General features: G+C 32.6%; 9 protein-coding genes and 1 long non-coding RNA gene across 10 annotated transcripts; 7 read left to right on the top strand and 3 right to left on the bottom strand.

Moving 5' to 3' along the window:
* The first annotated feature begins 5,344 nt into the window (after positions 1-5,344).
* Positions 5,345-7,173, top strand: LOC144556221 (glucuronoxylan 4-O-methyltransferase 2-like). The gene is made up of 2 exons (XM_078304708.1): positions 5,345-5,817; positions 6,391-7,173. The coding sequence occupies exons 1-2, from the start codon at positions 5,384-5,386 to the stop codon at positions 6,758-6,760; spliced, it is 804 nt and encodes a 267-aa protein (XP_078160834.1). The 5' UTR covers positions 5,345-5,383; the 3' UTR covers positions 6,761-7,173.
* A 20,631-nt stretch (positions 7,174-27,804) lies between these two features.
* Positions 27,805-28,931, top strand: LOC144556205 (uncharacterized). The gene has a single exon (XM_078304707.1). It carries the CDS (start codon positions 28,025-28,027, stop codon positions 28,670-28,672), a length of 648 nt encoding a protein of 215 aa, XP_078160833.1. The 5' UTR covers positions 27,805-28,024; the 3' UTR covers positions 28,673-28,931.
* A 13,951-nt stretch (positions 28,932-42,882) lies between these two features.
* On the top strand, positions 42,883-48,572 carry LOC144556194 (regulator of nonsense transcript protein). The gene is made up of 5 exons (XM_078304703.1): positions 42,883-42,985; positions 43,476-43,542; positions 44,354-45,141; positions 47,844-48,153; positions 48,321-48,572. Exons 1-5 carry the CDS (start codon positions 42,980-42,982, stop codon positions 48,338-48,340), a joined length of 1,191 nt encoding a protein of 396 aa, XP_078160829.1. The 5' UTR covers positions 42,883-42,979; the 3' UTR covers positions 48,341-48,572.
* Positions 48,573-56,382: 7,810 nt separating this feature from the next.
* Positions 56,383-59,925, top strand: ABCI11 (non-intrinsic ABC protein 14). Its single transcript, XM_078304681.1, has 11 exons — positions 56,383-56,529; positions 56,826-56,900; positions 56,994-57,051; positions 57,152-57,231; positions 57,694-57,745; positions 57,851-57,984; positions 58,647-58,761; positions 58,845-58,931; positions 59,033-59,081; positions 59,192-59,276; positions 59,576-59,925. Exons 2-11 carry the CDS (start codon positions 56,848-56,850, stop codon positions 59,652-59,654), a joined length of 792 nt encoding a protein of 263 aa, XP_078160807.1. The 5' UTR covers positions 56,383-56,529; positions 56,826-56,847; the 3' UTR covers positions 59,655-59,925.
* Positions 59,926-63,912: 3,987 nt separating this feature from the next.
* SIP1A (small and basic intrinsic protein 1A) lies at positions 63,913-65,946 on the top strand. Its single transcript, XM_078304670.1, has 4 exons — positions 63,913-64,031; positions 64,128-64,452; positions 64,559-64,831; positions 65,585-65,946. Exons 2-4 carry the CDS (start codon positions 64,153-64,155, stop codon positions 65,738-65,740), a joined length of 729 nt encoding a protein of 242 aa, XP_078160796.1. The 5' UTR covers positions 63,913-64,031; positions 64,128-64,152; the 3' UTR covers positions 65,741-65,946.
* A 23,658-nt stretch (positions 65,947-89,604) lies between these two features.
* On the top strand, positions 89,605-92,263 carry WRKY75 (WRKY DNA-binding protein 75). The gene is made up of 2 exons (XM_078304692.1): positions 89,605-90,086; positions 91,852-92,263. The coding sequence occupies exons 1-2, from the start codon at positions 89,716-89,718 to the stop codon at positions 92,054-92,056; spliced, it is 576 nt and encodes a 191-aa protein (XP_078160818.1). The 5' UTR covers positions 89,605-89,715; the 3' UTR covers positions 92,057-92,263.
* Positions 92,264-97,499: 5,236 nt separating this feature from the next.
* Positions 97,500-99,290, bottom strand: LOC144565812 (early nodulin-like protein 18). The gene is made up of 2 exons (XM_078315657.1): positions 98,914-99,290; positions 97,500-98,081 (listed from the first exon to the last, which is right to left on the bottom strand). The coding sequence occupies exons 1-2, from the start codon at positions 99,137-99,139 to the stop codon at positions 97,648-97,650; spliced, it is 660 nt and encodes a 219-aa protein (XP_078171783.1). The 5' UTR covers positions 99,140-99,290; the 3' UTR covers positions 97,500-97,647.
* A 2,010-nt stretch (positions 99,291-101,300) lies between these two features.
* Positions 101,301-102,080, bottom strand: LOC144547563 (uncharacterized). Its single transcript, XR_013509113.1, has 3 exons — positions 101,974-102,080; positions 101,813-101,887; positions 101,301-101,504 (listed from the first exon to the last, which is right to left on the bottom strand). It is a non-coding gene; the product is annotated as an uncharacterized LOC144547563 (long non-coding RNA).
* An 8,946-nt stretch (positions 102,081-111,026) lies between these two features.
* LOC144556158 (uncharacterized) lies at positions 111,027-112,258 on the top strand. The gene has a single exon (XM_078304657.1). The coding sequence runs from the start codon at positions 111,167-111,169 to the stop codon at positions 112,079-112,081; it is 915 nt and encodes a 304-aa protein (XP_078160783.1). The 5' UTR covers positions 111,027-111,166; the 3' UTR covers positions 112,082-112,258.
* Positions 112,259-120,323: 8,065 nt separating this feature from the next.
* On the bottom strand, positions 120,324-124,353 carry LOC144556151 (SUMO-activating enzyme subunit 1B-1-like). Its single transcript, XM_078304643.1, has 10 exons — positions 124,149-124,353; positions 124,015-124,066; positions 123,733-123,928; positions 123,052-123,131; positions 122,175-122,291; positions 121,793-121,843; positions 121,650-121,716; positions 121,027-121,130; positions 120,690-120,797; positions 120,324-120,587 (listed from the first exon to the last, which is right to left on the bottom strand). Exons 1-10 carry the CDS (start codon positions 124,235-124,237, stop codon positions 120,468-120,470), a joined length of 984 nt encoding a protein of 327 aa, XP_078160769.1. The 5' UTR covers positions 124,238-124,353; the 3' UTR covers positions 120,324-120,467.
* Between the last annotated feature and the right edge of the window lie 18,593 nt (positions 124,354-142,946).

Here is a 142,946-nt window from a genome sequence, read left to right as displayed (position 1 = left end):
TTCATTATATTATGAGGAGGGATCCAATTACACCCTTTTTTGGTGACACCGAATTACACTCTCCATTTCCAAAGTTTTCAAATTACAAACAGTCGATCCAAACCGTTCAACATAATATGTATGTTAAAATGGGCTTGTAGATCAAATTTTACATTTTTTGAAATTTATTTACTATTTATTAAGTATTTAACAAAATCGTTATATTCAGACCGTTGAATTTTTGTACCCATCTTAGTAAATAGTAAAAAAAAATCAGAAAAATGTAAAATTTGATCTGCAAGCACATTTTAACATATCCATCAAGTTGAACGGTTTGGATCGACTATTTGAACTTTGTAAATTTGCATGATATTTTAATTACAAAGTTCAAAAAAGAGTGTTTCAAACCAATAGAAATTTGTTTCAAAAAAGAGTGTTTCAAACCAATGGATATGTTTGAACTTTGAACTTTGTAAATTTGCATGATATCATCGCCAGAAAATTTAGGTGCAAATTTATATAAAAAATCACCAAAAAATAGTGTAATTGGATCCCGCCTCTTATATTTATACCTATTCCGCTCCTGACTTTAATTTATCGTATGATTCTTATTTTTTTTATGATTTTTTATATAAATTTGCACCTAAATTTTTAAATGTTAATTATATTGTTGCATTTTTTTTTTAGGATTATGGCCGCACGCAATCCAATCACTTAAGAGCAGTGTTGTAAAAAACGTATGTTTAGACCGATTAATCGGCCGATTAGTCGTTGACGGTGATCAAATTGTCACGGATTTTTCCAACTAATTAACTGATTATTTCTTATTAATCGCTTGATGGTACTTATCTGCTCGATGAATTATTTACAACATAGTTAGCTTAATTTATTTGGACTTCCAACTTAATAACTCTGAATTTTTTTAATTTTTTAATTACAGACTCGAATGTTCACGAACCAGTAATTATTAATTAAACAGGTCTCAGGTGATGTAATCGATCCCTTTTTCGTTATCATTTTAGTTATTTTCTTTTGTTAATTTGGATGTGATTTACGTACACATCATACTATCAATTGAAAGCCTAGAAATGGTCTTGCAGTTTTCGTAATAAAAAGAACTGTAAAAAATGGGGCCCCACATAAGCTTAATCAAACAAAAATACAAAATCATTGTGCTGGCTTGTGGGGCCCAATCTTATCCGCCAATAATTTTGTTTGGTAGATACTTTTTAAACTTGTACGATATTTTGACAATAATTGTTCTGAAAACTTGTACGATATTTTGTTAAACCAATTCAAATAAGACTGATTTTGTATCTATCTAAAAAAACTAGTAATTTTGTATCTATCTTAAAAATTAGTAATTTTTTTTTCAAAAATTATAAAATTTGGTCTTCAAGCATGTTTTAATATGGATATCCTGTTAAGTGATTCAAATTGACAGATTGGACTTTGAAAACTAAGATATAAAATGCGAGGTATGATGAGGTATGAAAAATATGAGCTATTGGAACCTGCATCTTTTATATTTTATATAGACATTATCATTGTTGTAAATAACGGTATGCGGTCGTCGGACGGACAGAGTATCACCAAATGATTAATCAATATGCGGACAATTTAACGTTTTTATTAAATTTATGTATATATATTATAATTTATTAAAAATAATTTATTTAACTCATTAAACTTACCGAATAAACTTAATTTAACTTAGTTCCATTATTATCATTACGTTTATATTTTTTTAAAGCATAAGAATTTTCATGTGTCTGTAACACATTTATTTAATGAAAAAATAAATTCAAGAATTAAGCGTTTTCAAATACTAATAGCATATTATTTGAAAGAAATGAAACATTCAAACATAAAATCACTAAATTTAGTTTATGATAATAAAGTTTCATAAATGAACGTCTTATACTAATTGAAAAAAATACATTAGTAAGTAAGAAAAATATATGGTATATAAATAACAAAAGAATTAATCAATTTCAAAATAAGCAAGAAAAAAAAACATATATAAAAAATATTGGATGTATGTCCAAGTACAAATAAAACTACAAAACATGATTTATAAAACTTATTACCACACACTATCACAAAAAAAAATCAATGTGAAAAATAAGTATTTATTAGAATAAGTAGAAATAAACGGGAATAAACAGATGATTAAGTGGTAAAACAACCGATTAATTATTTTCATCCGCAAACTTGCATCTGTTAAGTGTATTCGTAATGGTTTCACCGCCGTTAACGATTAAACGGCCGTTAAGACCGTTTTTTACAACACTGGACATGATATGTACATCATATAAATCATGTATACAACAGTGTTATAAATAGCAGTATGCGGTTGTCAGACGGACATAGTACCGCCAAGCAATTAATCGGGAATAATTGAGAATAACCTAAAAGGAACGAACCTAAAACGTTTATATTATCTATCCTCCTAAAAAAAATCGACACGACATAACGAGCAAGATTTGTTTCTAAAAGCATGACAACTATGAACAATTATTTTAAATCGAAAAGTTCTTGTATCGATTTCAATTAGTGTGGTTAATTTTCTTTTTGAGCTAATATTTATAATGGTTAAAATAAATATGTATTAATCATAAGATGAGCAGGAAACTGTGTAGATCATGTGAATTTAGATAATTATATAGACTAATTAAAAGAAAACAAAGGAGCCTATAATTGCCCACAAATTATGGGCTTAGAATTACTTTAGTTGGGCTGTGATATGTAATTAAATTACAAGTTTCAGAAGAGATTTCGAGATGAATTTTAGGAAAAACCACACGCAAGTACATAGCAATGAGTATAGAAATGCAAGGGAATAAATCATGCTCATGCGATATTCGTAGGATAACATCACATTTTAGATTTTTTGTCCCAATTCCACCCGTATTCACATCCTCTCCAGTTATCAGAGAATCTTTTACAATTACTAGATCTGGACCATTCTTTTTAACCTGGCACGAATCTCAAAATCCAAAAATACTAACCCTATGGTGATGAGAATTCCAAACCTGTTGAGATTTAATCTCAAACTGTAGAGTTCCTCTGCAATACCTGAGAAGATATGGATTCATTTAACCCACCGTGCTTTTATGAAAAGAGGAGAGAAAAATGGGCCCAAAACTTGTGCCATGGGAGCTTTCGATTTCTTTCTCGGTTATAATGCTGCGGTACGATTCAACCTCAACCTCTTATTTTGATCAGCGCAATAATGCGAAATTAATCGAGCAATGCGTCAGAGATTGTTGCCGCCGGGCGCTGGCAGCCTGGCACTCTTCCGTCTCTTTCAGTTTAGAGCTTGTTTCATAAAAAAATAAAAATAAAGAAAGTTTAGAGCTTGCCACTCTTTTACAGATCTGTATCCTTCAAGATATCTGACTCAACTCTCCGCCGGTGTTTGGGAATAGTATCCTCTGTGGAGTCATTCCTTGCGGAACTTTTAATCTGGTCTGTTTGTTTCGGATCGGACGGAACAGATCAGATCTTGCTCGAATCGAAAAAAAAAATTCTCAAAATTTGCAGAGCTTTTAATTTGGTCCGTCCGATCCGAAACGAACAGACCAGATTAAAAGCTCCGCACGGAACGACTCCGTAGAGGATACGCTTCCCGGTGTTTGCTCGGGATGGGGCAGGGGTCAGTATTATTTGTGCATTGAGATTCGTGTCAAGTTAAAAAGAATAATTTTGGACCGTCCAATTCAATTGTACTCAAGTCCGGTAACCCTCAAATGTGATTCCTCTTTTACGGGAGATGGGTTATAAAATCGAGTAGAACTGAGTGTACTTCGCTCATCAATTATTTTTAGTGAATTCAATTTCAAAATTTATTGAATTGGTTTTATATAACGGATTTAAGTCGTTGAAATTGATCCACATCATGCAAAATTTATAAATTTTGAATTAATTTTATATAAAATTAAGCATTAAAAACATGATAAAAAATTATACATTGTAATTAACGTACAATTTTTTTAACTGTTTGACTTTATATTAAATTAATTTAAAATTTTAATAAATTTGTATGTAAATTAATTTAAGTCGTGAAGTAGATCGGTTTCAACGTTTTGAATTCGTCATTTGAATAAGAAAATTGAAATATTAAGATTCAATTGTGTGGATGGTAAAATTAAAAATTTCCAAAAATCAAAGTTAAGGTCAGAATTTTCAAATTTTAAGATGGTAACTAAAAAAATTTCGGGTCAATTTTTTTTTTTTTAATTTACATTTACGGTGGTCGATGATAGAAAATATTTTAACTGCCTTCAGAACCACCTCTACGAAAAGTCGAAAACTCTAGTTAAGTTTTATCACACTTCTATAAAAGAGGTTTATTTCAATTTTATTTTGTAGAATAAGATAGCAGATTCATACGTAAATATAAAATATATTTGTATGTTGCTAACAATTGACATTTTGTACAACTACGGCCTTAAGGTACTGTAATTTTGAGATGGGCTACGGTGAGTTGCGAAGTACAGCGACTATTTTACTTCACCCTCATATTTTGCTATTTAAAAATTCAAACAACCGATCCGAACTGTTCAACATGATCTCCATATTGAAATGTGCTTGGATACCACATTTAACATTTTTTGGAATTTTTTTACTATTTATTAAGCAATTTTGAAAATCGCTGATCCGATGGTCCATAAATTTTTACTGTTTTTACTGTTTATAGCAAAATAACAATTTTCAAAATTGCTTAATAAATAGTAAAAAAATTCCAAAAAAATATAAAATTTGGTCTCCAAGCACGTTTCAATATGGAGACCACATCTAACGGTTCGGATCGACGTTTTAAACTTTAAAAATTAAGATACTGTGTGAAGTAGAAACACGTTTTACTTCGCAACTTACTGTAGCCCATCTACTGTAATTTCCCTCTCTTTTTAAAATATAAGAATAATCTTGTTAGGTGAATTAGGTCAGCAGCAGGATTCTTTCTCAGAAACCCTCTTTTAAATCTCGTATTTGGAAACACGTTCCAACACAAGTAAAAAAAAACAAACAGAATCATGCCTATCTTCCCCAGACACAGATTCAATCAAGGACAACCTGATTTAAATAAGATTAATTAAACTTAAATGTTGGGTCCCATTCCTTGATCCCTAATGGATCCGTCCCTCGCAAGTACCTGACTCAACACAATTAAAATGGACGGTCTAGATTTAGTTTCAGCCAGTGGATAATCGGAATAACAGTAGGGAGCAGTATTATTTGTGCTTTGATATGCGTGCCAAGTTAAAATTTCCATTTTCGGACCGTCCGATTCAATTCTACTCAGTCAAGTAACCTGAGGGGATACGAATTCTTGATCCTTCTCTTCCAGATCGAATTAATGAAACCCCTCGGGAAAACAATCTGTCAAAACAAAAGAAAAATGAGAATCAGTAGAAAAAGACTTTTTTTTCTGCTGCTTCTCTCTTTCTCAACCATCACCTTCATCAGGCTGCTAATTATCACCACCACCTTCTCCGGCCCATCCAGCCGCCACCTCCACAACCGCTTTCTGATCGACTCTTTTTCACAAGACCCCTTCACCTCTAAAGAATTCAACTTGATCCAATTCCTAATTTCCAAAAGGGCTCCTTGTAACATCCTCTTCTTTGGCCTCAGCACCCCACAACATCTCCAATTAGCAAGGTTGAACCATGGTGGCAATTCTGTGTTTCTAGAGGATGATCTTAATAATATTAGGGATCACCGATCTGAGGGAAAAAGAGATGGTGTGGAGATGCACTTGGTGGAGTACAAATTCAAGACCAGTGAAGCTTATGACCTACTGCGTTATGCTAGAAATGAAGAAGATTGCTGGTACGATTTCTCAGTTGGTTGGTTAATTCCGGTTTGGTTGAGGATCCATCCGAGCCCAATAACAGCGCACTAGTTCTAGCTTTGTTTAATTGAGATCAGTTATTGTATTTCAATGTTTTCCAATTTCCATTCTTGCCAATTTCAGTAATTAATTGACACAGACCTGACCTGTAGTGTGTCAAAATGGCAAGGTACCGATTAAGTTTATGAACGGAGTAGTATATATATATATATATATACTATGTTTGGTGAATTAAGGCTCAAAATATGCACATAATGGATCTGACCCGTGTAATGTCATGTTATATAAGTATACTCAACTGAGGCTTGATTTGCAATTCTAAACTAAAAAAATTGAAACAAAAATAGGAAAATAAAATTTTGGCTGGAACCCAACCTTTATAGCTAAAGTCTAACCTGTTATGTCCACTACTGCAGCTACAGTTTCTGGTGTTCCTTTTTTTTTGTTGCAAATGTTACTGGTCTTGTCAAATACATTTAATTGCAACATTGCATCTCTCCATTTTAAAAATCCAAAATAACCAATACCTCGACATCTACTCCAATTTGCAGGATAGTGCCTGATGAACTGCACTCATCTCGCTGTAAATTGGCTTTGACAGGATTACCAAGAGTAGTGTACAAAAAAAGGTGGGACATTATAGTAGTGGACGGGCCCAGTGGCAGTGAGCCAGACCAACCAGGGCGAATGAGTGCAATCTATACTGCAGGGTTGATTGGGAGGATTAAAAAGAGTTCAGATATGAATCCAACGGATGTGATTGTGCATAATGTGAATCGGACGGTGGAGAGGTGGTTTGCATGGGAGTATTTATGTGATGAGAATTTGGTGGCTTCAAAAGGGAGGTTATGGCATTTTAGGATAAAAAAAAAGCATCAGTCTAAGCTATTCTGCTCACAGAAAGCAATTCAGATTTTGTAGCTGGAGTTTTGCAACTCAGCCTGACCATGGGAATTTACTGGCTCAGCATGCAGTTGTCATCCTTCAATAAAGGAGGGCAATTTGGTAATTTCCTTAAAAATAGAGAGAAGTTTCGACCGTATTGTGTGAGCGCATGGTGGGGCTTCTGAGTTACTGAGGTACGTGGGAAATTTCTCACCGTTACTAATTGTCAAAAGTGCTTTCTTCTGTACCAGACTTTAGACTACATATCTTCTTGGTGTTTGATTCTTTTTGTGAACTATAGAAATTTGATGTAGGTCAAATAATACTAGACCTAAAAAGGTAAAGCACGTCATCATATTTTTTTGTAGTTCATTGATAGAAATTCGTTGTTCTTTTGTGAGATATTGTCATCATATTTTGTTTTATAGTTCATTTCTCAGGCTTGACAATTTGTTTTTGCTGTGCAATTGAGATGATAATGTTAATTTTGTTGTAGAAAAGTTATGTTCTTTGTTATGTTCTTCTAGATTTAATGTGTCATATTTTCTGGTTGAGAGTATGGTATGTTTCTAAAACAATTGAAAACAAAAATTCAATAGGATTGATATTTTTCACGAAAGTGCGCTAGGGATTAAAGAATTCCAATCAGATCATAACCCGGTCTATGTTTCTTTTAAATGTTGTTCGGCACACATTTGGGAGTTACAAATGAGAATCAGAATCAGATTGCACTTGAGGCACTTGGTAAAGATCATATTTGCGGATATTAATATAGCAAGACAGAGCAATTTTTGAGATTTTTTTAATGTTTTTAATAATCATTCTATTGTTAATCTACCAATTGATAGCGGTGTGTTCTTGTACCGGTCCAAAGAAAATTGAGAGATGGAACCATCAGGATGCTAGCTAGTTTATCACTGAATTGATAGATCTGGTACTGTTAGGAATTGCTTATTTGCATTACAAGCACTCTTTTGAAATTATATTTGTATTATATTCGAACAATAAATTTTTAGATCTTGTCAAATTATTTTCAAATTCCGAACTTGTTACTGTGGTCAGTGTAGTATAATTGCTTCTAAATGGTTTGATCCGAAATTTTTATTTATATCCTTTAAAAAAAAAAAACCCCACATTATGGGGAATTTCACATTTACCCAGGCCGCTAAGTCAATCTGCGGCCCATTTATGGGGAGCAGGCACAAATTGGCTTAAAGGTCCCCCAAAAGCCCAAAAAATGAACTGTAATATTGAATATCTTCAAGTTTTGAGGGATCAAGTCAATATGCGGCCCCCTCATAAATGGATCACATATTGGCTTAGCAGCCCGGGTAAATGTGGAATTCCCTATATTGTGGAGTGTTTTGGTTTTTTTTATTTTTTATTTTTATTTATTTTTATTATGGTATAAATCAGTGTTCTAAATAGGGCGCTATAGCGTTTTTGGAGACCAAACGCTATGTTATGCCATCAAAACACGCTATTTGCGCTACAGACGCTATAGTGGTAATAGCGGTCCGCTATAGCGTGTAGCGCAAATAGCGCGCGCTATGCAACATGAATTTTTTTTTTTCCTTTTTCTTTTCAATTTATTTGACTTTATGAAGTGGGCTGCGTTAGCTATGCAAATGAGAAGGTACATAAAAGTCCAAAGTCCCAACTATATATCAATTGAAGTAAATAAAAGCCCAAAGTCTCAAACCGTATATCAATTGAAATTTCCAAGCTTCTTGCTACAGAACTAGGCAACAACGAGAAGGAACACTTCTTGCTCAAAAGCGATTTGAGAAAATTCAAAATTAGTAACCTTCCTAAATCATTTGATGTCTTGATCGTTCAAACTTCAAACGAAATTGAATAAAGAAGCTACAGAGATTACTATATTATAGTTGGAATATTTATTTGAATATGGAGTAACAAAATGACACTTACTATAGAATGACTTCAAACGAAATCTATAAAATGACTTATTTTATTTGAATATGGAGTAACAAAATGACACTTACTATATTATAGTTGGAATATTTTGAATATATTAATATAGTTAATTATGCCATGATGTCTAGTTTATTTTGTAATTTAAATAGAAAAGATGTAGATTATGTTATGATGTTTAAGATATTTTGAATATAAAAAGATCGATAGTTTATGATATTGGTATTACTCTGGATATTTTGAGACACAATTTGGACTTTGTATTAGTTAAATATGAATATTATAATTTCTTCATCAATTCGGTGTTATTTATTGTTCTATAAAACTTTGATAATGTTGATATTTACTTATTTAGTACAAATATATAATGTAATTTTTATAAAAAAAAAAACGCTATGTTGCATAGCTTTCGCTATAGCGTTTTTTGTAGCCTTCCCGCTATAGCGCGATAAACACTATTTAGAACCTTGGTATAAATAAAAATTCCGGCTGTTTGATTAACAATTGGACCTTTCATGGATAAAAAAAATCATTTTTTTTAAAATATGAATCATAGCATACATCAACGATGTATTACATTGCATAGTAGATAATGACTATGAATATGGTTTATATTGAGTAGGTTCGTTGTTGCATAGCGTGTAAGCAGTATGCAAACACATATACCGTAGGATATGTGGATGCATATTCTAATAAAACTTTGAAATTTACAAAATAAATATAATTCCTACAAGTTTTAGTCAGAATATAAAAAGTTATGTTAGGCCATATATTTAATTTTGTATGTCAATCAGATAATTTTTTTAAGAAACTTGAGCCTTTTTGTTTTGAATAATTATAATGTGTGTTATGTAATGTCTTTCTTACTTTTTGTAAAATGGTTTTACTTATGTAGGCAAAAAGATGCTAAATGTAGGCTTTAATTGGTGGAGATAATTCAGAGATTTAACCAACATGGCATTGGAACAAATAAACAAATTTGTTTATTTCTTGTGGATGTGATTAATTGAAAGGAAGGTAGGTGTAATTCAACAAAGACTACATATAACAGAGCCAAATGAGCAAGACAGTAAAAATGAATTACACACCCTTTTGAGTTTTGAGATGAACAGAACTCCATTGAAGGAAATCGGTATGCACGGATTAAATTGTTGTTTGAAAGCAAATTAATAGATTTTGAACTGAAAATATAAAATATCTCTGTATTCAATCGCTCCTTAGCGTCTCCCGTGGACCGTATACGGCCCCTTACAAGTATAAAGTTTCAAAACAAGGCCGTGGAGAACTTATTTCAAAAACATATATACTTCACAGAAACCTTTTTTCATCGACACACATTCCAAGCGCAAACATAATTCACAAAAGTTGCAAAACAACAGCAACAAGACAAGCGGTGCAGCATTTCGTGTTTTTTTTTTTTTTTATATAGAATTACTTTAAAATAATTCAACGGGACAAGCACAGATTCTGGAAATTTTCGAAAACTAGCCTCCACCGATCCTGTGGATCGGTGGAGCAAAAAAAAGGTCTTCTACACCGATCCTACGGATCAGTGTAGCTTATTTTGCCTCTGCGCACACTCTACATTGACACTAGCCACAGAAGATCCTGGATTTAGGCCTCCACCGATCCACAGAAGATCCGAGATTTAAGCCTCACCGATCCACAGAAGATCCGATGAATATTTTGGGGCTACACCGATCCACGAGATCGGTGGAGGGGTATTTTGAGGCTACACTGATCCTGTGGATTGGTGGAGGGGCATTTGTGTGGCCTTTCGTATAAGGGGCTGTGACATATGCAAAATGGGCTACACCGATCCTACGGATCGGTGTAAATTGCATTTTTTTTTCTTCACCGATCCGTAGGATCGGTGGAGGCTAGTTTTCGAAAATTTCAAAGAACTGTGCTTGTTCCGTTAAATTATTTCAAAATAATTCTATTTAAAAAAAAAACCCGCATTTCGTACGCACAAAATTTGCCATTGTCGACTGATTTACTGAATTGACAATTTATTTATTTATTTATTTCTCAAAAAAAGTTACTAAAATACTATCGGCACCGTTTGATCCATGTTAAAATTCACACGTACTTGCTCCGCACAAATTTTAAAATTGTGCACGTAAGCTTTTATTTGAATCGAATGGCTCTGGTGTAAAACTGGACACAATTTGATCCATCGAATTGTCTCCCATTCGAATTCACATCTCTGAGATATCTCAATCTCTGAGTTGATCTATGGAAAATTCAAACCATTCAAATTCTTTCTGCACGAATCACAAAGTACAATAATAATGGACCGTGCAATCTGAATAGGCACCGTAAAAATGTTTTGTCACAATAAAACACGGGACTATATATATCCAAAATGTTTTGTCACAAGACTCACAACTGTTTCATATTTGACGTGTTCTTTGGTATGACATGAACAACCTATCAAATTAATTAATTGTACTGATTCATCTCTAATTTCGACTATTATTTATGCTCCTAAATGTGCTGTGTTAGAATGTCTAGTAGTAAAAGTAAAAAAATGTTAAGAGTTTAAGAAATTAATTTAGCGTTTTAATTTTACTTTACCTCCTGAGTTATTTTAAATTTACTTCACCTCAAAATGCCTTAATGCGTTTGGGTTGATGCCCCAAATCAATTAAGCTTGTGTTTGCAAGTGAAGTAAATTTAAAGCGAAAAAGATGGTATATCATTTTAGATAAAAAGGTCAAATTATTCTAATTTTCTATGTAAGAAGGTGAAATAGTAAGGTAAAAAGGTCAAAAGTTCGGTACTTTTAACTTTTTTTTTGAGGAAAAATATGGGTCAAAGCCCATATTTAGATCCATTGATAATGGTAAAAATTACAATAGTTTTGTAATAGTAAAGCGTACTAAAAAGGAAGGAAGGAAGCTCAAACAGCTGAGCCAAAAAGTGCATGATATAAAATTGAGATAACAGTAAAGGCGAAAGTAGCTATAATTAAAAAAAAAAAAAAACTAAATATCAATGTAACTTTTGCGAAAGAGGCCTCTGGTTCGTACCAGTGGATAATCAGTCACTCTGTGAGTTTCATGCTCCGTACCAGTGAGTTTACCACAGCGTTACTGCCCTGAACAGTGGTCGTCTGTTGTGCTATTCATCCCTTCTCTCGTTATGTGTAACCTCCGTTTCACCATTCTGCATCACACCGGTGTCTTCATGCCCTCCGCCCGCCTGTGTCATGTCAGTGTGCCCTGCACGGCTCCGTACCGTTTGAGTACCACTTCCAGTTTGATTTCCCTGATAATTCTTCATGTGTATGTGCTGCAGTATGTCCTGCATTAGGTCAGTAGGTGTTCTTGCTACCTCCGTGAATGATCTTGCGCATCTCTCTCGCCAAATTACGAACCGCATGATTAATACCATTGATCTTTGATGTGCTGTTAATCTTCTTCTCGATGACATTCCAACTATGTCCAGTATCGGATTTGCAGGCCAATTGGTCGAAGGCTCGTTTGCCTTTAATTGTTGGTACACCTGCTTTGTATAGTGACATTCTTTGAATAAATGTCGTACCGTTTCTGCACTGTTCCTGCACAGTGTACATCTAGTAATGATTTGAAGTCCCCTTTTCTTCAAGTTATCATGGGTTAGGATTTTGTTGCGCCATGTTAACCACCCAAAGATGACCATTCGTGGGGGTGCTCGGAGCTTCCATATTCTTTTTATGTCAGTGTCTATGCACGGCCCAGTCTTGAGAGCTTTGTACGCCGATTGAACCGTGAACTGCCCATTCTCAATCCATCCCCATTTTGGTTCATCTCTCCGGATTGGTTGTAGTATTGTTGTTGAGATCCACTGCCCTATTGTTTCCAACTCCGATTGCGCCTCTACAGTCAGGCTCTGCCTGAAGTTCATGTACCTATCTCGAGAGTTTTTAAATTGCTCCAGTGTTATGTCTGGCTGAATGGTATGCGAGTAGATTGCTGGTAGTCTATGTTTGAGAATACCAAATCCCCAATTATGCTCCCAGAAGATTATTGTTGTGCCATCCCCCGGTATGAACGTTGTTGAATTGTTGAAGAAAGTGATGATTTCTTTTCTAACGGCTCTGAAGATGGGGACCATTGGCAGTGTATTTTCCATTCTTCCCCCCAATTCCATTACCGGCTTCCAAATTTTTTCTTCTCCCTTTAGCCACCACCATATCCATTTGAGGAGCAATGCTTGATTGAAGATGCTCATATCCAAAATTCCCAGTCCGCCTATTGATTTCGACTTGCAGACCATTTTCCAATCAACCAAGTGGTATCCTGTTGCTCGGTCAGATGCCCCTTTCCATAGAAACCTCTTTCGAATCCTATCTATCTTTATCAATACCCATGCCGGCAGTGCAAGTACTGACATGTAATGCATTGGTAGGGATGAAAGGATTGAATTGAGCAGCACCAAGCGTCCCGTTATTGATAAAAAGTTTGCTGCCCATCCTGCCAACTTCTTGTTGAGTTTTTCAATTAATGGGATGTATGCTGTCCTCGGCAGTTGCTTGTCTGACAGCGGAATTCCCAAATAAGTGAATGGGAATGATTTTAACTGGCAACCAAGGATGGATTCTAGGTTTATTCCTTGCTGGCTATGAACATTGGTTAGCATCAATTCTGATTTCTCAAGGTTAATTGCCAGTCCCGATATGTGCTGGAATACCAATAGCGCTAGTTTGACTGCCGTAACCTGGTTAGAATCCGGTTTTAGGAACAGTAGTGCATCGTCTGCATATAGCAAGCACGGCCTCATGCTTGCATATGGTAATCGGATTGTGCTTGCTTCTTTGAGTTTTTGTAAGTAGCGGGCTAAGAAGTCGATTGCTAATATGAAAAGTTGAGGTGATAGGGGATCGCCTTGACGAACACCTCTTTTCAGAGTTAGTTTCTTGCCAAGATGACCATTTATTAGTACCTGAGAGGATCCCTGAAGAACTGAATTTTGTATCCATTGTAACCATGCAGTAGGAAATCCCAATTCTTTCATTACCTTTAGAACAAATTCCCAACTAATTGTATCAAAGGTACTTTTAACTTTAATTACCATCTTAAAATCATCTCGATGCACTTTTATTCGGTGCATTAAAACACCTTCAAGGTAAGTGTGGCAAAAAATCTCGTAACTTATGGCTTGATCGTGGTGACTCGTTCGCTAAAATTTCAAGATAAAAGTTTGTTTGTTATTGGACTGAGCTGTTAACAAGTCAGTTCACTACTGGTTCAATTTAGGATTAACGTGTTTAAACTGGAGCTTAACTTGCTCGCCAACTCACGAGCTAGCTCGACTAGACATCAATTTGTGAATTTGTATGAATTGGTGTGTATTTTATATTGTCCAGCTCAATTTAGCTCAGTTCAAAAAGTTTATAGAATTTATTTTCTTGGTAAGGCAAGATCCAGTTAAACCTAACAAGCCAACTCCTCATATCGCAAACTAGCTCGGTCCAACTCGTGAAGATTTCAAGCTGAAATTTCAGCTTGAATCTCTAAAATCAGCTCTCTCGTGACTCAAACGAGCTAACTTGTAACGAGTTCAAACTAGACTTAACTCGTAACGAACCAGCTTGTTGCCACCCCTACTTCAAGCGCTTATATTACTACTACACTTGCAAATAATTTTTGAGATTTCGTTACAACAGTTATTTAAAATATTCTAAATCAAATATACTTATATGTCTTTGTCGTATTACTTGAATTGAAAGGTGTTATCCAAACTTATGATATTTCTATGCATCTATTAATATCCGGAGTTATCTTTTAATTTAGAACTTCATATCATTTCGTAATGTTTTGTTCTCAAATTATATAGGGAGAGTGAGGCTATGGCACGTTGGATAGTGTATGTCGGTCTGTACTTCGATATCTCTGTTTCTGAAATATAATCTGAATTATTCAATATGAGCACCTTATGAAAATGCACTTATAAATGAAAATTTATATTGTATAGTTTCCTCAGAAAAAAAAAATTATAGATAGGTAAAAAGTCACTTGATCTAAAGATTTTTGACAATTCAAAACTAACGATCTTATACATACTTAAAAAAACTAAAAATATTAAATTTACTCTACAAATATATTTTTATACAGTTTACTCTACAAATATATTTTTATACAGAGATCAAGTTGAACGGTTCTGGTCAACTATTTGGATAAGATATTAATTCAATTACAATTACAAACCAATGTGCGTTTTTTTATCGTACCACAATTTCACTCATTTCTATCTTCATTCTCAATGAGTGGGACTATGGTACTATGCATGCACAACGTCAATTGATCTGTATTATGAATTAATATTTTTATTTTTAAAGTCTAAACTGACGATATAAATTATTTAATATGATCTCTATATAAAAATGTACCCAGATCAAATTTACATTTGTTTGAATTTATTTTTATTATGTTTTTTAAGATAGGTAGAAAGGTATCTAATTTAAAAATTCCATACTATTTTAAAAAATAATGATTTTCTATTTATTTAAAATGTAGTAAAAGAAACTTATGAATACAAATTTTAATCTGCAATTATATTTTCATATAAAAATTACGTAAAATAATTCTGATTTATTATTTGAATTTTTGAAACAAATAATAATATATACCAAGAGAGGAAGATCCTTGCAGGATATGGACTGGTCTACGTTGGAAATAAATCTGCTATGATTCTAAAGTTTAGAGATCGCAGGACCCTGTTATTTCATATCCATTAATTTATCTGTTTAGAGACTCGTGCATACAAAATAAGTATTATTGAGATTTGTGCATTTCAAAAAGTAAAAGATTAAATTTGGAAACGCAGGTCCTGCGATCTCTTTAGAATCACAGCAGATTTATTTCCGGTCTACGTTATGCATTGTACGATAGCCATTAATAAATAAAATTAACTATGGATGACACTTAATATTTTTCAAATACTCTAGTTTTTTTTTTCCTTCAAGTTCTAGTGTGGTGCTCCCATTTAGAGTGAAAAAGAATAGCACGACGGAACTGGCTTTGTTACGGAATAGAACGATTACAGTACAACATGCGTGTCGGTTATGTGTCATGATCATTCGCGTGCTCTAACTATCTTAAAAAAATTTAACACGGTACAACACGTGATCACGCAAGCCACGTGTAATTAGGATCGTTGGATCTTAATCAGATAGTGAATATTGAATAAAATAATTAAAATTATGATTAAATGGTCATGCGAGTCACGTTTGAAAATAACGTGACAATTCGCGTATCGTAATCACCCCTTGATATTTCTGTCACGATATGATACATCACGAGATCAAAATCACGATATATTATTCACGACGCGGAACTTTTTTTTTTTGTTCACTCTATTCTCATCTCACACAGGGATAGCCACAAAGGATAAGGTGTGCAAAGATAGGAAGATACAAAAAGCTGCATGCAACTGGACCTGGTGCATCTGATGGACCACCGTTTACCTTTTTAAGTTTTTAACCTGAAAATGGCGACAACCATCGTTCCGATCCGGACAGTGATAACAATTTCCGCAGGTTTATCCCCGCATTTATCCCCGCAGATACTGCCAAAAAAAACATGGGGGGACCGCCCAATCATTAATGAGCGTTTAAAAAACTGCGGGTATTTAACTTGAAGCATTAAAGTATTTACCTTGAATTTGTCAGGTATTAAACCCTATGCAATGATCTCTATTTATGAAAGAATAAATCAATCCATTAATTGTCCCCGCACAAAATTTCCTTTTTTTTTGAATCGTCCTCGCACAACTGGGGACCATTAAACATGGGGGGACCGCTCAATCATTAATGAACGTTTAAAAAACTGTTAGTATTTAACTTGAAGCATCAAAGTATTTAACTTGAATTTATCAGGTATTAAACCCTACGCAATGATCTCTATTTATGAAAGAATAAATCAATCCATTAATTGTTCCCGCACAAAATTTCTTTTTTTTTTTGAATCGTCCCCGCACAACTGGAGACCATTAAATAAAAAATCCTCTCACCCAATGATAAATACTCTGAGACATAATGATAAATACTTTATGTTACATGGGTAAATACTTGACATTATATGGATAAATAATTTATGTTACATGGATAAATATTTCTCAGGCATACTTACAACTTTCAGTAAAACATCAATGATAAATACTCTCATGCATAATGATAAATACTTTTTGTTACATGGATAAATACTTTGTATTGCATAGATAAATACTTCTCAGACATAATTGCAACTTACAGTAAAACATCAATGATAAATACTTTCAGACATAATGATAAATACTCTATGTTACATGGATAAATACTCTATGTTACAAGGGTAAATACTTCTCAGAAATAATGATAAATACTCTTTTTTAAACATCAATTAACAGATAAGCATTTATTAACAGTGATTGTTATTAGATAACAGTATAATTAATGCGCAGATTGTTTTTAAAGCAATAATTAACGCGGGAATTGTTATTAGAGGAATGCATAATTAATGCGGGGATGGGAGTGGGGGTTTTTATAATTAGTGGGGGATAAAAGGAAACTTTTAGGGAAATTAGTGGGGGGATAAAATGAAACTTTTAGGGAAATTAGTGGGGGATAAAAGAAAACTTTTAGGAAAATTAGTGAGGGGATATATGATAGTTAAGGAAGAGAGAGAGTGCGTGGAAAATGGGGGATGAGAGTGGGGGGTTTGTTATAATTATTCTTCCGATCCAAACCTTTTCATCTGACGGCTGTGACAAGTCCACATCGCTGATAAAGTTCAACGAATTTATCGGTACTAGAGACTTTCACCGACCGATGAAAAAGGAGCGAAGGTATTTATATATTTTCTATATTTCTGAAATTGAAAATCTCAGTCCCCTCGACGAAGGAGAAGCAAAGGTGGTCCACTGGTCCCTCGTAATTTTTCCGTTATTATTTGCACAATAAATTAATAGATATGTGCTTAATAGTTAATAAGATAGTAGCTAGGAATAAGAATAAAATTTAGTGTGAAAAAGACATTATTGTATATAAAGATCAAGTTAATTTATCAGAAAAGAATAAACTTAATTTTGTTTTAGTTTCAAAAATAATTGTCTGAATATTTTAGAGTTCGAGCTGAAATGGATGATCATTTCAATTAATTGACAATCAAGGTGTCTTAATCCCTCTATCTTTCTCTACTGAGTCGCCATCTTTGGCTTCTAGTACTTCTTCCGGCCATTTTTATTAATAACCCAAAAAAAAAAGTTTTTTACAAAAATAACCTCAAAATCTGATTTTTTTTCAAATATAACCAAACCGCCAGGGTTGCTGGCGGTCCACTTCTATAGCGGACCGCCACGATCCCTGGCGGTCCACTATTTTTTTTTTTTTTTTTTTTTATTTATTTTAGAGATCTGATTTTTTCTTAATATTTTCATTTGTGAAGTTTTAGTTTTTTTTTGTTGGTCTTCTTTTTTTTCGGTTTTTATAATATATGTATAATATATACATACATACATACATACATACATACATACATACATACATACATACATACATACATATATACATACATACATATACACATACACATACATATATACATATACAGTTTTTTTATGATGTATTTATTATGATTGCAGTTTTTTTATGATGTATTTTGGACTGTAGCTCTTTATTATGATTGCAGTTTTATTTTATATTTCATGTTGGTTTTTATGTTTTTTCTGCTTTACATCGAAATGGTCTTATGAAATTACAACGTATCTTTCACGACGTCGGAATAATAAGTTCACAAATACAATTAAAGTTCAACGATACAACTGAAGTTCACAAATATTCATAACTTAGTTCACCTAAGCAAAATAATAAGTTCATCTTTCACGACGTCGGAATAGACCCAATAGACGAGAAGATTTTCTGGTGTCAGCTGCAGGAGCAGCAGTACTTGTAGACCCTTGGCTACTAGATGATTGGGTCGCAAGAGGTGGTTGTGTTCTACCAGTTGCTTCAGCAACAACTCTCGCATTTTCTCTTTCATTGTGTTCGTTTATGGCATCTGAACATAACAACAGAATTCAATTATTAATATAATAAAATCATAAATTAATTCCGAAAAAATGCTACATACCTGCCCTGCGCCTGTCAGAAACGGAACGGCGAGCCTGATTTCCCGATGGCCTCCTACCACCCATCTCGTCCATGGTCATTATAGCACATTTGTGTCTCCTCCTCCCCTACCTTATCCATCCTTCTGAAGGGAGTATTCTATCACCGACATACGCAGGCCACTCATGCTGGTTAGGATAAGAATGGAAAGATCCACCCTAAGTAGAAGCAAGGTAATCGGTACGATACATGTCAGCGACATAGTGATCCTCGCAGAAGTTTCTCACTCGGCATACCGCCATCACGTGACTACAAGGTATTTGTGTTAGTTGGGGTCCTTGGCATGTACAGGTCACCTCTCTTGCCTCTCGGAATTGCACTACGTACTTGAAAGCCCTCTTCACAAACTCCATAGTGCCATCTGGTCTACGGCTGGAAGGAACGTACTCATTTGGATTGTGCACTTCGAATTCTGTACCATCATTACCCATCGGGATCACGGTCATAGTTGCACCTTTGTTCCTGTGTTTTCTTAGTTTCTCCTCCACCCTTGTTGAAAATGACTAGTTCATCCTTATTAATTCTGCTGCCTTAGCACGCCGTTCCTGAAACCAGGTATTTAACTTGTAGAAAGTGTCTTCTACAACTGCAGCCACAGGCAACGTCCGGCTCTCCTTGAAGACTGCATTCAGCGATTCAGAACCGTTGGTGGTCATAATTCCCCAACGGTAACCTCCATCACGTGCTTGATATATTTTCTCATATGCTGGTGGCTCTTGGACATCTCTGGGATTATTTTTGCCCACCTTCATTAAGTAGAGATTTGCTTTCGGCATATACTACATATAAATAAGGAAATAAAATAATATAAGTAAACAATTAAAATAAAAATATGTCCACAAAGTACAATAAGACATGTAAACAATTAACAAACACATACCTTTGCAAATTCTCTACTCATCTCTTCCACCCTTCTCGGCTTCTTCTTTTTGCAATTACGTCTGAATGTTTCTAGGACCCATGTATCGTGTCCGGTTGCCTTGCTAAGGTTCTCCGCAACGTGTTGCATACACAACCTGTGCACACACTTGCCAGTATGTGTTGACCAACCGTATTCTTCCCGATCAAAAACATATTTTATTCCTTTGTGCTGGTCTGATATTACAGAGAAAAACTTTGTTGGCCCAATAACCCGTCTTCTTAAAAACTGCATAAAGAATCCCCAGTTCTCACCATCCTCTTTCTGAACAATTGCAAACGCCAAAGGCAACAGCTGGTTCTCAGCATCACATGCACATGCTATCAGTAGCCTCCCCTCGTAACGGCCAGACATGAAGCATGCATCAATGCTGATAACGGGTCTGATGAATGGCACAGCTTGGATACAAGGACCAAAAGCCCATGCTATGCCCTTGAATTGTTGAACTCCCTCTATTAGTACTCCATTACTGTCATAAATGGGGCCATGCCACCGCTGAAATACAGTGCCAACATTTGTACTTGCCATGGCCTGGAGCAATGGTACTAGATAGTTGTATGAATCCTTCCAACTACCGAATATTCTGCAAATCGCAAGTTCACGACCTCTCCACAACCTGTTATATTTTGGAATTACATGTATGTATTTGTGTCTGACGGCCATAGCCACCGCCTTGATGCTCATCGATGGGTCCAACTTAATGTCTGCCTCAATTGCATCGGCAATTAGTGATGCTGTCAGATTTGAATGGTCTGTCCTTGTGGACGCAGACTTGCATGTATGAGGTGATTCACACTTTTTAATTATCCATGATTCCCCCGAACCCGCAGGGGTTGCATAAAGGCGAAACTCGCAACGAGGGGCATTTTTGCATATCACAACCAATCTTTTTGATTCCCTTTTTTGTAATATACATTCCCAGTTGCTGTGAACATGAGTCTCATGGATTTTCTTTACAAGTTCATCTATATTGGTATAAAGTTGCCCTGGGGCAAGTTCACGATTGTATACAACACGAGAACCAAAGAAACTAATGTCAGCCTCTTCAAAAGCTGTGGTATCGTTGAATGTGGCGACAGGATGCCTATTCCCTCGACCCCTGATTGGGAATTTTTCTTCCCTGGACAAACCTGGTACATTTGCATCACCATCTGATAAGTCATCAGATTCCCAAATTCCTTGGTATTCATCTCCAGTTTCCATTTCTCTTTCCGGTATGGCATCAATAGCATCAACATCAATATTAGTATCATTTCGATTAACGGATAACTGTATTGGTACTGACTCTGGTATAGCTGGAAATGTAGGGATTATGGGTGCATGTCTGGGTGGTGGTGGTGGTGGTGGTACAACTTCAGTAAACTCACGGGAGTTATGGTACCCCGGGTTGTCATAACAGGGACTGTGGTACCCCTGGTTGTCATGAGGGGAGTGGTGGTACCCCTGGCTGTCATAAGCCGAATTGTCATAACCTGAAGGTCCAGCAGGGGGAGCCCTAGAAGGTCCAGCCCCAGCCGCACTAAAAGGTCTAGCCCCGGCCTGGGGAACCCTCCTGGAATATAAGTCTATCATCGCGACCCCCCTAGACTCAAATTGTTGGTACACAGCCTTCCACAACTCCTCATCTGTTATAGGAAAACTCACAAAGTAAGGTTTACCCGCCCCAGCCCGTTGTGTGTCAATTCGGGTAGCCAATTCTAAGTCATACCGGTTGGGGTTTACACCAGTCTTTTCGTATGCTAGTTGCTTAAGTTCAATAAATGTGGTTCTTTCATTAACCTGCAAGCCGAATGAGGCATCTTTCGAGTAATACACGCCCTCTACACCCTTAGTTAGCTTACCGCCCACGTACAGTGCAACCAACATTTTTTCCTTAACAAACTACATTTAAAAAAAAAAATCATAAGAATTACAGTATAATAGATTCATTATTTTTTGCAATTTAAAAGTTAATTATAATATTAATTAAAGACTAATTTATAGTATTTACATACTGCGGGTATAATAATTATTAATTAAAAATTAAACATAAAATAATTAAATAAAAAATAAAATACCTGTAGCAATCGCCCCTAAATCGCCTAAAATTGCTTCAAAATCGCCAAAATCGCTCTTTCTTTCTTCTCTGTGGTTTAACAAATGAGACTGTGTGCTGGAGAGAGAGAGAAAGTGTGCTTATAAGACAGCTAGCGGACCGCCAGGGATACTGGCGGTCTGGTCCCTAGTGGACCGCCCAAGCTGTCAGAACTTGAAATTTAAAATTTTAATAAAGGCCAAGTCCTTAATTTTTTGACAAATACCCCAAATACCCTAAACAAAAAAAAACTAAAACTTCACAAATGAAAATATTAAGAAAAAATCAGATCTCTAAAAAAAAAAAAAAAAAAAAAAATAGTGGACCGCCAGGGATCGTGGCGGTCCGCTATAGAAGTGGACCGCCAGCAACCCTGGCGGTTTGGTTATATTTGAAAAAAATCAGATTTTGAGGTTATTTTTGTAAAAAACTTTTTTTTTTGGGTTATTAATAAAAATGGCCGTACTTCTTCTATTGATAGTACTGTTGTTTTCTAGTAGTTGTGTTTGAACTTATTTTGTATTAGCAATGCTTTTATATTTTGTATTAGTGATGACTTTATATTTTGTTTTGTAATTTTATTGTACCCTTTCTCTATGGACTGGTACGTACCTTTATGTTGTATGTATTTTTATGTTTCTAAAAATATCAAATAAGATTTAAATAACTTATCGGATTTAAACCCATTAACTAATTGGATACTCGATAAAAAACAATGTTTTGACTTATATTTTTCAATACTCTGACTTATAATTTCTGATCCTATAACTTATAATTAATATTACCAATTATAATTCAAAAAAATTATTTTCATTTTAACACTAAATTTAACTTGAATTACAAATAAAGCATTCAAAGGGGGGCAAAATTTTTTTCAGATAGGGGCAAAGTTGATCGGTACCAATAAATCACCACTAAAACTTAAAATGCAGGGGACAGGTGGTTATCCACTAAAGAAAAATGTTCCTAAAATAATACTTTACGTGTAAAAAATTACAAGTTCAATGTATAAAGAAGAAAATATCTTGTAAATATTAAATATTTAGATAATTTGACTTTATTTCAAAATATGATAAAAGAAGAAGAAAAAGATTGTAGCATTTTATACTGTTATGAAAAATTCATGAACAACACACGTACACGCTGCAAAACAGGTAAAATATCGTATAAAAAATAAATTGAACTAAAAAATTGTATTAAAAAAATTACTGAGTTTCATTATTGATATATGCTTAATGATTGCAGCATTTTATACTGATATGTTTAAAAAAAGCTCATCTCGATGTATCTCAACGGGTAAATATTTCATCGTGACTTTATTATTTCAAATATACACTCTTAATTTGAAAATAACAAATTGAAATATTACATCGGGTCCTTTAGTTTATCATCATAATATTTTTTTTTTTGAATAAAGATTAGAGGTTAAGTTATCTAACTATTTAATATTTAATTTCTCATTGTATTATGTCAGTTCACATTTCTAAATTCTAATCAGTGAGAATATCATCTAATTTCAGCTAAGTCCAGAATATTTATTGTTGAAAATTTAAAATTTTCTGAGTTCAGTTTTTATATAAGATCAAAAGGCCAAAAATTGTTTAAAGATAAATATACAAATATATTCATTATTTGATAATATTTAAAATAAAACTTGTTTCTTACAGTAATTTGATTATGCCTTGATCGAGTTAGTGACGAGCTGGCTCGTTAACAGCTCGGTCCAATAACGAACGAGCTGTTAGCGAACGAGTCAGATGTGGATCATGATCGAGCCACGAACCACGAGTTTTTTTGCCACCCCTAGTTCAGATAGACTATTTAAAACTTAAAAACAAAACAAAAAAAATTTATAATATGAATCAATTTGTAATATGCATTGTAGTATACAATGTCTAAATTTTAAAAATTAAGGAAGCGATTCATAATATGAGCTAATTTACACTATTCATAGTACCATTAACTCACTGCAGTCCGCTTTTATAAAATATCATGTTGAATCTCCCTTTTTATTTAAAAGTTAAAACTGAGTGTTCAGTATATTTTTTTTTTTAAATTTGCAGTGGACCAGAGATGAAAACGGAGCGGATTCGAAGTGAATATCAGACGAAGTGATCGAGTTAATAATATAAAAAATACGAAGTGAATATTAGACGGATACGGATACGGATCAGATCCGATACTTATGAAAATAATATAAAAAATATTAAAATTCGTAATATTTATTTAATTATAATGGTGAATAAAATAAATTTTTCACAATATATATTAAAATATATGGTATATATCAACTATTCGGATAAAGATAATTGAAACATAAAACTATAGTGGAAAAATGGCACGGCAGAGCCGGCTCCGTTACAGAACGGCACAGTTACGGCACAGTTACGGCACGACACGTGTTATTGTTCCGTGCCGTGACTCGCGTGTCGCGTGCCGTGACTATCCCATGACATTTTGGTCACGACACGGCACGTAATCATGCGAGTCACGTGTAGTTAGGATCGTTAGGTCTTAATCAAATGGTAAAATTTGAATAAACTAACTTAAATTATGAAAAAATAATTAAATGTGAGAAATGTGACAAAGTTTGGACATGGCACATGAATCACGTCGTGACTCGTGTGTCGTGCTTGACATTTTGGTCACGATACTGCACGGCACGGGTCACTGTTCACTTGGTTACGACACGGCACGATACGAGGCCAAAGTCATAGCGTGTTAGTCACAGCACGGCACATTTTTTCCACTCTACGTAACACCATATCAGTATTCTTATCCACACAGATATTCATATATCATATATCTACATGTAAATTTTCAAATACTTATCAAATACAATCAAATACGGATCGAATATTATCCATATCGTTTTCACCTCTACAGTGGAGTGTTCAATAGTTAAAAAAGGAAAATTTATATGGTTGATGTCTCTTAATATATAGGTGCCGTAATAATGACAAGGACCGAAGAATATTCCAACTACTCTGTGTAGTTTGATGTAACAACCACTAAATTTTTCATGCCTTCATGGTTCAAAATTTTGATTTTATTTTGAATTTATTGTAGTCCACATGTTTAAGATAACCTATATTAATTATTTTTTAAATGAAATGAGGATACTGATCCATGACCATGCGGGATCCAAATTATTTTCAAATTTATACCTATATTTTTTTTTTTTACCAAGTGGTTTAAGCTAACCTTTGTAATGAAAATAACTTTTTGTTAATAAGCATTAATATTTTTCAGCTGAATACTAATCATATATTGAATAAAAATTGTTTAGAATCCGAAAAAAGTTGGAGTAAAGTTAGAAAAGTAGTGTATTTTTTTCTCTGTCTTTATTTGATATTCTTGTGTGCATATATTCGAGTTCTTTAATTGAAAATGATATAAATATAAGAGATCGTTAGAAATATTTTATGTTCTGTATTTTACAACTGGAGACAGTGATTTTTCTTCTAATCTAATTATCATCCCAGTTCGATCTGCCTTCTAACTTAAACGATTTTTTTTTAAATAACATCAAATTTAATTAGGGCGTGTTCGGCGTTCCCAGTGGGAATAGGAACTGAAAAGTTACTGTTTATGTGGGAAAAAAAAATTCAGTCTAAGTGAATTTTCTTTTTCCCACGTGAATATTATCACGCCGAACAGGCCCTTATTTGAACGAAACAAACATGTTGATTTGATTGTTATGAAATACAGCTCCATTGATTCTGTGGATAGATGGAGACAGAAACTTTTTTGCTCCATCATATTTACTGCATGGATAGTAAACTGCCTCCACCGATCTACAAAATCGGTGGAGCTGTTTTCATAAAAATCAAATCCAGTATGCTTGTTTCATTTAAATCCAGTATACTTGTTTTCTTGAAATATTTAAATTTAATTTAATTTATAAAAAAATCAACTTAAACCAATCGATTTATCCACAAAATAAATAAAAAATATATTAAAATTGACACAAAAAAATGCATCAGTCAAATTATTTAAAAAAAAATGACACAATAAATAAATAAAATAAATTAAATTAATTAAACCTAGATACTCGATTCTGGCAATATATGAACTTGAACAATTTATTCTACCACTGGGAATTTCACTGAGGAAAGCAAAACAAGTCAAATTCTTTTGTGCTACGCCTTGTTTGATGTTGATCTGGTGAACCATCTCGGTGAATAATTTGTCGTTCTTCCTTTTGGCTTGTAATTTTCTTCGTCTTAAGCATTTGAAAAACTTGGCCACATCCATTGATGATGACTTGTGTGTTGAAAACTACGTTGGCACAATTTATTAAACTTCTTTTGTTTAATAATCTTTTATCAGTATAAAATACCTAATATTCAATACAAAATTATCCCACCTTGCAATGTTCGATTTAATTACATCTTGCTCGTCTAAGCATGCTTTCTCATAAATAATATAATATATACAATAATACAATGTAAACCATAATTTTTTTTTCTATTTTTGGAAATCCTATCTTGAAGGTAAAAAATGCTGAAACAAAACCATCTATTTGAAATTTTGAACTGGTCAGAGGATTTGCAAAAGATGGACCCCATTCAATTTAGCTTTGACCTATGCTTTTAAGCCTACCACTTCCAAGCATAGTGACAAGGTACCCGAATTATACCTGTTTAATTCTTTTTTGGAGTGATGCCGAACCGAACACCGAATTATTCGGTTGACCGAACTTTGACCGAATTAAACCCGAATAATTCCCGAATTTTACGAACATTTTCCGAATTTTCCGAATTATTCACGAATTTTTCCTGAATTTTTTCAAGAACAATTATTTTTTTGGTTTTTTATTTTTTTGCTCCCTTGCAAGACTGAGATTTCTGATCTGGATAATTCCGAATCATTCCTGAATTATACCCGAATCACGAATTTTTGATCTCGCCGAACCGAACCCGAATAATTCATTTGTCACTATGCTTCCAAGACGAATTTACCAAAATAATCAAACGATTACTGCCTTATCATGCCAAACTAATTTTTCCTAAAATGCTGTTTAGATAGAAAAGGAATTAATAGTTTATCGGGGGTATCCTTGTCAAAGAACGCTTATTGGACAGCTTCGATAAAACAATCCCCACACGGCGCCAAACACGAAAAAGTTTTATAAATTTTTTTAAACCTTTTCTCCGTTTTTCTTTAATTACCCATTCCTTTTAGTGGTGCGACACGATTCCTCAAGGATAAATTAGTCAAATCGGGTAAATATTTCAACAGAGCAGTTTTAGCTTCATGAGCGCACGGACTGTAAAATAAAAGAACGTTGCACAGTATTTTTGCGCTGTATAAAGTTAAAATTACTCTGTTAATAATCTCCTCCAAGATATTATTGAAACTACTTTGGTAGAGCTGCTCCGGAAAGGCGGAGTCCGCATCTGCTCGTAGATATGTATTGCATAGTCGAGCACAGACCATCCGATCAAAATTAAACGATACAGTTTATATGTTATATGTTGTACAATAGGAAGATTTTATGATTGATAGTCACCGTCCAATTTTGATCCAACAGCCCAATTATAAGACATGATCCAAGTTTGCCACAGTTTCAACTGTAGCCGATCTCCTAAGGCAACTCAGAATCCTTCCAATAAAAAACAGAATTCCAATCCTCTGAGATATCTCATATTTTGCGTGACCTTTTGGGCAATTTCAATCGTTCAATGACGTTCTGTACGAATCTCAAAGCTCAAATAATACAGGCCTCTGCGCTATCCCCGAATAGAGACCGGACACGTCTATCACGCAAAAAATGAGATACCTCATAGGATATGTGCTCTAAAAAACAAACCTACGGGGGACAGCAGGGTACTCTATCAGATAAACAGTCTGGACCGTCCGTATTGACTTGCTCGGTACTCATCACTTGCTATAGCCGGTTACCAAATATTCTAACCAGTTAACAAGACACCTGACATAAAGTAGTCACTCAGCTCTCCTAACAGCGACAAGTCCTCTCAAAAGTAAAGGTCTCCTAGACCTGATGTAAATATTAATGTAGACCATCATATTCCCTGAATTGTGGGTCCTGTCTGTTACAATCAAGAGAAAGAGCCAACTCGAGGTGAACTGGTCCATAGAATAAAGGCACTAAGAGATTACTGCCTCCTCTTTCTTCTTCACCAAAGAGATAAACCCTAGTAACTTTCTACATTTCAGTCTCAAAAGAATCAGAAAAAAAAAGAAAGAGGGCGAAGAAGGAGAGAAACTCAGGCGATGAAGGGTCCATACCCCAAGGGAAAGGGGAAGGGGAAAGTGCATCCTTCCCCCGGTCCGTCGGCCAGCTCCGGCTCCGGCGATGTCACCTCGGCACTGAAGCTCCTACCAGCGGACATCCATACTCAGACGGCGGCGCTGGGGGAGAAAGATAAGGAGGTGCTGGCTTACCTGATAACAAGGTCGATGAAGTGCCACGTGGCGCCAAGGGCGGCGGCTTCTCACCGTCCGATGATCGGCTGTGGCTGTTTCGAGTGCTACAAGAGCTTCTGGTCAAGGTGGAACAGCTCAACCGACAAGGGGATCATCGACCAGGCAATTGATGCCTTTGAAGAGCACCTGGCTCGAGTCGAGAAAGAGAAAAATGAAAAGACTGATAATAATGGAAAGAAGAAAAACAAGAAGGGTGAAGTGGAAGAGAAGATTCCAGAAGAGTCTGGTGAGCTGGAAGAGGAGGTTCTAGAAGAGACCGTGGTTAGCGGTGAGAGTACGGAGCCTGAGATGCTGGAAGAAGAAGATGCTCAGAAGGTTTTAGGAGAGGAAGGCGGTGAAGATACCGCTGATGGGGCGGTGAGCGGTGGAGGTGAAAGGAGGAAAAGCTGGGTGGACCTCATGGGAATATTTAATTTCCGTTTTTTTGGAGCCTGAAGTCCGGCTCTGCTCAAAGGTACTTTTTTTTTCTTCCTTTCTTTCTTGGAAAGAGAAGGGGGTTAGAAACATGGTGTCATCAGTTCGTTGTTGGTTTGTTTGATTATTATGGGGATGCTATTTTGTTTTCTCTTTGGTCCTTTCTGTAAATTTTGGTAGCTCTGATAATATAGCAGTTGCTTTTGCAGTATCTATGGCTATTGTAGCTGATGTAGTCCAAATAGTAATAGTTAATTAGAATTTTCTTTTTTTTCTTGCATATCATTTCTCCAGTGTGTTGATTTTAATCCCCATTTTGTGTGCATATTTGTATTTTTTTTTATATATGGATTCTTGCTGTAGTTAGTGTAGTTTGGTGAATTGGTGGGGTTCTGAAGTTTTTAATTGAAAAGGATGGAATCCTTTTTACCAAAAGGAAATAGAAAAGAGCCAATCTTCAACAAGATACATTGCTTAGTTCTTAAGAAATTGAGCAAATAGTATGTTGAGTAGTTAATTTAGTCTATTTCTCGTTGTCTTGTCTTAAATTGCTAATTTAAGTTTCACTTTGTTTCTATTGGTGTTCGGTTGAAATTTCTTTTTCAAATTGGGTATATTAATTGTACTTGTATGGCAGTATTGGATTGGAGCGTAGTGTGTTGGGACCTCTTTGTAAATGTTTTTCGGCTAAGTTCTGCTGCTTGAGTTGCCTGTTCAATTTTTCCAAAAATGGCGCTGTATGTCATTTTTGGATTGAATTTGTGATGGTGATATTGGTATTTTATAGGGTGGCAAGAACTTGTCTGGTTTTTGTTTAGAATAATTGTTTGTGTGCTTCGTTAGTATAGTCTAACAGTGACCATTTTTCTACATGTTTGAAAAATTGGGTGATTTTGTTCGAATTGATTTATAATGATGACAACAATTTTCAAATTGAACCCAAATGTATGGTTATTAACTATGCTATGCTAGCATAGTAGCATTGCTATTTCTTTTCTTTTCTTTTTTGGCGTTTTTATGGAAATGTATATGGTGGCTGGCTCAGATTTATTTCTAATTCGGTAGTGTTGCATTTTAAGTTTACGTGGTTGTTAATGCAGCATTTTAAGAAGATTATTTTTTCGGTAATTATTCCACTGGAAAACATTATTAACCAAATGTTGAAAATCTTGAAGCTTTGGAAATTTTTTTTCCATTTGTTTTCCAAGTGCATAGGCAATCCAGTAATCTTAGGGCATGTTCGGTACGCTACTGTGCGCGTGGGAAAAAAAAAATTCACTCAGACTGAATTTTTTTTTCCCACGAGCACAGTAAAAATCAGTTCAATTATCATTCCCATTCCCCATCCCATTTAAACGCTGAACACGCCCTAAAATGAATCAAATTTGGGAATTTAAATCAGTTCTTCACTAGGGAAAACAATGCTTCTTCAGAGCCCTAGCCCCTAGGTAGGTCATTAATTGCCAATAATAAGATCATTAACAATCCAGTACCAGGGTTTCGGGTGTTTACGGACTTGTATTTTAAAGATTGAAAAATATTTAGAAAAAATAGAAATAGATGCATTCAATTCATACGTGTGATCTATTTTTTTAATTCATTGTTTATGCTAACAGGAACTTAGCTTTCAACTGTGTATATCTTATCATCTATGTGAAATAGAAAATTGGATAGATAGACAATACGATTTGACTTTGATAATGTATTTTAATTGCGTAGTCGCTAATTCTTTATGCAGAAATTGCGTTAAACAAGATTTGCTAACCTATTGGATGAGTAGATATTATCCTATTAACTAAGAGGGTTAGTTACATGTGGTGGATTAGTTAGTTAGATTAGGGAGGCGCTATGTTAATTAATGCCTCGCTCTGGGCCGAGGACGGTGTATATACAATTTCTTTCTCGGTTAGATCATTTTGGCAAATGGCCATTGGTTTCTTGTAAATTACGATTAGAATGCCACCCTGATTCGGATATAGGTTGTGTATTGAATTTTATGCGATTCGATAAATTTTAGACTTGAGTTCACAAAAAAAAATCTGATAAACTTACCCTAGCTCTATTCAAAATATATAGCATATTCAACAACAAAGTCATGCAGTTAAATCATCGTCTCTGTATATATGTATAGTTTATTGGCGTGCTGACGTGAAGTGGAGTCAAAAGTGGAATGGATGAGGTAAGACTTGAAGAGGAAGGTGGACTTTGGATTGTACACGTAATTAGTAGCAGTACTAGCAGATAGCTGCCGGGGAAGGTTTGATTTAGCCAGTCTTCATTTGACATGTGGTGGTTTGGCTAAATTTGTCGTCTATTCTCCAAAACTTGAAAATATCAAATATCCATTTCTCTCTTGATAAACACTTGGCTAATTTTGTTAATTCTATTGTGGATTTGTGGTACATTTGGCATTTGTTTTGTTCCGGTGAGAGCGATACAACAAAATCTGACGAAAAATTGTCCGAAGCTTTTTGTCTTTTCACACCTTTCTTGTGAAAAGAAAGATCATAGTTCGGATTGGAATTGGAGAGGAGAGGAGAAGAGAGAGAGAGAGAGACTGAAGGAAGAGTGTTAGACAGTGATTTGGAATTCTTTTTTGGACCTTCAAAATTATTTGTAATTTTGTTCAGACAAATTCCTAAGCACACCTAATTTCCTAAAAAATATTTACAAACAGAACTTGATACTTGTAAAGTGAAGCGGAGTGTTCTTGATACTTTGTAAAAAAAGTATAGTGCTTTATAAAATAAAATAAAAAGTGAAGCAAAGTACTGACAGAAAAACAAGTACCAACATAGTGTTGCACATATGATAATCATGATTATTGCTTCTTTTTAAAAAAAAATGAATAATTTCACCGATTTCATAGAAATAAAAAACTGCATAAAAGTATCAGAAGTTGATATTCACGTGCAGCTCAAGTTCTTACAGTATACAATACTATAGAAAAAAAAAATTACAATCAAGATCCTAAAATAAACTACAATTACATATAAGCATTGAAACAACAAAACACTAACAGATAATTCAAAGATAGAAACAGTCAACAAAATAATGTACATCCAAGTTTATCAACCATTAAAACCTTCAATTAACTTAAAGAACAGCAGTTAATCAGATTCACTAGAAGATAATCATGACTATTACAATAATATCAATAAATAAATAAAAGTAAAAGGCTAGATCAATATAGATCCGAACCGTCCTTTAAAATTTGGACAAATACGATTCAAAATAGAATGCAATGCACATGATCTTTTTAATATTCGTATCAAAATAAACCAGACTGTCAGGATCCAAACTCAAAATTTGAGTTACCTTAGGTGATATGAATCCATTAATATAAATATATAATAATCTGTGGGAAATCAGTGTGAAAATATTACAAGAAAATCCAAATTCGAGCCTAGTTTAAACTAACAAAATCTTTAAAGTAATTACTATTTGAACTTTATGCAGTGATTAACTGGCTGTTGTGTTACGCTTTTCAAAACTTGTAGTTATCCTATGTGCCAAGTGCCAACCAGTGTTGTAAATAACGGTATGCGTTAGTCGGACGGACAAGGTACTATCAAGCAATTAATCGAAAATAAGCGGTCATAATTGGTAATAATCGGCTTATTCATCGAGAAAAACCTGTAATAATTTGGTCACCGCCAACAACTAATCAGTCAATTAATCGGCCTATACGGATGTTTTTTACAACACTACTACCAACAAAATAAGATTGTCGATCGGACTTGTACAAATTAAATATTAATGGCAATAGTGTCCCGTGGATGTCCGAATTTTTTATAAATATCCAAAAAAAGAATTAAATTTTAAAAACTAACCAAAGTTACGCACGATTTCAAAATCTACCCAAACTGCAAAATTTTTTTTGCAGTAATTCAATCTAAAACACATTTTTTTTTGCGGTTTTAGAATTCCAGAACCATGGTTTAAAAAAAAAACTGCAATTTTTTTTTGTGGTTTCAATTTTTTTTTTTCATTTTTTAGATTTTTTAAAATAGAAATATTAATAATTTATTTATTTTTTGTATTGAAATTTTAGAAATATTTAATATATTGCTTTGAAAATAGATGTAATACTATATAATTTGATTTATTAGAAAGACTACTACAAATAATCCGGATCAATATTTTTCGTGCCGGATTTTTTGCGGCTATAAGAAAAAGTAATATATTTCTTTATGTGTTATTGGAAAAGAAATAAAAATGCTTGGATTCTCAGTTATTGATCTCAGTTCAAAAGTCACTTCTACGTAAATACATAAAATATTGTCATCCTCCTAGTGCATTTAATTTTTAAAAAGTTGTATATGTTTTTGAAAAAAAAACAAAAATTTTAAGTTATTTAATGATTGTTATTAGAGTGAGTCTATTGTACTATGCATATCACGGGGTGTTACTGTGCTACGGCTCTATATTCGAGTTTTCAAATTCTAACGGTTGATCCGAACCGTTAATCTTGTTCTCCATATTAATATGTGTTTGGAGACCAAATTTTACATTTTTTGAAAAAAATTTACTATTTTTTTAGATATTTAGAAAATCACTTGATCTGAAAATTCTGGACCATCCAAAAACAGTGATTTTCAATAAATCTAAAAAAATAGTAAAAAAATTTCAAAAAATGTAAAATTTGGTCTCCAAACACATATTAATATGCAAAACAAGATGAACGGTTCGGATCGACCGTTAGAATTTGAAAAATCGAATATAAAGCCGTAGCACGGTAACAAATCGTAATATGCATAGTACCATAGACTCACTCTTGTTATTAAAAAGAATTATAAAAATAGATACAACATTTTATAACTTAGAAATTTCATACAAACTAAGGCGTATTAGATCCAACATATCAAAAAAAAGTATGCATGTGATCCATGACATGATGTCTCTTGGTTAAAGATCTCCAACACATTGCATCTCCAAAGGACATTCATCAACATATATGTACATACATAATAAAAAATAAAAATTCTAAGTTAAAATTTTCGTTCAAAATTATAAGAAAATATTTATACATAAAATTAATTGAATCTGTATAACTTTTATACGAACCACTGAAAATCAATTTCGTAAAAAAAAAATTATTGCATATTATATGAATTTACGACATCACTTCATAAATATATCCAAATGTTTTATTTTTTGGCATACACTCTAAACAAGAAACTTTTTCTTCACAAAATTATTTAAATCAAAATACTAGTATATGTATATGTATGTGTGTATGTGTGTATGCGTGCATGTATATATTATACATATATTATAAAAACCATAATAAATGCCAAGTCCTTAATTAGTGTTATATTTAGACTTGTGATATCCAACTGACAAATAAAATCAAAGTTCACAAAAAAAAAATCAAAGTTATAAAATTTACGACATCACTTCGTATTTTTTGGCATACACTCTAAATAAGAAAACTTTTTTTTCACAAAATTATTCAATTCAAAATACTAAGATCTCTAAAAAAAAAAAAAAAAATAAGACCGTGGGGATAAAAAATTTGTGATTCGAGAATAATTCGGATGTAATTCGGAAAAAATACAGAAAAAAGTTAGAAAACTAAGTTCTAAATAAGAGAAATTTTACCGAAATATTTATAAATACCAAACAACAAAACGAAATTACCAAATCTACTCAATTTTTAAAAGAATATCGGAAAATACCCAATCCGGTTACTCAACAACCGGATTTTCAATTTCTTTCTGCTCACTGGGTAAGCGGAAAAAGAAATGAAGAGAGAAAGAAAGAGAAAAAAAGAAAAAAAAAGAGGTATTTTTATTATTATGATTTTGATTTATTTTAAATTTTATATTTTTATGATAAAATTATTTTTTTACTATTTTACATAGTTTATTATTAATAATATATGATAATATTGATTTATACAATATTTTATGTATATATTTTACATAGTTTTTAATATTTTATGTATATATTTATACAATATTTTTCATATTCAGTGATATTAGATACATGACTATTTTATGTGTTTATTTATTTGATATATTTTTTAATTAAATTATATATGCTAGTAAATAGATAAAAAGGTATTTTATAAATAATCTAAACTGTTTAAAAACAAAGAATATCAAAACAGAAAGGAAGAGAGAAAGGAAAAAAAAGAAGGTATTTTTTTTATAATTAATTTGTAAATTATTTAATTTCTAAAATTATATTATTTATTATTTTTTAAATTAGTTTATTATTCAGACCAATTAAAACAAAAACAAAAATTATCTCCCACATTAAGAAAATATTCAAACAGAGAAAGAAGAGCAAAGTAATTTTTTATAAATAATCTAAATTGTTTAAATTTTTTAATAATTTTTTCTAAACCATTTTAAATTACCTAAATTATTCTTAACTATTTCGGAACCAATTTGCAGTTTTCTAAATTTGCAATTTAAACTATTTTACACCATTTTGAAAGTTTCTAAATTATTCGGGCACCAATTTGAAATTTTTTAAATTATTCTATACTATTTTGGAGCTTTCTAAATTATTTGGGCACCATTTTCAAATTTTCTAATTTATTCTACACCATTTTGAAATTTTATAAATTACTCTAGACCGTTTTAGAAATTTCTAAATTTTTCGGGCACAATTTTAGAATTTTCCAAATTTTTCTACACTATTTAAAATTTTCTAAATTTTTATACACTATTTTGAAATTTTCCGTATAAAAAAATCAACTTTTCACTAGCTGAGTAACCGAACCTCTTTCCGGTTGCCCAGTAACCGGAAATTCCCAATATTTCCGCTTACCTAGTGAGCGGAAAGAAATTGAAAATCCGGTTGTTGAGTAATCGGATTGGGTATTTTCCGAGATTCTTTCAAAAATTGGGTAGATTGTGATTTTGTTTTGTTTTTGGGTATTTATAAAAAAATTGAGAAATTTTGACACTTAGATAGCAACTTGAACACAATTTCTTTTTTTTTCAAAGTTAGTGGTTTAAATACCAACTAACAATTTCATTGATAAAAAACTTATTTACAATGGGTCAAATTACTGTAATTTCTAAATTAACTATTTCATTCTCAATAAATCTTCTATATTAATATAGTATTCTAATTCTCATCTCGTTCCACTACCGGATTCGTTTCTTCAACTACCGCCGCACTCCAACGGCTATCAGATTTACTTACCGTCATGCTCTAATTAAGATGTTGATCACCGCAATTCTTTAATAGCCATCTTGCTTCACGATTGGATCCGCTTCTTCGACCGCTGTCGTGCTCCGACAATGGCCGAATCTACTCATCATCGCGCTCCAATTGAGATGACTCTATGCTTCGAACTCTGACGATACCGCATTCTCAGCTCCGATCGGCTTCGGTTTCTCTCCCCTCTCTCATTCTCCTCTCCATTCGAGAAAGTAGAATCGAGAGATTGGGGAGATGTTGTGTTGGAGGTGAAAAAAGCGAAAATAATAAAGTTGGATGAAAGGAGAGGATGAGGAGGAGGGGGTGGCGGCTATCAAAACCCTCCTTGAGCACAATTTTTTATGTACAAAAAGGGACACAGAAGATTAAGTTTAAACTTTAAATCCTACCGACTCTATCTAGTCAGAGATGCTTAACACTTGAAGTTCCTCTTCTATTTTTCAAATTTTAGTTGGATGGTTCTAAAAAGATCTAAACTATTAATTTCATATCTAACCGTTCAGATCTTCGTTAATTATGTAATGAATTCTTTTTAAATTGGAGAGGATTCCAAGAACTTGAAAAAGTTTTTGGGGCTGTAACATGTGATGGTTCAGCTGGTCTAGAAAGACATGAATACCTTATGATTTCAAAATTTCTTCATATTTCAAGATCAAGACGCGATGAATTTTTGTGAATTTAACATGAATAAAAGTAAAATTCGCAAATAATTCACGAATAATTCGTTTAATTCGCAAAATGACGTTTTATTCGCTGATTAATTCGCATGCTGCTCAAATCTGAATTATTCGCAAATAATTTGCGAATCTACTCTGTGCCTTGGTCCAAAAATTCTTTAGACCATGCCACAAACTTTTCTCACATTAATTATTGAGTATATTTATTTGTTTATCACAAAGGAGTAGACTTTGCAAAAATTTCTATATCAACCATCATTTATACATTCGTATTGATACGTCCTGCCCTGTCTCGTATCATACAATATTGATTGCCATCATTCATATTTTACTATTTTACATTGTCTCTATGTTGATTGCTCCTTGTGACCTTGTCTTATGCACTGGAAGCTTCAATTCAGGCCGATTTCGTTGGATTCGGCTCCTCTTCAAGTTTACAAAATCATCGCAAAATTCCTGCGAATATAAACTACCTATTTTATATTAAATACAGTGAAGGTGCAAATTTTCATAATGCATTGTGTGATTAAATTTGAATTCACAATGTATGATTTGGTATCAAGAAGGGCTATGGATTTGGAGGAAAAAAAAAATCCAGATGGGCCCAAACTTGAATGTTATACCTGGTCCAGCCCAATCCATTACAATTCCTAATCTAAATAAAAATAAATAAAAATAGAATACAATCAAGATCAACTTGGAACTATTCCCAAATCTTTTGAGGTCAAATTAATTAACAAGTCTTTTGGCGAGTTTTATGTTTATGCTATCATTAATCTTACTCATATGGAATGAAAACATATAATTAGTCAAGTTAGTCATAATCTATGATTTGAATTTCTTATTTGGAAACAAAATCCAACGGTAACTGATATATGAATTTGTTATCATTTTTATTGGATAGTTATCTATTAGAGAAATATTTCTGTATAAAAAAAGTTATGATGGTTCATTATTGTGAAACTAAAGTGGCTTAAATATGATCTTATGATTGTTCATTATTGTGAAACTTTAGTGGCTTCATTAATTGTAAGTTTTGCTGTTAGTTTCAGTAAAAATATGGCATGCTAATTTTGCCCAAGTTTGAATTTAGATTAATTTTTCTCTTGTCCAACTAGTTTGTTGCATCAGTCTATAATTGTTTTGGAGTAGAACTAATTGACGTGTGCAAGTCTTTATACATAACATATTATGTTTTTAACTTTTTATGCTTAATATATCAAGTTTTTATAAATATTGGACATATCAACTCTTTATGAAAGTTGGACAGCTAGTGTTAGTTGGGTTTTAGTTGGATTTGGAATCTTCCATAAATATTTTGTTTCAAAAATAAGACTAGCTAGTGTAAAATATTAAAAAAATTTATTGCTTTTGAACTTTTATTGATAGCAGTAAAACTTTATATCTAGCATATCATGTATTTTAAATATTCAAAGTGCAAGTCTTTATATCTAGCATATTAAGTCTTTATATCTAATGTATCAAATTTTTATATGAACTCTTTAAGAGATTCAAAGTGCAAGTCTTCAATACATACGATTTTTCTCGCGCGCGCGCGCGAGAGAGAGGGAGGAGATGAGGGAGTTGAGGGATCAAAGATGTCTTTGGTGGCGGATGAGGTGGATGAAAGAGATTAGAGAAAAAAAATGAGGAATTGTGACTGCGGAGGTGAAGAAGAAAGGATGGGGTTGTGGCCTCATGGCGGCAGCGGGAGGAGAGAGACTAATAGTCACAACTAGCCTATTTCGAGAGAGAGAGAGTGAGAAGATGGAACGGTACTCTATTCATCTAATAGTCCTGATCTTTGTAAGAGGATTAATTATCTTTAATCCTATGTCTCTTAATTAAGAAGGTTTGCTGAACATGATTAGTATACTTTAGCACACTTTACAAATTTTCTAAATCAATTGGTGATTACTCTGCATAAAAGGAAACAAACAAACAAATATATAAATTTGAAAAATACTAATCTTAAAGTTAAAATAAAGTTTTGGTGCATTTATTTTTCTACCTTTTTCTTTTTTTAATCTTCACAGAGGTATTGTTCTACTTCTTAATTTGGTACAAAATAAAGTACAAAATTATAAAATATTTTGGGTAAATCTTAAACTTTGAATATAAAATTAAAAAAATCCAGATATTTAATGGAACCAAAAATTTGTCGGTATACCCTCGTGGATATTCTTGTTGCTAATAGAAAAAATACCTTTCTGTCGGTCACAGAAAGACATTTTTTACTCTCGCAGAAAGTGCCTACTTGATTGTTACATAATTGTGTAGGATGATATTTCTTGGGTACGATAACTCACAGATAAATTTATGAAAACCCGTATCCTTGAATGTCCGGAAGAGTCATGAGAATATGCTAAAATGAATATTTGATTGTATTGTGAGAATTGTTATGAAAATTTCTAATTTGATAAAGATATTTATGGAAAATTGCATTTTTTTTCTTTACAAGATACTTATTATCAGTACATTTCTGATTAATAGTTATAAATAGTTTTTTTTGTATCAATTATAATAATCTAAAGTCTAATAATTAATATATAATAAAATTTAAGCAAATAGAACAAGTAAAATTGTAAAAGTTTAATAAATTAAAAGTCTTTCATTAGATGTGTAAATTATATTAATGACATTAAAATATTGACAAAAGTTATTATGATTTTTGATAACTGAAAACATTATTTTATACATAGAAAATTAAATTAAGCAATTTGATCATGATAATTTCTGTGAGATTTAGATACGAGTATAAGTATAAACAAGTATATTTTATTCAAAGCCGAGTACCAATTCATTTAACATTTTGTTTATTTGAAAACCTTAAAAAGAGAGATGAAATTTAATTGAGCAAGAGCTGCCAATTAATCATCTTGAGATCTACAGCTTGATGATAGAGGGGAATTGGGGAGGTAGCTAGAGCCACATGCATCATGCATGTATATTTCATTACATAGCTTACTACACGACACCTTTTGGAGATCCATGCTTAGCTTTATTGGGTCATTTGGTCCCATCTTTTACTTGATAGGGTAGTCTATATATGTATGATTACCCATGAAAATATCATATAAAAATCAGAGCTATATATATACTCATATCATAATGCGAACAATTATATAGTCCAATTCGTCCACTTCCAAAATGACAAATACAAAGATAATTTTATAATATTATGCAGAAAAATAATAATTAATTGGATCCAATAATTTGCTATTAAAGGAGCTGTTATGTTCGGCAAGGCTTCTTTAAGGCTCTTTAAAATTAAAGGAGATATTTTTTTAGTTTCTTTAGCTGCCTAATTCTACCGAACATCGGTTTCTTAGCACAAATTAAGATTATCTTCTTTAGTCTCCTCTTATCTGAATCTTAATTCTCTGTTCAAGTTTTAAAGCATCTCTAGTTCTCTACCTCTTTTTTAAGTTTCTTTAGCTATCACTCATAAATTAGGACAACCAAACAAACATCAATTTCTTAAACCACCATAAATTAAATTAATAAGTGTTTCCAAACAACCCCGTAAAATTATGTTGTACAGGATCCAATATATAACGCCATACCAAATTGCATGAGCATTATTTAATTTAATTAAATTTATCACATGTCCACCACGTGCTTGGTAATCAATTAGTATATATATATACGTGATAATCTAAATAATTAATATGATGTCAAACATTGGGAATTAAGGTATCATATTATATTAAGAGGAGGGTATGGGGACAAAATAGTGCACACTTCTGATTTGTTGTTTTTTTGAGGAAAGTCAAGAAACTTTTGTTTGGTGTTGGCCCATTTCACGTGAGAAAGGTTGGCCCATCTAATCAACTCACACCTTCAAGCCTTAATTTCCTCCTTTTGGGTTGTGCTTTTTTGTATCCATTTACTTGTATTTTATCATTCATGTGCTTCATTTACATTTACTATCAATGAAAATATATCAATGAAACAAATATATCAATGAAAATAATAATTATCTAAAAATTAAAACACATGTTAATAGAAAATTTATATGATTATGTATTTTTAATTAACTTTAATCGTGATCTCTGATAACAATTTGATGATGTGATGATTCTTTATTCTTTATGAAATTTCAACTTAATTAATTAAATATGGTAGTATATATGACACATATTATATAAATATCATTAGACTTATGATAATATTTAACCTATACAAAATCGAAAAAGAAGATAATTTTTTAACAGAGATTAAAAATATACTACATTCACGGGCTAAAGTTTTGAATGAAAAATAATGGAGAGTGAAGAAATAGAGATAAAAAGGAAATAAAATTGCATTATTGTAGCACCATCATCAGCGAAAAAGAGATTAAATTGAAAACCATATCGTATTATCATTTATACTACAACCAAAACTGAAATGAATATGAGATAATATATAACAACTTCTATCCGGAGCAATGAAGTCTAAATTGGTCGGGAGTAATTTCGGATCCGGATAATTGTGGATACGGATACGGATATTCACCTTCATGAAATTATCTGTATCTGTATCCGTCAATTTTTCACCATATACAAAAATGATCCGTAAACGTATCCGCAATTATTTGTATCCTTTAACACCCCTACTTTTGCTGCTTCAGCCGTCTGATTTGTTTTGCTCACCTTCAGCGCTTGAGAGGATTCTGATCATCACCAAATGCAATACAGAACAAATTATTAAAGGAATAAAGGGTATGCACTAAGATTCGGGTGGACATATACTGTAATTAACTTAGCAAAAAGATTCGGATGGACATATATATCACCACACAGACAAAAATTAATTATTTTCTCTTATCATCAGTTTCCTGTCGTCATTTGTTGCACCCATGCTCTTTTCTTCTCTGTCATCAATGAATGCCATTGCACTCGTGCGAAAAGTAGCTGCACACAGATATATATATATATATATATATATATATATATATATATATATGAATTAAGCATGTAAACTCAGGCCATGCATGAGATATCCCATGACCTCTGGCGCCTATGAGCCTATGACCTTCCTATACTGTACAATATATGCACACACACACACACACACACACACACACACAGATATATCAGCATTATTAATATTATACGATTAATTGCCCAACATGCTTGGGCAGTTGGGCCTACATTTTCCCATTTGCTCACATTATTTGGTCTCTTGAGGCAACGCTGGATCATAGGCCAGCAGGGATTCTCTATAATTACTTTACAATTAGATTTGCAAGAAATTAAGATAGCTTAATTTTGGTCAATTATTGTGAATAATTTGAGGAAAAATATTTAATACATACTCGATCATTCAAGATATTTATATTCCGAAAACACATATAACTTTTTTTATTATATAAACTTCATGATCAACTTTTATCTTCATCACATAACGTTTGATTAATTGCATTTGAAATATTCTAATAATATAAACTAGCTAGGTTAACGCAATACTTCATTTTTTTCACAAAATATAATATATGAATTTTATCTTCATCCAAAAAGATTGACGTACTGCACTTGAAATCTTTCTACAAATATATCGAATTACTATAGCTAGGCTCCCATAATTAATTCAAATGAAATTCTAGGTTGTATATATATATACTAATTATAATTGAACTTATTATTGCTATATATATCTTATATTTCGAATGCAACTGCGACATTAAGGCAAGATGTTTTATCATACTATATGATTAATAACTTACTGAACGAAGGACTCATAATTAATCAATATAATTAAATGGAGAATAATCACTTTGTCACAAAAAAAAGAAAAAAAAGATATATGTAGAAGTATCATGAATCTCGATCGTTTTCATATTCATGAATTTGTATCAATGGATGCTTGAAGCCATATTTTTTTAAAAGTCAATTAGTTTCTTATAAATTGATATATATATAGACACACACACACACACACAGATACCAATTGCAAATATATTTAATTAGTAACTTCATTTCTTTATTTTGATTGCATAAGTACGTACGAATATTTTTATTTGAGGAGTCTGATTTTAACTCTTAAATAAACCATTACTCTTGGTTTTATAAAGTACTAATAATTTAAATTCATGCTGTTCACTCAAGATTTTCAAATATTTCACATAAATTAACTCTAATTAATTAGTCCCCAATTTTTTTTCTGTGTTAAGTTTATATATATATAGCCCCCTTGAATTTCTAACAGCATGCATGCAGTTTAATGCAATTGGTACATGCATGCAGAGAATAGCCAGATGGAAAGCCATTGAGATATTGACCACATGGTGTATGAATTGGCTCTTTCATACCTTTTGTAACCTTCTTTGTGTCTCTCTCTATCAACCTTCTCTTTACAGTAGTTGCAAACTTAGCACTTGCAAACTTATTAGCTAGATTCTGCCTTCATAAACTCCAACTTGTTATCTATTCATTATGCTCTACTTTCTCCTTTTGGCCCTCTGCAATAAGAGTTCCCAGCAAAGATGAAGGTTGGCTAGCTACTTGCCTTCCTTTATTCCTTCTTCTTGATTTATATATATATATTTTGTTACGTGTGATTAATTCATTTTTTTTTTTTTTTTGATGGTAAGGAGGCAACTGCCATCCCTACTGTTTTGCATTGATAAAAATTATTTACAAAGATTAATTCATTTTGTTGTCATCTCTTTTCTTTCCTTGCTATATATATATATATCTATCTATCTATCTATCACTATTGAGTTTTTATCTGTTTCTTAATTTCCTTACATTAAAGAACTTGTTACTATATCAATGTATTAATTTGAGTTCTCCAAATTAAGATGATATGATATCTATTTCTATGTCAGGTCAGTGTTCTATCTTGATCTCAATATTGGTTGTAAGTGAAAAATGAATTACTTAAGTTAACCTTGTCATATAAAACAAGTTACTAAAATATATGGATTAACAAAATGTATATAGTTGATTAACAAATATAATTCTTGGATTAAATTTCAGATACTTGGTTGGATGCATCGAAAGTTTCGACAGAACTCCAGTGATGTGTTCAAGGACTTTACTGGCGGTATGTACAATTTAATTATTTTGTGAGAATTTAAGTACTAGAACAAAACCTTAGGAAATACACACACACACACACAAGGTCAATGAGTAGCAACTTTTGTACGTATACACAATTTTATCTCCATCCACATTTTAGAGGAGGTGATCAACATATGATACCGAAGTATATATTAATTTTTAAAAACTAGCTTCCAAATTTGAAAACTGAGAATTAATTTGCTTCCGATCAAGTTGGGAAAAAAAAACGAAAAAAAGAAATAAAAGTTTAAAATATCATATTTCTTATCCTTTTAAATTGAAAAATAACACATTTTTTTTTCTATTCTTCTCCTCTAATTGAATTAAACTAAAAAAATTATGTGAATGCATCTCTCTCTCTCTCTTCCTTCTCCGCATTTAATTTGTTCTTACTCATAATTAAGTCTTTCATAGACTAGTAGCTAGGTTTTTACTATATTATATAATATTTTTTTTGTAATTTTTATTTATGCAAATTGAATTGCTTAAACTAAAGGAATTAAGGAGGCGCGTGACTGTTTTACCGACACTATCAGCTCAGTCCTTTCAATCCATATATACATGTCATACAAAGCTACTGACAGTGATAAGTTGAGAGGAATTAAACAATAATGCCATATTAATCAAGTGTAAATTAATATTACATAAATTTTCCTAAAACAAATAAAGCAGGACCAATTGATCTTCTTAGAATATTATCATCTGGAAGATAGCTAGCTAGAATATCTTAATTCAATTATTTAAATTTTCTTATATAATAATGCAATATTCATATTCATCTTTTGTAATTGTAGCCGGCACATGCTCGTGCCTGGCCGGCCGGCCTTCTCTTGACGAGCCGCCTTTTCACCATGAAAACAACGCCGCCTTTCCAAGCCTCACATCTGCTACCTTTCCAACACCACCAGATTACACCGACACATCTTATGTTACACCGGACCTTTACCCGAGCACTCTCCTTTCCATCGGCACTCTCGGCCTCTTCCCCCAGAACTCTTTTGAAGAAGAACAACACGATGCCACCACCAACACAGAAATTCCTCTATCTTTTGATCCCTTGCGGACAACAGAGACAGAGGCAACGGAAGAAACAATAGACTCGAAAGATGTAAAGGAAGTGGCAGCCATGGTGGAAGCGATTGCGGAAAAAGCCGCGGAAGCAACAACAGAAAGCGACTTGTTGGCAGTCACGGCAGAATTGGAGAAGGCATTAGCAGCAGTAGCTGCAGCAGAGGAGAAAGATGGAAGCGAGAATCGGGTGTCGTCAGCAAGGCCTAGCAGTGGCATCTCGGCATGCCCGCTTCAGGACTTTTTGTTCGGGTCTCCAATGGTGGATTTGATGGCGAGGGAGGGTGAAGGAGGGAGAGAGAAGCGGGCGTCGCTTGGGGAATTGTTTATGAGGAGTCGCATGGATGAGCTGGCAGAGGAGGCTGGGGACGGAGACGGGGAGGAACTGGATGGAGGCCGAGAGAAAGGGGAGGAGAGATGGACGGCTCGGATTGGTCTAAAGAAGATCATTGGACTGCGCAGTGGGTCCCGGGGTTCAGGAACCACGGCCGATACTAATAATAAGCTCCAAAAGGTTAGTCTTCATTACAAATGCTTATAAATCTTAATATGGAAGGGCTTAAATGTGTTTATTCTTTCATGGTTCCATTATATTAATTGCTTTGATTCTTAATTAAAATTACACCATTAAATATGATTTATTTTATAGTTTTGACGTTCTTCGAACTAAATTTCTTACAGGGCATGAACAATATGGAAAAATAACATTCAATATCATCATTATATTTATGTTTTTTCAAAAAATAAGGAGCTAGTCCTTATTTATTTTATTGATGAGAGAAACACGAAGTTGGTTTCGAATTGAAATTAATTACATGAAAATTTTGAAAAAAAAAGACTCAATATTATTGAGTCATAAGGGTTTCACTTCTCTTGCTAAATCTTCCACTATTTTGGATTCTTTTCTAAAAATTTCAAAGCATCTCTCTCTCCAGAAAACAAAAAGTGCTATTAGAATAACCTCTTTAGATTTTAGATCCCTTGACTTGTGAACTATCTATTTTGGAGCCCCTTCCTCTTGAAGCACCTCTTTCCAGTTTTTAGCCTGTGTTTGAATTAAATCCGACCCAAGACATGTCAAATTAAATTGCAAACACAACGATATTTGGGACGACGAATCGGAAATTTACACTGTAGTTCATCAGATAAGAACACTGATTGACCAAGCCAACTTCTAATTGGTCTCAAGGATTGCAAATAGGTAGAAAGCTGGAAATCGTATCCTCTGCATTAACTCAAAAAAAGAATCTTTTGAGTTAATGCATCTGGATCGTTCGATCTATTTTAAGATTCGTATAGTTTAAATCCATACTAATATTAAAAGGCTCATGAATTATAGACTGTGACTAGGGGTGGCAACGAATCGAACCGAACCAAACTTATCCTAGGTTTGAGTTTGATTTGAATTAATTTTGAACCGAACCTAATTTGATTCGTTTTGAACCGAATCCATTTCGAATTGAATTAATTGTGAACTACACATTTTTTGAATCGAACCCGAATCGAATCATGAACTAAATTATTTTTTAGCAACCCTAGTTATACCGGTAGTTTATACATTAATTTTTTCTCACGGGACAAAGGCTTCCTTTTATCGGTATGAACTATGAAATGAGTGTTTTTAAGTTGAAAAATTGTTCATGAAAAAATATATCAGAGACGGCTTTCCTGGTATGAACTATGAGAGACAACCGAAGAGAGAGGAGAGACAGTCATCTAGGCCGGAGAAAGGAGTGACAGCCAGTCGCCGAGAGCGTCGGCTAGATTTTAGAGCTAGAGGGAGAGTGAGTTAGGGAGAGGTGGAGAGAGAACTAGGTTATTGAGATTTGAGAGCGAGTGAGTGTCGGCTAAGTTAAATTATGACTCTCTATCTTGGATTTTAATTTCATCAGATAAATGAACGGCCGATGTTATTATGAGATTCGAACCATAAAAGTAACTGAACCTATTTCGATCGAACCAGGCTAGGTTTGAGTTTGGTTTGAATTAATTTCGAACCGAACCTGGTTTGGTTCGTTTTAATTCGAACCCATTTCGAATCGAATTAAACTCGAATCAAACCGAATCGAATCACAAACTACGAATTTTTTTGCCAGTCCTAACTATGACCGAATTGATTCCGTTTGAAATTAGATAGCCGAGATGTGTTAACTCAAAAGATGCTCTTTTGAGTTAATGCAAACGATGCGGACTCAGAAAGCTGCAAGCAGATCTAGATACATCTCTTTTGGCTTTCAGAGTCATGAAAATTCAGGTGTGGATAAACTAAAATTATTTGGAACGGTCTAATTTATATATGCCACTTAAAATCAAGCGACAGCCTCACTTTTTAGCAAATAAAATTAAACTATAGATATCTCACCTTCAAAAAATACTGCAGAGCAGCTGAGCAAAAAAGGTGTTACGCTTTATTAATTGATCAATAGAGTGTGACAAGGAAAAAGGGTGTCATTTAGATTGGGACTTCTATCCAATTATTTGGTCCCGTTTCTAATCTGATCCGATAATTAACCAATAGGATATGATTTAAACTTGTCAGCCTAACTCAAATCTTGACTCGATCTAAAATATGTTATGAGATGAAATTTTAAATTTTTTAATACCTTTTAAGATAGGTACAAAGTCACTGTTTTTGGACCGTTCGATAACAGTGATTTTCAAACATTATAAAATTTCATACCAAGCATATTTTAGTAGTGATATCATACGTGTTGAGTGGTTTGGATCGATAGTTTGAACTTTGAAAATAAAGATATAAAAAATGAGGTATGAAAGACATTAGGTATTAGAATCCTAATTAAACACTGTTTAGTATGACTAAATAACAACCTCAATCAATTATATATATATATTAGCTTTGATGTCACATCATTAAACTTGTTTGTTAACTACAGGAATCCATGATTCATGTTTCCTTGTACTTTGGTTATTTTGGATTTGAGTCGGTGTTGTAATTCTATTTTTGTGACACCTTGATGCCTCCTTAATAAGAATCATATATCAATTATGTGATAATGCAGCTGGCAGGTGTACCTTTGTACTGGTAGAGGGCCATATATATGATTAACCTTTATAGTTTATAACCATCTCAAACAAACTGAGTGATTATTATATATAGTTTTTTTCCTCTAAATTATGAGAAAATTTGTAGTTCTCCAAATGACAAGTAATTTTCATTTTTTTCCTTTGAAAATAAGTTCTTCCAAGTTTGTGCAGATACTTCAAATGTTCCACAGAAAAGTGTATCCTGAAACCGCGACTACTCGTAAGAACAAATGGATGGGTACAAGAAGCAAGAAATGTGAGGCAATTAGTAAGGATCATATCAGGTCTATCTCTAAGAAAAAGAGTGGAGAAATGGAGCTCTGCATTGCAAATAGCGATATTTCGAGGGACACAAGCAGAAATGTGTGCATACCGAGCTTCAACTGCTGCTCTGCTCGGTCTTTTGTTGAGATCGACAATCATCGTGGCAGTACTGACTCGAGCATAAATAGAGAGCACTGGATCAAAACTGATGCCGACTGTAAGTAATGCTTGCTCGTCAAGTTCTATGATTGCAAAAGGAATAAGAACAGCATAGTTATAGATAAAGATTTTTTTTTTTCTTCTATTTTTGGATACTATTTATGTAGTATATATAGACTGTTTACTTTAGATCTTGATTGATGATATTAGCTTACTGTTTTGCAGATCTAGTGCTGGAGCTGTAGAAGTTGCAACAAGGCAAATTAAGCTAAAACAGTATGAGTGTGAGAGGTGGCTGGTGAGAGAATATGTGTAAACTATTAAATTGGTTAGATGAGTGGTCCGTGTGCTATTGATATGATAAGTACATATATATATATTATTGTTTGTCAGTGTTTATAAAAAGGATATGAGAATAATCGTACAACAAACATACTCGTGTGTTGTACTTTAAAATAAATTTTATATTTCAGTAAATGTCGTTTCTTTCTTATAATTCTGGAAAATAATAGAAATGATATATATTTTTCCATATCTTCCCTACTCTTTTCTTACCACTAATTATTAGCTTCTCCAAATAAATATATTACAGCCTGCAGGGACGGAAGTAGTAAGAAGTAACGGTGTCAATTGACATCTATTTATTTATTTTTTTTTCAAAATTTTTGTACTTATATATGATTTTCTATACAGGTTAGAGTAAAATACTGCCGATACTATAAATTGACCCCTCAGCATGAAAATTTGATACAAACAACTCCCATAATCAGAAAGTCTGATTCTGCCCCGGATTACAACAGTTCAATAATTACTTTATCTGATCATGAACCCAAAAAAATAAAAAAAGTTACCTTATGTTTTCAGCATCAATATGTTGCAGTACAGGCTTTAGATTAGCTATAGAAATCAGCTAGTGTAAGAAATTTATGATTTTAATTCTATAATTTTTTGCTCAAATTAGACTTTTACATCCTTCAATTTTTTCTTTAATTTATAAACACATTGCTCTTTAATTACGATTTAGGTCCTTTCAATTTTTGTACAACTATTAGTCTATTAGTACTGTTTTCTAATTTGGGTACTTTGGATAGGTTCAAACAATTGTTTTTGCTCTTTTGGTTATTAGTGGTTGCCCAAGCATATGCGAGAGTGATATGATAAATAATTGCATATACTAGATGTCGTTACATAAATAATTTCTAGCTAGCTTACTATTTCCTGCCATGCACCCTCTCACAGTGTAGACGTGGCCTCCATTCAGGGGTGGATCCAGGATTTATGTCAGGATAGGGCACTAATCGGGTTCAAACCTATGAACTTGTCGGGTATACAATTGCAACTCAATTTCTATAACTGTGTTTATTATAAAATATGTTATAATCATAAAATCGATTGACACAATATTGAAATATTTTTTCTAAGTTAATTAAAAATTTGTTTGGCACAATTCAAAGTGGGTCTGTTCTTAGCCAATTAGCAAATTAAAGTCAAATTTTAGATAAAAAATTTAACTGAAATATAAGTAATGAATAATAAAAGACACAAAAATTTCGGCCGACCCATCTCCTTAGAATTGTAATAATAAATCTCACTGTCAGGCATTTCTTGTTCTCTTTTATTCTATTTATAAAATAGAATATTGTAGATCTGAAAAAATAAAATACACATAATTGACCAAAACTAAAAAAGGAATAGGTTCAAAAATTAAACTAACTCTGATTAAGTGTAGGCACTACATCAAACTAGAGGTAAGCACACTGAACAATTAGTATTAGATCGAAATTAAAAAAAAAAAAAAATCAAATTTAGGAATAGACACTTGTCTACTCCAATCACCATGTGGATCCGCCAGTGCCTCGATCCATCGATAGGTCAAATTTGTACTTCATTTTTTTGGGGCCTACTTGGTTAGAAAAGAAGCAAAAACATGATTAAGATATTTATAGTCTTGTTCATGTATTGCAGCTTTCATAAATTGAATACCAAAAACAAGCTGCTAACTTTACAAAGAAAATGATAAGTTTATGGGAAGATGTGGAAGCATTTTCATGTCTGCTATTAAAGGATTGTGCTCGACAATGACAAATGTACCAAAATTGTATGTCATGTAGCAGATGATCTCATGTTAGAAATATGATAGTTGATAGGATTATTTATTGCTACTAGACAAATCCTTTGATGGAGGAATTCTTATTCCCAACCCATCACTGAATGGACACACACTGATGGACTCTTTAATTTCTTCTGTTCACCACTATTTACATTTATATCGACTATCATTGCACCATTATTTTATTAGAAGAATTTATAAAGATAAATGCTAGCTCTTCGCACTTTCTCATTTTCATTTCTAAATTAAAGCAGAAATAGGAATAGAGAAGACGAATTTTTTTTTTTTTTTGAGAAAAAAAATGTTGACTAAACAAATTAACATGTTCCTAATTAACGATATAATTCAGATCCAATCAGATACCTGACGTGGTAGAATGAGATTCGGACAGTTTATTCGTTGAGAAAATGTTAGACAAGTACTCATTTCAGCCTTTCAGGGAACAAAATGAATTCAAACGCATCCCAAGTTTGAAAAATCTGCTTTGAGCTTAGTTTAAAGGCATTTGTTTGTTTGTTTTTTTTGGAGAACAGATATCCCAGGCTTAAGGCTACCCCCTTGAAACTAGGCATAAAAAAAAAAATTAGATACGCATGCGTATCTGTTATCACTCTGGACATATATGCATATTAAGCTTGCGCATCACTTTTGAGACAGATTTCTGCGTGTCTATCCGGAACTTTTTTTTTTTTTTTTGTTTGTTAGAAAGTCCGGATCCGACTCTGATGTTCTTCAAATGGGATAACATAACTATGTTATTTAAAATCTAACTATTTATGTATATTGAGATTCGCGCATGAAAATAATCTAACATTTAGATTTTGAATAATAGAGTCATGTTTTTTGTTTTTTTTAGGATAGTGATTTTAAATACTAACTAACAATTTTATTGATAAGAAACGTATTTATAATGAGTCAAATGACTGTAATTTCTAAATTCACTCTTTTATTCTCATAAAATATAATATAGTATTATAATTCTCATCTCGCTTCACGACCGGATCCGCTTCTTCGACCGTCGCCACACTCCGGTAGCAACCGGATCTACTTACCGTCACGTTTCAATTGAGATGTTGACCATCGTAATACTTTAATCGCAATTTCGCTCCATGGTCAGATCCGCTTCTGCGACCGCTGCCATACTCTGACAACGACCGGATCTACTCGCCATCGCGCTTCAATCGAGATGTTGATCACTCTAACGCTATCTCGCTCCACAACCGGATCTGCTTCTTTGACCACTGCCACACTCCGACGACAACAGAATCTATTCACTATCGTGTTTCTATGGAGATATGAACTTTACATATGCTCCGATGATATCGCACTCCTGGCTTCGATTGACTCGCTCGTCTCTGGTTCCTCCCCTCTCTTATTCTCCCCTCCGCTCGAGAAGGTAGAACCAAGAGAGAAAATGTTGTGTCAAGAATAAAGACTACAAGGAGTGATAGAGTTGAAAAGAGAGAAGAGAAGGAGACATTGGAGTGAGGCGGCTGTCTCTAATAGAGTCATGTTATCTTATTTGAAGAATAACAGAGTCGGATGTAGAAAGTCGGGCTAACTTTGAATTTCGATTTTTTTTTTAAATGCTAACAAAAAAATCGTTGTTTTTTTTATCAATTATAGCATGTCTTCGTTGTCTTTATATCATGCATTTTCCATTCTCTCATTCACTCTAAAACATTTTTTGTAGCCTTAAAAAGAGTTTAAAGCCCAATTAAGTGAGTTAAAACCACAATTTTTTGGGTCTCAAATAGAAGATTACAGTTAAGGCTTGAAAGCCCTTTAATACAATTATGCAAAGCCCATAAATTACAAAGACGCAGGCCATACGATTAAAAGGGAACCCCAAAAGTGAAAAGAGAGGAAAAGATGAAACATAATACCCTCTCGGCCTCACCTAAGAAATTTGTTAAAATGCCCTGGACCCGCCCAAGTAAAATGTTTCCCTCTCTTATGTTTACTTTCACTATTTCCCTTCTCCTTTTCCAGTGTGATCGGAACACAAACTCTGCTAGAGTTTAATTGATTTCAATGCAATAGTATTCAATAGAAATGATTTCCAATTGAATTTTGTTGATTGAAATAAAAATAGAAAATAATTGAATTCATTTATAATTTTTGATTGAAAGCCTTTGATCGGAAAGGGTGAAAAGACGTCAAACGCGAAATCGAATCAGAATTACATGTCACACGGTTGATCGGAAGCGAAGGAGAAGCGAGAGAAGAGTTCAATCCACGCGACTTTTGGACCCCCAAATCGCGTCAGGAAATCCCACCCAAAACGAAGGTATTTGCCGAGAATTGACTGTTCGCTGGTGAGAAGACACATCTACCCTCTTCGTTTCTTTCTTCCTTCGTCAGTTGTACGGAGGTGAAATTGATCTCTTTTTTTTCACACCAGAAGCTCCGACGAGGTATTGTTGCTTTCTCGGAACTTCTATTGTTCTTTAGTATTTATTTTTTTCTTCAATTTAACATTCATTTTTCCTTCTTTTATGCAACCCTAACAATGGTAATTTTTGTAAATTCGATGAATATGATGGGTGATTCTTCTTCTCTTGAGAATGAATTCTTCTAACTTGTAAATGGTTTCCGATCAGAAAATTTCAAATCAAAATCATCTCTTTTCATCTCTTTTCTATTCTTCTCTTGAGAATGAATTCTTCTAACTTGTAAATGGTTTCCGATCAGAAAATTTCAAATCAAAATCATCTCTTTTCATCTCTTTTCTAATGAAATGAACTCATTTCTCATAGTCCATTGTTTCCCATCATAGTGTATATATAGAAGGAAATTATTTCATTTTAAATGAAAATGACACTTTTATCCTTATTCTTGCTTAAGTGTTTTTTTTAAACATTGACAACAGCTGTCAAAGAAATGCATTAAAAATTGAAACTAAAAGTTTTTACATCCCAGTCCCTTTCTCAACATGCTTAGACTATATCCAAAAATTGGTACAAGCCACTGAGAACAAAACAGATTACATACTGGACTGCTGCTCTCTGTACCAGCGAGATAATACATTGATAATGTAGAAGAGAATAAACATCAAAGAAAAAAGGAAAAAAAAATACTATCAGTTCAGGAAACAACAACACTTGCACTTGCACTTGCACATCAGAAACCGTCTAATTAGGATCAGGCAGCAGATTGTTTCCTATTGCCATTCGTGTACCAGCGTTACAATACTTCATCCATAGTCGTCCCTCTTGCACTATTCTTTCTACCAAAAAGAAGTCGCAAACCAGTGATCCTTCCTGAGAAAATCAAGTCGCAAACCAAATTGCTTGACTCTGTACCAACCAGATATGAAACAAAAAAAAAAAACTGACTCTTGAGTAAAAATCAATGCCAAACTTAAATAATTAAAAATAAAGCCATCAAAGTACTTGAGGAATCTATTAATGACGTACTACCTTTCTCAATTTCTAAATATTAGACAAGGACTCTAATAACTGATATACTTGAACAATTACCAATTGAATCTTTTTTCTTTATGATAAATCCGTAGGCATATATTACAATAGCATAACGTTTACACTTGATTGAATTAAAAAATATCAAAATTCAATAAAGAAGAAATTAAACAAGTTAACATAACAAAAGCATATAGTGAAATGTCAGTATGTTTCAATTGGCAAAATTAAACTAGCTAATCTAACAAAGACATGAATTAATCCTAGTTGCTACTAGTATGTTTCAATTGTCAATATGTTTCCCCGTCAAGAATGACTTCCAGCCCCGTGGCAGCCGGATAATGTGTGAATTTTGGGACCCCTTAAAGTGTGGATAACCTGCACTCGCCATTAATGCCTGACATGCTTACATTACTTACCAAAGCCATTTAATACTCTTTTCTTTGAACTGGCATTTCAACAAACAGCTGACGAGCTTCTTATAATTGGATCATCCTTGATGCTCTCATGCCATCAATGCTTCCCCCTTGTTACACAGATACACCAGTTTGTTACGTAACTGGATTAAAATCAAATTCATTGAATTTAGTAAACCATAACCAACCTATCCTGAGGTGAAGACAAACACGACCGCCTTCAGAAGCCAACTTGTCAGCACAAACTATCTATTGAGATTGGAATCTGAGGGCCAGTTACTTGTCAGCACTAGTAATCCAATCGGTTGTAAATTCATTTAAGTGTATATGCTTTGTCACATAGTCAATTCAGATTGAATCTGAAATAAAAGGAAAAATACGCTGCTTTTTTACACAGAGAAAGAAGAAAATATCGCACCTTCAGCTCGTAGGACTCTGACCCTTACAAGGGTTTCGCGCTTGAATCACCGAGCCAAGTTCGTAGGACTTTGCTCCTTTTTCCTCCTTCATTGTTACCGGTAGAAGGAAAGTGAACAAGATTCATTGTTATAGCGCCAGTTTTTAGCGATTGAATTCTCGCCGAATCTCTTCAACTTCGGCGAGAAAATTTTGGCCCGAAAATTTCCATCCAAATCGTCCGAAGTGAAGTCGTTTCCTGCCACGGGTTGCGTTCCGATCAGAGAATTTGATACGACTGTCAATTCTATTTCACGTTTTAGTGGAGGAATTGAGGTTCCGATCAGAGTGTTCGTCTGTTCGCCTCTCCCAGTAGCATGAATTAGCAAATTAAAAAAAAAAAAAAGAATTAGTATTTTCAAGTGTATGTAATTTCACATGCTCAGTACCAGTAGCATGAATGCTAAATACCGGAAGGGAGAATACCAGTATCTTTGATCCAAAATCAGTAGCATCAATTTTGTTCCTTTTTTTTTAGTGAATGAACTCAAACACACTCCAATTTCTCTCACACATGGACTGATAATGCTTGGAGTTACAAGCATTGAAAGGAATCCCAGCATCAATCATTTACTTGGACACTGCTAAATCAACGTTCTCTTTGACTTCAAGATTAATTGCCGACATGATCTCTGCACAACGATAATGATTAGGTTCTTCAAAAATGTATGTAACTTGCAAAATCAGAGATCAATAGCATATGAAACTTGAGAAAAATTAAAGTTATATTTAATTGCATATGAAAATTAAAGCTGGGAATTACACTACTGACAAGGGAACTGGTACGAGCAGGGGCACCGGGTACTATGTTGGTACATGAAATCTGATCAGACTCGCTGATAGAGTTTCGCTCAAGGGGAAGTTTGAATACTGATGTTAGGGTCAATATGACGTTGTGTACTTCTTGGTGGATTTGGAGACAGCGAAACCATGTAACCATTAAGGGCGGTACGGTACAAACTGTGTACTTCTTGGTGTTTCTCATGGGTTAGTTTGATCAAACTCTTTAGTTTAAATTTTGTTAGCGTAGTTTGGAGGCACTATTTCACCATGTATCAACATAGTTTTAATCAAACTAACCCATGAGAAACCAACATAATGATTAATCAATGTGGGTTATCTAACTAACTAGTGCTATACCACCATGATATGTTACAAACTGTGATCCTGCACGTTCTAGTATTAGACTTGAATGATATCGAGTTGATATTTAAGGTTCATTTATATAACAAAATAACATTGACATTTACTTTTAGAAAATCAATATGTATGTGGTAAAAAATATGCACATCAAATTCACAATTAATTTCTAAATAGTGGTTCCCATAAAGCAATAAGATCTCAAAAAAATAAAATTCTATTTCATTTGGGCATTTCATCGAACACTTAAAAAGGCACGAATCAATGCAGTAAAATTAACTCAAAAATTGAAGCCTTTCGCATATTTTACAGATTCGAATTTAGAGATTAAATAAATTAACTTACAGTATTTGATAATTGTCGCCACTTCTTAATCCTTGAGAATTGAGATAGGTCAAGAAAGGACCCATCCAAATTGAGAATTCAGAGGTAGAGGGAAGGAGATTCCAATTCTCAGTGCTTTCCATCTTAACGATTTTAGAAATGACAAGAAATTTAGGAAATCATGGGAGAAATACGCGATTTCTGTAAGTTACGTGAAATTAGTTTTGAACCGGATTTTTACGGCGGTCTTGTTCGGCGGTTTTATAAAAAAACCAACCGATTAAATTACTTAAGTGATCTTTTAGAAGAATCAAACCGTACAGGGGTCCGGTTCCAGTTTTTTTCGGTTTAACCGGCGGTCCGGTCCGGTTCTGATAGCACTGCTCCCAATTATTTACTCCGTTCGTTTCTTCAAAATCTCTCGTCTCTTCCGCACCCCGTTTTTCTCCGCACTGCCCGTCTCTCCTCCATACCGCGTCACTGTCTTTCCTCTGCACCGCCTCATTGGAACTCCTCCGCACTTGCTTTTCGCCTCTCTGATTCGCCTCCTTCCCAACTGCCGTTAGGTTTGCTCTCCTCCCCTTAAGCTATTATAATATTTTAAATAAACTATTCCATTACGTACTGGTTATTCTGGTATTGTACCAGTACCATCAGTGTTTGCTGATTCTGTTAACAGTTTACGAAATATAAATTTGTGCATAAGGAAAAAACATCAGAAACTTAAATTTGTGATAATGAGGAGAAAATTATATTTATATGTTTAATTACAAAAATAATAATAAAATCTGTGAAAAGATAATGCATTGTTTTAATAATTTTTAAAATATGCCATTAATTTTATAGTATTCAATTCTAAAAGGTGTTCCAACATAAGTTCGCTGATGGAAGCTTCCCTTGCTCTCTCCCCTCTTCTCTTAGGCTTTTCATCAAACAGGTCTCGCGCAATCTCTTACTCTCTTCCTTCTATGGTGTAAACACATTATTTGTTTTACCCAATTTTTTATTTCTCTCTCTATTCAAATTCTAGGAGGCACTTTGGGAAGCTGAGAGCTTTGAAGATATCCTCGGATTTTTCTAAAATTGAAGTAAAGTGCAATTCATCTTGTTTTCTTATATATGTCTAGTTATTCTTATTAATGTATATGGATTTGAAAAATTGATATAGATGCAGTTAATTTGTTTAAGGTTAGAAATTTGAGCTACAAACCTCCTGGGACCCAGCAAAGTATTTTGAATGAAGTCAATCTTTCTCTTCGTGAAAAAAGGTACAGTTTTAGCTTAAGGAAATATTTTTATTTTAAACTAAATGCCTATCATGACATGGATGTTGGTACATTACTTTTAAGTTGCTTTTCTTGTGGTTCTAATGATAGGAAAATAATTTTGGCTAAATTAAGTCTCTGTTATTTAAAATAACCGTAACTTAATTAACAATAATGAAAAAAAAAACTGACTGCTGACATACCAGTACCAGCACTGTAGCTTACTTTACAGATGTCCTTTGTAATTTGTTAATTTTGTGGACCTTTTCCTTTGCATGGTGTAGGATTTTTAAGATTTCTAGGGACAAATATACTGAATGCCATCAATTATTGAAAACTAAATTATCAATAAAGAAAGACTAAAAAATTCTATACTTGAAATTTAGTGACAGAATGAGATACTATCAATCACAGGAAATTTCATGTTTGACCTCAAAATTGTTACCTGTAAATGTACCAATGCAGATTTGGGCTGATTTTTGGGCGAAGTGGAAGTGGGAAAACCACCCTTTTACAGGTAACAATTTATAAATAGTTAATTGTTACTTGCTTGACCTCAAAAAAATCAATTTGCTTTGCTTTGTCATCTTACTCCTTTTACATTCTATTTTTTTTTTTAAAGATTTTGGCTGGATTGGCTCAACCTACATGTGGGTCCGTTATTATACAGAAGTATGGAATCGATTCGAGCCCAATTGAGCCACCAAAGTCCCTTTTGCCAGAAAGAGTTGGTATTGTTTTCCAATTTCCTGAGAGGTAAAAATGCACTTTATTTGACTACTATTGTTTTCCTAATTAATACCTCTATTACTGGAAGCGGCACACACCGGAATAGTTAGCATGCTTTTGGAGAGTGTCAGACTTTGACCCATGGACAATATATTTAGGTTCAATTTGGCACCTGACCTTTGAGGTTTGGTTTCATTTTGGCCCTTTGTCAATTAGCACCTATCAAGTGCTGTGTGATGGCAAAAAAATCTACAGATTGTGTACATAAATTTCATAATTTAAGAACAACGACCTTTACTTTGGATGAAAAGATTTTGGTTCAGGAAATAAGGGAATGAAAACTTTGAAGATTATAGTCCATGTGACTATTCCAATATGATCTTGAAAAATGTGAAACGAACCTTATAGCTGATGCATAGCCAAGTCCGACAGGTGCTACATCAGCACAGTTAAGTGTTAACTGATTGAAGGAACCTCAAACCAGCAGCAAAACAAAGCGCAATCAATTCCAAAAAGAAAAAGAGTGGGGAGGGGACTATGGGCTTCAGAGAACCAAGTGCAATAATAAAATCAGATTTTGTTTTATTTGTTTATTGGTGTAACTTGATGTCTACAGTTTCACCTAAACCCCAACCTTTTCTTTTGTACCAAACCCCAGGTGCATTTAATTTGATTTGTGCACATAACAGGTACTTCTTGGCAGATACAGTGCTTGAGGAAATAACATTTGGCTGGCCAAGACAAAAATCTGATCTATTACTCAGAGAAGAGCTTGCTTTGAATCTTCAGTATGCCATTAGCTCGGTACCTTATTGTTCTGATGAGCATCCTTTTCTATTTATGATGGAACTTTTAGTTATAATATATTTTTTTTGTTTCCGTGGTAGGTGGGGTTGAAAAGTATATCCTTGGATGAAGACCCCCGTGCTCTTAGTGGGGGATTTAAGCGCCGGCTTGCTTTGGCTGTTCAACTTGTATTTTATTTCCTATTGTTATCATATTACTCCCTCCTTAGCTCAAAACAAATCGAAAAAAAATATAATGCAAATTTATATTTATAATTTTGGAGTTTTAGGTTCAGATGCCGGACTTGTTATTACTTGATGAGCCCCTTGCTGGTCTCGGTACGTACTTTGTTCTATATAGTTTCCATGAGCATTGACTGAACTTGGATGCTACAATATTTGCCATTTTTTTAATATATTATTCATTTTAATTTCATTTATGAAAGCAGATTGGAAGGCAAGGGCTGATGTGGTAAATCTGCTAAGGAACATAAAGAAGGATCTTACAATACTGGTAGTGAGCCATGACCTCAAGTAAGTTCTCTCTGATTTTTTTTCTTAGAAGAAGTTATACTTTTCAGATTAGTAGTAGTGATTTGTTCGTATGAATTTGTTGATGTATTTTGTGATTTTACAAACTTAAACCAATCAGTTAAGAGTTCAATAAGCTTGTCATGTAAATGGTTAATATGCAAAATTGAAGTGGTTGTTACCAGCATTTATTATGGAAGGTTTACAGTTTGAGATTACATGCTTCTATCTGCTCTATAGAAGCTAATTTCTTTATGGTGTAGCTATAAGCTTAATTGCTGTTGCATGAAAATTAATTGCAGAGAGCTGGCACCGCTGGTAGATAAATCGTGGGAAATGGAGATGGGAGGTGTCCTTAAAGAGGCACCGGTGCCTCTTTAGCTTTAACCACCTTGAGAAAATACTTCATCCTGTAATGCACCACGCATGTAAGTTCACAACACTATAATTGAACTTACGGTAACTTGGTGTATGTTGCCTGACAAATAAACTGGCTGGCGAGCTTTCTAATCTCTTGATTGCAACCTCTCCGGTAAAAAGAGGGTAAATTAGAGTATTAAGTTCTGATGTCCCAGACTTGGGTGGTGATGTAAGTACCTATCATCAGTTCGCCATTTGTTTGACGTTTGTTAGAAGATTTTTTTTTAAATTATAGGAAGGCTACGGAAAAAAAGAAATGGTAAGATATAAGCTTCTTACATATTTTGTCATGAGGAAGACTAAGCTTTACAGATTTTTTTTTAAATTATAGGAAGACTAAGTTTATTTAAAAGGAAATAATATATAACTTGTCATAAGCTTTACAGATTTTTTTAAAGGGGGAATTTCACGTATACCCCTCAAAAACTTCAAAATTACGTATTTCCCCCTCTAAAATTTGAAATTACATATTTCCCCCTCTAAATTTCAAAAACATTCAGAATTAGACTGTGTTACCTTTTCTTTTCAGTGTTGAAGGTCAGCTGAACTTGTATCCTACCTTAGAGGAAAATTTTAACAAATATATTGACACCGTTTTGTTTCCGAATTTTGTAAAACCACGTAACAAATATGACGCCGTTTTGAAGACAATTTAAGTCCGATCTGGCCAGGCCAAATCTTTTCAGACTAAACCGGACTCGGGATTCCTCTTTGATGAACATAGTCACATTGTCTGACTAAGCTTGAGACTTCCTTTTAAGGTGTATGCAGCATGGAGAAACTTTTTTTTTTTTTTTTTTTTTTACACATTTCCCTTACTTTTATCCATTCCAAGTTCCAGTTGGGTATCCAATTATGTATTTGATTTGGTTTTTCCATACATTGTATTATAAACTTAAAAAACTAACTTAAAACTATTCATTCATATTAAGATTTCAATTTTGTTAATTAGTATTTGTATCTTAAAGTTATTCGACAATCGTATATCTATTCGTAGATTATCTGCTTTGTATCTGTATCTATTTAAGTCAGATTTAATTTTTTTTTACTATTCATATTCACATTCGTATCCGCTCATTAATAATTGTTGATTGACAACTTAGTACTATGAAGCATGCTATAAAAAACCATCAATTACGTTTCTATTTGCCAAAAAAAAAAAAGGTTAAGGATAAGCAGCAACGTTTTTAAAAAAATAAAAAAAAATAAAAAATAATAATAAAACTAAGCTGGGATTGATTTGGATATGATAGGATTGATCAAAATTTTAAGGTATTAAATCGAGCATTGGTTTCGCGCATATTCAAACCAACACGCTTTGTATCTGTACTTATGTTTATTTATTTTTAATTCTTTCTTATAAATATAGTTAACTTTACCCATACTTATCTTTTATCCATTAAAATTGAGTAATAATAATAGACAAATACGAATGATTATTAAATAGAAAAAAAAAAAACATCTTGTCCAAATAAATAACACTAAATATAGAACTTTAACATATTAAAAGTATCATAGTATAAGTAAAAATTACGATAATTTACTTAGCATTAAAACAAAAGTTATTATTGATTATAATAATTGTTATATAAATTACTGTATGAACAAATTTGTTATCAACAAAAATAAATTCCATATAATTTTCTAAGAATCTTTAAAAATTGTAAGCTTTAATGTGATTTTTCTTTTAGCAATTACATATTAGGTTAACTGATAACGGACCGATGATCCTTTTTATTTTTTTGAGATAATGACTAAAGTGCCGATTTTTTTATTTATATCCAAAAATTAAATTAAATTTCAAAAACTAACCGAACCGGCTGTCAAATTTTAAATCTACCCAAACCGGTTAACCGTTAACCGGACCCTTTGAAATGGTTCGGTTAACCGTTAACCGGACCCAAACCATGGGTCCGGTTAACAGTTAACCGGATTCGTTGGTTCGCTGAACCGTTAACCGAACCCAATTTTTTTTTTTTTTTTACTTTTTTTACTTTTTTTTAAAACAGAAAATTTTAATTTTTTTTTATTTTTCTATTGAAAATATACATGAAAATTCGTATTTAGATTTATCAAATTTACACCAAAATTTTTTGTAAATCAAATATGAAATTTAAAATTATAGAAAAATACACATACACATACACATACACATACACATACACATACACATACACATACACATACACATACACATACACATACACATACACATACACATACACATACACATACACATACACATACACATACACATACACATACACATACACATACACATATACATAAATAATATACGGTTACCAATTTTTTTTTTTTTACTTTTTTTTAAAACAGAAAATTTTAATATTTTTTATTTTTCTATTGAAAATATACATGAAAATTCGTATTTAGATTTATTAAAATTTTCTCTTTTAAATTTTTTTTTAAAAAAGTAAAAAAAAAAAAAAAAATGGTAACCGTATATTATTTATGTATATGTATATGTATATGTATATGTATATGTGTATGTGTATGTGTATGTGTATGTGTATGTGTATTTTTCTATAATTTTAAATTTCATATTTGATTTACAAAAATTTTTGGTGTAAATTTGATAAATATAAATACGAATTTTCATGTATATTTTCAATAGAAAAAAAAAAAAATTTTAAATTTTCTGTTTTAAAAAAAAGTAAAAAATAAAAAAAAAAAAAAAAAAAATTGGGTTCGGTTAACGGTTCAGCAAACCAACGAATCCGGTTAACCGTTAACCGGACCCATGGTTTGGGTCCGGTTAACGGTTAACCGAACCATTTCAAAGGGTCTGGTTAACCGTTAACCGGAAATTTGGTCCGGTTAACGGTTAACCGGTTTGGGTAGATTTAAAATTTGACAGCCGGTTCGGTTAGTTTTTGAAATTTAATTTAATTTTTGAATATAAATAAAAAAATCGGCTAAAGTGCCCTCAAAAGAAAAAGACTACTTCCTTGAAAAAAACGAATTCGGATCCTCTGTATTAACTCAAAAGAGAATCTTTTGAGTTAATTTATCTCAACCATATGGTATGATTCTTTTTTTATGTTAATTCATCTCAACCATGCAATATGTTTTAAGATTTGTGTTGATTAGATCTACACTTCTATATTACAAGTGAGAGTCAGATTAGGCCTCTAAAATCAAACAGTTGAGATTTAGGGCCTGTTTGGATGTCAAGGAATTATATGGGATGGGATTTGACGGGGATTTGACGGGAATGAGAATCCATTTTTGAAAAAACGAGAACCCACGAGTTCGGGAACGCACATGATTAATTATGGGAATGTGTTAAAATGGGTGTTCGGTTGTACCAAGGAATTAATTGTGGGAAGTCTTATGTTATTTCTAAAATGTTTGATATTTTACAATTATTTTTGTTAATAACATTATTAGTAATGTAATTAAATAATATAGATTAAAAATTAACATAACACTACTTATTACTTATTATTTTATAAAATATAAATATTTTTATAATTAAATAAAATAAGAATATAAGAAGACGGGTACAAATAAATAAATAAAATATTTATAAACAAATAAAAAATAAGATATTAATAATTTTTAAATTATATATATATATATATATAATATTATATGTACCACGGACAAGTTATTTTTAAATTGTTAATAATTATTTTTATGTACCACGGACAAGTTAAGAAAGCATTTAAAATTTTTAATTAGTAGCTAAATCTAATTTGATATTAATATGATAAAGTAGTATAATTATGCTAAGAGACATAAACTTATTATAGCAGCAGCTGCTGCTCCGGTTGGGAAAAAAAAAAATGAATTTTGACTCAATTTAATTTATCCCATTAGAATAGTGATTTTGAAAGAGGAAAAGCAAAGCACACGGGAACTTCATAGGAATTTAATTGGGCAAAACCTTGACTGCCGAACACCCAATGAAAACAAATGACTAAATACTGTTTTTTCCCATCAAACCCATGACCACCGAACAGGGCCTTATTAACTAAAAAGATTTTTATTTTGAGTTAACGCATATGATACGCACTAAAAAAAAGCGGATCATTTCTTTTGTGTCAGTGATTAGTGATAGGGATATTATTTAATTTTCTTTCTTTCTTTATTTTTCTTTTGTGTCAGTGATAGGGATATTATTTATTTTCTTATTCATGGATCGAATGTTTGATTTGATAACTCTGATCAGTGGGCCCCGATCCAGTTCCAAACACTCTACGACTACGTTCCGTCTCTACCTAACTTGGGTTTAATCTCCATTTCTTGGTTTTATCTCCCAGAACTCCAAAACCCTTGCCTCTCCGTTCTCTATTTCTCGATTTCGTGGTTCAGGTTAGATTCTCTCACAATTGTACTACTTTTCGGTGCTATTTTCTTTCCACCAAATCGATTTATCCAATCGTTGTATTCGTTGGTGCTGTAAATTAGGGATAGAGAAAGGGAGAAGGAAAGCATGGGAATAGTTAAGGCGGTGGTAGGCGATGCTGTGGTGACATTTCTGTGGGTTTTGTGTACCTCATGCCTGGGCCCCACAACGGCCAAAGTCATGTCCTTTCTTCCACCGGAGGTGCGGTCTCCTCCGGCCCAGCTCGGGGTGTCCCTGCTGATCCTGGCCACGCTGCTCTTCGCCTTTACGGCCCTTTGTCAGGCCTTGGGTGGTGCTAGCTTCAATCCCACTGGCATCGCCGCCTTCTATGCTGCCGGTCTCAGCAAAGACGGCCTCTTCTCCATGGCCCTCCGCTTCCCTGCTCAGGTCATAATATATAATTTCTCTTTACAACCTCTTCAATTTCCTTTGAAATAATAACAAAACAATAATTATATACTCGAAAAAAATGCTGGAATGAAATGAAATACAGGCAGCAGGTGCGGTGGGAGGCGCTCTGGCAGCAATGGAACTGATGCCGGTAGGGTACAAGCACATGCTAGGGGGACCGTCGCTGAAGGTTGACGTCCACACTGGTGCTTTGGTAGAAGGGGTGCTCACCTTTGTGATTACCCTTGCCGTGTTCTTGGCTGTACTAAAGGGGCCCCGCAACCCCATATTCAAAATTCTTATCATCTCGACCTCCACCCTCATCCTCGTCATTGCTGGTGGTGCTTACACCGGTCCCTCCATGAATCCTGCCAATGTAATATTCTTTCCTCCTTTTCTTTCTCTTTCTTTTATTCATTTTTTTTTGTAATATGGGAAAGAAAGTAATTAAAATGGACCTGAAATTGGAATGTTTTAAAACCAGAAATCGCAACTATTCTCTGCGAAACTAAAAGAAAGAGGTTTGCAGACAGTGTTTGCGAACTAGGTTAGGTTTGTAAACAATTGCAATCTTCTGTATACAAAATATTACACTGATGGTGAACACAGATGATCACAAGCATGATCTGTGAACCAAAATGAGATTCGCTAAAAAGTGATTGTGATGTTGCCAATTCTAAAATGAAGTTGTCTAGGGTTGTTTCTCTTTCAATTTGCCAGTACATTATTACGTATCCACAAAAGTTACTCTCTTATCACTCATTAAGCATACTTTTATGGAAGATGGCGAAAAGTCTCATTGTTCCAATGTCTTAATCACTCTGACAAAATTGCGTCCGTAAAGTTTTTCAAAGCAATGTCATAATAAGTGCATATGTATATTAAATGAGGCTATGTTTTTTCTTCTGGACCTTCAGCATAATTTGAAATGGATAAGGTTTTCAGGAAAAATTCTGCACTCTTGTGGTAGAAAAATTTGGAATGAGCTTGTTTGTCCAGTTATTACCCTGTGAAAACAAATACAATTTTTTTTTTTGAAACATTCTCTACTACAAATTGTATATATGATGAATTTTTTGCACTAAGCTGTTGATGATATCACTCAGAAGGTCTATGTATGTGTGTTCAGGCATTTGGGTGGGCATACGTGAACAAACGGCACAATACCTGGGAGCAGTTCTATGTATACTGGATATGTCCATTTATCGGCGCTCTTCTCGCGGCGTCAGTTTTCCGTATTTTCTTCCCAGCACCTCCACCTGCGAAGAAAGCTAAAAAAGCGTAAGGAGAAGAAGCTTGCGCAACTGGTTGGAATTGACATCTGACCAGGTCTGCATTGGAGGGCGTCAGAATAAGTGTCTGATAGTAATGAGTTCTTTTAAAAATTATTAATGAGTAGTGTTGTAGTTGTGAAACAGGAAAGATAGCATCCTAATGCAGTTGTTGACAAATTGATCTTGTTGATAATAATTATTGCACATTGCAGATGAATTTGGTGCTAAAATCAGTGCTAAAAAAGGTCTCAAATAATTATGTCCAGTTAATATTGTCAAAATTTTATGGGAGTATATATTACTGGATGCAATAGTCCATATATGTCATCACTATGTGCCTACTAATGTTGTAAAAAAGGGTCTTAACGGCCGATTAAACGCCCGTTAAATCGTTAACAATGGCTAAACCGTTACGAATACACTGATCAGAGGTCTGTTTGTGGATTTTTCTGATTAATCGGCTGATTATTTCTCTCTATTATTTCGTTTATTCCCGTTTAATTGTTTGTTTGTTTTTGTTTATTCCAGTGAATATTTATTTTCATATATATAGAGAGAGAGAGTGACTAATATACTTTCGGTAGCATATGGGCCGAAGTGTTACCGGTCCAAATTTGAAATTTCAAAATCCAAAAAGTCGATCTGAATCGGTAGATGTGATCTCTATATTGAAATGTGCTTGGAGACCAAATTTTATATTTTTCTAAATTTGTTTACTATTAAATAAGTCACTTTGAAAATTACTGATTCAACGGTGGCTTAACAAAACAGTAAAATCAGAAGCCACCGTTGGATCAACGATTTTCAAAGTGGCTTAATAAATAATAAAAAAATTCAGAAAAAATGTAAAATTTGGTCTCCAAGCACATTTCAATATAGAGATCACATCTAACGGTTCAGATCGACTTTTTGAATTTTGAAATTTCAAATTTGGACTAGTAGCACTTCGGCTCATATGCTACCGAAAGTATATTAGTTACATTCTCTCTCTCTATATATATATATATATTCATAATAATAATAGAATCAAGTTAAATTAAGTTTATTTGACAAGTTTGATGAGTTTAATAAATTATGAATATATATATACATAATTTTAATGAAAAATATTTAATTGTTCGTATAACTTCAATTAATTAGACACATATCGATCAATTATTTGACTGTACTCGATCCATTTGATGACCTCGTACTATTATAATTATTTGACTGTACTCGATCCATTTGATGACCTCGTACTATTATAATTATTTGACTGTACTCGATCCATTTGATGACCTCGTACTATTATTTACAACACTGGTGCATACTGAAAATTGAAAATTGCATTGATTCCATGCATAACGAGTTTTAAAATGAACGGACTAAAATATGTCAAAGGAGCTTCTGATTTCTACGGGAACAGAGTTTGACTTTAATAATTTATGAAAATATAATTGGGGGAGGGATCGAATACCTGCTTTACCATGTGCCCAATTTTTTTTTATCTACACAAATTCAATGTTTGACTCCAAACAAGAAATTCGCATTATGTTTGACATCATTTTACGTCAGTAGTACGTACATAAAGTGTTGTAAAATTTTTGAAGTAATTTTATATAAACACAAAAAGCCCGAGCAGTTTAGCAATTAATTTGATGTATCAAAATCTATATTTTATGACTTTTTATACAAAGTATTATTTTTTTTTATGTAGAATAAAAGTTCGTATTTGTGAGCTCGATTCACATGTAGATTGATATATATATTTATAATATTTAAACAGAGAAGAGGGTTCATGTCTTTATTTTTTTTTTGCCTCAATCATTCTTTTATGTTTAATTTTTTGAGTAAAGATGTTGTCCTTCTTGAATCTGTCCTCTATCTGTCCCTCTAACAATTTTTCTTTTTTGTTCCCCTATGTGGTCAATATTCATCCTCTTCAATCTTCTTTTAAAAAAAAAAAATTCAACACAACTCAAAACCCACTCTGTTCTTCTCCTCTACTTTTCGGCCACCAGCTACCCACGCCGATGGTTGTGATGGCGGTCGAGATCCGACAAGGGGAGCGTGGTGCACCGTCGAGATCCGGCGAGTAGAGCGTGGTGCACCGTTGAGATCCGACGAGGAGAGCGTGATGCACGGTCGAGATCCGGCGAGGAGAGAGTGGTGCACCGTTGAGATTCAGCGGGGAGAGCGTGGTGCACCATTTGAGGGGATCCATGCTAGTCTAGCGAAGGTTGTCACAGTGGAACATATGAATATTTTATTAGTTAGATATGAATATTTTATTTGTTAGATATGCATACTTCATGTTAGATATGAATACTTCTTGGAAGAGGTGGGGTGAGAGAGATGAATCTGACTTTGAATTTTGAATTGTATAAATTATTTCAAACATGTATAAATATTTCGTAATCGTCAGTATGAATACTTCATTTGTTTAGATATGAATACTTCTTTATTTAGATATGAATAATATATAGATTCGCTGTAGTGGTCCCCAATCTTGGTAAATGTCGCTTTCAGACGGTTGCGGTCTCCAATCCAGGCTGTCACAAGACGTCAACGGTCCCTCTGGTCGTTACTGGTCCCCTCCAGCTTGTGTTTACATATGACGAATGGTTCTGATAATAAGTATGAATACTATAAATTTGTAGGTATGAATACTATACGTTTTGACTATTAATAAAATAGCATTAATCTTGCTCTTTGGTGGTAGTTAGCATGTTTTAACTATTTTTTTATCTTTTAGTGCGGGGGACAGATAGGGGACTGAAGTAGGGAGACTGTTAGTCGATCCCTAATTTTTTTAATAACGAAAATTTTAAACTTAAATGTCAAAATAATATCATGTGATGTATTTTTACAAGCTCTTGATATCAATTAAAATAAAATTAAAGTATTGTAAATCTTTACATATACATAAGGAAAATAATATATATCACATTTAGTGTTTTTATTTTAACATTTGATTTATAAATATTAAGTTATTAATTTTTTATAAATGAAGGCATAATGGAAGAAAAAAAAAAGAGATTTGAACCTAAAACTTCTAGTTATAAAAACATAATAGAAGTCTATGCATTCCTAAGTTTTTTTTATTAAAAATCTTTATAATTTGTGCAATTAAATGAATTTTTACTTAAAATAATAATATTAAATTAGCTATTTTACACTTTCTTTGTTTAAAAATAATATGGACAAATTCGAGAAAAAAATAAAACATTTTGAGAACGTATAGACTCAAATCGATTCTAAACCGTTTGTATTAGATAACTCAATTGTTTAAGTCTAATGCTTTCTTCTGATGTTAAGGATTTTTCAGACCTAATTATCATAGAGGAAGAGAATAGCAGCCAGCAGCCAGGACACATCTCAGGTAGTAGATCTGCTGTTGTACATTGCCAGAGAGGAGTCCAACGAGAAAATAACTACTTAGGTTTCTGGAGCTGGCAGCCTCAAAAATCCAAATTATGGAGAAGAGTTGGTTGACGAATATCAAGTTAATTGGAATGAATTGGCTTAATTGTGGTATTTTGAACAATTTAGATTGAGAAAATTGGTTATTTGCCATTCCAAAATCTTCAAATTGTAAAAATACCACCCCAAACTTTAAAATTGTAAAAATGTCACTCTAAACTTCATTAATTCCAAAATTTGTCACTCCAAATAATTAATGACTGAAATGCCCTCCCTTCTTCTCCTCTTCTCCCTCTCCTATCTCCTTGATTGAGCTCCACGGCTTCCTTCTTGATTATTTGCGCTAATCAACATATGAAAATAGAAATAGTTTCAATCTCTCTCTGTTTTTATTGGTGATTACATGATCCGCCTGGAAAATCTCGTAATGTCATTATTTTTCTCTCTTTCTTTGGATTTTTTTTAAATGAAATTTGTTTTAAATATTTCAACATATTCAGCCCTGTTTGAACCAAAATTAGAAAACTAGCCTCCACCGATCTTAGGGATCGGTGGAGCAATAAAATCCAAAGCTACACCGATTCTAGGGATCGGTGGAGAAAATTTTTACCCATTTTTGCACCCGGTAGAGCATTGCCACAGAAAATCAAAATTTTTTTTGCACCGATCTGTAGGATCGGTGGAGGGTTCTTTAAAAAAAAAAAGCCGACAGAAGACAATGAACCAGTGGTTCTTTTAGAGTTTTCACGAATTAGGGAAGAGGTTTTCACAAAATAATCTTATTTCTAATAAAGGAAAAAAGAAAAGAGATCAATGGAAAACAATGAACTAGTGGTCGCAAAATTTTGATATTTGATTTTTGCGATGACAGAGACGAATTAGAGTTTCTACGAAGAATTCAGATAAGGAAATCCTAATTCAAAATTAAAAACATAGCTGACATTTCTAAAAGAGTGAAAACCAGAGTATAAGGACAATTTGACATAGGAAAATTCGCTTTGCATAGTAATTGAAATTTTTTCAGACTGAGATCCCCAAATTTGAATGTTACCAGGGAAGGAGAAGGAAAGGAGGAAAGACCCGTTGGGTTTTTTTTTAAAAGAACCCTCCATCGATCCGTAGGATCGGTGTAGCTTTGGATTTTCTTCCTCCACCGATCCTAGAAATCGGTGGAGGCTAGTTTTCTAATTTTAGCCCAAATTCTATTTATAAAAAAAATCCGTTCTTTGTGCCAATTTGTGCTAATCAATATAGAATGAAAAGAGAAATGATTTTAAGGCCCGTGGGCCATGGATCTGTTTTTTGCTAGGAATCTTGGTCAACCAGTTCCAAGCTGAATTCATATCCTAGACTTTTGATGGCATGTGGATTTGTACTCCAATTCATATTCTTGAAACATTTCTGAAATATAAAGGTGGTGACCGAGTGGGATTGAGTGGAGAGTAGATTCTCATAGGCAAGAAGGAAGCCGTGGAGCTCAGTCAAGGAGGCAGGAGAAGAAGAAGAGGAGAAGAAGGGAGGGCATTTCAGTTATTAATTATTTGGAGTGACAAATTTAGGAATTAATGAAGTTTGAAGTGATATTTTTACAATTTCAAAGTTCGGGATGACATTTTTACAATTTAAAGGTTTTGGAGTGGTAAATAACTAATTTTCCTGTTTAGATTTGTTAGTGTTCTGTTAGTTTGTTTGATATAGAAAGTTTATTTTGCGTATTAGATGTTGTTATGTACTTTTGTTGTTTGAACATTTGTAAGCCTTCTGTATTTAGTTTTGATATCTCTTTTAAGTACCATATCAGGTACATTTGATTTCAATATGAAATCGGTTAAAATCTCCACTATTATTCAAAAAAATAGATAGCTCAATTGTTCTTTGGTTCGAGTTAAACTCGTTTTGTTATCTCAACATTGTAAAGATTCTTTTTTTTTGAAATCCATGGTAGTGGCTACCAGGAATACAAAAAAAATAATCATGTTTACAACTTCAAAACTTAAATAAACTTCTATACTAACTACTCTATACTAGAATTCAGCACTCCATGCATCCATCCTCTCAACCTGGCTTCTTCCACAGCACTTTAGTCACAATTCAATTTCCTCTTTGATGTGTTTCGCTAACAAACATGAAGTTATCCGTTTCTGTCTAATGTTCGCTTACTCTCCCGCACCTTCTGCCGGTACAGTAACCATAACTTTCCCATGTCATTAGAGTTGAATCTGAGAAGTGTATGAGCTGACTGCTGACCCATACAATCCCAAACCTGAGTTGCATATCGACATTGAAAAAACACATGGAAAATGGTTTCCAAAGGACACTCTGAGCACATCGCACATTGAGCCTCACACTCCATACCCCGTTTCAGCATTGTAACATATGTTAGAATTCTTTCATGATGCAAAAGGAAGGTTAAAAAACTTCACCTTGGCTTGGCTGGTGCAAAGCTGCGCCAATTAAATGTCAAATCAACCCATATATATCTCAACATTGTAAAGATCTAAGCATGTAGAAACGCTTAATTAGTTATTGGGCATTTGGGCCCCAAGGTCAAATGGCCGTATCTTAGATTTGTTATCCGGCAGTCGCGCTCTATTTTCTTTTAATTACATTCATGAGAATAATGAGAATAAAACCTACTTTGTATATTTATTAGAAGGAATTTTGGAATATCCTTCACGGCTGTTTAATTTGGCAGTTATAATATTATTTTATTAACTAAGGAAGTTATTGATTTGTTAGAGATAATACGTGTTAACAGTAAAATTTCATAAATTTAAGTATGATACAAATACAGTAATCTATCATAAGTGCTCAAGTGCAAAATGTTGCAAATTGTAAGTTATCCATTAAATAATAAAACTTTCATTAAATTTAATCAACTTGCACTTACATAATATATACACTAAAGCATATTCAGTGGCGGAACCAGGAATGATGGATAGGACCTGCACATTAGTATTTTCAGATTTCATATTTTGTATTTATTTTATATATAGTCAAGATTCTCAACTTGAGAATTGTTCAAACTTTTAAGGTGAATTACAGACAGCCAAGGCCTAAAAACCCAACAAAACAAAGGCCCATAAAATCTAATGAAGTGAAAGGAAATAGTATTTCCTTAATATGGGCTTCTTTTTTTCCCTTCGACGCATGCTTTTTTTTCCTTCTCAGTTCGCTCACGGAGGCAGCAGCAGCCTCCATTCATGGCGTACAAGTACTGTAATTCAATTTCCAGAAGGCACTTACTGAAGCTGAAATCTTTGAAAACAAAGGTGAAATGATGAGCATCTTGTGTTTTGTATTTTGTGTCTATTGAATCTTATAAGCGAGTAAAGATTTTGTAAATTTGTACTATATAGGTTAAGTTCTTTAAGGTTAGAAATTTGAGCTTCACTGCTACAAGCCTCCTGGGACCCAGCAAAGTGTTTTCAATGAAGTCAATCTTTCCCTTTGACAAAAAAAAGGACATGTTGTTAGCTTTTATTAACTAAGATCTTTTGCATAAATGCCCCTATTGTTTTTACTTGGGATTATCCTGGTAACTAAATGTATATATTAAGTTTGAGCTGTTATAAAACATGTATTTGTTATTTTAAAGAGAGCTCTTAATAGCAGTAAAATAATTCTGGTTCGGTTAATTCAATTATGCCAACAGACCCCAACCAAGTCAGTGTTTTTTTTTTAAGAAATAAAAAAGGTGTGTGGCCTGCATGGCAAATTTGCCAATATCATACCAGAACCAGCACTGAACAAAATCTGTTTGTATTGATTTGTTATTGCTATGCTGTGCAATTTGTTAATTTTTTTAAATCTCTTGTTTTACATTGTGTTATCTTTCTTAACAGTATGATGCATATTACCGATAATTAAAAAAATTAATTATGGATAAACAAAGATTGAAAAGTTTCCTCAATGAAATTCAGTACCAGAACCTGAATTTTCTCTGAGTAGTAAATTAGCAACAAATTGGTAAATACTAATGCAGATTTTAGGTTGCAATGGAAGTAATAAAACAACCCATGTGCAGGTATTACTTTATTAATTACCTTTTGTTTGGGTTAATCAATTTATTAATAATTGAATTGTCACCTCACTCTACAAAAATGGATTAGTTTCCTCTTGTCATCTTAGTCCTTTATGCCGTAAATTTATTTTGTAAATTTTGGCCAGATTGGCTTAGCCTACATGTGGGTCCATTCTGGTGCAGTAGTGCTACAGATATTCAATCCTGATTGAGCCAGCATAATCTCTTTTACCAGAAAAATTTGGTATTCTTTTCCATCTTCCCAAAAGACAAAATACACTTCATTTCACTATTTTTTTTTTCTGAAATTAACACTTCTAAGAAGGAAAACCTGATTACTACTGCATTATCAAGTCCAACAGGTGCCACATCACGACTATCAAGTTGTTACTGATTGAAAGGCCCTCGAAATGAACCTCAAAATTATAAGGGTCCCAGTCCCATTGAACTAAGAATAACATTATTAGAGGCAAAATCAGACCTTCCACTTTGTCCAGCGGAAATTAAAATCTATTGTGTCATCGAATTTGATTTTTGTGCATGATAGGTACCTCTTGACAGACTTACAATGTACTTGACGAAATTACATTTGGGTCGTCAAGGAAAAAATGTGCTGCATTACTTGGACAAGGGATTGCTTGAATCTTCAATGTGCCATCAGCTCGGTACATGAGAGTTCTTGTGAATTTCTTTTCAATTAATACACCATTTTTTTGTTGAATGGTAGATGGGTTTGGAATATCTCCTTGTGAAGACCTGCACTCTCTCATTGATTGATTAAAATGCCGCTTTTAGGGGTGGAGCAAGGATTTTAAGATAAAGGCGATAACAAAAAGCACAACAGTATCCATATCAGTACTACTTTATTAAGTTATAAAAAATGGACATATATTATAATACTATTTGTCGTTCAAAGTTGATTATTGTCATTATTAAAAATCATAATTAGTTTTATTTTTGCTTCAGGATAATAAATCAACATGCATGCTTCATATTTAAGTTCAAAGAGTTGAATTGATGTAGTTTTTTTTTTATCAAGGAGCTCTTTTATGATAAGAGGGGATAATTTGACAAATTTCATTTACATAAACCAAAACATGTGTAGCAATGATTTATTTTTGGAAGTACAAGGAAGGCTTAGCACCTACTCTGCCCCCTGGGAGATATGTAAGTGTGAATTTCATTTTGCTAGCAAAGCCTAATTACTTACTGTTGCAGGAAAATGAATTGTAGGGAGCTGACACCACTGGTAGACAAATCATGGAAAATGGTGTGGGAGGTGTCCCATGTAATGCATGACGCATGCAAGTGTAATCAAACATTGGAATTGAACTTACGGCAACTCGGTGTCAGACTTACCAATAAGTTGGCAGTCAAGTTTTCTAATCTTTGGATTGTGACCTCTCAGGAAAAAAGATGGAGAATTGAAGTGTTCACCTTTGAGGTATCAGATTTTGGTACTGATTTATACCAGTTCCTATGAACAGAACATCTCTTTGAAAAAATAAATAAATAAAGTTTCACTGTCTGAAAAAAAAAAAAAAAAATTGTGTTCTTTCTAATTGTTGACTGGAATTTATATTCTCATTAGGATCTATTAGAAGAAATAAGGGTCCAATTTGTCTAATATATATCATGAATTTAGTTTATTTTTAAATTGTGAGATGCTTGTTACATCTCTGGATATTTCTTTTTTTCTGGTAGCTTTGCTAGGTTGGTGTTGACTAAATATATGGTCTTTTGATTGAGAAAGAAATGGTGCTTTCTGAGTTGGTTTTTAAAAATATTTTTGTCATTGTCCAAGCACCATCTGTCATGGGTGTAATACATGCACAAAGTTTTGCCTGGGGTAGTTCAATCTGGTTTTTTTTTTTGAAAAGTAGACCGTTGGTTGGTACAAAAATGCTTTGTGTTACCTCAATTACTAATTTTCAAGACTTGAGAATCAGAATATAAGAACCTGAATTCCTCTCCTTGTTAATTTTTAATGATTAAGTCTAGTTTAGAGGACTAAAATTTGGAAAAGATTAATAACAACCTCTCATGTTGTTTAGTTTCCTACCATTGTAAAACCACGTGTCTCCTGTCCCTCTCATCTTTTGTTGTTGCGTTAGTTTTTAGATAACCGTTGGATAAGTGACAGGACACCAAATAATAAATCACCCCCAATTGCATCCACAAAGCTACCTCCATGACTCAGCTCCTTTATTGTAATACCCAGTTATATCCGATTGAATTTAGTTAGTTTCCAACATGTCTTTTATATAAAGAATATTGTTTAAATCAGTGTTGTAATTTGTAAATAACGTTATGCGGTTATCGGACAGACAAGGTACGCCAAGCGATTAATCGAAAATATCCGTTTAGGCCGATTAATTGGAAAAATCTGTGACAGTTTAGTTACCGCCAACAACTAATCGGCCGATTAATCGGCCTAAACGGATATTTTTTACAACACTGGTTTAAATCATTTGTATTTGATATGCTTTTGCAAAAATATATGGATCTTTGTGAAGTAATATTGCTAGTTAAGAAATACTGATATTATATTAATATATACAGAATAATAATTTATTTTGGCATTAGTTTTTTTTTTGTGGAATCAAGCAATGAAAGAGGAGATATCATTGATGTATAAAATTTCTATTGACCAAACAGCAAGTCAACAACTGGTTACATTCAGTTGGTTAATCATTTAATATTTTGAGTGTCTGAAATATTTTAATTTGAACTTGTGTGCAATTCATTTTTTTTAACTCTGCTAACACTGTTGGCTAACAAGCCCTTTATTCTTTACATAGAATGCGTTGGTTATAAATTAACTTTAACTGGAGTTCATGAAAAAAAAATATTGTAAATCCTTTGTTTATATCAATAAAAAAAAGGGAAAATCTTTATATGTGCTTCCCATTTATAATGATTGCTCCAATGTTCATTACACTAGTCAACTATTCATAACGCCATTCAAAAATTATATATATAGTTGTATATAAATATAAAAGGGATCCACTTACAACATTTGTAAGTTATAACATCTTATAATAATTCGATTTTGTGATTTTCAAAGTCCAAACAGTCGATCCAAACCGTTTAACATGATCTCTATATCGAAATTTGCTTAGAGATCAAATTTTACATTTTAAAAAAAAATTTAACTATTTATTAAATATTTTACAAAATTATTATTTTTAAACAATTTTTGGCTCCTAAAATACAACAGTTTTGTCAAATACTTAATAAATTAAAAAAAAATATAAAAAATATAAAATTTGATCTCCGAGTACATTTTAATATTGATATCATATTTAACAGTTTGGATCGACTGTTTGGACTTTACAAATCGTAAAATTAATTATTTTTTTTTAAGATGTTGTAACTATGAATCCCACTGAATATAATTAGGTATCATTATATAAGGTCCCTTTCTTTACTAATAGGAGAGCAAAATCAGCGTAAAAAAAGGCAAAGGATAAAAGCATAGTGGACGTTTACCCAAACTTTGGTAAAGGCCACCACAATTAGGAGAAACTTCCAGGAACTTGACACCTTTAAAAAAAAGGCATGGTGAAAATTTTTACCACTTCAAAATGTGACCCCAAGTGGTAGTTGTTACTTGTTACCTGATTTTACAAACACCCATCAAAATCACTAAACATCATCTTTTCTAAAGCGAATTTCTTATTTTATGGTCAAGTATTAGAGATTTCTTGTTTTGACCAATGTAAATAGAACGGCTATGTATATGTGTGTATATATATTGAGGGGTTAATATCAAAATATTTGGTTTTAGGCTGTAGAACAAACACTTCAGTTTTTACATTTTTAAAGTTCAAATAGTCGATCCAAACCGTTCAACATTCAATCTATATTAAAATGTGCTTGGAGATCAAATTTTACATTTTTTTGAAATTTTTTTACTATTTATTATGACAGTTTTAAAATCGTTGTTTTCAATAATCCAGAATTTTTTCGCTGTTTATTAAAATCAACGATTTTAAAACTAGCTTAAAAAATAGTACAAATATTCTAAAAAAATGCAAATTTTGGTCTCCTAGAACATTTTAATATGGAGATCACAACTAACGGTTTGATCGATCGATCATCTGAACTTTGAAAATTAAAAAACTAATTGATTGCACCACAGCTCCGAAACAAATATTAGTTTTCAATTGCATCAGCCAATAAGGAGGCAGCTGCTGAAAGAAGAACATACAAGTTAAATGGCAATTAAGTAAAAGTTTCATTTCTCTGTCGTCACTAAATTAACCGGCATGTAAATAATGACTAATAATTAATTGTATTTATTTGTCTTTTATCGACCGAAAGATAAATTAAAAAATGGTTATTTTATTTTATATTTTAGTCTCTACACAGATGCTAGCTGTGTGATTGTGATCAGAAAGTTAATTGTGTGGAAAAGCAAACATGATATATAATATATAATATAATTTCTAGAAGTTTTTTGCTTGAATTTTCATAGTTAATGGAGAAAATATGGATACATGACATCAAATTGAAAGGCAAAGCTTGTAAAAAAATTAAGAAAGAAACAAATATTTCATGCCCAAAAGTAAAAGTTCTTCCGGAAGTTTTGAGACCTTGATTAAATTATACCTAATACCTGTGTATTTCTAGCATTGAATTATTAGTTTGTTACAATTAATACATATTAATTTAAAAATATATTATGAAAGGGAATGGTTTTAACCTTTGAGGAATTGTAGCATTTCCAAATTGAATCAATAGTTGTTGCTCCCGGTCTAACGATCCAGGAATTGTATTTGTGAGAATCTTCATGTGCAACTTGTTTCTTTCTTTTCTTTTTTGATATAAGGAGTCTGTTAATTTTGAAAAAAAAAATATCTCTTGTACAAATTTAACATGTGTTTTTATATAGAAAGAAGAAATCTCTCATCATTTTATATATGTTTTGTAGCTCTTGTTCATGCGCTGAGATTAGTTAACAAAAAATAACAAACTAATTAAAACCTACTACTCTGTAATCTATCAGTGAGCTAGATGACTAGTTGATGGAAAAAATTAAGCAAATTTGTAGATTATATATAATCTAATATAATAGAGGAGGGATCCACTTATAATATTTGTAAGCTACGACATCTTTACAACAATTCAACTTTACAATTTTTATAGTTCAAACAGTTGATCCAAACCGTTCAACATGATCTTTATATTAAAATGTGTTTGAGGATTAAATTTTACATTTTTAGTAATTCTTTTACTATTTATTAAGTAATTTACAAAACTGCTATTTTTAGACAATTTTGAACCACTGAAAAACAACAGTTTTGTAAAATATTTAATAAATAGTAAAAATATTTTAAAAAATTGATCTCCAAGCACATTTTAATATAGAGAATATATTGAACGGTTTGGATCAACTGTTTAAATTTTAAAAATTACAAAATCAAATTGTTATAAGATGTTGTAACTTACAAACGTTGCAAGTGAATCTCTTCTCAATATAATAATACATGAGAAAAAAAGTTGCAATATTTTAATATTTTATCCAGCCAATTAAGTCATTCTCTTTTGTATCATTTCGTCTTGTGTTATTGTCAATCGATATATAATAGTAGAAAATCCGTAGGGAAAATGACTTGATGATCCTTATCTTGGCATCATGTATCCCAACTTGAATCAAGGCAATTCTCTATAATCGTATCATTTAGTAAATGTGGATAGTTGGTCACCATTTATGAACTTCAATGGGGAGGCTACAATTGACAATTAAGAAGAACATTATTCGTATCGGCAATTCGAATGAATGGTAAACAAAACTTATGTTAGAATCAGTGTTCTAAATAGCTAGCTATAGCAGCGCTATAGTTTTTTCAGATCATAAATGTTATGCTATAAAATAAAAGTGCGCTAACTCAGCTACGACCGGTATAACTACCGCTATGCTACATGGATTTTTTTTTTTTTTGCAATTTATATGACCTTATATACTTCTATTTTTATTTTTAATGCTACATGGTCTTCTACAATAAGTATTCTAAACCAAACTATGTGCTTCTATATTTATTTGTGATTTATTCTCTCATTCTATATCGAGAAATATTCAAATATTAATTCTTTATTTTGATTGCTCTTCGTCTATATATTATAATATGTAATACTATTAAGTATGAACTATTAAATAATGTAACTTTTTAGTTTTTTTTTCCTTCTTATTTGCGTAATTGATAAAAAGTATAGACTTAGATTAGTTGTCATTTAGTTGTTACCTCAATTCTCCAATATTGATTATGTTGATAATTAGTATAAATATAAAATATAAAATTTGAAACAGAAAAATCACTATGTATGATAGCTTCCGCTATAGCTACGCTATTTGTAATAGCTTTTTTTTCTTCTCTCCCCGCTATGCCGCTATAATCGCTATTTAGAACCTTGGTTAGAATGAATGGCTCTGCAAATTGAAAGATTTTTTTCAATTTATTTTATTTTAGAAACATTAAGGGTTTATTTTTATCTCTGAAATAGATATTTGTATGTAATATAACAATCTAATTATTTTAAGATAAAGGAGGAGAAGTTTCTTTTTTAATATTTATAAAAAAGGTACATATTTAGATTTCAAACATGTGATCTTTCATAAAAAGAATATTACTTTTTAACTAGTGGGCCAAAAACTTTTTTTTCTTTTTGGGTTGAAAAAATTGAAAGAAATTACAATCTGGTTAGAACTTTTTTCCAATGCATTCCACATGCATGGACATAGAGTAATATGTTTGATAAATTATATACTAAGAAGATTATACATAAAAGACAGTAGCTAGGAATCCACAAGTTAAGCTAATTTAGAATCCTCAAAACAAAACAAAAAAAAGTTTAAGAGACCGGTTATGGACAATTTTGACCAATGACCGAATAGAATCGGCTTGGAAAAAATAGAGGCAGCATTACATTTTGATGATCCACAGAGAAGATTAAACGCCACGTGCGGGGAGCAGCAGCACAATGGAAACCTCCCAATTCTCATCCAATGAACAAATGACGGGTTGGCTAATAATGGCTGCTCGCCAATCCAACATCCTCCTATTTCGTTGATTGTGTTTTTGAACGTGTGGCGGGTTTAATTCTAAACAGGCTTCTAAATAGCTAGCTATAGCGGCGCTATAGCTTTTCCGGACCATAAACGCTAAGCTATGAGATAAAATTGCGCTAACTCAGCTACGACCGCTATAGCTATAATAGCTGACCGCTATTACCGCTATATGAGACCCGCTATAGCTACCGCTATGCTACATGATTTTTTTTTGCAATTTATATGGACTTCTGTACTTCTATTCTTATTTCTAATGCTACATGGTCTTCTACGATAAGTATACTAAACCAAACTATATGCTTCTATTTTTATTTGTGATTTATTCTATCATTTTATATCGAGAAATATTCAAATCCTAATTCTTCATTTTGATTACTCTTTTTATAGTATTCATTTGTAAAATTATTATCGTTTGTTTCAATTGAAAACTGATTTTGATTATTATTATAATTATAAAATATTTAAATATGTATATTGACTTCATTTACCGTATAAAATTAATTACTCTTTATCTATTATAATATGTAATACCATGAAGTATAAACTATTAAATAATGTTACTTTTTAGATTTTTTTTTCCTTCTTATTTGCATAATTGATAAAAAGTATAGACTTAGATTAGTTGTCATTTAGTTGTTACATCAATTCTCTAATATTGATTATGTTGATAATTAGTAGAAATATAGAATATAAAGTTTGAAAAGGGAAATCGCTATGTGTGATAGCTTTCGCTATAGCTACGCTATTCGCAATAGTTTTTTTTTTTGGTCTCCCCGCTATGCCGCTATAATCGCTATTTAGAACCTTGATTCTAAATGAAATCATGACTGTTCTTAGCTCTGCAGTGTTCTCTGCTAGAGTTATGCGTACAGTGACAAATGAATAGTTCATATTTGGTTTGACGGGATAAAAAATTAATGATTTGGAAATAATTCGGGTATAATTTGGGAATGATTCAGTACCACAATGAAGCAAAAAAAATAAAATTTAAAATAAAAATCCATAAAAAAAATAAATAAAAATTCCATGTTTTTATCGCAAATAAAATGTATTGTACGTTTTTTTGCGTATTCGGTGTTCGGTTCGGAAATATTGAAAAAAAGAATTGAACATGAATAATTCGCAAATTAATCGTGTATCTGGTTACTATGGTTGTGCAGTATATAATTCAAGTTTAGTGCGAACAGCAGATGGTGGATTAGATCCAATGTAGTAGAATGAAATTTGCAGCATTTGTTTTCATTTTTGAAAATCTTCATAAAGGCTGTGAAGTCTTAAGGGGGAATCAAATTCTTAATCTTTGGATAACTAACAGTTTTAGAACCATTTTCTAGCCAGCTGTGATACCTCCTCTTTAAGTAACGTTCGTTTTCACTTGACACAAATTTGAGTTCAAACATCTCATATTTTTCATACCTCATTGTGGTTCATATCTTATATCTCAATTTTTAAAGTTCAAATTGTTGATTCAAACTGCTCAACACGATATCCATATTAAAATATGCTTGGATATTAAATCTTATATTTTTTGAAAACTTTTTAATATTTTTTTAAATATATACGAAAAGACTATTTTTGGACACTTGACACAAATTTGGCTTCTAAGTATCTCATGTCTTTCATACCTCCCGTGGCTCATATCTTATATCTCAGTATTTACAGTTCAAATTGTTGATTCGAACTACTCAACACGATATCCATATTAAAATATGCTTGAATATCATATTTTATATTTATAAAAACTGTTTACTATTTTTTTAGATAAGTACAAAATGACTGTGTTTTGATGATCCATAAACAATGATTTTATATCTATCTTAAAAGATAGTAAAACATTTTTCAAACAATATAAAATTTGATTTACAAGCATATTTTGATATGAATATCATGTTGAGTGGTTCGGATCGACTGTTTAAACTCTAAAAATAGTAATATATGATATGAAACACAATGAGACATAAAAAAATATAAAACATTTAAACTCTACATAAATGTTGTAGCTAGGGCCGTTTTCCATATAATTAAATAGGTAACGAAATAATTTTAGCTCATGATAAGCAAAACATTATTCTATTATACCGCAGGAGATCCGGTGGGGTCCGACGTCATATTAGTTCACGCTTCTAGTTTATTTGTTTTTGTTGATTATTCTATGCATCCCTTTTCCGTGTACTTTCTTTAATTTTGGATATTTGACCAATTCATCTCCTTCCTAAAAAAAATTATTCTTTCTGAAAAATTTATCAGTAAGAATTAACAAAATAAATAAGTTACTGCCAATATAGACCACTTCAGAATTAACTATATATTGAAACGTGGAAATTTACTTAATCATACGTGCAACTTTGAAAGAGAGAGATCAGAACTGGGACTGGTTCACAGATTCTGGCGTCAAGAGAAAATAGTCACAGTACAGAGAAAACATGCAAGATTCAACTACCTCCCTCTCTGGGTCCACATTTATTGACTATTCTTTCTTTAACTATTTAATAACTTATTACTGAATCCTCTTTCTCTCTGCTGTCTCTCTCTCTCTCTAGCTATTTCATCACGTTTTCCGGACAGCGGGGTTTACTGGCAGTTTACTTTGGACTGCATACAGACAATATATATATATATATATATAGAGAGAGAGAGAGTTAGGCTGGGTGCTATGAATAGCATAGTGGCCTCTATGCTACGGCTCAATATTCGAGTTTTCAAAATCCAAACGGTCGATCCGAACCGTTCATCTTATTCTCCATATTAATATCTGCTTGGAGACCAAATTTTATAATTTTCTGAATTTTTTTACTATTTATTAAGCCACTTTGAAAATCGCTAATCCAACGGTTTTACTGTTTTGTGCAGCCACCGTTGGATCAACAATTTTGTAAAATACTTAATAAATAGTAAAAAAATTCAGAAAAATGTAAAATTTGGTCTCTAAGCAGATATTAATATGGAGAATAAGATGAACGGTTCGGATCGACCGTTTGAATTTTGAAAACTCGAATATTGAGCCGTAGCATAGAGGCCACTATGCTATCCATAGCACCCAGCCTAACTCTATATATATATATATATATATATATATATATATGTTTCTATATTTAATTAGAGACGTTATGAAAGATTACTAATTTGTTGTTTGTGCTAACTCTTTAAATGCTACATCAATGACTTCAATTTGGTGTTTAATCTTCTAGATTCATCTGCATGCGTGTAGACTAATTTCTATGTTCCAATAACTATATATAACCTGTGCAACAAATAATTAATAAACTACATTGCAGTGTACGTGGAGTTCAAATAAATAGTCAGAGATAAGAATCAGTCTTTAATTTAGTGACAAAAACACATGATCTCTATGTGAAAGGTTATGAGTTTGAAATCTAAATGAAATAAATCTTTTGTGTAATAACAAGGGTATTAAATAGTTGGGTGACTTGATCTTTAATCTTTACTCAAAAAAATAAATAGCCAGAGATATAAACTTATTTTGTGTCATAATTACTTATAGTTAAGTGTCGTATCGTGTGATTCGTGTCTTATCATAATTAAATCAAGTTTTCACGTGTTGTGATCAAAATTTTAGAAACTATATTATGATATACGAATAATCATGATACGTTACTCACACCATAATTACATGTGTTGTGACCGGTCATGTTTGATAATTTAATTAGTCACGGTTGTTTATGATTTTTTAGTTTAAGTTTATGTAAGGAGAAAATATATAGAGAAAAATATCAAGATAAGTGGTAATATTGTAAAAATGATAATACTGCATGTATATAGATGTCGTCTTATGACTACATACACAGGAGCAGACCCACATGGTTTCAGGGGGGGCAGCTGTTTCTATGAATTTTGAGATTTAGTGAGGATCAGGACGTTCCGTTCGACTTTGTTCCACTCTGAAAAAAAATTTGTCCTTCTCTAGATGTTTGATTTGTAATTCGGATTAAATTTAGGGTTAAAACTAAAATAAATTTCTTAAATTATGATTGGTAATTAAAATTATAGGTTAGAGAATCAGAATTGCAAGTCAAAGTATTAGAAAGTATAAGTTAAAGCATTATTTTTTATTGAGTATCTAAATAGTTAATGTGTTTAAATCCGATTTGATATATTTTTTTTTTCCACTGACAAAATTATGGATCCGTCCATGCACATACAATATAATAATTAAGTCAGGTTGCATGTGATGTCGTGTTATTATTATTTTCTTTTTTTTTTGAAAAAATAATAATAACACATAAATCATAAATGGATACAATACGAAACATACAAATTAAGTTACGAAAACTGACACATATCATGTCCTGACATATATATGATCACGGAAAATCATTTTTTTTATATCCTATTCAGTTCCCTTTTCAGCTAACAGTGGACGAGAGACATGAAGAACTATATATGGTCACTTCTTTTGATCAAATATTCAGTATATATATTTAATTAGTTTATATAGACACATAATTTACTTTCTGTTAGAGCAGTAATGGCGATATAGAATTTTTGTTAACATTAATTAATTTTTTTTTCTATTGTCCGTGTGCTTGACCGGTCTAGATTTTGACTGCTCCTTTAATTTTGTCTTCAAACATAGCCGTCGTAGGGAAAATTATTAATTGGATTCAACATCATTCAGTTCCTGTTCATATTTTTCAAGTATTATTTTCTTTGACCAAACTAATTATTAGCTGATCAATTTATTAATTGACACCGTTAATGCAAATTTTTAATTACAATTGTACTAAACATTGAGAAATAAACAAATAAAGATTATTATATATAAATAAATTCAATGAAACGAGATAAATGCACAAACTTGAGTCCCCATGACAGAGTTTGATTGTTATTGTAATTTGTTTTCTTAATATTTGGTGGAAGCTTGCATTAATTAAGTTGCAACTTTATCTCACTGCATAATTGGAACAGTTTTTATGTTAAATATAAGCCCAAAACATTCATAAATTAATTAATTGACTGGTTATTACTAAGGTGTACTAAAAATCCAAAACCATGCATGCATACAAATTCATAGGCCTAGCTAGCTCGAACATATTTATATAAATGTGTGTAGTCAATAGAGTTTACATGCATCACGTACTATGATTGTTATGTGTTGTAATCAAATTTGAAAGAACAGCCACTTACACGTTAGTCATACGTGATCAAGATATGTCATGCTCATATGTGCCGTGTTCAAACATTTTATATTTATCATGTTTGATCACATTTAAATATTTCTTTCTTAATTTAAATCAATTTATTTAAGATTCATTATTCGATCACGAGTGTATACATGATGTGTCATACTACTATACTGTAACAAATTAACTAGCTCATGTGCCATGTCAATTTTCTAAAAAAAGTAATGACAACACAAAACCCGCAAATCACAGTATCACATTTATATATCATACTATAATGGAACTATATGTGATGTGTCGTACCATATCCTATCACAACGTGACATATATATATATATTCATATTCCCTAATTATAGTTGGAAACACAATCCCCCAACCCCATTAAAAAAAAAAAACCCAATCAGTAAACACGAGAAGCATATGATTGACTAGCTAATTTTTTTTTTTAGAAAAAAATATAGGTTTTGTCCGTATTTAATTGATAATTGCAGTTACAAAAAATTTGTAGCTGCTAGCCAAAATAAACACAAGGAGCTCAAGAATATAAAACCTTAAAAGCGAAGAAAGAAGATCGACTAGCTAATTAAAGAGTAAAGATTCACTTTCATAAACCATACTTGCTTGCATGATACTTAAATTTCTGTTATGATCAATTTAATTAACGACGATCGTATAAATCAAAGACAAATAAAATTGATCTCTTAGTACATAGCAGCAAAATTTGACTGGACTTCCTGTTTAGCCTCCTTTTGTTATTCACCTGTTTATCTAACTGAAATATATAGTTGCTTTTCCATCAAAAGACATGTACAGCACAAAGCCAATTTCTTTTGGAACCTTGTCACCTGGAAAAATGCAAACACAATAAGCCAAATTGCATTTTTTTTTGGATTATTCTTTGAAGAAATTCAAATTAATATCATACTGTTGACATCTCTAAATGTTGTCATCAGTTAGCTTTTTATAATTCAGTTAGCGGTTGCCAACTAATACATTACATCATTTAATAAAATAAACATAAAAATATATAGGCTAGCTAGATCAGAACAATGAAAAAAAGCCACATAATTAGCAATAAAAATATAAAGGTGGATATTCAATTGGGAAGAAATGTATAGCTAAATATCCAAATTAATTAAACACCTTAATTTACAAATTAATTAATTACAATACTCTTCATGTGAGGACTAATTAATTAAACCGTTTCGACCAGATATTAAAAAACGACAATCTAAATTCTTTCGTCGACTCAAAAACATAATTGATCTAAAATTGTGTACCAAAATAAATTTTCTATTTCATTTCTTAGATGTTCTGATTATCAATTAATTTTCTTTCGTTTGATTATATTAAAGCTCTTTTTATAGTACAAATCTTTGTAGTGTTATATATATGTGATCTTCTAGAACAGTGACATGCAGGGAACAAACTTGCATTGAATTTTATCTAGAAATTAATCGGTTTCCCTGTCAGGACATGCAAATCTAAACATCTTCAAAAAAAAAAAATATATATATATATATAAAAAAACAGATCATATATATAGAGAGAGAGAGTGTGGCTAATATCAAAACGTTTGCACCACGCCTCCCGTGCAACCAAGTCATTTTTTTAATTTTTAAAGTCCAAATGATTGATCCGAACCGTTAGATGTGTTCTCCATATTAAAATGTGCTTGGAGACCAAATTTTATATTTTTTGGAATTTTTTTACTATTTATTAAGCCACTTTGAAAATCGCTGATCCAACGGTAGCTTCTGATTTTACTGTTTAGTTAAGCCACCGTTGGATCAGCGATATTCAAAGTGGCTTAATAAATAGTAAAAAAAAATTCAAAAAATGTAAAATTTGGTCTCCAAGTACATTTTAATATGGAGAACACATCTAACGGTTCGGATCGATCATTTGGACTTTAAAAATCAGAAAATGACTTGATTGCACGGGAGGCGTGGTGCAAACGTTTTGATATTAGCCACTCTCTCTCTCTCTCTCTCTCTCTCTCTCTATATATATATATATATATATATATATATATATATATATATATATAGATAGATAGATATGCTAATGTGCTTTCGGTAGCATATGGGTCGAAATACACACAGTTCAAATTTAAAATTTCAAAATTCAAAAAGTCGATCTGAACCGTTCATCTTGTTCTCCATATTAATATGTGCTTGGAGACCAAATTTTACATTTTTCTGAATTTTTTTTACTATTTATTAAGCCACTTGGAAAATTGCTGATCCAACGGTGGCTTAACAAAACAGTAAAACCGTTGGATTAACGATTTTCAAAGTGGCTTAATAAATAGTAAAAAAAATTCAGAAAAATGTAAAATTTGGTCTCCAAGCACATATTAATATGGAGAACAAGATGAACGGTTCATATCAACTTTTTGAATTTTGAAATTTCAAATTTGGACCGTGTGTATTTCGGCCCATATGCTACCGAAAGCACATTAGCCTATCTCTCTCTCTCTCTATATATATATATACACACACACACTCTGGCCATTTCTTTTATTTTATCAGTGTTCAAAATTACATTGACAAACTCCATCCAACGTGCATTTTTAGATACTTACCATGCATGTATATATGTAACCATATCCGTATATACTATATATAGTTTCTTAATCATGACACACAAAATCTAAAAAAATCTAAAATTCAGGACTACGCAAAAGTTGCTATCAAGACGTTTACAGCTTTACAAGTACATAATAAAAAAAAGTAATGATCCTAGCAAGGAAACATTATCATGTTATTAAATAAATAATTGACGTGTATTGAGTAATACATGCTAATTAGTAGCTAATTAACTAAATCTTTCTAGAGAGGGAACCTGTACACCACAGTAACTCTCTAGAAGAGTAAGATATATATATGTCAAAATTAACATCACTATCCCCACAAACACAAATCGGCAATAATATAATTAAATTCACAAGATTCTGTTCTTGCACTTATCTTTTGGATATGCTTTTACATCCATACATTAATTTGAGCATCATTCCCATATCCAAGATAAACAAGTGAAATTAATGAGGTAATAACTAATTCATTGATAGACGGGGGGGGGGGGGGGGGGGGGGGGGGGGGGGGGGGGGGGGGGGGTTTGTTCAGAGCCTAGGGGTGCAAACGTATCAGATAATATCCGATCGGATTCGTATCTGAAAATTAGATATAGATATCTGATATATGAATATCCGTGCGGATACAGATACAGATGGATTTTGAATTTTAATTATTTGTATCTGAATAGTAGATGTATATATACCATACAGATTTAATATATATTATGAAAATATTTATGTATATACGGATATCCGATCCTTACTAGTATGTATCTGTCTAATATCCAATCCGCATCCGTATCCAACAAATAAAAGCGGATACGAATATGATTTTACCACTATCCGATTCGTTTGGCCCCTATCAGAGCCCCGAATTAATCTTATATTTTATTGGTAAATTAAAAATAAGATATACAATCAAAAGAGTCGTTAAGAATATATAAGTTTGTTCAATGAGCATTGAGCATAAAATAAATGAAGTAAAAAGTTACATCGCTCGTGCTACTTGACCGATCAATTCAAAAACAAATTAAATAAAATTTATCACTAAATTTGATTGCATTAATATTCCTTTCTTTTCATAATATATGAATATATCAAAATCATAAAGACTCATCACGAGACCATATATAGGATACTTATAATAGACGTAACTAATTACCTTGCTCTGGATATTACTACCCTATATATGCATCCCACAGCATGGGGTCAAATTAAATGCATACAAATCTCTCCGGTCTTGTGGAAAAAAAAAAAAAAAAAATATGAGATTTTGACTGATACAAAGAATGTGAATTGAGAGGTCCGCAGCCAACAGATTAATGCATGTTATTTCATTGCTAGAAACACTATTCCTTGTGTTGTTGATCATGCAATGTCACCGGCTCGGAAGAACTGGAGGTATCCATTGTTGATGATGAATGAGCGTTGGTATAGTATGAAATGGACATCTCTCATAGAACCAAACTGGAGGGGAAAGATGTGTTAACTTTTACTCTCCCTTTACCCATTAATTTACGTGCCGTTTACGACTACTACTCTTTTGCTCCTCCAATTAGCATGGCATGATTCGTGTTGATCTTTCAACATCATTTATTCATTTACAAACCTTAGACCAAGTTGTAAATGCTCATATCTATATTCTCTAGCCGCCTTATATTCCTCACAAGTACTTGACCCCACACCTTATATTTATCTCCATCTCATCCTCTGCAAAAAATTCATTTTAGCACTCTTCTCTCTTCTCTCTCTCTCTCTCTCTCAAACCATGGAGAATTATTCTATTCTCTTTCCCTCACAACCATCATCTTCTTCATTCCTCTCACCACACATCTCCCACATGCAAAGTAACATCATCACATCTCAAGCCAATAGTACTTCATTGAATGCTTATTTGGGTATGAGAGAAGAAGGATACAATAAGAAGGCTAGTGCAATCTCACAACAAGGCCATGAAAACCCTAGCAATATTAATGGTGTCGAGCACTTCGATGTGAAAAATGAGAAGAAAAAGGGACAGAAAAAGGAAAAGAAACCACGCTATGCATTTCAAACAAGGAGCCAAGTGGATATACTTGATGATGGATATAGATGGAGAAAATATGGCCAAAAAGCTGTCAAGAATAACAAGTTCCCTAGGTATGTATATATGTATGCTTTTGTTAATTTTATTAAGCTTTTAATTAGAATTTAAACAACTCATGGTCAAAATAGACAAAACAAAACTGATATTTCCTTTTCATTATCATAAAAAGGATATATATATGGAGTTGTATATGTGTCTTGTTTTTCCTCGAATTGTTCATTTCATCAAACAGATCGACATATATGATGTTGTAAGAAAAGTTAATTTATGTTATCATCATGAATTTCCTTTTGAGTTCTACCTAACCATTCCGGTCAAATTTCAGTTCTTACAGACCTGATTAAAGTAACTAACCCACACTTCTATTTAACGGTCCTTGAACTGTTAATATATATATATATACACACACTCCGATAGGTAAGCTTTTAAATTTTTCAAAAAGTTTCAATAATTAAATTTGGCTATATTAATTCTTGAACAAATTTTCTTAAATTTCCTTGAAATCAAAGTTTTAATCTCCTAAAATACCTTTTGAGTTTTTATCTGAAAGGATCGGAGCCACCCAAAAATATATATATATATTTGTTTACTGGTTAATTAAGTACATCCCATATTCCCATGCATGGCAGTAATTCTTACCATATCAGTAGAATCTTCAAAAGAGAGTTGGTAGGCTTCTCAACCTAAGTCTTCTAGATGTTCTTCATAAAAGTGTATTCTATTATTTTCAAAGATATATTCTTTGGATTCAAAATGATAAGGACATTTCTGACATGAATTGTATTTGCCAATTAATGACCTAACAATGTGTATAGTACGGCGATGTTATGTTTTGACCTAGAATAAATAAGTAACTGTTCTGATTATTTTTAATTTATGTGATGTCGTAAGCACTAACATAATGTTTCCTTCTAGTCTTCTAGATAACCCATGCGGTCTTCTATCTTTGTTTTTTTTTTTTTTTTAATTAGCCTTCTATTTATTTTAACAACTGTCAAAATGTGTTTTGTGCATTATAATTATTTTATTAAATAAATCACCAATCCTTTACGTACGGTGGATCTTTAATTTACCTCATTTTTCTCCAGAAGATAGCTACGGGATCTCCTCTAGATATACATGCAAAACAACAAAACATCAACAATATTATTATGATAATAATGATAACAGTTAAAATAACTTTAATAGATTTGAAGTATTTTACCTTTAGGTATGTGTAAGGCGCAAAAAATCCACACACATATATATACATACACACACACACATATCTTACATCATTTAAAGAAACACTGTCAAAATTATTAGAATAGTATAACAAGGAACATGAACACACGCATATACTTACATCATTCAAAGAAACATTGTCAAAATTATTAAATTAGTATAACAAGGAACACGAACACAATCACTCCCATTAAGCTCCCTTCCCTCCTTTTGTTTTATTAATTCATAATAGAATTACAGAGTATTTTTACGTATAACTTTTTCTGGGTAGCATCCCCTCATATATAATCTAATGTCTTAATTAATTGAATATTTCCTAACAGATACATACTTCCTTCTCCACATTATTTTCTTAATATAAGATTATTTAAATATTAATTGAAGGTAAACAAATCTTCCGCTATCTTCTCTCTTGTTCGCCAATTTTATTCTGATCTTCTATGACTGACATCAACGTGTCATGGTGTATATTATGACAAACACTTTTTATAATAAATAAATGATCTGCTTGTTATCCTTATTTCACAGTAGAAGTAGTTGTATATACTACCAATATTCTTCCTAATAAAAACGGTTTACATGTTATTATTTCAGAAGCTACTACAGATGTACACACCAAGGTTGCAATGTAAAAAAGCAAGTGCAGAGGTTATCAAAAGATGAAGGGGTAGTCGTGACCACTTATGAAGGAATGCACACCCATCCCATTGAGAAATCAAATGACAATTTTGAGCACATTTTGAACCAAATGCAAATCTATTCCACCTTTGCTCCAAGCTTTGGTTCTGTGACGCACTAAAGCACCTGTAAAGAAAGAAAAAAAGGGTTCATTCCTTAATTTATAGTGTTGTTAAATACATAATAAACTTTTCTAGCTAGGCAGATGTTTAATTACTATTTTTTTGTCTCATATATATTTTGTTTTCATTTATCGTGTCCTTGATTTTTTTTTTTTTGCCTCACTTATGTAGACATTATTAATTTTGAATTAAACGGTCTTTTTTCATATTGTTGTGTCAATAAGTTTTAGTTTTTCACTTGGCAATAACTAAAAAGTTGAAAATTATTGACAGTTTAAAATTTTGACTAGCTAGAGCTACCATTAATTGTAACAACATATAACTTAATATGTATAGTAATTTGTGAAATAATTTATGTTGTACATATATCATGTATATAAAATTAAACAGAATGAAGAGAGCAAGAAACATAGAATTAGCTTTCAAAATTCTCAGTTAATAAATAAAATATATATGTTAACTATTACAATTGTCTCTAAGTATGAATTGTTAACAAACATACCTCGAATCTAAATTGTTACTACCAATCCTTATTTGATTCATGGTTTCTATTTTTTATTTTTATTTTGAAAGAAAAATGAAGGTCACGCCTTCAAGTTCCATTGAAATTGACACCAGAGATGTTTTTTTTACAAAAGCTTGCCTAAACGGCAAATGTAAAGTTTGAGTAAAAATAAAATAAAATTGACAGAGAAAGAAAGGAAGTAAAAAGAATAGAGGAAAATAAAATTAAAATTAAAAGGAGAGGTGCTCTTTGAAATTTCCTTGTTCCTCACAAATTTAGAAACCAACTGCTGTACTCTTCCAGTACTTCTCTTGCCAGCATCTCCTCACTTTTTCTTTCATCTCTAAAGATCTGTTTGCACCTCTCCCTCCAAACCACGAAGCATATGACAGCAGCTATGGTTATTTCAATTTTTCAGGAAATAGTTAAGACCTATAAATAAAACTAGCTATATATACTAATAAATATCACATATTAATCTATAAAGTATCAACTATATATTAACAAGTGCGAACCAAACTTGTGTAAAGTATGAACCCATATATGTGAATTAACCCAAGGCAAAACAATTAATATTGAAATTCTGAACCCCCCTAACCTAGAGTGCAATTATGCAAAAAGGATTAACTAGTGATTGTCATGCTAAAATATTCCATAGCAATGATCTTAATTTATAATTCAGAACTTAGCATTTTTCTAATAGTAGTATGTTTGGCATGCACTGTATATATAGCGAACAATTGACGGAAAATATATAATAATTGACTTCTGCTCTAATTTACTGGAACTTTTGAAATTCTACCAATTTTTATTTATTATAAATTTATAATTGAGCCTATATTTTATTTTTCATTTAGTACTCTTTATTGTGGCAGTGACTCTATATTTTAAAGTCAAATTTTATTAGTTCACTTAATTTAATAAAATTATGCTAAATTTCACATAATTGCTATTAGGTATTAGTTTGACACCCAATTTTCTTATTGTAATAGAAAAAAAAATGTTAAATTTATATTATGATGTGAATTTTGTTTTTTGAGATCTGTTGATTGGATACATATGGCCTACAAACTATAAAAAAAAAAAAAAAAAAAAAAAGTCATATCTAGCTACTCTATATGAGCCGATATTATCTGATAAATACCCATTATAATTATATGATGATATATATTATGTGGCAAATGTCCACTGTCATATATGAAATTGCTATTCGCTATATATAAACCTTTATAACAATTAAAGATTTAAATAATTAATATTTGTCATAGAAGATTTTAACAATAGCATGGAAAATTGTTAATTTGTGAAATAAGTGATACAATATTTTTGGCACTGATACAATATTTTTGGCACTTAATTGCCTTAAAATTGTATCAGTTGCATGCTTAGTTATTTAGTACTGTCGCTTAATTAATTAAGGTATACATTTATTTGAAATTCAACCATAAATATTTAGAGATTACACCTAACATACTTTAATTTTATGATTTCTTGACCCAGGCAAACACTAATTTCTAATCTTTTTCAAAGTCACACAAGCTAATAGCAAACAATAACCCAATTAATTAATGCATGTCCTTGAAAAAGATCTTAATGTTGCTTTCTTGCATATTCAATTAAGATAACTTTACTAATTCATAGAAAGATTTAAAAAAATAAATAAATACTGATCACGAATCAGCCAATCAGTCCGTAAACTAATCGATAATATCTTCTACATTAAAAATATAAATTAAATCTTGCTCGGATTTTGATACGGAGGTAGCAGCGAATTATGAGAGATTGCTTCTTCCGTCTCGATCGGGTCCATATCTTCACAGCTACCTGTGGGTGCAATAGAGAAAGAACGATCCTGATTTAATCCCAGCCGGACCAAAATAATTCAGTGTCGATCTATTTAGACATAGGGATAGAGTTCGTTGTAAGATTCGTGCCAGAATTAAAAGAACGGTTTGATTTTCTCTATTGCACCTCAGATAAACCACCTCTGTACATGAGAGGTTTGGAAATATCTTTGGATATTGACTTCAATACACTTGTACCATCAAATTTCTTTTTCTTTTTTTTTTGGATAAAAAGCTAATTACGTAGACCGTTTCATTAATGAAACAGTGATTTGAACTCACCACCAACCTGATAATTAGCTACTCAACTATGAGTAGCCAGTGATTAGCCAAGTATATACTGTAGTTACAGTGATTAGATAATCTGATATTCTGATAGCACAAGTATATACTGTAACTACTCATAGCTTTTTAATTAAACCATATACCCTGATCAGCTACTCATTACACTTGTGCATCAGATCACTGTAGCTTATAATTAGAGTTTAATTTGCCGTCACGACTGTATGGGCGCTAGAGCTAGCGCTGCCCCTACTGTTTGCTCCTTCGGAGTTGCACACAAATGGCGCATGCTTCACTTGATGGTGATGCCAAAGTCAGCATTTTGTCTAGCCTCGCTATATATAGTATTACTGTTGGAATATAATTATTTGTTCTAACTAGCAAAAAATAATTATGCAAATTAATCTCGCTCTCCCTTAATTTGTTCCACACAAGAATAACTTTCAAAGTGCAAGCTTGATATAATTTTTTTAATGCTAATAATATCATACTAAAAGCTGGTTCTGAACGTGCCATGAAACATGACCTCAATACCTAAATTTCTTTAGTCGCAAAATTAGTTTATTAATTTTGCGGTTACATAAATGAGAAGAATCTCAGTTAGAACTTGGATGTATACATGGAGTATATCTAATTAAAGAAACAAAAAATAATTATCTCATAAGTTATTTAGGGGCTTGACCATATCTTATTTAATTTCTAAAGAAAAAAAACTATTAGTTATTTAATATAAGAACATATATAACCATCTGTTTCTTAAGAATTAATGGTCTTCCAACTTGGACTATGAAGGAATTTTCGCAATATAGAAATCTAAATTCACATTTTTCTAAGAACCAACATGGCAACATTAATTCGATATAGTGGCAAAGGCAATGTACTATGTGTGAGAGATCACATATTGTAAACTCGAAATGAATTTATTTTCAGAAGCAAAAGAATGCCCCATTGGTTGCTAGCGAGAACAATTCATGTAGAAACAGAACTGTGGATTTGATGCCTTGGAGGAAAGAATAGGTTGCAGTATTGAGTTTCTTTTTATTTAGTGAGTTCTTAGTTTTGAGAGGTTGAACAATGATGTTGTAAACAAATTTATTTATTGTAAACTTGGTAGCCACTACCAAGCAATTTCAAAAAAAAAAAAAAAATATATATATATATAGAGTTAGGCTGGGGTGCTATGGATAGCATAGAGGCCTTTATGCTACGGCTCAATATTCGATCTTTCAAAATCCAAACGGTCGATCCGAACCGTTAATCTTATTCTCCATATTAATATCTGCTTGGAGACCAAATTTTACATTTTTCTGAATTTTTTTACTATTTATTAAGTATTTTACAAAATTGTTGATCCAACGGTGGCTGCACAAAACAGTAAAACCGTTGGATTAGCGATTTTCAAAGTGGCTTAATAAATATTAAAAAAATTCAGAAAATTATAAAATTTGGTCTCCAAACAGATATTAATATGGAGAATAAGATGAACGGTTCGGATCGACCGTTTGGATTTTGAAAACTTGAATATTGAGCCGTAGCACAGGAGGCCACTATGCTATCCATAGCACCACAGCCTAACTCATATATATATATATATATATATTAAACTAGTTGGGCGGCTTAACTCTCAACTTTACTCAGAAAAAAAATTCACATCTTTCTTGATCAAACAATAAGGGCTTGTTCGGCTATCAAGCGAGAACGGGAATGAGTTTGGATTTGAGTTCAATTTGAATGGTTGAAATACTGTGCTCGTGAGAAAAAAAATTCACTCTGAGTGAATTTTTTTTTCCACAGGAACAGTTGCTTGCCGAACATGCCCTAATACTATCTACGAAAAAGGTGACAACTTAAGCTTTATCCAATTTTGGAGAGAAGTTTCTGGCTTCACGGCATTTCTAATATAAGTTGAGCTAGCTATCTATCTAAATGTTTTTGAGCTGACAAGACAGCCACTAACTCTAATGCATTATTATTTTCTACTTAATTATTTTAAGTTGTAGACTACTAGTTATTCTATCACTTGATTCACTGTAGTTGGAATGAATGTGGGAATAGGAAGAAAGGTATGTACCTGTTCGTATATTAATTTTGCCTCCATTTTGAGAAATTTGGAGGCCGAATTATATCTCATAGGCTATTTTGATTCTAGCAAAGAAATTTCAGATGAATTTCTTACATGGGTTGTTTTGTAAAACAGGCTGAGGTGATAACATGTTTTTTGTGATAATGGGCCCAGAGGCTATTGATAAGGTAATAACAACAATTGACAGAATCACAGAAGGGTATAAAGTAAAGAAAACATTGAATTTGTTTAGAAACCATAAATAAATAAAAAATTTACCAAACCAACTTGATTACTTTATTTTTTACAGAAACTATAAGAACCGAGATGTTATTTCGGTACTTTTTTTTTGGGACATGTTTCGGTGCTTTATTTTTTACAGTCGAAGAGATGCAAGGTGGTATGGTTTGGACATGTTTCGGTGCTTTATTTTTTACATAAACTATAATAACATTTCGGTACTTTTTTTTGGGACCGAATTACAATTTCGGTCTCAGCATTTTTCACAGATTTCGAGAAAAAAAATACGTTAAAAAATTGTGAAAATACCTAAGACTGAATTGTCATTTCGGTCTCGGAAAAAAAAATTCAGACCAAAATGATATTTTAGTTCTTATGATTTTTGTAAAAAAAAATAATAATAATAATCATGTTTGTTTCATAAAAATCTTTTTTTTTTTTAATTATAGTTTATAAAAAAAAAATTCGAAATCATTTCTTGTGGCCCCCCCTTACATGTTTCGATCAGATTGCACGGATACACAAGTTTTGATCAAGTTCAAATATCAATTATTCACCAAATAAAGATAAAGAAGAAAGTTATCAATCAACTAGGAATTCATCTCATCTCCGTTACATGCTAAAGCCGTCATAAAATTATTATCAATAACAAACATTTCACACTGCCATTAAACCCAAACTCAGCAACACCAAACATGTCCAAACCATTCCACCTTGCATCCCTTCGACTCCGTTCTTTGTAGAACTTTGATCCTGACTCGGTCCTCCGCCGCCTCCAGTTGTCATAGGAGGAGGAGGCGTTGGTGACGTTTGGTTGAATGCTAGTGGTAGACCGTTCCCATGCATCACATTGATCCCAAATTTCATTCCTTTCTGGCACTGCTCGCCTTCCATGGTGTCGGAGAAGAAATAGTTGGATCCCTCGTAGACTAGTTGAATCTCAATAACCTGTGGTGTAGGTATTGACGAGTTGCCCCCGTCGATGCCCCAAAGGAATGTCTGGTTGCCATCATCACTGGTTGCATCGCACAGATTGTATGTGGTTTCGTTGTTTGTCTGGACAACACTGGAGTTTGTGTTTGTATTGAATACTGCAAAATGTTATAATCGGATCAGTTAGAACATATATAGAAGTGAATTGTTTTGTTCATTTCTGCACCATATATACTTCAATTGTTAATTTTTTCTGTTTTTAAACATCAACCATACCTAATTATATGACTATAATTTCTAGTGGATTTCTTAACTGAAGTGCGACCCATTTCACGTAAATATTTGGCTAGATGGTATCTATGGTTTCATTAGGACAAGCCGACAAGATGTGATGGACCAATTTAGAATTAAAAAGAATATTGAGGGACCAACGAAAAAAAATTACAATATTATAAATCTGCTGTGATTCCGAAGAATCACAGGGACCTGCAATTCATAATTCATCCATTCATTCAGTTTTGAGATCCGTGCAAAAATACTATCTGTTTTGAGATTCGTGAATAAAGAGAAATCAATGGATAGATTTGAAATTGCATGGTGTTGTGATTCTTTGGAATCACAGAAAATTTATTTCCAAAACAATAATGATTCCGCCTTACAATGAAAACCCAAAGAAATACAGCAAATAAATGGAAGCTAAAATAGTACATTAACAAGGTCAATCCTGCATAATGTAAACATAGTCAAATCGGTAACTCAACGAAAGAGGTCAGTCAAAGCAAAGATATTGACAGAGTAGGTTTTGATTCATGTAGTGCACACACAATAGAATTAAAACAGCAATGCACATGAATATTGCGCTGCATAAAGTAAAAATTATTCTGTCAATACCTTTACCCGTAAATCAACTTTCATCGGATTAAACCAAATGTAATGCAACAAAAAAACAAAGCTAACAAAGCAGAGAGATTTGTTGGGTCAAAATATTACTGAGAAAATCGCCGAGGATGAAAGTCTGAGAAGCAGCCCAGTCCGAGTAATTTGCTGACGCGGCATTGGAGCTAACGTTGAAGAACCACCCCGCAGCTTCTCCGACCGTATAGTTCTTGTTCTTGATCGCCGGCGGGGGAGCCGCGGCGGAGACGGCGGGTATGGTTATCGCTAGTGAGAAAAAAGCTATCGTCGCTGCTCCAATCACGCATCGCCAAGTCGCCATTGCTCGGATTTAGCGGAGCAGAGATCAGAGAAAGATGTGGGGGTTGTAGTGAGAGATGAGAAAAGGTAAAGGTTTGATTTCTGATATATATATATATATATAGTTTAATCTATCTCTAGTGTTTACATTGATTTGTTAAATTTTAGGCGGTGATTTGGTAAGATTGGATTTAGTTTTTAGTATTTTAATTGGAGCGTTTGAAACATAGAATGTGAGCATCTGAAAAGTTCGCCGATCGACGCACCGATTCTCGGAGTGAGATGCAAAGAAACAAATTGTTTAAATTTGAAGTTATCATCTTGACTGACTGTAGTGATTATAATTATTCCATACTGATTAAGAATTCCAAGTTTGCAATTGTTTATTTGTTTTCTTTTTGTGGCGTTAATGGTGGTCGCACATAGGGTACAGTGAGGACAATTCTATATCATAGTCAACAGATTTGGGAATTCACACCACATTTTATTATTATTTTTGCCCTGGTTAGTGGTAGTGGGTCAGGATTTGTTGCTATAATCCGATCCGATATGTGGAACTCATCACATTCACATGAGGCTGAGAACTGTCTTCTTGTATTACTGGTATAAGATATGCATCAAGCAGTTTGTATTACTGCTGTACTATAGCCAAAGCGGCTGTGGTAGCGGCACAACCATGTACCAACCGGGTATCATGTGCTGGCATCGCTTTCATGGCCACGTGTGATATCATAGCACTGGTACATCAAATCTAATAAATATCATGTGTTGATACCATTGCATACCAATACTAAAGTAGCAAAAAATTCAACTCACATTTTTTTTCAATCACGTGCTGATACTATACCGATACTAAAATGGCAAAAAATTCAGCTCACATTTTTTTCAAATCAAATCTATTACTATTATAATAGGAGTGATGCTTCTATGGACATAAGGACCTATTTGTAAAATGAACACTATTTTTATTATCAAAGTTCAAACAGTCGATCCGAACTGTTCATCTTGTTCTCCATATTAATATGTGCTTGGAGACCAAATTTTACATTTTTCTGAATTGTTTTACTATTTATTAAGATGGGTACAAAAAATATCAAATTCAGACCATTGAATTTTGTACCCATCTTAATAAATAGTAAAAAAAATCAGAAAAATGTAAAATTTGGTCTCCAAGCACATATTAATATGGAGAACAAGATGAACGGTTCGGATCGACTGTTTGAACTTTGAAAATAAAAATATGTTTATTTTACAAATGGGTCCTTATGTCCATAGAAGCCTTTGCCTTATAATAGAGGAGGGTTCCAAATGCCTTTATTTTTTGTGCCTCCATCATGCCTTCATTTTTAAAAACTTAAATAACTTAAACGTCAAAATAAAACCGTTAGATGTAATCTATGTTATTTTCTCTATGTGCCCATAAAAAATTATCACATTTTGATTTTGCTTTTATATGAATCAATAAGTTGAAAAATCAACGTCTAGAAATTATCCACATTTGTATACATTTTTATAAGCTCAAGATGACAATCAAAACAAAGTTGAAATGTCATAATTTTTTACATGTGCATAGATAAAATGATATAGTTTATATCCAACGGTTTTATTTTGAATTTTAAGATTTAAATTTTGAGTTATTAAAGTTTTTAAAAATGGAGGCACAAAAAATGAAGACATTTGAACCCTCCTCATTATAATAATATATTCCTTCCCATGATATCAGTGCACATATATGCAAATATACTCCCAGGAATTTCAATAGTGAGTCGGACCTGCTTACAAGGGCAGCACAGACGAACAAGCTCTCATGTGAAGGCTGCATGTACCCAACTGTCTTGCTAGTTTTCGGAGGTTATACGGAGGTAGGGGTGGCAACAAGCTGTTAACGAGCGAGCTAGGCCACACTCGTACTCGGCTTGTTAGTGTATCAAGCTGAGCGAGCGAGTTTAGATTTTAGGTCCCGGGCTAAAACTCTTGCTCAAGACCGACTCGTGGCTTGTCCGAGCGAGCCGAGCTAGCTTGTTACTAGCTTGACATATTCATAAATTTTTATATTATTTTTCTACTATATATTCAATTTCCATAGCACATCTTATTAATTATGGCTAAAATAAAAATAACATTTATATGACTAATTATTGAGCAATACTCTCTTAATTCAAGTGCAACAAAGCAAATCACCTACAATAAATTAAGTTTGCAACAATTACATACCAAAATACCAAATTCATACAAAAACTCATAAATAAACCATGCATACAAAATCAAACAAACTCATACAAATTAACTTGGTGCTAATTAAATCGCACATAGTCCATCCAAACAAATCAGTATAGCATCCATAGTATCCCCAGAATGTCGACTCGCATCATGTTGTGGACTTGTGGCTGTCAATTTAAAAAAAAATAGTACAAATATAGTGGTTTAGTACAAATATAGCATCAGGTATGAATTTTATTCCACCAAATGTGGATAGAAATGTGGTTTAGTACAAATATAACATCAGGTTAGAACTAAATTAAGCCAAGTCATTATAAATGTTAGAACTCTGTTGTAGCATCCATAGTACAAATGTGGACAAAAAAAAAAGTATAACTCACTTGAACAACCATCTTAATATGTTTATAATATGTGATTCATCTTAATCACCAAAAAGAACAACTATAATTGTCAGTATTAAAAGTGTAGAACTCACTTGTAAGATTCAAGAGCAATTAATGTTAAGGTTTGGAAACTGAACTTCCAAATTCTCCTCTGCCTTTGAAGGTTGCTGAAATTAAAAAAATCAATATGTTAAACATTCAATATATTAGTAGAAGCTAAACCAGAAACTGAAATAAAAAATGTAGAACTCACTTCTAAAGTATGCAATTCGGCCATTGTGCCTGCCCTTATCCAATCACCCCCACAAACTAAAATCTCAACCATATCCTTTGTAAGGGAACTTCGATAATCATCTAAAACACGACTCGGATGTGACTGTTGAGATTGGAATGTAAAGAATATCTCTTGCTAGTTTGCTTAAAATGGGGTATCTTCTTACATTCACCTGCCACCATTTTAATATATTGAAAGGTACCTTATCTCTATGCTTAAAAACGGCCTCTGTTAGATAGTTTTCTAGATCTTAGTTCGATTCATTTTCATTCCAAGTGGATTCTACAAAGCGCCACATATCATTATCCTCATCAATGGCAGCAACAGCTGGTGTAGCTGAAGCATCGGAACCTATCAAGAATATATATGTGAGCATAGACAACACTAAACAATGCAAAATTAGCATTAAAAAAAGTTTTAAAGAATTTACCCGGTTGAGAGACCACATGCTGCTTTGCATAGATGTCATATAGAATTCGCATCTGGTCCAACACACTGTTCATATGCGAATCAACCTCAATATTAGGATACAACTTCTGACAACAAAACTTAATCGAGAGAGTCTTTAACCTTGGATCGAGAATGGCAGCCACTGCCATTAGCACATTAACATCCCACCAATATTTCTCGAACTTTTCGTACATAGTCATGCTCATCCCTCGTGTGAAACCATCCTCATCATGGTAGGCATCACAAATCGCGCTGGAGGCTTGCTGGGGGTGGGAAGAAATCGCGTATACGGTGGGCTTGAGGAGGAAATCGCGTCTGGGTGCTCAGGAGAGGGAGAGTGGCGTCGTGAGATCCTCTCGATAATGGCGAAGGCCGAAGCAGCAAGGACGATAGAGAACAGATCCGGTAATGATAATACAATCTCAATTGACTCCGATTTAATGCTACGGATAAGAGTTATTATAGTTTCTAATTTAATTTTAAATTTTTTTTTCTGATGATGGCCCTATAATAACGCTATTTTTTTATTTTTTTTCACTCTTTATTCTTCTTTATTCAAGACTTTAGTCTGTAAATGTAAAATGCTTTTAGTATTTGTTAAATTAGTTTTAATCATTGTTTCAAGACAATAATAAGAGTATAAGACACTCTTTTGTATCTTAAAATGGATATTTTTTTTAAATAGAATTATTTTAAATTATTTTAACGGAACAAGCCTAGTTTGATTGGTTTTTTGAAAACTAGCCTCCACCGATCCCTAGGATCGGTGGAGCAAAAAAATTGAATCCTACACCGATCCTACGGATCGATGGAGCAATTTTCACACCTGAAGAGAGCAATTTTCACATCTGAAGAGAGCTGGCCACAGGAGATCCCATACTACACCTCCACCGATCCCTAGGATCGGTGGAGGCTTGATTTTCAAATTTTGCAAATGGTGCCGTATTCACATGTAATAATGAATTATGTTGATCTTATGCATTCAAAAAGATATGAAAACTATGCAATGGTATACAATTTTTATCAAACAATGACTCGCTACATACAATGTAATTCAAATAGCTTCGGGGATAGGTAGGGGGTCAGTATGATTTTTGCTTGGAGATTCGTGCAAAACTATTTAAACGGTTGAGAAACTCCAAAAGGTCATGCAAAGTTTGAGATATTTTTTGAAGTCACGCAAATTCCAAAGAGTGCATATCCTCTTAGATATCTCAATTTTTGAGTGACCTACGTGTCCGATGCCTATTCGGTGGTGATGTAAGGGTAGTATAATGTGTTCTTTGAGATTCATGCAGAACGTGTTTAAACGATTGGGATTTTTCATAAAGTCACGCAAAGTTTGAGATATCTCAGAGGATACGAATTCAATTCCAAAAAGCCACGCAAATCCAAAAAGGGATAGCGCAGGGAGCCAGTATTATTTAAATGGTTGAGATACAAATTCAAACCTACTCCGGTCCACAGGATCGGTGGAGATGTTTGATGTGGTCTTTGGTATAGCATATCTGTGGCGAGGTAAATGTTGGCTCCACCGGTCCCTAGGACCGGTGTAGGTGGGATTTTTTTTTCTGCACCGATCCGATCCTAAGGATCGGTGGAGGCTAGTTTTAAAAAATCTATCCAAACAAGGCTTGTTTTGTTGAAATAATTTAAATGAATACTATTTAAAAAAAAATCCCTTAAAATGTATAAGGCCCTATTTGACAATTATTTGTATCGTATCCATATTTGAATCTGTATTTGTAAATTATTCGCTCCGTATCTGTTTAAGGCAAATTTGATTTTAAATTTTGATATCTGTATCCATATGCTCATTAAAAGACGGATACGAATATGGTATTAGCATTATCCGCTCCGAATCCACTCTGTTTACTATATGGATCTAAATCTATTCATTTTTTTAGAAAAGGAGTATTTTTTTTTTTGCTTTTTAGGTGCTTATATAAACCAATCAGATATTCATACAAAAGACTTAGGCCGCTACTCATTAATGACTCCAGTAGACTACTTTTTTAGGATAACGGACTCCATTTTCGGTTGCTTTGTTACTTTTGAAAAAAGAGAGAAAAAAAAAGAGAGAGAATAGTGCTCTTGTTCTCATGATATCCTCTTGATATGAGTTCTGAGTTCGGACCGTCTACTTTCCATATCTCATTTATTATATGAATTTTGTTAGCCATGACCCACAGATTTGAACTTCAACTTAAATTATGCTTGAGATCGGTTGATTCTGATTGTCTTTGATGAGATCGATCCATTTTGGAAAGGGGGGAATCAGTGTAATTTGTAGAGGGGCAAAATTTTTTGATGAGGCATAACTATGTAACTATATTGAATGTTAAGTATTTTATAATTTGTTCCGAGAAAACAAAGAAACACAAGTATATTTTAAAGAAAAATTCAAGATAGCCACACTTGTACAATCTTTTGAACCTTAATTATATTTTTATAAAATAAAATAAATATATAGAGATATTAAAAAAAGTATATTTAAAAAAAAAAAAATTGAGTCTATCTTGGTTCCACTTAGGTCCGGCATTGCTGGTATCAGTACACGGTCCGGATCCCCTAACGTAATCAAATCTTTGAGTTTTGAATCGGAACCGTCCGATTCGAATCCGTCGCTCGAGATTATCTCCCGATTCAAATTCATCTCTCGAAATGTGTGCGCTCCACTTCGGATAGATTATCTCGGATTCGAATCGGACGGTTCTGATCTATTCCTATACCTAAACTGGGCTTATTTCAATCTAATCAAGCAATAAAGATAAAGGCTTATTTCATTCCTTTAACGCATCGCGAAATAAAACTAAGAAGCGATCAATTGGACTAAAACAAAATGGGCTGTGTGTTTTTATATGTGGGCTCTCTATCTTTTTGTGGCAACTACAAGCAGTGCTAATATAAAATATATGTGACATATGCAGTGAAGTACCATGATATCCGTGATTCCAATTTAAGTATATGACAAGAGAACAAATACAAACTGTTCTACGAGTAAGAGTGTCTCATAGAGAGTCAGAGAACAGTGTCGAACTGAAGCTAACCACACTCTGACAAGGTTTTTTGTTTCAATTGTAGATCCCAACATTACACCACGGCTGTGCTCATGCATTCTATTCTGACATGGTTCTCAGACTATACCTTCGGCTGTTTGTTAGGAACATAAAGTTAGACTTCAACATTTTTTTTCTTTATGAAAGACCAGTAGGTCAGTTAGATTTAAACATATTTTGTCTTTTGAGGAGGGTTTAAATTTCTTCAATTTTTGTTTCTATTTTGTCTTTATTTTTTTAATTTTAATAACTCAAAAGTTAAAACTTAAATATCAAAATAAAAATATTATATATGTTAAATATCATTTTCTCTATGCGCATTTAAAAAATTATGACATTTCGATATTATTTTGTTAAGTATCAAGTGCTAGTAAAAATACGCTGATGCAGATAAATTCTAAACAACAATATTTCAACTTATTGATTCGTATAAAACCATAATAAAAAAAAATTATATGTATGTAGAGAAAATAATATAAATTACATCTAAAACAGTTTTACTTTAACATAAAAAATTTAAAAATTTAAAAATTATTATTAAGGAGCCCAATTGCTCCTTAATCCACACTGTTGCACACTCTTTCGTATGGATTAAATTTAGTCCTCACTTGATAGAGGAATAAAAATTATTCATAACTCTTCTTATGTCAGGTCCAATAAACTCAATTAGTAAAAACAAAAATACAAAGATTTACATGGCCCTGTTAGTACAAAAATTCTTTATCCTTTTGTTTTGAAACATGGTCCTATATTGTAAAACAAAATACAAATATTTGCTTTAAATTCTGTCTTTTTTTGCTTCGTACAAGATTTTAACATGCCTAGCTACGTGCTGAACATTCTGAGTCAAGCATCTGGACATGAAAGCAAGAGCTGGATCATAGATAAAAGGCAAAGTACAAACGTTTTTATAATATCCTCTCAGGCGGATTCAGAATTCTTGTCGGAGAGAGATAACAAAATTGTTAATTGGATTTGAATAGTTAATCGGATTCAAATTTATTAGTTAATTAAGTATTATATAAAAAATTATCATAATTTTAATTATAAATTTAACATTAATTGCAAACTAAAAGTCCAGAGAAGAACAAACAAACTTTCAGAAGATGACAAAGACAGTCTGAACCTATAAATTTGGATAAAATTTTAAAATCCAGAAGTTAAATTTTATTACCTATAATTGTTGTCTGCCATAAAAAAAAACTTCTAAATATTCAATTTCCCCGTCACAGATAACTTAAATATTACTTATTATCCCACTAAAAACAAATAATTCTTCTCATTTCCCCTTTATTAAATCTAATTTTAAATTTTTATTATATAAATTAGAATAATTCAGTTTTTTAACTTTTAAAAGTTTTAAAAAACAATCAACTTTATTCGTTAATATAAATAATGGATAAGTACTCTATTCTTATCTGTTAAGTAATAATCTTACCCATACCCAGTTCTTACCTGTCAATATAACGGACAGCAAAATAAATAATGAATGATTATTAAATTAAATTAATCCCTTATACAATTTAACCCAAAATTATTTATCTTATTTTTTGAGAGATATAAATTATTTATTATGATTATATAAAATATTGTATAAATCAACTTTATCATAAATTACTATTAAAAAACTATAAATTGTCGGAACTATCATTTGAAATCAAGGGACATCTCCGTTCCGTTCAGCATAATGGAGGGATACAATTTTCATTTTTTTTTTTTCCCGGCATCAGCATGAGGCTATGGTCTATGGAGATCCGATCGTTAATAAATACTGACTAGATCCAGACCAACCCAAAAAGGCAAGAAATTAATTAACTTCTTCTATGGAGAGTTGGAGACAGACACCTCCTAGAAAACCCAGACACATTTATGAAAAAATGTTCTTGCATCGGGACCACACCGTACGTCGTAGAACCAAATTGTTCCCAATCTTAACCATAATGAATTTTACTTCCAGCACTCGTACAAGCACACGAGTACACGACGCGTACGAATACGAGTATACGAAATGCTCTGTACATTGAATACCTCTTGGCATTATTTTTTTCTAAAAGTATAAAAACTCAGCAATAACTTCAATAAATAAATAAGAGCATTGATCCTCGTTCTTTTCTAAATTGTTATAAAATAATAACATGATGTATTATAAATAATAATAAATTAAACAATTTTTTTTTTTATCTCAACATGTGGTGATTTTCTACAAGCAAGAGTACTTTTTAAAATATCACTGCATTTTTTTTGTTATGAACTCTAGAACTCTACTAGCTCACATAGAATACATCTCACCGTCAAAAATGTCAGTCTGAATGTGTACTAAAAATAAAATAAAAATGTCTCATATTTCAACCAAAAATAAGGAGGGTTCTAATAACTCATGTCTTTTGTATGTCATTATATGTCATATTTTATATCTTCTTTTTTAAAATTTGGATTATCGATCCGAACCACTCAACATAATATCCATAATAAAATATGTTTGGGGAAGGAAATTTATATATTTTTGATTTTTTTACTATCACTGTTATTGGACAAAATAACTGTTATTGGTCCGTCCAATAACAGTGATTTTGTATCTATTTTAAAAAACAAAAGAATTAAAAATATATATATAATTTGATATCCCGATATATTTTAGTATGAAAATTATATTGAGCGGTTCGAATTAACAGTTTAGACTTTAAAAATGAATATATAAAACATGAAGCATGATAAAGTATGAAAAATATAAAGTAATGGAACCCTCCTCTTTAAATTATATAATTATATAGGATAGTAAAATATTTTTCATATAAAACACAAAACTTAACATGGATTCGTTACGGAATGAATTCTACTTCTTTTCTCGAGAAAAGGAGGACCCTCCTATTCTCCAATCTGAGCCGTTCAAAATCGATCAAACGGCTTCAATTAAATCTGATTCGTTTTAATATATTATATTGATATAAAAGAAAAATGTAATTGAAGCCGTTTGATCGATTTTAAATGACTCAGATTGGAGAATAAGAGGGTCCTCATTTTCTGAAGAAAAGGAGCAGATTTGCTTCCGATCCGTTACTACTGAATAAGAAGGAAATAAATGAGGCAAAATAAGTAGCGCAAGTCGGTGATGCGGCAGAGACACGACCTATGAGAATGAGAGTATGAGACTGTGAGCAATGGAATGTACGAATTCCTATGGAAGGCATTGATTGCGTCCGTTTGTTAATGGTTGGTTGTGAACTTGTGGGCCTCCTTTCCCATGTGCACCATCCTTTAATTCTTGTACAAATAAAGAGATATTGACATACTTTCTCTATTACTATTACTATTACTGTTAGAGAGCGATCCCATTCACAGAGTTCAATATAATACAAATAAAACACAACAAAAATATAACAACATCACAAGAAATTGAATTTTGTCATAGAATTGTGTGGAAAGAGATTTGACGTTTGGGAATTCACTTTTTATTTACAGAAACTCATACTTATTTTTTATTTACAGAAACTCATACTTATAAGTACACACGTGAATGATTATGGAATGCACTGAGTAAGGGCCTGTTTGGCCATCTAATGGGACGGGAATGAAAAATTTTGAATGGCCGAAATACTGTACGCGTGGGTTGATTTTCGTGAAGTCTGAGTGATTTTTGTTTTCCACGCGCACAGTAAACGACCGAACAAGCTCTAGACGGCCGAACAGGCCCTAAATGTTTGGTTGTACCGTGATAATAGTTGTGAAAAATTTTAATTCAAAAAAAGATATTTATTGTAACTGTATTTTTGAAAGATTTATTTTCACTACCAAATTTGTGATTAATAGCTATTAAAATATTGGGAGATGATATGAGTACCCGCACTCTCATCCCCCCATTATTCCCCCAATTTTATTTGTTCAATCTCGTCCACATTTCTCATGATCTATAAGGAATTTTGCAAATCTAAAATCACGAACGTCTTCTACACAATTTTATCTTTCAAATGAGATCCATGATGACATACTTTCGAGCTCGTCATCACACAAGTATTTATACCTCGTCATTTAAATATTTATACATAATATTTTTCACATATGACACTGCTGACATTTAAAAGTATTAATATCAAGTATTACAAGTATTTATATCTATGCACTGAAGTATTTATACCTATGCGGTCAACTATTTTTGTTAGAGAAAGGTTGACGCAGGGACGATTAGGGAAATGTGATGCGGAGATGCGGGGTCCGTGATTGGGGATAAATACTTACAAGTATAGGTATAAATACCTGTACGATGCGGTATAAATACTTGCACAATGAGGTATAAATACTTGTGTGACGATGAATCCGAAAGTACGTTATCATGGATCTCATTTGAAAGATAAAATTGCGTAGAATACATTCGTGGTTTTAGATTCGTAAAATTCCTCATAGAACGTGAGAAATGTGAAAGATATTGAAAAAAAAACTCACTTCTAAAAACGTGTATGATTCTTCTCCCTCATGTAGTTTGAGTGGTCTCTCCATATAGTTATACATGCAAGTATTAATATCTTAATTTGCAAGCATTAATTTATTATCTTCCAAGTATTTATACTAGTATTTTGAATAAATTTAATTAAATTAGTTAGTTAAGTTAGTTTATGGGAAGTTAAAATATGTTTAAGAGATGGGGGTATAATGCGGGTACTGGAGTGTGGGGATTGAAATAATTATTCTAAAATATTTGCTATCAATTCTAATAATAAAAAAACATAGAGTAAAATTTACAAAATAAAATTATAAATATAATACATTGTAACTTTTTCTTTGGTTAGTCGTGTAAATCATACGAATGACAGTAAAATAATGGCAAAAACATCATGATTTTCGATGCTTGCATGTTTTATTTAATTAGAAAATTAAATTAAATAATTTGGGGTTGTGATGATTTTTATAAGATTTGAAGTACGTATAAACAAGTATAATTTATTCAACATTGAGCATTAATGCATAAAACATTTTTTTTGTTCAATCTATTATTTTTCCCGTGAATTTGCAAAGAGTTGATTATGTACTAATACATAAAATATTATTTAGGGCTTGCTCGGACGTTTACTGTGCGCATAAAAAAAAAAATTCACTTAAATTTCGCAAAAATCAATCCACAAACGCACAGAATATTTCAGCCATTCAAAAATTTCTAGTGCCGTTCCTTTTAGACGCCGAACAGGTTACCTTTCAAATTAATTCCCAATGATACTAATTAAAATATCAAGTTTTGTTTGACAATCTGTAAAGATTGAAGGAATTGGTTATTGGTGGCATTATTTTTTTGTAACAATCCACCAACAATCGGTGACCATTTAAAATTAGCTCCTGCGCCTAATTGCCTAATCTTAAACGGCTCTATTACAGTTGCCAATCAAATCAAGTAATAGTACACTGTTAAACATTATTTTAAAATTATTTATACGGATATGAGATATCCTCTCGTAAGGCCAGCCAAATATTTTATTATACAAAAAAAAGTAAAATAATAAAATAGTAATATTAGAAGAAGAAATATTATGGAGCAAAGAACGTGAGCTCCAACAACCTTCCTTTCCTTTCTCATTCATTCATTTCTCCTCCTCTCCTCTCCTCTCCTCTCCACCACCAAACAAGCCCATTCTCTCTCTCTCTCTCTCGTCTCAACCAAAACTCGAAACTTTCTAACAATGGCAAAACAAGAATTAGAAGAAGAAACCGCCATCTCCCCTCGTCTCAGCTTCGCCAGCTCTGCTTCCTCCCATGAATTCTCCTTCTGGCCTTCTTCTTCCATCTCCATTCCCACCTCCATTTCCGACCTCTCATCAGCCGACCACCTCTTCTCCAACGGCATCCTCCTCCCCACTCTTTCCCCTGCCCCCAACCATCTACCCGAACCCAAAACCGCGAAGGAAGTGCAAGTAGAGGTGCACACTGAACCCGTGCCCGAATTGGAACTCGACCCGCCTTTGCCCAACCTGGCTTCCATCACTGCCACCGCTTCCTCCTCTACGCCTCCGTCCAGTTCTAAGCGATGGAAAGATATTTTCAAGATGGGAGATAAGGAAAAACCGGTTCGAACTGATCAGGAGGTAAAAAACCGGCCCAGGAAGGATAAAAAAACCGGTAATGGTCCCACCGGCTCAGTTTCTACTGCGGATATTTCAATCAACATCTGGCCATTTGGTCGGAGCCGGTCCGCTGGAACAGCTGGTTCGAGCAGAAAACCAGCCGGTGTTCCAAGCGTCCGTAAGTCCAGCAGTGCGCCGTGTTCTCGGAGTAATTCCCGTGGCGAGTCCGGTAAATCCGGTTCAGTCGGGCGGAGATGGGCCGCTAGTCCTGGCCGACCCGGAGTTCATGTTGGACGGACCAGCCCGGTCTGGCAGATCAAACGAAATGCAGGGAGTGTGAACAAGCCGGCTGAACCGGTCAGGGTTGGACCCGGTTCGGCTCGGGTTATTAATTTCAGTGTGAACTCGTGTATTGGGTATGGAGTTAGAGAGGGCAAGTGTGGCGGTGAGAGTAAGGATAGTGTCACCGGTGGTGAGCGCCCCGGTGGGCTGTTTGGGATTAAAGGATTGTTTGCTAAGAAGGCGGTGCATTGATGAGGGATTAAAAATAAATGCAGGGAGTTTTTTGTAATTTGTGGGGAATTTTTTTTTTTTTTTTTGGGTTTTGAAGTTGAGATATATTTTGCTTACATGTAATTAACTAGTCTAAATTAATTTACTTATAGCTATTAACGCTAATTATTGTAAATAAATGTTGCACTTTGTTTTGCTTTCCTATTTGTAATTATTTTTATTTTTATTTCTTGAGAAAACTGGAGCAAAATATCAAATAATTTGTGATAAAATATCTAATTTGGTGTCGACATCGAGTGATGCATGATGCCTTGGGACTAATAAAATCTCCTTTTTCTTTTGCCAAGTCCCAAGATGGATTGTAAAAACCAACAATAATTTATGTTTTGGGAGGTGGTGAAGACGTGAAGTAGAGAAACACCATGATATTGTTGTGCACTGCTTTCCGAACCACCATTATTTGATTTGATGCCACTTTTTTCATAGTACGCTACTTACCTATTCACATTTATGAGTACAGCTGGGGTTAATAAATTTATTTTAATACATTTAACTTTTAAATATTTTTTGACAGCTTGACTTTCTACTTAATTAATTTGAATTTTTAAAATTTTAACACGTAGACACATCATTCGTATCATTCGTAAAATAGACGGATTTTAGGGCCTGTTCGGCCGAATCACTATTCACGTGGGAAAAAAAAATTCAGTTGAACTGAATTTTTTTTTTCCCACGGGAATAGTGTTTTTCAGTTCAAATCTCGTGTTCGTGCCGATTCCCATTCGTCGGCCGAACAGGCCCTTAATAGTTCAAATTCATCATTTGAAACTAATTTAATAGATTTTAGACTTGAGTTTACTAGAAACTTGGTGAACTTAAAAACACTCTAGTTCTGCTCCACATTTATCTCAAATCATCTCTCAAATCCTAATTTTCTTTTCATGCATTAAGAAGTTTTTTTTTTTAAATAATTCAAAATTTAGATTATCATAGAAAATAAAGAAAAATATAAAAATGTTATTTATGCAATAAGAAATGAAATCCGTATGATTGGAATGGTCTTGGATTAGGATTAAGATTAGCTGGAGAGACATGCACTTTATATGACGATTTAAATTCATGAACCAGAATATTTCATATTTTCAATTTTTTTTTATGGGGAAGCAAATCTGCTGCGATTTCAAAGGATCACAGGATTCTGCGATTCTATTCTCAACCATTCATTTATTAGAATACAAGAATCTCGAAAGAAGTTAGTTTTATTAACGAATCTCAGAAAATATGAACGGTTGGGATTAGAATCGCAGCAGATTTATTTCCTTTTTGTCTTGATACTGGTTTGCACGCGGAATAGGTTGGCCTTTTGTCTTCTTATCATTAGCAAATCGCCGCACACCCTCCTTTTCTATATTTTAACTCTAAAATAATGTAATTTATCGTTTGTTATGTAATCCACTAATTTGGGGTTGGATAAATAATAAAAGAAATGTTTCGGACCTCTAAAGTTGCATCTCCGTTCAGTTTAATTGTGTATTGATTGTACTGTCATGTATTTGAGTGAAGGATTTAGAATTCAGAATATTAAGATATGGGTGTTAAACAAGAATGGTGATCAATTATATAACATTTTTATGATGCGTATGAGAATCAATTTTTTTTTTTGAAAATAAGATAGGGGTCAACAGGGGCGGACTCACTGTAGCACAGGGGGGGTCAGCTGCCCCCCGCTGGATTTTCAAAAATAGTGTTAAAAATATGCTTTTCGGACCTCTGCCCCTCCCTGGAATTCAAATTGCCCCCTGTAGCCTATTCTGAAATTCTAATAGACGGAACGGAGCCCATATAAACTCTTAGCGAAAGAAATTAGCGGAGCCCAAATAGGGGCTGATCCCAAATAGCAAAAATTAGTTGAACCAAAATTTCCTATAAATGTTGAATTGTTGATTTTTTTCAAGTAATTTAGGATTTTTATTATATTGATTGGTATTTTTTTTTGTTATGTTGAATTGTACCCGATAAGCTATTGGGTTTGAACCCGATAAGCTATTGGGTTTGAACCCGATAAGCTATTTGCATCCGATTATTGCCCCGCCCTGACAAAATTCCTGTGTCCGCCCCTGGGGGTCAAGCCCCTAATCTTATATTTTATTGAACGTATGAGAGTCAATTTTACAACACTCTAGTGTTTTATTGTAAATTATATATATAATTATTTACAAGTGTAATTTTTTGAAAATAAAAGCGAGCTGGTCAATCGACCCTCATTCTCTCAGTATGGATAGCATGGATCTACCCTGATAGAGATTAAACTATGTTTGAGAATCAACAACTCCAGTACCTAGTATTTGATTATTGTATATTGTTATATATTTTTAGAAAATAATGTTAGCATGCATATATTTTTTACAAAATATTTAATATCACGATATATGCAATTAATCATGATGAAAATCTATATGACAATCTTTAAGACGATATATGCGTAGGAATGTTATATCTATATTTAAGACTATCTCATTATCACTTGAATATCTATATTAAGACAACCTAATTTTTTTATTCTAAGGTGTCAGCATCATCTCTCTTTAAATTTAGCATGAGTGTATTATTTTTTTACTTTTCCTGATATTACATGTTATTGCTCCTTTGTGTTGATTTTCTCTGTAATTTTATTATAGAGGTACTAAACAATATGATCTTGATATTGTTGACTGGTAGGTTTTGTGTTAACAGATGTAAGTGAAGAAACAATACTGTAAATAATTTTTTATAATTTTATTTATTCTCAATTAGAAAGAGTTGAATATATGACATATTAAAATGGAAATTTACAAGACATTAAGTCTAATGAAAGTATTTTCAACACCTAACAAAAAAAAGATAATATTTCAATTTCAGATAAACTTTAGAAAATAAGATACACGCATGTAATCCTATCAGCAAAAAAAAAAAAAAATTATAAAATAAAACTTAAAAAAAAATGTACTGATTTAGAAACAATTCTATGATCTTCAGAAATAAATTGTTAATTTGTTTTTTTTACATGTATTATAGTACTGGACATATCATAAAATTAAAATAAAATAAAATTATTTTTTCTGAAATAACATGTGCAGAAATGTTAGTCTTCGGCTCTGAAGTATGACAAAAAAAAGAAAGAATATTGCATAAGCTCGTGCCCGTTGCGTTTTCTTGGGAAGCAAAGTAGGAGATCCGAATCAAATTTCCCTTTCACTTTAGTGAGAATGGGCTGGATCTAGCTATACTTCTGTCTTTTCTCTTTTTATTCTTGTTCCATATACTTTGTTTTCTTATTTATATTAATTCGCTTTTATATGGTAAACCATTAAATGTTTTGCACTAATTGCAACGTGTCTTGTAATTTATTGGCTAACCCCATGTGAGATCATTAATTCAAATTTGTTTTGATTGTATAGTTCAGAATATTTTTGTTGAGAAACATGTGATATACTTTTCTTTTCGATTGCTATTGATTATTGATAGGATCATGACCATAATTAATTATTATTTTTTTAAATCATTAATCGAATTTCATAAAAATAAACCGAACCAATCCTTGTTTTGTGTTGAGTTGCTGAACAAAGTCAGCCTGTATAACTTAATAGACCCTTTTGAAAATCATTTGATTATAAAGAAACAAATTTCTAATCACCAACTTTTATTCGCAGGAAGGTTTGAATCCTGAGAGCATGGAATTGTGATTAGGTTTTGAGGCCCCATAATAGGGGCTAAAATTTTAAATATCGAGCTTAGAACTAGGTAATGTACTTATACTATATCATATTATATAAAGCGAAAGTGTACAAACCTAGTCATGATTAAGTTACTCATAGTTTAGGTGCTTCATTAGAAAGAAATAGCTGCATCAACTTCACTAACCGGTATTTTGAGTACCCAATTTGTACATTTATGAGACTGGATACTGTTTTTGTGATTTGTTTCTCCGAAATTTTTATTCATACCATATTTAAAAAATATAAACCAAAAAACCATGATTTGTGGAGATTTTCAAAAATACCTAGGCAGCAGAATAGTTTGGCGGCCCCATTTTTGGAAGACCGCAAATTGATTTGGAGGCCCCCTCAAAACCAAAAAATGCACCGTCTATTAAAAATATTTAGGTTTTTGAGAGGCCTCCAAATTATTTGGAGGTCCACTAAGAATGAAGTCGCCAAACCATTATGCGGCCAGAGTGTTTTTTAATATGGTATAAATAAATATTTCGGTTTGTTTCTTTTACAACCATTATCTACACGGCTGAGCTTTCATATGTATAGTAATTTAGGTAAAGATATTTACATGTCTAATTTGATTTCATGTAATGGGTGACCAATAAAAATAATGAAAATGTACATGTATTAGAATGACTATACGCTTCAACATAGCTGTGAAAACAGAGTGGATAATATCCGATATGTATTAAAAAAATTAGATATGAATATCTGATATTTAAATATATGCGTGGATACAAATATTGATATGGTGTTATGTTTCAGTTGTCCGTATTCAAATATTATGAACTTGATATTTTTCAATAATATTTATATATCTTTATTTATATTTATATTCGTCTAATATCTAATATGTATCTGTATCCAAAAAATAAAAACAGATATTAATATGATCTTACAGTATCAGATCCGTTTTCACCCCCCATCTCAACATCATTATTATTGTGACAATCTTTGACAATAAATATCATATTGATGATGTTAGCTTATTATATAATTATTAACTCTTTTAGGGAAGAAAAAATTCATCCACGGCGCATCGACTAACATATTTCACCAAAACCACTATAAATGGCTTTAATTATTAGGTGAGTATCAATGAATGACATTAATAAAAAGAGCCTAGTACATAACATGACATAGAATAATGCTTAGCATCTACAAAATTGGGCCCCGCTTGACCTTGCAAAAATGAAAAACCTAAGCTAGAATCTGCACATGATTAGACTACTTTTTCAACATAATCTGACAAACAGGTGCCAGCTAATTTGGAGAGCTACAAAGGTCAAATAACACTCAATTAAGCTTTTATTGCTTCAAGAAAAATACTCAATTTTTCCTTTTTTGGTTTGTAAGATATATAGCGTGGCATTGGCATTTAATTTTTCCTTTTTTGGTTTCTTTCTTCTTCTTTTTGTTTTTGTTTTTTTTTGAAGAAAGTGGATGTTACTCCACCGATTTCATTAAGAATCCAAGTACTAAAAAAAAGTACATAAAAGTGGTACCTAAATCATAACTCAAAACATACAAATCATATATTTATTGTTATCAACTGCAATCTACCACATTTCTACCTAAATTAGTACAAGTTTGAGCTATCAATCAATAAAAAGGTAGAAATCATGTTCATACAACTACACACTACCCAAAAACAAGTTCTAAAACGACTCTGAATTGAACTAAACATTATTCCAGTAAAGAAACCCATCATCCGAGTCTCTAGAACTGGACTGTGAAGGGGCAGGGATCCAATCCCAAAATGGTCCCTGGTAATCTGGGCAGAATATATATATATATAGAGACAAGTATATGGTAATATGTGGTATAAATCATTATTAATATACTCTAAACCGATAATTTAACACCGTTAATATACTCTAAACTGGTAATATGTGGTATAAACCACTGTTGATATACTCTAAACTGGTATTTTTATCACTGTTAATATAGTCTTGACCGGTAATATGCTATAAACCGTATATTCAGACCAAATATAGATTTTCTCTTCGAATTGCAATCTAATAGGAATATTCGACCGAATATTCAGCCGAATAGACTGAATATTACTACACTGCTCTTGATACTCCTCTGTCTTTGTCATGGCCAAAAGAAAGTGAATTACTTGAAAGAGGTCCTCCTCTTTCTCTTCCTCTTCCTCCAACTGATCATCTGGTATCTTCTTAACATCAAAAGACAAAATTAGAGTCAATTTGAAAAAAAGACTCTTCATTTAAAACTTTGCACCAGAAAGAAGCTAGATAAATTATTTAGTAATCTTAATATCAATAGGTTAGTCCCTTCAAATAAAACTTTTTTTCCTTTCTAATCAAAAGGACCAAAGAACAATCTCTCTAACAAGTTCAACTAATAATCAATCTTTTAAAGAAATACAAGTACATATATACTATAAATTCTCAATAGTCTGACAATGACAATCAAAACTAAAACCATGAAAGTTAAAAATACAATCCCATATTTGTCTGATATATGTACATGTAACGAAGGGTTCTTCCTTTTCTTACAAGTATCGAGACTTCGAGAGCTAATCATAGAAGAAATTGTATTTAAATCAATTAGGGTAGTGCCATTGTAAATTTGAAGAATATTAATCCTGAAGAGCATGCTTGTTTAGTAGAAGAATAATAGTAAAATTGTGTGGAATAGAAACTAAACGGTATTAGAATTGAATTATGAATTTGAGAAATACAGTCCAATGAATTTTCTCTTATTTTTTTGCCGGTCCAAGGCTCTAAGCAATGGATCAGTTCATGAAGAGATTGAAATTGGTGAATAAAATCTTTGTTATTAAGTGAAATAGGACTAGTTGACTAGTTCTACTATTTCGCTTTCCAGTTCTTGCAAAATATGATTGAAATAATAACATATATATTATTATTTATTTTTTACTTTTCTGATGATCTGTTGGTAGGGGCGTAAACGGATCGGATATTATCTGATTTCGTCCGAATCTGAATTCGGAAAATCACCTAAATTATTCGATTCGTATCCGTATCCGTATCCGAGACTATCTGTATCCGTATCTGAAAAATTATAACGGATAAGAATACGGTAAGACTTTTCACTATCTGTATCCGATCGTTTATACTTTTAAACCACAACAAATGTGCTATATATTCTTAAATTGATCTATTAAATTGCATATTATACCAATAATTTATTAAATTGCATATAGATATATATTTTGATGAATAATATAACACTATGACATAATTAGTGACTAATATTTTAATAATATAATAGATATTTTGTAATCAACAAGCTAATTATGAAAAATATCCGTATCTGTCCGATATCCGATTTGTATCCGTAACGTTTAATATCCGATCCGTATCCGTATTCGAAACTATCCATATCCGTATCCATATCCGTATCCATATCCGAAAAATTATAACAAATACAGATACAGTAAGGCCACTATCTGATCCGCATCCGACCCTTTACACCCCTATATGTTGGTCCTGGGAATAAACACAAATCCACTAAAATAAAAGCTCTATTTTAACCAATTTTACTAGTTTACCTTGACCGAACAGAAATAAATGCGTGCATTTATATTAACATACAATATATTTCTACGCCCAATAATTTTATTCAACAAGTCTAATTTATGTATTAGAGTAGAGATAGTAGGGATGATGAATTCAAAATGTCAATACCAATTTATTTAATTTATAAGTGATGTACTTGTACACTAAATTTGTAATTTCTCGGTTTCATCGAGAATAAAATCAAGCAGTTAAAAGACAATGAACGACAAACACATTAAGTCATTTTTTATACTACTCGACTTTATTCTATCTGACGAAAATTTGATATTTAAACACAACATTTATAAAATGGATCAGTTTTAATAATTTAGCATCGGACTCGTGAACACTCTTGGAGAGTTACAACCCATATTTTTACTGTGTTTTAAAATATTGCTGCTTTTAATGTTTATATACTATATATTTGATTTAGCTGGCAAAGGTATAATTTTGAAATACAATAGAGCACTTTTGGAATGAACTTGACACGATTCCAGTCATTTTTTAGAAATGGGTAACCCCAGTCATAATTTTGAAACATAGAAGGATAAATATGATGTTATAAATTTTAGAGGGGAATACGTCATTTCAATTTTTTTGAAGGGTACATGCGAAATTTCCCCTAAAAACTATTCAGAAAGAGCAGCAGTTTCTCTTCTTTTTCTATTTATTTCTCCACTGATACAATGAACGTTATCAGACAGCGACAGAGACAATACATGAGAGCTTGATGGTAACCCCATTTAATTTGCATTTAACCAAGCCAAAACAGGTTCACATCTCAGATTGATCTTTGGAAGAAATGGGCCCCACTAGATATCCTCCAAAATTCTGATCCCCAATCCCCATATCTATTACTACAGTACTAGATATTTAGGATAGCTCTCTCTTTCACACCCACACACACACTCACAGAGAGTCAGAGACACGTGGACAAACAAACACATGAAACAAAGAAAATGATGTGTCAAAATAATTTAGCATACAACAATCCACTAGGTTAAAAATAGTTACAGTTGAGGAAGTTAAAAAGACCATAAGATTTTAAGTTATGACAGTTACAATGCCAGGTACCTAATAACACATTAATAAATAGAACCTAACCATTTAGGCGGTAACTGTAGTATGCACAGAGATATCCTCGATAATACCTTTTCCATCGGCAGCATCAAAATAGAAGAAGTTTTTTACCGGGTCCCCTTTCCCTGATATAGCCTTTATCACCTCCTGTTTTATTCACATAGAATTTCAGAAGAAGAAAACGAAGTGTAATAATATTAGAATAAGGGAAGGGAAGAAGGGAAGGGAAGAGAGAATATATAAGGGTACCTGGCCAAGAATGCCACCTAGAATAGCACACACAGCAGGATGCTCCATCTTTCCAGCAGCTAATAATCTCTCCAACAGAGAATCTGCCAGATGCGACTCTTTCAAACCCTGCAATTATCAGATCAAACTTTTTTATATGAACTCAATTGAAAACATGCATATATCAACAAAAATTTGCTGGTACAGAAGCTACAAATGTTGTCCCCCAGATAGATTTCTGATGCACAGTTCAGCATACAAAGTAATATGTGGAGTAATTGATTGTGTGCAGGAATTGTGAATGATAATACTTTAGGGGAAAAAAAAATAAAATAAAGAGAGAGAATGATAAATCAACCTGAGCTTCACACGCGTCCTTTCTGACAATGGAAATTGACTCGAAATCAGCAAGAGATGTTTCCCCAGGCTTTCGTCCCTCCAACAACTCAAACTTATCCAAAACTTAAAAAACACAACAATAATCAAAACAAAGAGCAAGTGATCTGTACCATCAAGCACTGTTGCACAATAAACTTTTAACTTGGTACATTTATAAAAAGTGAAAGTGGCTGACCTGACCTGTCTGGAAAAAACCAGTCTAAAACCCAAATCAAAACCAAACTAAATTTTTCTAAAAGGTGAACAGTCCAACCAGATGGAATCAAATCCAAAGTCAAAGCCAGACATATCCAACCTAACTCCTGATCAACCTGAAACAGATCTGACAGAGATAGAAGTCCTCTGAACACTAAATCTAATTTGTTGGGACCCCACAGACAAAAGATCTGAATTCCAAAACCGACTTCCCACGACCCAAGACCCAGAGCATAAATTAGGTCGAACAATGTCCAATACACCAATTGAAGAAAAAAGACCTGGATTTGTTTTGGATTTAGACCTGACCCAAACCAATCAGTCTGTTAGTCACCTCTAAAAGGTTTTGAAAGGGTATTCCCAGAAAAAGAGCAGTTATTTGCTAACCTCTCATTGCAAAGTATAACTTAGTTACTTTCCTAGGCAGATCCTTCCAAGGTATTTTATTTGCTTCCTGTATTATTACATTGTGTAAATTAGTGTGTGTACCCATTTGCAAGAAAGAAAGAGTGAAGGAAAATGTAAAATACCTCCAGACTTGGATAACTTAATTGGCGCTCAACAGTTTCATCACCTTTTTTCTGCCATTTATTTATGAAGTTAGTTGCAAGTACGTCATCAAACATGAGAAAAACAAGAATCACATCTAAACCAAATTTCCCTCTTTTGGGTCAAGTTTCTTCCTTGAGACTACACATCCTTTACAAGTTTATTCTTCGTATACCATAATCTTCTTTTGACATGCTTGTTGATAAAAAAAAAAAAAATTGGTCATTACTTAATCATCAATTGCTGAAAAACAAGAGAGAAATGTGGTCCATGAAGGCAATCAAAATAGAAACCCAGTAGTCCTAAGAGAGAGAAAAAAATCAAAGTTTCTAGCAACAGCTACCACAGAAAAGAAAAGGGAACCTGCATGTAAGTGTAGTTTTGTAAGTCAACAAAGATTTCACCACAAGAGTCTTTACAATCAATTGTATAGAAAGCAATGCGCTTTTGTCTCTCGCGACATCTCTCGTTGATTAAAATCTGATGAATTTGTGATTGAAAGAAAGAAATAATTAGTAAAATAACTAGGTACCCGCATTCTCTCAGATTTTTTAATGTAGAAAGCATTACACTTTTGGAAGTACTTGCATTCTCTTGATACAACAGACATCAAATAGACTCTCATTTTTAGTAAAATATTTAATATACAGCAGCAGCTTTATGGTAAGTGTATGTATGGCTACACTTTGGTTAACATATGTAAATGAAATTTCAACATTAATATTTGTAGGGTTTAGTTTTCATTCAAACATTCTCTATTCACACAAACTTATCAGAGATAATGCATGTGCAAGCTTTTCGCATGTAACCGTAATTGTCTGTATCTCTGCACATGACACCCAATACTTATATTTTTAACTGTTTTTTGAATCAAACATACGACAGGTTGATGCAATTGACAATGTACATCGTGCTCAATGTTTAAGTTTTTTTATCCTTCTAATAAGGCACTCTTTGCCTAAACAGAAATAAGCAAAATTTAAACAAAGATATTGATTTCTATGTTGTCTGAAAGCGATTGTGAAGAGTAACTTAAACCGGTCAAAGAAATGTAGTTGTTTTCCATGAACTAATGGTCATATTAACATTTAGATATTTTGCTGCTAATACGGTTTGTGCTCATATGGTAAATTCTCAGAAGTGCAGTAATTTAGATTGATTTAGAGGAATCAGAAATTGTTGGAAAACTTTGGTAATGGTAAAATATTGGCTAATTTACAACAAAAACTGGTTCTGGTACCTTGTTTTGCAGAGAGAAAGAGCAGACCACAACAACATCAAACTTGTCAAAGATTTCTCCATCCATTTGTGACAGCTCACCTACATTATCCCCATAAAGTTATCGCTAACAAAAGTAGGATTAAATCTTAATCTGCACTAAGGAGGTTGTGTTTGGTTGTCTTAATCTGTAGATAGACGATGCTGAGGAGGCTTCTTCCAGGGGTAGATGTTCTTTAAGGCCCGGGCAGGGATTAAGATTTCAGGCAAAAGGAGGCTAAAGGAGGGGTTCTTAATCCTTGCTAAGGAATCGATGTACGGAAGGATTAAGTGACAATGGAAGCTAAAGGACGTGAAAGAAAGCTTAAGGAGGCTTAATACCCCCCTTGCCAAACAAATCCGCAGTACACAGAAAGCTGTTAAGCTACTGGTATAGGATACTAATGCTTTCGTAATAGCATTGGCACTAAAAATGTTAAAGCCAGCAGAACCGTTACTGGACCTGAAACTGGAGCTGAATTGGTACTGGACAGGGTGCGGGTCCTGCAACAACTGCTGGTAGCAGCACTTGTGTAAGATTGTACCAGCATCATATTGATTTTTCTACAGGTACTTTCTGTATTGCACTCAATTATAATTCTTAACAGATTGACAGAAAAGATAAACTCCCAATAAGGAAAGAAATAAATGGTAAAAGACAGACCTGATAGAACGGAAACACCAACCATAGGATTGAAGTCCCTAAGGGACTGAGAACAGAGTTCGGCCACTGTTTTGTTGCTATTTGCATATTCATCCAATGAAATTAGAAAATTGGCACCAAGAACCTCTTCTGTTACTAATCTATCATCCATTAAGGTGAGGCTACCTACTCCAGCCAACACAATATTCTTGCAAAACTACATTCGAAATACATATCAACATCTAAATTTGTGTAAATCTTAAACAGTTAAAACAATTAGTAAAATTCAAAAATAATAAATACCTCAACAGTGGCACCAGTAAGTCCACTTACAAGCACATGAGCCTTACTCAACCTAAATCAACAGAGGTACACAAGTTAAGGGTTGAAACAAAAGCGTTATGTACTTTAGAAGCTTGAAAAATCAAAGAAAATACCTCTTTTGTGCATCGACACCCCAAACGCGAATCTGGCGGTCGTAGAGCGCCGTCTCGTGCGCCGTCAGCTCCTCCTCTCCGCCCTCCATTTTGATTTTCAAACTATCGTTGAGATTTAATCCAACGCGTTAAGTCAAATTAAAAATGGCGCAATAAAAACCCTAGTGTAATAAGAGCGAAAAAACAGTTCTCTTCTCTACTTCTCCCCAGAAGTGAGAACTAAAGAAAACTTTTGTAATACGGATATTCCGTGTCACCATACACCACTTGAGTTTGTAGCGGGTGATTTTGACCCATTACATAAATGGAGGGTACCGCCGCAGTAGAGAATTTCAAAAGCCCAATTACTTGTTTTATTTTACTAAAAAGGCCTAAATCCTGTTCTAATTTCATACAAGGCCCGATACTCATTTCCCTTCTATTTTTTATTTCTTTCAATTTTTTCAACCTTTTATTTTGTAGTTTGTACGATTGCTCGGTAGCAATACGATACGAAATGACACCTCTTCAAGGAATGCAATTGGACCCAAGTAAATTATGCAGATAAAATAGGTTTTCACAGATTTTATTAACCAAGGAGCAAAATTGTGACAAGGCCGTTCTTTCTTTCGATGCAAAGTTAATCAGCTTACGCAGTTATAGAACACACAAAAAGGAGTTGCATGACGTAATCAGAATTTTTATCGAGTTGTTGACAAAAAAATAAATTATTATTTTTTATTTAATTTTATTTTTTTAATAAAAAAATTAAAAATTTGTCAATGCATTTTTACTTAAAATTTTTTTTTTTTCTAAATAGTTTGATAAAAAAAAATTGTGATTAAGATAACTTTTGTGATAAATTAAGTTTTATTTTTTAATAAAAAATAAAATTGTCAATGCACTTTTTCTTAAAAATGAATTTTTTTCTAAACATTTTGATAAAAAAAAATCAGGTTAAAATTTAATTTTTTTACTATAGTTTATGATTAAGATAATTTTTGTGATAATTTAAAAATAAATAGATTCAGTGTATGTTAAAACTGTCAAATAGCAAGACAAAATAGTCTGAAACTCTGAAATTGAATGTTAAGGCTCAAATAATTTCTAGATGCTATTGATGGACCTATACACTAAATCTATTTAGAAAGAAATATCCAATTATTTTTTCTTTCCAAAGAGTCTCCGTTCACTTTCTTTCTAAATCAACAAAACTCAGTTTTGTTAAATTACAAAAAAAACGAATCAAATCACAACTGACAACTAAAAGAGAATCACAACAGGGATAGACAATGATCTAATTTTATATAAATGTATAGCTAATTTTCAAATTCCAGAAGTAGACTGTTGCCTACCGTTGATCCATACTAGGTCCGCCTTGCATCTCATTTTTGTTTCAAAATTTGAAAAGGCAACAAGAAAGCTACTATTTAGGATGCAGATAAAATAATACCGAGGGAAGCTCATAAATATATGATTCTTCATATGAAAAAATTCTTGCTGTAGGAGGCATAGCGAACCATTTTGTTCTTGCAATTGCAATCTTCCACAATTTTCTTCCCTGTCAAGAACCATTTTTATCATTTTCAATTTCAGGATTTGAAGACAAAATTTGGGAGGAGGAATTTTGTACTTGAGACGGATTTAAATTAATTAACGTCTGTAAATGAAATGAATCTGCCTTGTTCTGCTCAAAGGGTCTCTCCAGATTCCCGGAATAATTAATTTTTAGTTAATTAAGATTAGGATGAATTTATCTTTATTTTTTATCCTCAGTCTCCTTTATCACTATCAGTTCAATGTTCCGTGTTAACGATTGATTTTACTAAGGACAATTTGGACGATGATTGATTGACTATTTAATAATTATCCATTCGTATGGAAAAATGCAATGACTATTTTTATCCCTCTTAGATTCATGTACCTATATATATATCGAGGAGGGTTCAAATGCCTCTATGTTTTTGTGCCTCCATCATGCCTCCATCTCTCTCCATCATTTTCAAAGTTCAAACAGTCGATCCGAACCACTCAACCTAACCTCCATACTAAAATATGTTTGGAGACCAAATTTTATATTTTTAGGAATTTTTTTACTATTTTTTTAGATAAGTACAAAATCAGTAAATCTGAACCATCTAAAAACAGTATTTTTGTACCTATCTAAAAAAATAGTAAAAAAATTCCTAAAAATATAAAATTTGGTCTCCAAACATATTTTAGTATGGAGGTTAGGTTGAGCGGTTCGGATCGACTGTTTGAACTTTGAAAATGATGGAGAGAGATAGAGGCATGATGGAGGCACAAAAACATGGAGGCATTTGAACCCTCCTCATATATATATATAGAGGTTGGCTAAGATCAAAGTGGTAGTTACTGAGTTTTGGTGCTACCAATTCGCTTTTTAATTTTTAAAGTTCAAAATATATATCCGAACCGTTCAAGTTGTTCTCCATATTAAATTGTGCTTGGAGACCAAATTTACATTTTTTTTTTTTTTTACTATTTATTAAGCCACTTTGAAAATTGCTGATCCAACGGTGGCTTAACAAAACAGTAAAACCGTTGGATTAGCGATTTTCAAAGTGGCTTAATAAATAGTAAAAAAATTCAGAAAAATGTAAAATTTGGTCTCCAAGCACATATTAATATGGAGAACAAGATGAACGGTTCAGATCAACTTTTTGAATTTTGAAATTTCAAATTTGGACCGTGTGTATTTTGGCCCATATGCTACCGAAAGCACATTAGCCTATCTCTCTCTCTCTCTCTCTCTATATATATATATAGTGTGACTAATATGTTTTCGGTAGCACTTCGACCAAAGTGCTATTAGTCCAAATTTCAAATTTCAAAATCTAAAAAGTCGATCTGAACAGTTAGATGTGATCTCTATATTGAAATGTGCTTGGAGACCAAATTTTACATTTTTTTGAATTTGTTTACTATTTATTAAGCCACTTTGAAAATCGCTGATCCAACGGTGGCTTTTGATTTTACTGTTTTGTTAAGCCACCGTTGAATCAACAGTTTTCAAATTGGCTTAATAAATAGTAAAAAAAATTAGAAAAATGTAAAATTTGGTCTCCAAGCACATTTCAATATAGAGATCACATCTAACAGTTTAGATCGACTTTTTGAATTTTAAAATTTGAAATTTCGACCGGTAGCACTTCGGCCGAAGTGCTACCGAAATCATATTAGTCACAATATATATATATATATGAGGAGGGATCGGATGACACCCTTTTTTGGTGACATCGAATAACATTGTGCATTTTCAAAGTTTTCAAAGTCTAAACAGTTGATCCAAACCATTCAACATAATAGATATGTTAAAATGTGCTTGCGGTTCAAATTTTACATTTTTTGAAATTTTTTTACTATTTATTAAGTATTTTCCGTTGAATTTTTGTACCCATCTTAATAAATAGTAAAAAAATTCAGAAAAATATAAAATTTGATCTGTAAGTACATTTTAACATATCCATCAAGTTGAATGGTTTGGATCGACTGTTTGGACTTTGAAAATGCACGGTGTCATCCGATGTCACCAAAAAAGGGTGTCATCCGATCCCTCCTCTCTCTCTATATATATGTGTGTGTGTGTGTGTGTGTTTACGAATACATTAGGAATGAAGTTGAGCAAATTAGGATTAGGATGAATTGACTGATTAATTTCCAACAGATAATATATTGATACAAATCTTTCTAATTATTGGTTATCAGGTGCAAATGAATTACAGATATATTATCATTCGGACTAGCATTCCTATTCATGATAATTATTCGTAATTAAACTATATCTATCTATCTATCTATATATATATACATGTATGTATGTAATACAAGTGTTCAATTAATAATATAATTAAAATGATAATATATATATATATATATATAGAGGAGGGTTCAAATGCACTCAAATTTTTGTGCACCCAAATGCACCCTATTCTTTTTCTCAGTTTTCAAAGTCGAATAGTAAATCCAAACCGTTAGATGCGATCTATATATTAAGATGTGCTTGGAGACCAAATTTTACATTTTTTGAAATTTTTTTACTATCTATTAAGCCACTTTGAAAATCGCTGATCCAATGGTCCAGCAAATGTAAAATCAGCAATTTTCAAAGTGGCTTAATAAATAGTAAAAAAATTTAAAAAAAATGTAAAATTTGGTCTCCAAGCACATCTTAATATATAGATCGCATCTAATGGTTTGGATTGACTATTCGGACTTTGAAAATGGAGAAAAAAGATTTGAAATATAGGGTGCACAAAAATTTGGGTGCATTTGAATCCTCCTCATATATATATCGTATCCTCTATATTTGAAAATTGCCATATCGCCGTGTCGCTGTATCCGTATCGAGTCCGATACGATACCCGTACCTATATCCATGCAACATAATTTATATGTAAGAGAAAAAAAATCTCTGTTCTGAAATCTTCTAAGACCTAATTAATTGAGCGCTGTGTCCAGATTTAAAGCTCTTAGCATTTCAACATGCATGTAGCCATGTAGGTGCAAATTAACAAGAGACATCATGAACCCACATGCAACCTGCAGATATTTCAGAAAAAACTTAATTACAAGCTTGTGGTAACATTTTTAGCTTTTAAGTACCACATGCTATATAGTTGTAATTAATGGAAGCCAAATTAAACAAAATTAAATGCACAAAAAAAACCTGTAGGTCCTTCAAGAATGATTGGATGAATTAATTGGATAAAACAAAAAATGTCGATCGATTTGTATTAATTTAGGTTACCATACACTTTAGACCAAACCTGCCTTCACCCATTAATTGCTTTTCAGAATGCTTGGTGAAATTGCATGAAACGCTTAAATATGAGAGAGAGAGAGAAAACATACACATGCAAGCATGTTATTAGTTCTAGTTAATATGCCTTGTTGTGTATAGTTTTAATTAATTATTGCCAAACTTATGTTGCTGGGGGCGTTCTTAAAATAAAAGGTGCTAGATAGCCATACAACCGTCTGTCATGCTAGCAAGCTAATTTGAACTACCATGCATGCATGATTGCAAACTTGTAAGTACGTAGTACTGCTCATTTTTGCAACATTGTATATATGTTGATTTCTTTTCAGAATTTTATATATTGATATGAGAATCATGTTAGAAATGTATTAACAGCTCAGAATATTTTGATCATACTAATAGTTAATTATAAAATTATAATATGAATCACGTCTAATTGAGCTGGACCCGAATTTGTACTCTCATATGATATGATTTGTTCCATCAGGGTAAAATCTTTTGAAAAGGCTCAAACGAAATGGTGCCAATGAACAAGCTCAAACAAACAGGTGCATACTGTTATAAATATGTAACAACAGTTCAGTTTTTGGTTAGCCATTATGTTCACTTCATTTCAGAAAATGAGAGAAAGAGAGAGAGAGAAAAAGGGGTTGTTAGTTCGGTACTAGTATACCGAATTATAGTAGTTTGTCAATTTGTTGGTGTGGATACTAATAGAGACGCAACTATTGTCGTTGGTGCGTATATCTGACACGGAGAAGAAGCAGAAGAGGGCAACTGCTGGAACAACTAGACGAAGATATCTGTTGTGCGTCTAGTGATAAACTCTATATTAATCTTGGAATTAGTTTTATACATGAATTCTGATTTTTAGATATGAACAAATTATGAACTAATTCTAATTGTTGCACATATAAAAACCTTACAAATCAAATATCTAATCTAACTCAGTTAGGTAAGATAATATTTAAGTGTGTAAGACCAAATTGAAACTCCAAGATAGATATATTAGCCAGAGTGTAATAAGGTCTAAATCCTTTAATTAACTTGAAAAATAATTGACATTTCTTTAATTTCTTGTTTGACATCATAACTAAATAATGAAATCCAAGTATTTATGACTATATTGGAGATCAAATGACACAAAACATAGAGAATGTTCATACTAAATGAAAGCAATTTATATAAAAAAAATGTATCGAGAAGAGAAAAGAGAATATAATAGAATGGAGAGAGCTTGATATATATATTGCAATCAAACAAGAAAACTTTTGCTTCCATTTACTTCAAACAATTATCCTTACAGTTTTCTGCCTTTTGTGTGCGTAACAGTTGATGGATCGTTCATCGTTATACGGTTTCTGAATCGTTACTGCTCTTCCGGTCTCTTCAGAAATTCTCTTGCCTTTACTGCATGCGTGCTATATATGCTGTTCTCTAGAAAATTTCCTGTTTTTATTGTGTTATATGTGCTGTTCTTAATTTGATCCTTATAGTAGATAACCATTCCCACCAGTATAATCGTTATCTACCGTTATAACCTTGTACATACACATACACACTAAAACTGAAACAAAAATGAATTATTCTTCTAATTTACGATCCACTAAGAGATTTTGACGCTGAACATGCTTTATGGAACCTGACACTGACATGCATTAGGTACCGCAGCTGGCTGGTACACATGAATTCCAATCAGATATGAAATCCTTTTCACCAATACCTTAAACGATAGAAGCTCCAACATAGAACAAGACAGGAAGTTGCACACTGAAGACTAGACAATGCTAAAAAATTTAACACACACTTACATCCACTATTAATTGCACTTGTAGCAACCAATGCAACCTTTAAATGCTTTGAGAGCGACCTTTGCAAATTAAGGTTGCAAGCTAGAAATGGTCCCAAACCCTAATTACCCCCCTCTTAATTAGTTTGTTTATGCAAAAGACAAAAAAATCATAACTTTGTTCTGGCTTCTCCTACATATATATATATATATACAAATAGGGATGGGCTACGCTACTCCATGGAGTAAAACACGTTTGTACTCCATACTGTATTTTTATTTTGAAAATCCAAACGACCGATCCGAACCGTTAGATGTGATCTCCATATTGAAATGTATCTGGAGACCAAATTTTACATTTTTTGGAATTTTTTTACTCTTTATTAAGCATTTTTCAAAATTTATGTTTTGCTGTGAACAGTAAAAAAAGTAAAATTTTCTGGATCATCGGATCAGCAATTTTCAAAAATTCTTAATAAGTAGTAAAAAAATTCTAAAAAATGTAAAATTTGGTCTCCAAGCACATTTCAATGTGGAGATCACATCTAACGGTTCGGATAGGTTGTTTGGACTTTCAAAATAAAAATATGGCGGCGTGGAGCACCAACTCATTTTACTCCATGGAGTAGCGTAGCCCATCCCTATATATATATAATATATATAGGAATATGCTAGCATGCTACCCGTAGCATAGAGGTCCTCCGTGCAACGTCTCAATATTCGACTTTTCAAAATCCTAACGGTCGATTCGAACCGTTAATCTTGTTCTCCATATTAATGTGTGTTTGGAGACAAAATTTTACATTTTTTGAAATTTTTTTACTATTTTTTTAGATTTATTGAAAATCGATGTTTTCAGCAAATCTGGACCATAAAAAACAGCAATTTTCAATAAATCTAAAAAAATAGTAAAAAAATTTCCAAAAAATATAAAATTTGGTCTCGAAACACATATTAATATGGAGAACAAGATGAACGGTTTGGATCAACCGTTAGGATTTTGAAAAGTCGAATATTGAGCCGTTGTACGGAGGGCATCTATGTTACGCGTAGCAGGTTCATATATATATATATATATATATATATATAGAGAGAGAGAGAGAGAGAGAGAGGTTGGCTAAGATCAAAGTGGTAGTTCCTGAGCTTTGGTGCTACCAATTCGTTTTTCAATTTTCAAAGTTCAAAACGTCGATCCGAACCGTTCAAGCTGATCTCTATATTAAAATGTGCTTGGAGACCAAATTTACATTTTTCTGAATTTGTTTACTATTTATTAAGCCACTTTGAAAATCGTTGATCCAACGGTGGCTTAACAAAACAGTAAAATCAGAAGCCACCGTTAGATCAACGATTTTCAAAGTGACTTAATAAATAGTAAAAAAATTCAGAAAAATGTAAAATTTGGTCTCCAAGCACAATTTAATATGGAGAACAACTTGAACGGTTCAGATCGACATTTTGAACTTTGAAAATTGAAAAACGAATTGGTAGCACCAAAGCTCAGGAACTACCACTTTGATCTTAGCCAACCTCTATATATATATATATATATATGTATGTATATAGAGTAGAACTAGGTGTTCTTAAGCTCACCAAAGTGTTTGGTGAGCTTAACTCCAAAACCCATCAAATTGGTTTCAAATGACGAATCTGAACCGTTGAAACCTGCCTATCTTACGAGTGATGCGTCTACATGTGAAAATTTTAAACATTTGAATTAATTTAGTATAAAGTCAAGCGGTCAAAATACGTTCAAAAAATGAATGCACTAAAATTAATTTATTAGCCTTCTAATTTTGACCGATTGACTTTATACTAAATTAATTTGAATGTTTAAAATTTTCACATGTAGACACATCACTCATAAGGTAGACAGGTTCCAACGGTTCGGATTCGTCATTTGAAATCGATTTAATGGGTTTTGGAGTTAAGCTCACAAAACACTTTGGTGAGTTTAAGAACACCCTAGTTCTGCTCATATATATATATAAATAGAGAGAGAGAGATGGGCTACGGTGAGTTTCGAAGTAAAACGCGTTTCTACTTCACGCCGTATTTTTATTTTGAAAGTCCAAACGACCGATCCGAACCGTTAGATGTTTAATCCATATTGAAATGTGCTTGGAGACCAAATTTTATATTTTTTGGAATTTTTTTTACTATTTATTAAGCATTTTTTAAAATTGCTGTGAACAGTGAAAACAGTAAAATTTTCTGGACCATCAGATCAGCGACTTTCAAAATTGCTTAATAAATAGTAAAAAAATTCCAAAAAATGTAAAATTTTGGTCTCCAAGCACATTTCAATATGGAGAACAAGATGAACGGTTCGGATCGACGTTTTGATGTTTAAAATCGCAAAATATGAGCATGAAGTAAAATAGTCGTTTTACTTCGCAACTCACCGTAGCCCATCTCATATATATGTGTGTGTGTGTGCGTGACATCACAATTCACAACAACTATTTAATTATTGTGCATAGGATTTAAGTAGTTGATAACAAAATTATTTTGTGAGTAAAGATAATAGGTATTAATATATCACCTCCCAACTTAAATATCATACAATCTAATTGTAATATATAATTTTAATTAATCTGTGATTTTCAATCCATATTTTTTTGTCTCTTGCTAGCAAGTGTCTTTTTCTTTCCTTCTCCATCAACTAATAACTGCACATGTCAAACAAAATTTTCAGAGAACACATCATATATATATATGAGGAGGGTTCAAATGCACCCAAATTTTTGTGCACCCAAATGCACCCTATCTTTTTTTTCCGTTTTTAAAGTCCGAATAGTCAATCCGAACTGTTAGATACGATCTACATATTAAGATGTGCTTGGAGACTAAATTTTATATTTTTTGGAATTTTTTTACTATTTATTAAGCCACTTTGAAAATCGCTGATCCAATGGTCCAGAAAATGTAAAATCAGCGATTTTCAAAGGGGCTTAATAAATAGTAAAAAAATTCCAAAAAATGTAAAATTTGGTCTCCAAGCACATCTTAATATGTAGATCGCATCTAACGGTTCGGATTGACTATTTGGACTTTGAAAACGGAGAAAAATAATTTGAAAGATAGGACGCATTTGGGTGCATTTGAACCCTCTCTCTCTATATATATATACAACGTCAATATAATTAAGCTTTTCTTTGAATAAATATACATCATTTAATTTAATTGGGCTGAGTAATAAAAACAGTGACAGGTCATCCTTTGCCTTGGGTTGAGGGAAGTTGAAGAAAGTGGCATGTGCCTCTCATTAGGTGTCGACTAATTAATAGTATTAGTGGTCCACTGGTCCTGGTCCATCATGCTATTATTAGAAATGCCTTATTAATTTTTGTGACTCAGCAAAAAATCAATATCTAATGTTTAGGTTGCTTAATTGTGCAATTCATGATATATAAATATATAATAAATATGACCTGATCTAGCTTGCATGCTATTCCCGTTCAAACAAAGAGACGAATAGGATTTTTAAGTTTTATAATTTAATTTAATTAATGATTATTTTTAAAACTTTGCTCTGAAAAAAGATAATGAAAAATATACAATTTTATAATACAAGACAATTAATTCATGTAATTATTTTTTGTCTAATCAATTAAAATTAATTAGACAATCAGATATATGAATAATTGGGCATGACTAAGAAGTTTTAAAACACAGTTCCTTAATTATGTATATGTACTGATGACAATTTGTGCCTTAATTTCATTCCACTTTTGAATTCGGATTGTTCTAGTTTGTAATTTTATTAGATTCCAGAACGCTCTGACAATGATGTTTCTGGTTGTTTGGTATCAGGTGATTATATATATCAACCTTAATTTGAAGTAATATACATAGGTACGTACAGATACCCAATGGATCTCATGTAAAATTTGTACACTTGCTCAAGAAACTGATAATGACATGCCATTCAAATATTATGCCAGATTCAATTCTCCTCTGTCCTTTTCAGATACTGTTATATATACTGTTTGGAACATCATGCAACACCCGATTATAAACTGTAGCACCATGTCATCCCTGATTTCAGCACCTTTTTTTTTTTTTTTTTTTTTTTTTCATGTCATCACCAAGACACATGAGGTGACTCAGCAGCATATATATAACAGGAGAAAATTTTTATCCATAGATATTACTAAAATAAGATATACAAAAATTAAAAAAGTGGTTGGTTTGAAATATTTTTAATTAGAAAGATCGGGATCGATGGGATCATTAATTAGTCCCGATCCAAAGTTTAATAATTTTTTTTTTCTATAAATAGTCGATTTTTAGTTGTGCTGGATGAATAAAACAATATATACTTTGGATCAGGACTATTGAATCCGATCCAAATATTTTAATCAGAACCGTTGATTTCGATATCTCTAAAAATGTTACAAATCAACTACTCTTTCTATTTTTTACCTCTTATTTCATTATTTTCTATGGATAAAAAATTCTCATATAACAGCCATCATATATATAATATACTAAGTGCTGGTTGAATGGATAAATCAAACAAGTACAATCGTTGGTAATTACATACTGGTATTTCTTAATTTATACATCGTCAAGTTTTATATATATAGCTTTGGTTTTATATCATTTCTGGTTAAGAATCACTCAGATTGGTAATTTTGAGATCTACTACGTTTCAGTAGAGGGCATATTTGGGTTCTATATAAGGTACGTGTTGTTATGGTTGTGACGATGATGATGAATATGTTATCTCCTTCCTCTTTTTCTTCTTCTTATCTCCCTTCCTTCTTCCTCCCTCCTCTCCTGATATGACTCGTGTGAGGTGACTGTCCTGGTCCAGCTGATTCAATTTTCGGTCTTGTTCGATTCAGTGCTTCTTCGACTGAGTGGTGATTGTCCTGGTCTGATTGATTCAGTTCTCTGTCCGGTTTGATTTAGTGCCTCCTCAGCCGAGTTGTGACTGTCCTAGTCCGGTTGATTCAGTTCATGGTCTGGTTTGATTCAGTGCCTCTCGGGTGCACATTCTTCTGGGCAGAGTCGACATGGTGTAATCACACTCGCTCAACTACTACGGTTGCATATCAAGATAAGAGAATGAATAGGCCCATTGACTTGCTTATCTGGCGTGAACTAAATATTTTGCAACTACTTTGTTTACTTTTCTTCTTCTCTTTAATTTTTAGCAGTGAGAGATTTTACAAGTAGTTCAGTGTATAGGATGCTATCTATATGTAATTAAATATCTACACTGAAACAGACTTGTAATTTGCTCCAATATTTTAATGCAATTGTCTAAGGGCTTACGAGCAAATATATATATATATATATTTGGGTTCTATACATTTGATTTATTAATTTTGTCTTGTTCGAATTGAACATGGTTACATGGTTGTGACTTTATTTAGTGGGTCTTTAATTTTTGATGAGTTAATTTTTCTGTGTATATTAATTCTTACTCTGTTATCTTTGAAAATTACAATACCTCATATAGTGGTAAGTCACTAATGGACAAGGATATATATAAATCTTTGCCTTTTTTTTCTTTTTCCTTTTTGAGGAAGGATAGAGATGAAATCATCTAATTATTTAATATTTATAAAAGATTGTCTCTGAATTTTGTATTCATAATTTCTCGCTCAATATGTACTTAGGTCATGCTCCTTAAAAAATAAAAAGAGAGGAGGAGAAGAAGAAAAATGAGAAGAGAAAGGAGGAGTTTCAAAAAAAAAATGGATCGTTTAAATTTTATGAAAATATTACAAATCAATCACTCTTTCTATTTTCGTAACTCTTATTTTATTAATTTTTATGAATAAAAAAATTTCCTCAAATGGATTGTTTCAATTTTAAAATTGAAATTTAGAGTCGTAATATTGACCAATCAATTATGTCATTTATATTAATCAATACTTCATACAGGGCTCTCTGTACCCATATCAAAAATGTACCGAATACTAATACACCTCCAATACGTATTCAATACACCAAGTGGCATATCCGATTATTTTAATATATTTGACTTACCGATACGGTCACAATACGTTCCGATATGTCCTCAATACACACACAAATGACTATGATATTTAATTCACCCCAAATATGAGATACCTCCATCCAACTTGATGATTTTTTTTTTTGGGAATCTTAACAAAAGGTGAAGATAAAAAAACAAACAGAAGCAAAGATTATTGTACATGTTTAATTACCTTGTTTCATTTAAATTGAACATGAACTTGGGTATTTTCTAAAAATTGTATATTTTTACAAGACAGATTGTCCGGCTATCCGGTACACATCAAACAATCACAAACTTGAGAACTAAGTCTATTCTAAGGTACATGAACTTCAATATTTTTTACCTCTCTTTAATTAATCCCTGTGTAAAAAATAGAGCCAATTTAATTTTGTTGAGAAACTTGCATCTTTTGGTCTAAACAATCAACACATAATGATTGACCCCTTTTCACCAATGGATAAATAACCCCCAAAAAAAGCTTCAAGGATATGGTTCTCTGATTATGACTGCTCCAAACACACAAAATAAGATGTGCTAATCCAAAATAATAATAAAAAATAAGCTATGCTAATAAATGGAAATATGAAAGGTGGGTCATCTTTCTAAATTGGTAGCCATAAATGAAAATTTCATATCCAATGATATGGGCTCAAGTGGTTGTGGGCCCGAAATAATTTTTTGTTTTCTTTTTTCATCAGGCCCAGCACCTGTAAATCATTATTGGAGCGCTTTTCTCTCTTTTTCCACTCAATTGTATCGACTAAAATTTACAACTTTTTAAAGTTTTCTTTCTTTTTTATTAAACAAGTTGGACCTTATTGATGATAAATTGATTTGAATATCGACAATACTTTTTATAAATTCGAAGAAGATTCAAAAATAGGGGAAAAAAAATATATAGACATATTATTGGTTCTATGATTTAGTTGTGGATCAAATATAATGTAATTTTAATGTTATTTTAAATTCGACTAAAAACCTTCAAATATAGCCAGTGAAAATTTCAAGATTTTTTTTAACAGTACAAGTTCGTGTCAATTTTTTTAATGCCGAAATGAGTGGCATAAAAATAGTCCGTGCAAAAAAATTTAATGTTAAAACTGACGTCAAATTCAGTCTCTTTTTTTTTAATGATATAATTATAGTATAGGTCAGATTACATAATTAAAGTCAATATTTTCAAAAAAATATATTAAAAATGAATTTCAGCCCTTAAATTAGTGTTTTGCAAACGGTCTGGTCCGGTCCTGTTCAAAACCCCCCAGTCCATGGGTCTCTCCGGTCCACGGGTCCGCACGGTTCGGGTTAGACAATCCAAATTTGAAGAGGATGGTCCAAATCTGTGCTAAGGACCATGGTGCATACCCACGTGAGTTGGTCCAGTCCATGGTTCGGTCCAGTCCATGAGTCTAACCATTTTTTTTTTATTTTGAACTTTAAAATTTCAACTTATCAATCTCCAAAAAAACCAACGTTTTGAACTTCGTTCGGCCCGGTTTTGCTCTGGTTTAGGCACGGTTTAGCACGGTTTTGACCACGAGTTAGCACGGTTTGATCATGGGTTAGCACGGTTTTGCACAGGTTAGCATGGTTTTGACCACGGGTTAGCAAAGTTTACCACGGTTTAGCATGGTTTAGGCATGGTCCGGTCCGGGTTTAGTACCACCCGGGTTAGTCCGGATCTAGTAGAAAAACGCACTAAAAACCATGCTAAGACTCTCTTTATTCTCGATTCAGGATGGTCCAGATTTTAACCACGGTTCGAATCGGTACGGATGAGTTCAACAATTGGTCCGATATGGTCCTGAACCGACCGGTTTTTTGAAAACACTACCTTAAATACAGATACTCCATTGTTAGAAAGGAATGAAATAGATTTAAATTTCATTGATTACCTTAGCAACCTTATAATAGAAGTTTCACTTTTAAATCTAATACTTCTGCCACTATACATATCATGCATATAACATATTTATTGCTTTGATTTTTTATCAAGAGATTGAAAGTTAATTAAGTACGTAATCGTCAATATTGTTTTAATGACCTTAAAAATTACAATGATTCAAGTTGTAAAAAAGATGATATGTGCGTCCATAGTTTGATAGACAAATAACATGCCTATGAAATTATTTTTATTTTAATATTTTTGGTTGGATATAATAAGTACTAACAAAGCTATTAGGGCCTGTTCGGCAGTAACGTAGGAATGGGAATGGGTATGGGTTGGGCCGAAATTTGCATTGCTTGTTACTGTTCATGTGGGGAAAAAAAATTCAATCAGAATTTTTTTTTCCCACGTGAACAGTAACTCTCAGAGTTACTGCCGAACAGGCCCTTATTCTCTTAAAATATTTGCAAGTTACAGACACAATACTACATCACTAAGGCTGTGCTTCAAAATTCCTTTATTAAAAGGAAGGAACGGAAATGAAGGGAAAGAGGAGACGATAGCGGGCTGCCTACGTCGCGATCTTGCTCCAGAGGACGATAATCGGAGAAGGAGATGAACGCGCTACTACAGCGAGGATAAACTCCTGTGAAAAACTACGAATTCGTAACCCCTAATTTAGAGTGTAGGATTTACTATAGCGAAAAAAACGACGCTCTTCCTCTCTATCCCTTCCCCTTCCTATACGGAGGCTGATTCTGGAGCACAGTCTAAGAATTTTTACTACAATTCAGATCAGGGACTATTCACCTAACCCAATCAATATATTTTGACTGTAGTCGGATCAGGGACTCTACTCATGCTATTTAGTACTTTTCTTACACTAGAATAGCATTAATTTTATATAATTTCTTTGAGGATTTAAATACATGGATAAGATAATAATCAACCTAATTAATTTTAGTTGATACGGTCGCAGCATTTGAATGTCAACCCTATTTTATCATATTCGAGAGCATTCAATGAAACAGTCAATGGAGTGTTATTAATTTTTAAATTTTGTGTACTTATATATATTTTATATATATTTTATAGTAAAATACTATAAGTTTACATATAGCATGAAATTTTATAAGATTAATTTTCATTCACATTTAATCTTCATAATTTGAAAAATTATCTCCACCTCTTACCATATCAATTAAAAGATAAAACATCCATATCCTTTTTCTCAGAAAATTTTGAAAATATTCGAAGAGCTCTACATAATTATTATTTACGAGTAGAACTAGGGTGTTTTTAAGTTCACCAAGACTCTTGGTAAACTCAAGTCTAAAATCCGTTAAATTGGCTTTAAATAACGAATCAAAACCGTTGAAACCCATCTATCTTACGAGTGATGTGTCTACATGTGAAAATTTTAAATATTCGAATTAATTTAGTATAAAGTCAAGCAGTCAAAATTAGATGGTTAATAAATTAATTTTAATGTATTTATTTTTTAAACGTTTTTTTCACCACTTGAATCTAAGCAAATTTTTTTTTTTTTTTTTTTTTTACATATAGACGCATCACTCATAAAGTAAACAGATTTCAACAGTTCGGATTCGTCATTTAAAGTTGATTCAACGGATTTTAGACTTAAATTCACTGAGAAACTGAGTGAACTTAAGAACTCCTAGTTCTACTCATTATTTATTAGTAATAATAATGAATTAATGATATAATATTGAAATAAACCCTCTCGTAATTTGTAGCTCTGAACTGTGAAGGAATTTTGTTATTCAAGAGAAGATTCCAGAAGGAAGAGACGCGGACATGTCAGTAAACGACAAAAAAGTTCTGGGGACAAGTGGGAGTGCAGCAGTGGACACCGACAGGTGAATGCACCAAAGAAAGCAACCAATGATACATGCAAGAATATTCCCTGCCACCTCTACGATTTCGCCACGTGTAATCTACTAGAATCGTGATCGTCCAAATTTAGATAATATCGGATGGGCAACCGGTGGAGGGGGTGATGCCACGTTGTCGATTCATACATATTTTTTTCTCTCATTGGGTAGTCCCGCATATTAAAAAGTGCGCGCGCTTAAAGAGATCGAGGCGTCTAATTGATTAGATTCGGTTTCTACAAGGATTAGATTAAGGTTTTTTAGGGATTAAATTTGATTACTGGAATGATTAAGAGTACACTGGGAAGTGGGAGCATATCTGTGGCGGTTTATTTTGTGGCCACTCGTGGGGTTGCACTGCGAGTGTTATTGCCGAAATTTTTATTAATACAATTTAGAAAAAACAAAATTAAACCAAAACACTACTAAAATTGAGGAATTAAAAAAAATATCACAGTCTTCAATTCAATCTATTGGAGGCCTCCAAAACCCTAAATATCAGTATATTACAGTGCATTTTGGGGGGGTTTTTAGGAGGCCTCCAATTAAATCTGCAGCCCCAAAAAAATGAGGTCGCAGATTGAATTGCTATCCCCAGTATTTTTCGAATTCCTCATAATTTGTGGGTTTTTTTTAACAATGGTATTAATAAATTTTTTTAATGTTATTAGGATCCTAAAAAAAAGTAAAATAAAATAAATTGTACATGTGGATATGTGAGGGTTTATTGTGTTGGGAGAAAAAAAAATGTAAAGCATCAACAAAAGTGTAATTTTTTTTTCTTTTGACTTGTAAAATTTGCATGGACCACATAACTAGGGTTAGGAATAAACTAAACCTTATTAATGAACTTAAGGATCTAAAATTATATACTAATGCATGCTAGGAATTAAAAATTGGTAGGTGATTGAAAAAATCTAAAGTATATATCGATTTTTTAAAATTATACTATATAACGTCCAGTGATGTTACAGATTAAAAATCAGTATCACTTAGCACGTGACTACGCTCGTGTACCGGTAAAAGATATTGTTATAAAACTTCTCTTTGTCAACGCACGTTCTCGTTAATCTGGATTGTCGGTCTTATAGCTAACTACGGAAACTGCAATTGAGCTGATGTTACAGAAATACTATGGAGAAAAGTGATTAGTGACATCAATATATTATATTACCTATAATCTTTCTAATTAAAGTAATTAAAGTTTTTCTATTTTAAGCATAGTGGGTTGGTGATGGGTGAACAGGAAGAAATAAAATAATGCATGGGGCATCTCAATTCTCTATTTCTCTCTAGTTTGTCTCAATTCTCTTGGTTTCCACACAATTCGCTGTCAACAAAACAGAAACCTTGGAAAACTTAAAAGCTAATACTTATTTTTTTTAGTACAAGTTTCAAAAATTAAATCAAGTTGATTTCTATATTGTGTATAACTCGAAAGAAAAACTTCAATTCTACCTTAATTTATTTCTAAATTAAATTGAGTTGATTTCAAATTGAAAAATAGTTAAGCTATGGTTATGACTAATCCGAATTTCGAATGAAATTTAAGTTCTATGAAGACTTAATATTTTATGTTTATTGTTGTATTATCTTGAAAATAAATGAGTATAATATTCAATAATTGTTCTTTTATATATAAAATATATTTCATTGCTATAGTTATATAATGAAATTCCAAAAGAACTATTATGTTCGTATCTAAAAATAGAAGCATCTTATGTTATATTAATAACTATATATTTCAAATCAATCACAATTCCATTACCATCCCATCCAAATCCTTTTCCTTTTCCTTTTGAAATTTTGGAACTTGAACTTCATATTATGAGATGCATTTGCTGTCATTTAGTAGTATTATCAGCAACAGTTGATTGATACTTAAATTGCTTCACATATTAAAAAACCAAATCTCAGTCTAATTTTGCGACTAAAAAGCTAATTTTGATTTAATTTAATATACAACACAAAAAACGGATATTGTAATTAGATGGGTTTTGGGTTAAATTCTGTATTTTTTCTTAATTATGGGGCAATTTGTTATAATAACTCTAATAAAAGTTGGCAGCCATTTTTGACCACCTTTTTTTTTATTAATAAAAGTTGTTGTTTCATATCACACGAACGAACAGGGCACAGAGCACAGAGCACCGTCCATATGTAATATATATATATACACATATATATTTTTTTGATGAAAAGCAAAAGTCCTTAATTAGGCGCCGTATGTAATATTTGGTTTCTGAAGTTTGGTTTATATGAATGTACATGTTTTAATTATGCCTTGTGCCCTGGGTGCCAATGATTGACCTAGTATACAACATATTGTTTGTTTTGGCCTATCGCATGCATTTGCTTTCTTGCCTTGATTGTGCTCTTCACTTTAAAAGTTCAAATAAAATAGCTAACTTCACCCACCCAAACATTTTCAAAAGGGAAAAAAATAAAAATAAAATAGGCTGTTCG

Source organism: Carex rostrata, chromosome 1 (assembly GCF_964058835.1).
Source record: "Carex rostrata chromosome 1, lpCarRost1.2, whole genome shotgun sequence".
Lineage (NCBI taxonomy): Eukaryota > Viridiplantae > Streptophyta > Magnoliopsida > Poales > Cyperaceae > Carex > Carex rostrata.
This window is presented reverse-complemented; position numbering and strand designations above follow the sequence as displayed.

Coding starts and splice junctions, on each gene's coding strand:
- LOC144556221 (XM_078304708.1), top strand. CDS start 5,384: ATGAGAATCAGTAGAAAAAGACTTTTTTTTCTGCTGCTTCTCTCTTTC. Junction 5,818..6,390: donor AGAAATGAAGAAGATTGCTG/GTACGATTTCTC, acceptor TCCAATTTGCAG/GATAGTGCCTGATGAACTGC.
- LOC144556158 (XM_078304657.1), top strand. CDS start 111,167: ATGGCAAAACAAGAATTAGAAGAAGAAACCGCCATCTCCCCTCGTCTC.
- SIP1A (XM_078304670.1), top strand. CDS start 64,153: ATGGGAATAGTTAAGGCGGTGGTAGGCGATGCTGTGGTGACATTTCTG. Junction 64,453..64,558: donor CCCTCCGCTTCCCTGCTCAG/GTCATAATATAT, acceptor AATGAAATACAG/GCAGCAGGTGCGGTGGGAGG. Junction 64,832..65,584: donor CCTCCATGAATCCTGCCAAT/GTAATATTCTTT, acceptor ATGTGTGTTCAG/GCATTTGGGTGGGCATACGT.
- LOC144565812 (XM_078315657.1), bottom strand. CDS start 99,139: ATGGCGACTTGGCGATGCGTGATTGGAGCAGCGACGATAGCTTTTTTC. Junction 98,082..98,913: donor CATCCTCGGCGATTTTCTCA/GTAATATTTTGA, acceptor AACATTTTGCAG/TATTCAATACAAACACAAAC.
- LOC144556151 (XM_078304643.1), bottom strand. CDS start 124,237: ATGGAGGGCGGAGAGGAGGAGCTGACGGCGCACGAGACGGCGCTCTAC. Junction 123,132..123,732: donor TGGTGTTTCCGTTCTATCAG/GTCTGTCTTTTA, acceptor GGGATAATGTAG/GTGAGCTGTCACAAATGGAT. Junction 121,844..122,174: donor AAAACTACACTTACATGCAG/GTTCCCTTTTCT, acceptor AATAAATGGCAG/AAAAAAGGTGATGAAACTGT.
- LOC144556194 (XM_078304703.1), top strand. Junction 45,142..47,843: donor CTAATAATAAGCTCCAAAAG/GTTAGTCTTCAT, acceptor AAGTTTGTGCAG/ATACTTCAAATGTTCCACAG. Junction 48,154..48,320: donor GATCAAAACTGATGCCGACT/GTAAGTAATGCT, acceptor ACTGTTTTGCAG/ATCTAGTGCTGGAGCTGTAG.
- ABCI11 (XM_078304681.1), top strand. CDS start 56,848: ATGGAAGCTTCCCTTGCTCTCTCCCCTCTTCTCTTAGGCTTTTCATCA. Junction 56,901..56,993: donor TTAGGCTTTTCATCAAACAG/GTCTCGCGCAAT, acceptor TTCAAATTCTAG/GAGGCACTTTGGGAAGCTGA. Junction 57,232..57,693: donor CTTTCTCTTCGTGAAAAAAG/GTACAGTTTTAG, acceptor GTACCAATGCAG/ATTTGGGCTGATTTTTGGGC.
- WRKY75 (XM_078304692.1), top strand. CDS start 89,716: ATGGAGAATTATTCTATTCTCTTTCCCTCACAACCATCATCTTCTTCA. Junction 90,087..91,851: donor AAGAATAACAAGTTCCCTAG/GTATGTATATAT, acceptor TTATTATTTCAG/AAGCTACTACAGATGTACAC.
- LOC144556205 (XM_078304707.1), top strand. CDS start 28,025: ATGAAGGGTCCATACCCCAAGGGAAAGGGGAAGGGGAAAGTGCATCCT.